We start from the raw sequence: 144,179 nt of genomic DNA, 5'->3' as shown, positions 1-144,179 counted from the left end.
TGCGATATAGAACAACTCGTCATGTTCAGATAAGTCAGATGTTTCAGATTTCTAAAGTAATCGGAACTTATGTTTCCAATATTACATGTACCTATCCACCCAGACAACGTTAAATTTCTAAGCTTCCTGAGAGATTGAAACTCCTCACCAAATACACCTGAAGGTATACCATCAATAAACAATTCTTCAAGGGCAGATAACTCTGCTAGTACATCTCCTGGATATTCCATATCTGAGAAGTGATCCTCATCATTGATGTTGTTGTTTATCTTCAAGGACTGAAGGTTATGAAGACCCTGAAACGTGGCATTAGGATATGCCGAACTGTTAAGAGGGAGGTGATTGCCTTCCAAGTTCAGAGTTTCAAGGCTCGTAAGATGACTGAATGTTCTTGGTTGCAAACCACGCAGTTGATTGAAGGACAAATCAAGATGGTAGAGATGAGAGAATCGAGACAAGCCAGAAGACAAGTGTTTTATGTTGATGGTGTTGTTTCTGAGAAGTAAGGTGTTGATGTTCACTGGAAGGCCATGGGGTATGTCGGAGAGGTTCCTGTTACGGCAGTCAGCGATGTATTCCAGTGAATCCACGGTACACGGACGAGCCAATGCAAGCTGGTCGGTTTGCACAAAGGACAATGTTGCTATCGTGTATATCAAACCCAGATGACAGGCGTCGATGGAACCCATACTGTAAAGAAAATAGATGAGAGAGTACATCCATAATAATTCAACCAATCAATCTTCGTTCAAACACTTCACGTCCACAATAGTACATATAGAACGGGGGTGGTACCGACATTGTAAACGCTACATACAAATTTGTTTCAAAACAACGGTGCGTGGTTGATATATATAGGACAGTTTTGTATAACAACTTAATTTTACTGTTTAACATATACTGAAATATCATGATCTTTGGGTCATTTGGATTTGGATGTAAAGCATATTTTTTTCTGATAGCGGAATATAGTGCACATACAAGGAGAAAGTAGTATAAGTCTTCGATAGTTTGCATATTACAAATCTTACACGGAAACGAGATTGAATTGTTGTAATGGTTTTTAGTCAGGAACTAAGTTGAATGTTGAAGCTTGATATTGCACATTGTTGTCGATTATTTCCAACAGCTCTAAAATATGCCATCTGAGTAAATTTGATGTTTTAACAATCTGTTGTGTCATTTGAAGTTACATAAATGACAACCATAAGCTTAGCTTTCCTGCAAGTTAGGAAAAGAAGAGACGGATGTAACAACCACGCGGTTGCAATGGATACTTCACAGTCCCTGTTCTGTTTTATTTTCCCTTCCGCCAAGCAGTTTCTGTATTAGAAAAGCACTGAATGATGCAAGTCTCGATTTTACCCAGGCTCCCTTCACGTCATACATCCAAACTAGATTCAAGTCATACATACACACAAGATTCATGTCATACATGCACACTAGATTAATCTCATACATGCACACTAGATTCGTGTCTTACATGCAAACCAGATCCATGTCATACATGCACACTAGATTCACGTCATACATACACACTAGATTCATGTCATACATACACACAAGATTCACGTCATCCATGCAAACTAGATTCATGTCATACATACACACTAGATTCATGTCATACATACACACTAGATTCAGGTCATACATACACACTAGATTCATGTCATACATGCACACTAGATTCATGTCATACATGCAAACTAGATTCATGTCATACATACACACTAGTTTCAGGTCATACATACACACTAGATTCATGTCATACATACACACTAGATTCAAGTCATTCATGCACACTAGATTCAAGTCATACATACATTCTAGATTCATGTCATACATGCACACTAGATTAATGTCATACATGCACACTTTATTCATGTCATACATGCATACTAGATTCATGTCATACATGTACACTAGATTCACGTGATACATGCACACTAGATTCATGTCATACATGCACACTAGATTGATGTCATCCATGCAAACCAGATCCATGTCATACATGCACACTAGATTCATGTCATACATGCATATTAGATTCATGTCATACATGCATACTAGATTCAGGTCATACATGCACACTAGATTCATGTCATACATGCATACTAGATTCATGTCATACATGCACACTAAATTCATGTCATACATGTACACTAGATTCATGTCATACATGCACACTAGATTCATGTCATACATGCATACTAGATTCATGTCATACATGCACACTAGATTCATGTCATAAATGCACACTAGATTCATGTCATACATGCACACTAGATTCATGCCATACATGTACACTTGATTCATGTCATACATGCAAACTAGATTCTTGCCATACATGCATACTAGATTCATGTCATACATGCATACTAGATTCATGTCATACATGCACACTAGATTCATGTCTTACATGCACACTAGATTCGAATCATACATGCATACTAGATTCATGTCATACATGCATACTAGATTCATGTCATACATGCACACTAGATTCATGTCTTACATGCACACTAGATTCGAATCATACATGCATACTAGATCTATGTCATACATGCATACTAGATTCACGTCATACATACACACTAGATTCATGTCATACATGTACACTAGATTCATGTCATACATGCATACTAGATTCATGTCTAACATGCAAATCAGATCAATGTCTTACATGCAAACTAGATTCATGTCATACAAACATGCTAGATTCATGTCATACATGCATACTAGATTCATGTCATACATGCATACTAGATTCATGTCATACATACATGCTAGATTCATGTCATACATGCATACTAGATTCATGTCATACATGTACACTTGATTCATGTCATACATGCAAACTAGATTCATGCCATACATGCATACTAGATTCATGTCATACATGCATACTAGATTCATGTCATACATGCATACTAGATTCATGTAATACATGTACACTAGATTCATATCATACAGGGAAACTGTATTTATGTCTGACATGCATACAATATTCATGTGTCCCGTGAAGATCCGGGGTAGAATTGGTCTTCAGCAAACCATGCTTGCAGTAAAAGGCTTGTGTCCCGTGAAGATCCGGGGTAGAATTGGTCTTCAGCAAACCATGCTTGCAGTAAAAGGCTTGTGTCCCGTGAAGATCCGGGGTAGAATTGGTCTTCAGCAAACCATGCTTGCAGTAAAAGGCTTGTGTCCCGTGAAGATCCGGGGTAGAATTGGTCTTCAGCAAACCATGCTTGCAGTAAAAGGCTTGTGTCCCGTGAAGATCCGGGGTAGAATTGGTCTTCAGCAAACCATGCTTGCAGTAAAAGGCTTGTGTCCCGTGAAGATCCGGGGTAGAATTGGTCTTCAGCAAACCATGCTTGCCGTAAAAGGCTTGTCGTCAGAAGGGACTAACGGGATCGGGGGATCAGGCTCGCTGACTTGATTGATACATGTCATCATATCCCAATTGCGTGGATCGATGCTCATGATGTCAATCACTGGATTCCCAGACCGTCGTTATATAGCTGGGATATTGCTGAGTGCGGCGTTAAACAACAAACAAACAAACTAGATTCATGTAATACATGCATACTAGATTCACGTCATACATAGAAACTGTATTCATGTCTGACACGCATACTAGATTCTTCCCAGTTTTTCATAGCTCGTGGGTACAATAAATATACTCTGGCTTACTGACATAAAGTGTACATTTGGCAAATGAATGTCTAATCGAGTTTTGATGTTCTAATTAGATCACAGGAACAGATTAATCATTAGTGAAGATCGAGTATCATACAAGGCAATGAAATCCTGAAAACACAACAGAGAACGGTAACGTAAGAGACTGACCTTGACACTCTGCGTGGAACTTTCGGGTAGCCTCTTGCAATTGTTTAGAATGTCCGAAACCGCCTTGTGTGATTCCCCACATATGTACAATGAAGCCTGTTTTGTTCCCGCCGTGGTGCTTCTTGAATAATGCTGAAACAAACTCGTAGAGTACTAGGCTCAGCCGGAGAAAGTTACACCATGGTGCGCAGAAGACGTATAGATATCTGTGGGGAAGAAATAGAAACGAGGCTTTGAACACTAGATATGACATGGTTAGTCACGAACTCTAACTTCCTTGATCGTGGCTGGGGGTCAGATACAAATTACATATATTCACTATTGACACAAATTTCATAGGTACACTTTTGCCACAAATTTACATAGTTATATAAACTATTAACACAAATTACATATGTACACAACTGGCACAAGATCGCAATTTATATTGTTTAATTTTTCGTTTGGGTCGCCCTTTGAGGAGCAAATTTACAAGTGTTCTGATAAAGAAGGTATCAAGTTCCTTGACAATGTTTGCTTCGGGACTGGAATCAATAATTCATTTGATAGGAGCTTTTGTTAAAGTTGTCTAGTCTAATAAAAAAAAAAGGAACAATAATGTATATATTTATAAGGCGTCAAATCAACACCCTGAAGCATGCTAAAAGAATCATTGTGCACTCGAATTTCGTTCTCAGCTCCCCAGGTAGTATACAACCCACGCTGCCTTAAACCTGGAAGGTTAATAGTCACATTACCATCTCACCTACCTGGTACCCATTCACTGCTGGTTGAACAGAGTCATATTTGTAACAAAGTTTCGTGCCTAAGGAGACACAACATGTAACACGTGTTTTAGTGTGAGGTATGACATTCATGAGTCAAGCCTGTCAAATACCGTCACCCATCCAACTACGTACTCTCTGTGACCAACTTGTCTTAACTTCGCGAGAGTTCTGTCATGTGCTCTGTTCTCAAGACCACGTCTAGTTATATGCTGGTTAAACCCCACCTCTCATATGTTTTAAAATGTGAGTATGTGAGTGAGTATGGTTTTTTCGCCGCCTTTAGCAATATTACAGCAATATCACGACGGGGGACACCAGAAATGTACCCATGTCACAAGATGGAACACTTCTGCATTCAGGTGATGTTCAACACTTATCCTGGTTGGAGTTATTTCTTTTAAACAGCTACGAATGCCCACATGGTATTCCAGAACAGATCACCAGCACACAATGTTTGAAGTAATGCTCGAGTTTACATGAGGATCGGTTGGTCTCAATGGTTCCCTGGCTGATTGTTTGGCATCGTTGTTCGATGGCGTTGTTCGTTGTCTATGTTATTATACAATGACTGGGCCTAGACAGGCGTATTTAAGGCAGTTGTAATATTCTTGCTGAATGTGGCAAAAAACAACATGCATACATTCATTCAAACAGGTGCCTTTAAACACAGTTCATGCCTAAAACAACTGTGACCAACCTGTGACTCATCCTCTGTGATGAGGAAGCGGTAACAACGTGTGAGACATCGTAACAGGATGTGGAGAGTGAAGGATGTTCTCAAGAACTTGTAACAAAAGAGGTTTTAAAGAATTGGTTCCTTTATTAACCAGCAAGATTATAGATATTTCAGTTAAGTTGTTTATCCAAGTTGAAGTCTTTTAAAGTTAAAGGCTGATAATTTATCGGAGGCTTCATCTTCGTGGGTGTATCTGTTGCAGTCTGATTGACAGATTAACTTTGTCATAGGGGATTTGATCCCGGAAATCTTTCGGACTTAAGACTGTATGTGAATATTTCTTTTAAAAAGTATCCCTTTTCAAACCAAAATTAAAAAACACCACACTCGTCATGGAGAGTGATACGGACAAGAGTCTTCTGTATTTTACACTGTGACTCCACACCTAATCTTTACATGCTGAATAAAACGCCAACAGGTCACGAGGTGCTATAATTATCAGTGATCTCTTTTTCCTCAGAGTCGTAATTCACATGTAAAGCGAAAATTTTGTGACTGTACATGGTGGTCGTTTGTTCATTATTGTATTTCTTCTAAATTTCAACAGTTTCAGGAAAAGATGTAAATGACGTATATTTTCGAGCATGTCGATCTGAACGACAATCTTGAAAGTTTAGTCATAGTAAGTTATATATTAGTTCAGCCATATAGCGACAAGTTTAGTCACATGATTACAACGAAATAGGTTGAACTTCGAACAGTGTTCCAGTTATATCACGGCGTGTCAGCTTTATGTGGGAGGGAAGCCCGAAGTGATGCAGATGTTTACCAAAAGTCACAAGCACGGGTATGGTGCTATCCACTAGACCACTGAGTACAAGCATGGTATGTTTTCAGACAGACATGATTATTTACAGAATCACGATTACATAGTTTGGTTTCAGATAATCGGAGCAAACCGAATTTCAACTCCGAGGGCTACCTGTAAATCGGGTTACAACAAGTACCATCTTTCAACGTCTTTTGGTATGACGAGGCCGGGGATCGAACCCCGGACCTTCCGCTCTCCGGGCGGACGCTCGACCACTAGACCACGGAGGTGGTTTAACATGAATACCCCACTCAGACACAATATACTGAATCCGAGCCGATCAGTCCTTGTTTTAGCCCCTTAATGCTAAACGCCTGACAAGATAACAACTTACATCTTTGAACGTCTTTCGGTGTGACATGGCCACGCTATCCACTTGACCATTGAGTACAAGCATAGCATATTTTCAGACAGACATGTTTATTTACAGAATCACAATTACATACTTTTGTTATATTTCAGATATAATTACGATTGTGCTGTAGCATAAAATGATTATTCAAAAAACTTATTTTTTTCAAAAACACAACCCGGTCATTTGGAAAAGTGGCGCTAGTAGACACTCTTAATTAAACAGAGGCAGGTTTTATACAATGGGAAAGGAATTGAAGCAGAAAATCAATTGAGACGTAGATATTAAACTTAAGCATTTGAATAGTTTGCATCCTATGTACAATATGTGATTAGGCACGGAAAATAACGAATTATTGTCCTCCACAAGGCGAAATTCAAAGTTCAAATTCAAAATTTAAATGTTGTATTTTTGTGTTCAAGTCCATCTCGAAACACATCGAATGAAATTCGAATCCAAACGAAGACATTGTTGTGTTTGATTATCTCATGCCTAAATACCCAGAACAACGTAATTTGATTTTTGTGGCAATATTGCCAAACGTTAAAAAACATTATATAATATAGGACGATTGTGGCGCGTACTCCTGGCGATACTCCCAGAGAAGAAGCAGAGAATATTTCAATGCCATGAGAGCTTCTGATAGCATATCCAAATGTTTCTCAGGATGTTACAAGGGCATCTTTCAGAGCAATCCAGAACGTGTCCTGGTCTTCTACGGTCTGTGGGTATTCCAGGAAGGTCTGTGTGTGCATCATATACAACAAGTCCCTAGGCACAAGGTTGGGCAGGACCTCCTGGTACTTCACCAGGACAACTTTGTTCCTCTCAGTGTACAGACCCTCCATCCGGGCCATCTCAAACTCGTATCTGCACCAGTAACTGTCCAGGAAGTTAGGGGAAAGCACGATGACAACAAATTTACTTTTTTGAATGGCTGACAGGATGTTGGCAGCTATTGGCTCGCCTGGAATGAAATCACGATGATGAAGACACAGTTGAAGATTGCCTTCTCTTTCAAGCTTCTCGATGAACATGTGTAGAGCAAAGTCACGGTCCTCGTTAGCGTAGGAGATAAAGGCATTGAATTCATATTCCTTGTCATTCCCCTGTTGAATCAGGTCAACATTTCGGTAACGTCCCCGCGCTATGTAATATAGGTATCTCAACTTCCATCGATATCTGTAGAGGATAGAAGCACACAAGATGCAGAGGAAACTTGTTACAGAAACAAACAGTCCCATCGCTAGGCCAAAATGTGAGGTGCAATTTTGTTGAAGTTGTGAAAGAATCTCAAACACATTTTCGTTGTATAACCATCCAGATTGTGAGGAACATTGGTACAGTTGTTGGCTTGTAAACATGTCCTTTCTCTGTGTCATCCATTTTACAAAAGGTAATGTCTCACAGGAACAGATAAGTGGGTTGTCTGAAAGATCAACTTTTAAAACAGAGCTTTTGATTATGTCCAGTTGAGACATAAACATGTGATCAAGGGATGGAATTTGATTTAAACTTAAATTCAGAGATGTCAAATTTGTCATATGACTAACCTTCACCTTCAGGTTAGTGATACTGTTCTCACTTAGGTTCAAGGTTTTCAGACTGACAAGGTTTCGAAACACATTCACTGGTAAAAACTGGATTCTGTTCAAAGATAGATCTAAAAATTCGAGAGTTGGTGAATAAGCAAACGCTTGCCCTTTTTGATCGTTTTCTAAAAAGTCCCCGAGGTAATTACTATTAGCTCTCAATATCTTTAGACTAGTAAAGCCTTTCAGACAACCATCATCAATACGATCGCAGAAGTTTTCTGATAGGTCTAGTTCAGTTAAATGGTTGAAGCCATACATTGGACCAGCCCAGTAGGTTATGACGTTTTTTCTGTAACTTATTTTCTTTAGATTGTTGGAGGTGAAGTTAACATTGACAAAACATACCCTAAATGTGCTGTCGTCACAGAAGAAAGTCTCCAGTTTAGGAGGAAGACTAAACGATAATCCATGAATGACGGGAACAGAACTGCCAATACTTTCGCTTAGGTCAATCATCCGCACGTTTTCCAATTGGTTCAAATATTCAAAGAAAGTGCCATACACAAGTCTACTTTTCCTAATGGAAAGTACCTCTAGACTTTTGGGAAGAAGGGATAATACTTCTTCTTCAGCAGTAACAATATAATTATCATTAAAATATAGTTCCCTTAAATTGGTGCTGTTAAGATATTCCGCCATTAAGGTAGTGAAAACGATACATGTTGCATATTCACTCACCATGGCATTTAGTTTCAAAATTTCAACCGAGGAATTTTGGAGACCACACAAAATATTTTCAACATGCCTCGTATCCGATCGTGTATTGCCGGACATGTCAAGAATGGTGATGTTATCTAAATAAGCTAAAGCCTGTCTTCCAATGTGCGATATAGAACAATTCGTCATGTTCAGATAAGTCAGATGTTTCAAATTTCTAAAGTAATCGGAACTTATGTTTCCAATATTACATGTACCTATCCTCCCAGATAATGTTAAATTTCTAAGCTTCCTGAGAGATTGAAACTCCTCATCAAATACACCTGAAGGTATACCATCAATAAACAATTCTTCAAGGGCAGATAACTCTGCTAGTACATGTCCTGGATATTCCATATCTGAGAAGTGATCCTCATCATTGATGTTGTTGTTTATCTTCAAGGACTGAAGGTTATGAAGACCCTGAAACGTGGCATTTGGATATGTCGAACTGTTAAGAGGGAGGTGATTGCCTTCTAAGTTTAGAGTTTCAAGGCGTGTAAGATGACTGAATGTTCTTGGTTGCAAACCACGCAGTTGATTGAAGGACAAATCAAGATGGTAAAGATGAGAGAATCGAGACAAGCCAGAAGACAAGTATTTTATGTTGATGGTGTTGTTCCTGAGAAGTAAGGTGTTGATGTTCAATGGAAGGCCATGGGGTATGTCGGAGAGGTACCTGTTACGGCAGTCAGCGATATATTCTTGTGAATCCTTCCGTAAGGTACACGGACGAGCCAAAGCAAGCTGGTCGGTTTGCACAAAGGACAATGTTGCTATCGTGTATATCAAACCCAGATGACAGGCGTCGATGGAACCCATACTGTAAAGAAAATAGATGAGAGAGTACATCAATAATAATTCAACCAATCAATCTTCGTTCAAACACTTCACGTCCACAAGCCTTTAGTACATATAGAACGGAGGTGATACAGACATTGAAAACTCTACATACAAATTTGTGTCTATACAACGGTGCGTGGTTAATATATATAGGACAGTTTTGCATTACAACTTAATTTTACTGTTTAACATATACTAAAATATCATAATCTTTGGGTCATTTGGATTTGGATGTAAAGCATATTTCTTTCTAATAGCGGAATATAGTGCACATACAAGAAGAAAGTCTTCGATAGTTTGCATATTACAAGACTTACACATTGTTGTAATGGTTTTTAGTCAGGAACTAAGTTGAATGTTGAAGCTTGATATTGCACATTTTTTTGTCGATTATTTCCAACAGCTCTAAAATATGCCATCTGAGTAAATTTGATGTTTTAACAATCTATTGTGTCATTTGAAGTAACATAAATGACAACCCTAAGCTTTAGCTTTCCTGCAAGTTAGGAAAAGAAGAGACGGATGTAACAACCACGCGGTTACAATGGATACTTCACAGTCCATGTTCTGTTTTATTTTCCCTTCCGCCAAGCACTTTCTGTATTGGAAAAGCACTGAATGATGCAAGTATCGATTTTCCTCAGGTTCTGAATCTCCCTTCTCACTGGGTCTCATACTTTGTCTCACAGTCCCTGTTCTGTTTTATTTTCCCTTCCGCCAAGCACTTTCTGTATTGGAAAAACACTGAATGATGCAAGTCACGATTATACTCAGGCTCCCTTCACGTCATACATCCAAACTAGATTCAAGTCATACATACACACAAGATTCATGTCACATATTCACACTAGGTTCACGTCATACATGCACACTAGATTCATGTCATACATGTACACTAGATTCATATCATGCATGCACACTAGTTTCATGTCTTACATGCATACTAGATTCATGTCATACATGTATATTAGATTCATGTCATACATGCACATTAGATTCATGCCATACATGCATACTAGAATTATGTCTTACATTCACACTAGATTCATGTCATACATGCACACTAGATTCATGTCATACATGCACATTAGATTCATGTCATACATGGACACTAGGTTTATGTCAAACATTCAAACTAGATTCATGTCATACATGCACACTAAATTCATGTCATACATGCACACTAGATACATGTCATACATGGACACTAGGTTTATGTCATACATTCACACTAGATTCATGTCATACATGCAAACTAGATTCATGTCATACATGCACACTAGATTCATGTCATACATGCACACTAGATTCATGTAATATATGCACACTAGATTCATGTCATACATGCACACTAGGTTAATGTCATACATGCATGCTAGATTCATGTCATATTTGCACACTAGATTCACGTTATACATGCACACTAGATTAATGTCATACATGCATACTGGATTCATGTCATACATGCACACTAGATTCATATCATGCATGCACACTAGTTTCATGTCTTACATGCCGCCGTCATATAGCTGGAATATTGCTGACTGCGGCGTTAAACAACAAACAAACAAACTAGATTCATGTAATACATGCATACTAGATTCACGTCATACATGGAAACTGTATTCATGTCTGACACACATACTAGATTCTTCTCAGTTTTCTATAGCTCGTGGGTTCAATAAATATACTCTGGCTTACTGACATGAAGTGTACATTTCGCAAATGAATGTCTAATCAAGTTTTGATGTTCTAATTAGATCACAGCAACAGATTAATCATTAGTGAAGATCGAGTATCATACAAGGCAATGAAATCCTGAAAACACAACAGAGAACGGTAACGTAAGAGACTGACCTTGACACTCTGCGTGGAACTTTCGGGTAGCCTCTTGTTTAGAACGTCCGAAACCGCCTTGTGTGATTCCCCACATATGTACAATGAAGCCTGTTTTGTTCCCGCCGTGGTGTTTCTTGAATAATGCTGAAACTCGTAGAGTACTAGGCTCAGCCGGAGAAAGTTACACCATGTGCGCGGAAGACGTATAGATATCTGTGGGGAAGAAATAGAAACGAGGCTGTGAACACTAGATATGACAAGGCTTATGTGTGTCACGTACTCTCACTTCCTTGATCTTGACTGGGTGTCAGGCAAATGTGGTATGTATCGAATAACGGGTGTCAACATTGGTGATAACATGCGTTCCAGTTGTTTCAGAAACGAAACATGTTATACATGCACACTTAATTCATGTAATTCATGCATACTAGATTCATGTTATACATGCACACTAAATTCATGTAATTCATGCATACTAGATTCATGTAATTCATGCAAGATTCATGTTATACGTGTAGATATCTGTGGGTAAGAAATAGAAACGAGGCTATCAACACTAGATATGACATGGTTACTTACTCACTCTAACTTCCTTGATCGTTGCTGGGGGTCAGCCCGATGTAGTCACATTTAGACCACACCTTATTGCCCATGTTTGGTCAAAGTCAAATGCCACTGCTCCGATTGTTTTAGAAAAGAAAATATTTAGAGACGACGACTGATGTCGAACAAACACAACATGACTTGAGCATTTAGCCAGATGAGCATGTCATGTAACCAAAACTATCTATATACACTATTGACACAAATTACACACATTCACTATTGACACAAATTCCATATGTACACTATTGACACAAATTACATGTTTACACACTATTGCATAAATTCCATATGTACACTATTGACACAAATTACATTTACACTATATATATATATAAATATCTGTGTATATATATATATATATATTATTGACACAAATTACTTATATTCACTATTGACACAAATTACATATGTACACTATTGACACAAATTACACATAAACACTATTGACACAAATTACACATAAACACTATTGACACAGATTACATATATACATTGTTGCCACCAATTTACATAGTAATATAAACTATTAACACAAATTACATATGTACACAACTGACACAAATTACATACATACACTGTTGACTCAAGATCGCAATTTATATTGTTTACTTTTTTGTTTGGATTGCCCTTTGAGGGGAAAATTTACAAGTGTTCTGATAAAGAAGGTTTCCAGTTCCTTTTACTTCGGGACTGGAATCAATAATTCATTTGATAGAAGCTTTTGTTAAAGTTGTCTAGGGGCTGTCGGGTAGCCTAGTGGTTAAAGCGTTCACTCATCACGCCGAAGACCCGCGTTCGATTCCCGACATGGGTACAATGTGTGAAGCCCATTTCTGGTGTCCCCCGCCGTGATATTGCTGGAATATTGCTAAAAGCGGCGTAAAACCAAACTCACTCACTCACTAAAGTTGTCTAGTCTAATAAAAAAAGGAACAATAAGGTGTATATTTATAAGGCGTCAATTCAACACCCTGAAGCATGCTAAAAGAATCATTGTGCACTCGAATTTCATTCTCAGCTCCCCAGGGAATATACCACCCCCGCTGCCCTACACCTGGTAGGTTAACAGTCACATTACCATCTCACTTACCTGGTACCCATTCACTGCTGGTTGAACAGAGTCATATTTCTAATAAAGTTTCGTACCACATGTAACACGTGTTCCAGTAGAGGTATGACACTCATGAGTCAAGCTTGTCAAATACCGTCACCCATCCAACTTATCTCCGTGACCAACTTGTCTTAACTTCGCAAGAGTTCTGGCATGTGCTCTGTACTCAAGACCACGTCTAGTTATATGCTGGTTAAACCCCACCTCTCATATGTTTTAAAATTTGAGTAAGTGAGTGGGTATGGTTTTACGCTGCCTTAAGCAATATTACAGCAACATCACGACGGGGGACCAGAAATGTACCCATGCCACAAAATGCAACACTTCTGCATTCGGGTTAGTGTGAGTTATTTCTTTTAAACAAATACCAATGCCCACATAATATTCCAGAACAGATCACCAGCACACAATGCTCGAAGTAATGCTCGAGTTTACATGAGGTTCGGTTGGTCACAATGGTTCCCTGGCTGATTGTTTGGCATCGTTGTTCGATGGCGTTGTTCGTTGTCTATGTTATTATACAATGACTGAGCCTAGACAGGCGTAAAGTTAAAGGCTGATAAATTTATCGGAGGCTACATCTTCGTGGGTGTATCTGTTCAGAGAATATACAATTTGTCATCAATAGATTTGACATCGTTATGAGCAGAAAGCATGATTGTGTTCAGTATGTTCTAGAATATGTTGGAATTAGAACGTTTGCTGCAGTCTGATTGACTGATAAACTTTGTCATAGGGGATTTGATCCCGGAAATCTTTCGGACTTAAGACTGTATGTGAATATTTCTTTTAAAAAGTATCCCTTTTCAAACCAAATTTCAAAACACCACACTCGTCATGGAGAGTGATACGGACAAGAGACTTCTGTATTTTACACTGTTACTCCACACCTAATCTTTATATGCTAAATAAAACGCCAACAGGTCATGAAGTGCTATAATTATCAGTGATCTCTTTTTCCCCAGAGTCGTAATTCACATGTAAAGCGAAAATTTTGTGACTATACATGGAGGTCGTTTGTTCACTAAGCGCATGGTTCTGATAAACAAGGAATGATTATGTTACATTAGTAAGTATTGTATTTCTTCTAAATTTCAACAGTTTCAGGAAAAGATATAAATTACGTTTATTTTCCTTGAGAGCATGTCGATCTGAATGGCAATCTTGAAAATTTAGTCATAGTAAGTTATATTTTACGTTGCATTGACATTAGTTCAGCCATATAGCGACAAGTTGAGTCACAAGATTACAACGTAATGGGTTGAAATTCGAACAGTGTTCCAGTTATATCACGGCGTGTCAGCTTTATGTGGAAGGGAAGCCCGAAGTGATGCAGATGTTTACCAAAAGTCACGAGCACGGGTATGGTGCTGGCAAACCTCGACAGATAATCGGAGGAAACCGTGATTCGAATTCCAACTCCGGAGTGCCGAGGACTACCTGTAGAGCGGGAGATGCTTACCCCTTCTATTCATATAATTTTCATAAGTATTTTGCGCCCTGTGATTATTTGATAAATCTCTGCCTTTGAAAGTGTTTGTGTGGCTGCTTGTACTAGTCCGGATTGATGCCGATTTATAGTGCTAGATCATTGAGATACCATGCCGCAGTTTAACATGAATACCCCACTTGTTTTAGCCCCTTAATGCTGATCGCCTGACAAGATAACAACTTACATCTTTGAACGTCTTTCGGTGTGACATGGCCGCGCTATCCACTTGACCACTGAGTACAAGCATAGCATATTTTCATGTTTATTTACAGAATCACAATTACATACTTTTGTTTCATTTCAGATATAATTACCATTATGCTGTAGCATAAAATGATTATTCAAAAAACTTATTTTTTTCAAAAACACAACCCGGTCATATGGAAGAGTGGTGCTAGTAGACACTCTTTATAAAACAGAGGCATGGTTTTATACAATGGGAAAGGAATTGAAGCAGAAAATGAATTGAGACGTAGATATTAAACTTAAGCATTTGAATAGTTTGCATCCTATGTACAATATGTGATTAGGCACGGAAAATAACGAATTATTGTCCTCCACAAGGCGAAATTCAAAGTTCAAATTCAAAATTTAAATGTTGTATTTTTGTGTTCAAGTCCATCTCGAAACACATCGAATGAAATTCGAATCCAAACGACGACATTGTTGTGTTTGATTATCTCATGCCTAAATACCCAGAACAACGTAATTTGATTTTTGTGGCAATATTGCCGAACGTTAAAAAACATTATATAATATAGGACGATTGTATGGCGTACTCCTGGCGATACTACCAGAGAAGAAGCAGAGAATATTGCATTGCTATGAGAGCTTCTGATAGCATATCCAACTGATTCTCAAGGTGTTACAAGGGCATCTTTCAGAGAAATCAAGAACGTGTCCTGGTCTTCTATGGTCTGTGGGTATTCCAGGAAGGTCTGTGTAACACAAGTCCCTAGGCACAAGGTTGGGCAGGACCTCCTGGTACTTCACCAGGACAACTTTGTTCCTCTCAGTGTACAGACCCTCCATCCGGGCCATCTCAAACTCGTATCTGCACCAGTAACTGTCCATGAAGTTAGGGGAGAGCACTATGACAACAAATTTACTGTTTCGAATGGCTGACAGGATGTTGGCAGCTATTGGCTCGCCTGGAATGAAATCACGATGATGAAGACACAGTTGAAGATTGCCTTCTCTTTCAAGCTTCTCGATGAACATGTGCAGAGCAAAGTCACGGTCCTCGTTAGCGTAGGCGATAAAAGGCATTATATTCATATTCCCTGTCATTCCCGTGTTGGATCAGGTCAACATTTCGGTAACGTCCCCGCGCTATGTAATATAGGTATCTCAACTTCCATCGATACCTGTAGAGGATAGAAGCACACAAGATGCAGAGGAAACTTGTTACAGAAACAAACAGTCCCATCGCTAGGCCAAAATGAGAGGTGCAATTTTGTTGAAGTTGTGAAAGAATCTCAAACACATTTTTGTTGTATAACCATCCAGATTGTGAGGAACATTTGTACAGTTGTTGACTTGCAAATATGTCCTTTCTCTGTGTCATCCATATTACAAAAGGTAATGTCTCACAGGAACAGATAAGTGGGTTGTCTGAAAGATCAACTTTTAAAGCAGAGCTTTTGATTATGTCCAGTTGAGACATAAACATGTGATCAAGGGATGGAATTTGATTTAAACTTAAATTCAGAGATGTCAAATTTGTCATATGACTAACCTTCACCTTCAGGTTAGTGAGACTGTTTTCACTTAGGTTCAAGGTTTTCAGACTGACAAGGTTTCGAAACACATTCACTGGTAAAAACTGGATTCTGTTCAAAGATAGATCTAAAAATTCGAGAGTTGTTGAATAAGCAAACGTCTGTCCCTTTTTTTCCTTTCCTAAGAAAGTCCCAAGGTAGTTACTATTAGCTCTTAATATCTTAAGACTAGGAAAACCTTTCAGACAACCATCATCAATACGATCGCAGAAGTTTTCTGATACGTCTATTTCAGTTAAATGGTTGAAGCCATACATTGGACCAGCCCAGTAGGTAATGACGTTTTTCCTGTAACTAATTTTCTTTAGATTGTTTGAGGTGAAGTTGACATTGACAAAACATACCCTAAATGTGCTGTCGTCACAGAAGAAAGTCTCCAGTTTAGGAGGAAGACTAAATGATAATCCATGAATGACGGGAACAGAACTGCCAATACTTTCGCTTAGGTCAATCATCCGCACGTTTTCCAGTTGGTTCAAATATTCAAAGAAAGTGCCATACACAAGTCTACTTTTCCTAATGGAAAGTACCTCTAGACTTTTGGGACGAAGGGACAATAATTCTTTTTCAGCGGTAACAATAATTATCATTAAAATACAGTTCCCTTAAATTGGTGCGGTGAAGATGCTGCGCCATTAAGTTGGTGAAAACAATACATGTTGCATATTCACTGACCATGGCATTCAGTTTCAAAATTTCAACCGAGGAATTTTGGAGACCACACAAAATATTTTCAACATGCCTCGTATCCGATCGTGTATTGCCGGATATGTCAAGAATTGTGATGTTATCTAAATTAGCTAAAGCCTGTCTTTCAATGTGTGATATAGAACAACCCGTCATGTTCAGATAAGTCAGATGTTTCAGATTTCTAAAGTAGTCGGAACTTATGTTTCCAATATTACATGTACCTATCCACCCAGACAACGTTAAATTTCTAAGCTTCCTGAGAGATTGAAACTCCTCACCAAATACACCTGAAGGTATACCATCAATAAACAATTCTTCAAGGGCAGATAACTCTGCTAATACATGTCCTGGATATTCCATATCTGAGAATTGATCCTCATCATTGATGTTGTTGTTTATCTTCAAGGACTGAAGGTTATGAAGACCCTGAAACGTGGCATTAGGATATGCCGAACTGTTAAGAGGGAGGTGATTGCCTTCTAAGTTCAGAGTTTCAAGGCGTGTAAGATGAATGAATGTTCTTGGTTGCAAACCACGCAGTTGATTGAAGGACAAATCAAGATGGTAAAGATGAGAGAATCGAGACAAGCCAGAAGACAAGTGTTTTATGTTGATGGTGTTGTTCCTGAGAAGTAAGGTGTTGATGTTCACTGGAAGGCCATGGGGTATGTCGGAGAGGTTCCGGTTACGGCAGTCAGCGATGTATTCCAGTGAATCCACGGTACACGGACGCGTCAATGCAAGCTGGTCGGTTTCCACAAAGGACAATGTTGCTATCGTGTATATCAAACCCAGATGACAGGCGTCGATGGAACCCATACTGTAAAGAAAATAGATGAGAGAGTACATCAATAATAATTCAACCAATCAATCTTCGTTCAAACACTTCACGTCCACAAGCCTTTAGTACATATAGAACAGAGGTGATACCGACATTGTCAACGCTACATACACATTTTTGTCTATACAACGGTGCGTGGTTAATATATATAGGACAGTTTTGTATAACAACTTAATTTTACTGTTTAACATATACTGAAATATCATAATCTTTGGGTCATTTGGATTTGGATGTAAAGCATATTTCTTTCTGATAGCGGAATATAGTGCACATACAAGAGGAAAGTAGTATAAGTCTTCAATAGTTTGCATATTACAAGACTTACACCGAAACGAGATTGAATTGTTGTAATGGTTTTTAGTCAGGAACTAAGATGAATGTTGAAGCTTGATATTGCACATTTTTGTCAATTATTTCCAACAGCTCTAAAATATGCCATCTGAGTAAATTTGATGTTTTAACAATCTATTGTGTCATTTGAAGTAACATAAATGACAACCCTAAGCTTTAGCTTTCCTGCAAGTTAGGAAAAGAAGAGACGGATGTAACAACCACGCGGTTGCAATGGATACTTCACAGTCCCTGTTCTGTTTTATTTTCCCTTCCGCCAAGCACTTTCTGTATTGAAAAACACTGATTGATGCAAGTCTCGATTTTACCCAGGCTCCCTTCACGTCATACATGCACACTAGATTCAAGTCATACATACACACAAGATTCATGTCATACATGCACACTAGATTAATCTCATACATGCATACTAGATCCATGTCTTACATGCAAACCAGATCCATGTCATACATGCACACTAGATTCATGTCATACATACACACTAGATTCACGTCATACATACACACTAGAATCAAGTCATACATGCATACTAGATCCATGTCATACATCCACACTAGATTCATGTCATACATGCAAACTAGATTCATGTCATACATGCATACTAGATTCAAGTCATACACACACAGTAGATTCACATCATACATACTAACTAGATTCAAGTCATACATGCACACTAGATTCATGTCATACATGCACACTAGATTCAAGTCATACATGCATACTAGATTCAAGTCATACATGCATACTAGATTCATGTCATACATGCATACTAGATTCATGTCATACATGCATACTAGATTGAAGTCATACATGCATACTAGATTCATGTCTTACATGCAAACCAGATCCATGTCATACATGCACACTAGATTCACGTCATACATACACACTAGATTCACGTCATACATGCACACTAGATTCAAGTCATACATGCATACTAGATCCATGTCATACATCCACACTAGATTCATGACATACATGCAAACTAGATTCATGTCATACATGCATACTAGATTCACGTCATACACACACAGTAGATTCACATCATACATACTAACTAGATTCAAGTCATACATGCACACTAGATTCATGTCATACATGCACACTAGATTCAAGTCATACATGCATACTAGATTCAAGTCATACATGCATACTAGATTCTTGTCATACATGCATACTAGATTCATGTCATACATGCATACTAGATTGAAGTCATACATGCATACTAGATTCATGTCTTACATGCAAACCAGATCCATGTCATACATGCACACTAGATTCACGTCATACATACACACTAGATTCACGTCATACATACACACTAGATTCAAGTCATACATGCACACTAGATTCACGTCATACACACACACTAGATTCACATCATACATACTAACTAGATTCAAGTCATACATGCACACTAGATTAAAGTCATACATGCACACTAGATTCAAGTCATTCATGCATACTAGATTCAAGTCATACATGCATACTAGATTCATGTCATACATGCATACTAGATTCATGTCATACATGCAAACCAGATCCATGTCATACATGCATACTAGATTGAAGTCATACATGCATACTAGATTCAGTTCATACATGCATACTAGATCCATGTCATACATGCATACTAGATTGAAGTCATACATGCATATTAGATTCATGTCTTACACGCGCACTAGATTCATGTCATACATGCAAACCAGATCCATGTCATACATGCATACTAGATTCAAGTCATACATGCATACTAGATTCATGTCATACATGCATACTAGATTCATGTCATACATGCATACTAGATTGAAGTCATACATGCATACTAGATTCATGTCTTACATGCAAACCAGATTCATGTCATACATGCATACTATATTCATGTCATACATGCATACTAGATTCATGTCTTACATGCAAACCAGATTCATGTCTTACATGCAAACCAGATCCATGTCATACATGCATACTAGATTCATGTCATACATGCATACTAGTTTTAAGTCATACATGCATACTAGATCCATGTCATACATGCATACTAGATTCATGTCATAATGCATGCTAGATTCAGGCCATACATGCATACTAGATTCATGTCATACATGCATACTAGATCTATGTCATACATGCATACTAGATTCATGTCATAATGCATACTAGATTCATGTCATACATGCACACTAGATTCATGTCATACATGCATACTAGATTCATGTCATATATGCATACTAGATTCATGTCATACATGTGCACTAGATTCATGTCATTCATGCATACTAGATTCATGTCATAATGCATACTAGATTCATGTCATACAGGCATACTAGATTCATGTCATACATGCATACTAGATTAATGTCATTCATGCATATTAGACTCATGTCATACATGCACACTAGATTCACGTCATACATACACACTAGATTCATGTCATTTATGCATACTAGATTCATGTCATTTATGCATACTAGATTCATGTCATACATGCACACACACTAGATTCATGTCATTCATGCATACTAGATTGATGTCATTCATGCATACTAGATTCATGTCATACATGTACACTAGATTCATGTAATACATGTACACTAGATTCATATCATACAGGGAAACTGTATTTATGTCTGACATGCAGACAATATTCGTGTGTCCCATGAAGATCCGGGGTAGAATTGGTCTTCAGCAAACCATGCTTGCAGTAAAAGGCTTGTCGTCAGAGTGGACAAACGGGATCGGGGGATCAGGCTCGCTGACTAGGTTGATACATGTCATCATATCCCAATTGCGTGGATCGATGCTCATGATGTCAATCACTGGATTCCCAGACCGTCGTCATATAGTTGGAATATTGCTGAGTGCGGCGTTAAACAACAAACAAACAAACTAGATTCATGTAATACATGCATACTAGATTCACGTCATACATAGAAACTGTATTCATGTCTGACACGCATACTAGATTCTTCCCAGTTTTTCATAGCTCGTGGGTACAATAAATATACTCTGGCTTACTGACATAAAGTGTACATTTCGCAAATGAATGTCTAATCGAGTTTTGATGTTCTAATTAGATCACAGGAACAGATTAATCATTAGTAAAGATCAAGTATCATACAAGGCAATGAAATCCTGAAAACACAACAGAGAACGGTAACGTAAGAGACTAACCTTGACACTCTGCGTGGAACTTTCGGGTAGCCTCTTGTTTAGAAGAAACCGGCTCGTGTGATTCCCCACATATGTACAATGAAGCCCGTTTTGTTCCCGCCGTGGTGTTTCTTGAATAATGCTGAAACAAACTCGTAGAGTACTAGGCTCAGCCGGAGAAAGTTACACCATCGTGCGCAGAAGACGTATAGATATCTGTGGGGAAGAAATAGAAACGAGGCTGTGAACACTAGATATGACATGGTTAGTCACGCACTCTAACTTCCTTGATCGTGGCTGGGGATCAGATACAAATTACATATATTCACTATTTCACACAAATTACATAGGTACACTATTGACACAAATTATATATATATATATATATTTTTGCCACAAATTTACATAGTTATATAAACTATTAACACAAATTACATAATTACATATGTACACAACTAACACAAGATCGCAATTTATATTGTTTAATTTTTCGTTTGGGTCGCCCTTTAAGGAGCAAATTTACAAGTGTTCTGATAAAGAAGGTATCAAGTGCAACACGTGTTTTAGTGTGAGGTATGACGCTCATGAGTCAAGCCTGTCAAATACCGTCACCCATCCAACTACTCTCTGTGACCAACTTGTCTTAACTTCGCAAGAGTTCTGGCATGTGCTCTGTTCTCAAGACCACGTCTAGTTATATGCTGGTTAAACCCCACCTCTCATATGTTTTAAAATGTGAGTATGTGAGTGAGTATGGTTTTACGCCGCCTTTAGCAATATTACAGCAATATCACGACGGGGGACACCAGAAATGTACCCATGTCACAAGATGAACACTTCTGCATTCAGGTGATGTTCAACACTTATCCTGGTTGGAGTGTAAGTGTGAGTTATTTCTTTTAAACAGCTACGAATGCCCACATGGGTATTCCAGAACAGATCACCAGCACACAATGCTTAAAGTAATGATCGAGTTTACATGAGGATCGGTTGGTCACAATGGTTCCCTGGCTGATTGTTTGGCATCGTTGTTCGATGGCGTTGTTCGTTGTCTATGTTATTATACAATGACTGGGCCTAGACAGGCGTATTGAAGGCAGTTGTAATATTCTTGCTGAATGTGGCAAAAACAACATCCATACATTCATTCAAACAAGTGCCTTTAAACATAGTTCATGCCTAAAACAACTGTGACCAACCTGTGACTCATCCTCTGTGATGAGGAAGCGGTAACAACGTGTGAGACATCGTAACAGGATGTGGAGAGTCAAGGATAATAAAACGCCAACAGGTCATGAAGTGCTATAATTATCAGTGATCACTTTTTCCTCAGAGTCGTAATTCACAAGCGAAAATTTTGTGACTGTACATGGTGGTCGTTTGTTTATTAAGCGCATGGTTCTGATAAACAAGGAATGATTATGTTACAGAAGTAAATATTGTATTTCTTCTAAATTTCAACAGTTTCAGGAAAAGATGTAAATTACATATATTTTCCTTGAGAGCATGTCGATCTGAACGGCAATCTTGAAAGTTTAGTCATAGTAAGTTATATATTGGTTCAGCCATATAGCGACAAGTTTAGTCACATGATTACAACGAAATGGGTTGAACTCCGAACATTGTTCCAGTTATATCACGGTGTGTCAGCTTTATGTGGGAGGGAAGCCCGAAGTGATGCAGATGTTTACCAAAAGTCACGAGCACGGGTATGGTGCTATCCACTAGACCACTGAGTACAAGCATGGTATGTTTTCAGACAGACATGTTTATTTACAGAATCACGATTACATAGTTTTGTTTCAGATAATCGGAGCAAACCGAATTCCAACTCCGAGGGCTACCTGTAAATCGGGTTGCAACAAGTACCATCTTTCAACGTCTTTTGGTATGACGCGGCCGGGGATCGAACCCCGGACCTTCCGCTCTCCGGGCGGACGCTCTACCACTAGACCACGGAGGCGGTTTAACAAGAATACCCCACTCAGACACAATATACTGACTCCGAGCCGATCAGTCCGGATCCTTGTTTTATCCCCTTAAAGCTGATCGCATGACAAGATAACAACTTACATCTTTGAACGTCTTTCGGTGTGACATGGCCACGCTATCCACTTGACCATTGAGTACAAGCATAGCATATTTTCAGACAGACATGTTTATTTACAGAATCACAATTACATAGTTTCGTTTCATTTCACATATAATTAGTATTATGCTGTAGCATAAAATGATCATTCAAAATACTTATTTTCTCAAAAACACAACCCGGTCATATGGAAAAGTGGTGCTGATAGGCACTCTTTATTAAACAGAGGCAGGTTTTATACAATGGAAAAGGAATTGCAGCAGAAAATGAATTGAGACGTGGATATAAAACTTAATTATTAGAATAGTTTGCATCCTATGTACAATATGTGATTAGGCACGGCAAACTCCATATAATAACGAATTATTGTCCTCGAAACACATCGAATGAAATTCGAATCCAAACGACGACATTGTTGTGTTTGATTATCTCATGCCTGAAAAAAAACAGAACAACGTGATTTGATTTTTGTGGCAATTTTGCCAAACGTTAAAAAACATTACATAATATAGGACGATTGTATCGCGCCTGGCGATACTCCCAGAGAAGAAGCAGAGGATATTGCAATGCTATGAGAGCTTCTGATAGCATATCCAAATGTTTCTCAAGGTGTTACAAGGGCATCTTTGAGAGCAATCCAGAACGTGTCCTGGTCAGCTATGGTCTGTGGGTATTCCAGAAAGGTCTGTGTGTGCATCATATACAACAAGTCCCTGGGCACAAGGTTGGGCAGGACCTCCTGGTACTTCACCAGGACAACCATGTTCCTCTCAGTGTACAGACCCTCCATCCGGGCCATCTCAAACTCGTATCTGCACCAGTAACTGTCCAGGAAGGTAGGGGAAAGCACGATGACAACAAATTTACTTTTTTGAATGGCTGACAGGATGTTGGCAGCTATTGGCTCGCCTGGAATGAAATCACGATGATGAAGACACAGTTGAAGATTGCCTTCTCTTTCAAGCTTCTCGATGAACATGTGTAGAGCAAAGTCACGGTCCTCGTCAGCATAGGAGATAAAAGCATTATATTCATATTCCTTGTCATTCCCTTGTTGAATCAGGTCAACATTTCGGTAGCGTCCCCGCGCTATGTAATATAGGTATCTCAACTTCCATCGATATCTGTAGAGGATAGAAGCACACAAGATGCAGAGGAAACTTGTTACAGAAACAAACAGTCCCATCGCTAGGCCAAAATGTGAGGTGCAATTTTGTTGAAGTTGTGAAAGAATCACAAACACATTTTCGTTGTATAACCATCCAGATTGTGAGGAACATTTGTACAGTTGTTGACTTGCAAATATGTCCTTTCTCTGTGTCATCCATTTTACAAAAGATAATGTCTCACAGGAACAGATAAGTGGGTTGTCTGAAAGATCAACTTTTAAAACAGAGCTTTTGATTATGTCCAGTTGAGACATAAACATGTGATCAAGGGATGGAATTTGATTTAAACTTAAATTCAAAAATGTCAAATTGGTCATATGACTAACCTTCACCTTCAGGTAAGTGAGACGGTTTTCACTTAGGTTCAAGGTTTTCAGACTGACAAGGTTTCGAAACACATTAACTGGTAAAAACTGGATTCTGTTCAAAGATAGATCTAAAAATTCTAGACTTGCTGAATAAGCAAACGCCTGCCCTTTTTGATCGTTTTCTAAAAAGTCCCCAAGGTAGTTACTATTAGCTCTCAATATCTTTAGACTAGTAAAGCCTTTCAGACAACCCTCATCAATACGATTGCAGAAGTTTTCTGATAGGTCTATATCAGTTACATGGTTCAAGCCATACATTGGACCAGCCCAGTAGGTTATGACGTTTTTCCTGTAACTTATTTTCATTAGATTGTTGGAGGTGAAGTTAACATTGACAAACGCAACCCTAAATGAGCTGTCGTCACAGTAGAAAGTCTCCAGTTTAGGAGGAAGACTAAATGATAATCCTGGAATGATGGGAACAGCGCTGCCAATACTTTCACTTAGGTCAATCATCCGCACGTTTTCCAGTTGGTTCAAATTTGCAAAGAAAGTGCCATACACAAGTCTACTTTTCCTGATAGAAAGTCCCTCCAAACTTTTGGGAAGAAGTGACAATACTTCTTTTTCAGCAGTAACAATATAATTATCATTAAAATACAGTTCCCTTAAATTGGTGCTGTGAAGATATTCCGCCATTAAGTTAGTGAAGACAGTACATGTTGCATATTCACTCACCATGGCATTCAGTTTCAAAATTTCAACCGAAGAATTTTGGAGACCACAAATAATATTTTCAACATGCGCCGTATCCTGTCGTGTATTGCTGGACATGTCAAGAATGGTGATGTTATCTAAATTAGTTAAAGCCCGTCTCCCAATGTGTGATATAGAACAACTCGTCATGTTCAGATAAGTCAGATGCTTCAGATTTCTAAAGGAATCGTCCTTGATGTTAGGAATATTACATGTACCTATCCACCCAGACAACGTTAAATTTCTAAGCTTCCTGAGAGATTGAAACTCCTCACCAAATACACCTGAAGGTATGCCATCAATAAACAATTCTTCAAGGGCAGATAACTCTCCTAGAACATGTCCTGGATATTCCATATCTGAGAATTGATCTTCATCATTGATGTTGTTGTTTATCTTCAAGGACTGAAGGTAACGAAGACCCTGAAACGTGGCATTAGGATATGCCGAACTGTTAAGAGGAAGGTGATTGCCTTCTAAGTTTAAAGTTTCAAGGCTCGTAAGATGAATGAATGTTCTTGGTTGCAAACCACGCAGTTGATTGAAGGACAAATCAAGATGGTAAAGATGAGAGAATTGAGACAAGCCAGAAGACAAGTGTTTTATGTTGATGGTGTTGTTCCTGAGAAGTAAGGTGTTGATGTTCGCTGGAAGGCCATGGGGTATGTCGGAGAGGTTCCTGTTACGGCAGTCAGCGATGTATTCCAGTGAATCCTTCCGTAATGTACACGGACGAGCCAAAATAAACTGGCCGGTTTGCACAAAGGACAATGTTGATATCGTATATATCAAACCTAGAGGACAGGCGTCGATGGAACCCATTCTGTGAAGAGAATAGATAAGAGGGTTATACGTCAATAGCATTGCGGGCAATTTAATCAGTCCGTCTTCCTTCAAACACTATTGTAGCCACAAGTCTAGCATAGTACATATAGAACAGGGGTGGTACCTACATGGGAAAGTATCTTTACTGTTTAACATATACAAATGTACTGGAATATCATAATATTTGGATGTAATACATATTTTTCTGATGGCAGAATACAGTGTACATACATGGAGAAAAAGGTTTGTATATAACAAAAGACACAAATCTTTCTGACCTGAATCTTAGTATTCGCCCACCCTCGATGAATAGACCATGAAGGGAACATATAATCTCCCCTATCTATGATATGTCAATCAGATACTGCTTAGAATATATATGAAATTTCAACATTCCAGGAAATTTTGGTAAAGTCAACGAAAAACGTTTGTATAGAACATATTTGTGTACAAAAGAATTCACAGTTACTTTTTTTCAGCAGTTACCCAATCATCTCTTCCATTCCTGTAACATAACAACATAATATTTCCTCAGGTATCTGAATAAAGTCATTTTAAGGATTTCTCCAGTACTTAACTGACTTTAGGTGTAAATATATCAATAAAGGAAATCTACCACATTTCCCATAAACCGTTGAACTGGATGTGCTAATTTTTACATCAAGAAATTGTTCTACAATGTCAAAATGTTTCAACCTCCATATACCATACAGTAAAATTGGATTAGTTTTCATCTCAAATGTCGTACAAATTTGTATCACCAGGAATCTGTATACTAGTTTTCTTTATTATGTTTGCATATTTTCTTGAATTTTAACTGAAGCTTGCATCGCTGAGCTGATTTGACCTGATTATTGAAATGAACACCCAACCCACGTGAATTAAAACGTGCAATACATTCACGATTATTCATACAGACAATATAAAATACTTTATAGAACGGAAACAGGTAACGTTACCATGGCTTAGTGTGAGGTGCAAAAGACAAGGTAAACAAAGTGCAGTGGTACTGTAGCTCACTTATATGAAGTCAGGAGCTTGAAATGGCAACAACCACAGACAAACTTAAGATATGCCAGCAAGACTGAATTGCACAAATGTTTCTAGGACAGCAACTACGATGAATTTTGAAGCTTGACATTGCACAACATTGTTATCGTTTATTTCTGACGGGTCTAAAACATGCCCTCTGAGAAAATTTGAGTTAGATCAGTTTTAACTAACTATTGTGTCATTTTAAGGTATGTCAAAATCGTGAGCTTCGGCTTTCCTGCAAGTTCGGAAAACAAGAGACGGTCACGCGGTTACTCTCAGTACGTGACATATTTGCACACTGATCACGTTGCTATTTATCTGTTGTTAGTACACGTGGTCTTCACTGAGAACCTACACATTTTACATTCGTATTTTAAATCTCTGTACCGTGCACTTTTACTTGAAAGCTCAAGTTGACTGAAACGTGAAATCAAATACATTACCAACAGATAGTCACACGTTGCAGAGAACATACTTACTGGACGCATACCATATATGCGTACTAGACTACGTAATGTATGCCAACCGTACATGCATACTAGATTCACGTAATTCATGCGTACGAGATACTTCTAATGCTCTTTTCCTGGACTTTTCCTGGCATTGTTCATTCATGATCACCAAGGGTTTTTGTAATCAATGTTCATTATTCTATTTACTGTAGCTGGCTTATCCGATGTTTTCATTGTTTCAAAAAAACACTAGAACCGCATGGTCTTAAGACCTTGACTCTTCAAAAAATGAAACGCATAGGAGATAATGAGAAAGTTGACTTTGTTTATTCATGAAACATTCAACACAAATGCAATATTTTTTATTGAACTATGTTAGTAACGTGTTCGTTAAGTGGTGTAGAGCACATATACACTTTAAACTTTTATTGCTTTATACAGTTACTTTTAAAGAGAGATGCATGAAAATGTCATTGAAAGGAAATAAAAGCAAAATGCACGTGCAAGTTGTGACAACCATGTCTAGTGACCATGACTATAAGAGGTCAGTCGTCAGTCAATATATTGTGATATGTATGGAAGTGGGAAAATGCCGAGGTTGAATGCTGCCAATGAACGCCAAAGGACGTCTTGAAGCTGGAGTGAGTGAGTGTTGGCTTTACGCCTCTTTTAGAAACATTCCAGCAATATCACGGCGGGGGACACCAGAAATGGGCTTCACACATTGTACCCATGTCGGGAATCGAACCCGGGTCTTCGGCGTGACGAGCGAACGCTTTAACGACTTGGCTACCCGACCGCTCCCTGAAGCTGGAGAGTCCCAGTCTGCAGTTGCAGGTCACTTGAACGTACACCAGAGACCCATATCTCTTTCATGGGGTCGGTATACCCGACTCGATTCAACCCAAGATCGTCCGAGAAGTGGCAGACCAAGAGTCACCACCCCTGCACAAGATCACTACATCCGGGTCTTTCACCTACGTCATCGACATGAAATTGCCAACCTAGACTTTATGTCCCTGGTTTGAGGAGGGTTTCGGACCAAACAATCAGGAATCGTCTGCGAGAGTAGGGAATTAGACCCAGAAGACGGGTATTTGTCCCTGTATTGAGACGTTTGCATCGACGACAACGTATGCGATGGAGCAACACTGTACAGGCTTGGACTCTGAGAAACTGGCGGCGAGTCAGGTTCAGTAATGAATCACGATTTTTCTCCAACGCCGACATGGAAGGAAGCGTGTCTACCGACGTTGAAATGAACGCTTTGCACTGAACTGCGTTCGTCAGGTCGACAGATTCGTTGGCGGAAGTGTGATGCTGTGGGGAGCTATATCCTACACACAGGGATCTGGCTTGGCGACGGTTCAGGGGAATCTGACAGCAAATTGGTACATCTACCAAATTCATCAAGAGGCGTGTACATCAACGTCAACAAACGCCAACGCGTTGTAGGAAGAATGGAGGAGAATTCCACAGACTGTAGACTTATTCCGTCTGTGCCAAGGAAATGAAGAACAGTGATAACAGTACACGGTTGTCACACCAAGTACTGATCGGAACGTCCTTTCGTGGACGTATGTGTCAGGTGACAGGACAGTCAGTATTGCAATTATGTCTACATAACATGCGACATGCGACTAAATGAAATATGCAATTTTAATTGAACATAGTAAATCGTTTTGAAATTAGCCTAAGGTTTCTTTTGTTGAAGGGTGTACTTCAACCTAGATGGTTAAAGAACTACTATGCGACCCTAGTTTTCCAAAGGTCGTGGTACAATAAATATACTCTACCTAACTGACTTAAAGTACGGGCGTACACAGTTCACAAAGAATAGAATGTTTAATCCAGTTTTCATGTTCTGATTTGACAGGAACAAATCAATCAATAGTGAAGATCGAGTATCATACAGAAGCATTTGATGTCCAGGAAACACAACAGAGAACGGTAATATAACAAACTGACCTTGATACTCTGCGTGGAACTTTCGGTTAGCCTTTGAACTTTGGAACCCGGGTTTGATTCCGACATATGTGTATACAATGAATGGAAGACCTTTTCAGTTCCCGCCGTGGTGTTTCTTGAATAATGCTGAAGTTAGTGTATAAGTCTTCTCATGCTCAGCCAGGGAACGCTCCAAAATGGTGCCCAGAGTACGTGTATATAGCTGTTAAGGAGGACGTAGAAACGAAACTGATAGGGCACTAGATACGACCTGACTCATGATAGTCACTTCCCTGATTTTGGATGGGTGTCAGCCACATTGTAGTCTTATTAAGACCATGTATGGTCAAAGGCAAATGTGATGCACAGTAAACTACGTTTAAAACGAACACGCTTATAACGGACTGACGGGTATAACGAACTTATTTTTGGGTCCCGGCTATTTGCTGTATATATGCTGTTATATATGCTTATAACGAACTACGGGGCGGTCGGGTAGCCTAGTGGTTAAAGCGTTCGCTCGTCACGCCGAAGATCCAGGTTCGGTTCGGTTCGGTTCGGTATTTTACCAGTTTTAACAGACTACCAGACTGATGTGGGGGGAAAGCTCGATGTGATGCCGGACTTAGGCGTTTAGCACTTTGTTGAAACCCAAGAGCACGGACATGTAACTGACAAGCCTAAAACATTGTCCACGCGAACGGGGATTCGACCCTACGATCATAGGTTCCTGACACATCTAAGTGACATAACTCTTCACTGCGAATTGCAGCGTCTTAGGCGACTGGGTCTTTGAGCAGTTGGTCATGCTCATGCTCATCTCATGCACATCCATAGATGATTCTTGTTGCAGTCTAGTAAGCACGTGTTTCACGCTTACATATATGCCCGCCCTGTCGTCATATTTAAACAAACGAACGATATTTAATAAGCTACCTGTATATAATGTACCAGTTACTGAGTTTGATAAAAACAGCATGCAATTAATACTTGTTCTGTATCGAAAGTCCATATGTCCTTAGGTCTCTGGACTCCTGACCCATTGTCAGGTTTCCGGTCGTTCTAAGAGTGAGTGAGTGAGTGAGTGAGTGAGTGAGTGAGTGAGTTGGGTTCAACGCCGCTTTTAACAGTATTCCAGTCATATCGCGGCGTATAAGCTTAATGTGGGAGGAAAGCCCGAAGTGATGCAGCCCTCAGATCGTTCTAAGAGGTACTTGTCACAGTGTTGAGAGAAGTCCTCGGACAGAAGACGACCGCCTCTGTACCCGTCTATCTTAGTTTCAACCAATATTAATACAGGATGGTGGAATATATCACATGATCACGTCTCTTTCATCAATGCCAAGAGTTCTTGATAATATAATAACATGCTTAAATTTGATTTAACATGATTGGTATCAATAGGCATGCTCGTGAATGTGAATTGGATGTATCTAAACTGAAATTAACTACTTACTTTTAACTTACCTTTGATAATAGCATGGACACTTTATACGATATTTAAGGTCCATGATAATAGCAAGAACATAGTGAGAGGTCATTAAGTACACCCCGATTATCAGTACTCTCAATTTCCTGTACATTCAAGGGAAAGGTCATAAATTCGGTGTCCAGATCACGAGGTTGTTTGATTAAGGACTCTCTAAATACGGAAATGTGTTCACTTGCGTAGGAGGCGTTGTATTTGTTTTGCTTTTCAAATGAGATTTGATAAATGTAGATAAAAATAGAAATTATACACATGGATAAGAAGTCCTTTTGAGTTGCACTTTGTAAAACGTTCAACAGAGAAATAAACTTCGAATGATTACAACAAATTGATGTAACCAATAGAATGGAAGTTTGTTTGTTTGTTTGTTTGTTTGCTTGTTTGTTGTTTAACGCCGCACTCAGCAATATTCAAGCTATATGACGGCGGTCTGTAAATAATCGAGTGTACAAAATATTTTACATTATGTGTCAAAACGTTTTTGGGCTACAAGTTAAAACCAGATGTATATCTTTCCCCAGGAACCTATGTGACGTGATAGATCAGGCGGTCAATCTCCGTGGCTCAGTTGATCGAGTGTCATCTTAACCCCAAGGCGTGGATCGCTGCTAATGATGATGGCTAATGATGACTAATAAGTTTTGTTTGTTTGTTTGTTGTTTAACCCCGCACTCAGTGATATTCCAGCTATATGACGGCGGTCTGTAAATAATCGAGTCTGGACCAGACAATCCAGTGACTGACAACATGAGCATCGATCCAGGCAATTGGGATACGATGACATGCATCAACCAAGTCAGCGAGTCTGACCACCCGATCCCGTTAGTCGCCTCTTACGACAAGCATAGTCGCCTTTTACGGCAAGCATGGGTTGCTGAAGACCTAATCTACCCCGCATTGGTATTGGCATTGGTATTGATATTGGTATGTCAGATCGAGGCACATAATGATAATCCTCCATGTAACATCTGTTATCGCGATGATGTAGAAATGCAATGAAGCTCGTAAATCCGGCTATTTTCCCTGCCAATTGGTGGGGTTGCCCATAGCTGAGGGTGAAGTGGTTTAACATCCGGTTCAACGTTATTGCACTTATATAGCGTCAGACTTATGCCGGTCTGATACAGAGGTACTGTCATAGCGACTGATTTATGACTATCATTGTCTGCAGTACATTTGACTCCATAGGCAAATTACCCTGTAGCCATGTCTCCATAACTTAATTGTCATTACGTTTTAGGCGCTAATCCCCGTTGTTAATCCTCACCAACATTTCATTGTATATTGACTGACAGCCATTGTATTTCCATTGTTCAGTACTATATATGTGCTACCATTACATAGTTACTACGGTGTTAGTCAGGCTTGGTATTCCGAGTGTTGGCATAAGGACGACCTCGAGCGGGATGTGCCGCTCGTAGGAAACGCCCTGAGGTGAGCTGGAGCTCCGCTCACCTCTTGTACGCCTGAGCCGGAAGGTCCACTCATCGCTGTGTTTGTGTTGTCAGAGCAGGTATTCCGCTCATTGTGCAATTGTTGTTTATTTTTTACATGTTGTGCATAAAGCGTTCCGGGACAGTGATGTCGATTTTGTCCTTTATTCTCCCAAGAGCTAGTTCCCCGTCAACACATGCGCGTTGACAATACTATGTGACAGTTTAAAATGAACACCCCACTCAGACACAGTAAGCTGACTTCGAGTCGACCAGTCCTTGCTTTAGCCCCTACTATGCCGAGTTCCGTCTTCTAAAGCCTTTTGGTATGACCCGTACGTGGATCGAACCACCAACCTCCTGCTTTCCGAGCAGACGCTCTGACACTACATGAAGGAGGTCGTGGGTCGTCTAAAAGATTCAAAATGTGGAACGTTGTAAATCCGAAAAATTAAACTCGGATTAATGAGGTTTCACATTAACTGGTTTATACATTTCGCAGATTTCATAGTGTAGTTTATCATCCATCCCTGTATATAACGCGAGTTACATAGACTCAAATGTAATGGGTGAAGCGTATTACATATGTTTCAGTTGAGTGCCGTACGAGCACCTACAGAGAAAGGATGGGTCGCGTTTTATGTGGCAGCTGTGAGCACATTTACATTAAGTGACTGCTGATACAGTTAGTTGGTTGGTTGGTTTGTTGGTTTGCCGCACTCAGCAATATTCCAGCTATATGACGGCGGTCTGTAAATAATCGAGTCTGGACCAGACAAGCCGGTGATTGACATCATGAACATCGATCCACGCAATTGGGATCGATGACATGCATCAACCAAGCCAGCGAGCCTGACCACCCGGTCCCGTTAGGCACCTCTTACGACTAGCATAGTCACCTTTTACGGCAAGCATGGGTTGCTGAAGACTTATTCTACCCCGGATCTGTACATAATTGTAAAATTCGACGAAATACATACGTTCAGAGTTCAACACTTCAGCAGCCAGATGATAGTAAACACATATGCTGGGGTAAACCTTGTACTATTGGATTATACTTTCTCTCAAAGAAATGCCAGTGCCCACACGAGTATTCCAGAACAGATGCCTAGCATCCATTGCTTGAAGTAAAAGTTTGCATGACGATCGCTAGGTCACAGTGGTGCCCTGGTTGATTCTTTGGCATCGTACCCGATGGCGTTGCTCGTTGTCTATGTTATTTAAGGATTGGCTGTGTAGTTCTTTCGGTTCATGGCGTATGAATCGAAAAACCGATGTGCAAACTGTATGAATCCGCGTAGCAAGCCTGCACTTTTGCTGTTTCATTCCTTCTACGACTTCGCTCTCAAAGGGCTATATGGACAATGAATATGCATGAATTTTGCTAAATGCCCTGTGCATTACTGTTTTGTAAATATATTGGTCATCAAGAGATTTGACATGATGTTGAGTTTCCATGTTCGTGTTTGTGTATTGCGTGGGATTGTGAGAGTTTGCTGCAGTCCAAATGACTGAACAACTTTATCAAATAGGATTAGATCCCTGACATTACCGGGCATAAGATTGTATGTGAATACTTTTCGAAATAAAGTATCCTTTTCTCAATCGCAAATTAAAAAAACAACACCTCATTTAGTTCGACACGGAAAAGTACTAAGACATCTGTATCTTACAACACTTTATGTTTATATCCTAAATTAACGCCAACATGTCATGAGGTACGATTATCAGTGATCTCCTTCACATGTAAAAACAAAGTGACTATGCATTGAGGTTGTTTGTTTATTGAGCGCAAGGTTCTGGTAAACAAGGAATGATTATGCAGTAAGCGTCGTAGTTGTTCTACATTTTAACAGTTTCAGGAAAAGATATAAAATATGTATAATTGGAGAGAGAGCATGTCCATGTGCTACTACTTACAAGAAACAAACTCGCAAAAGGAAAGCCCGAAGTAATGCAGGTCTCAGACGTTTACCGTTTTTGTGGAACCCAGGAGGATGAGTATGGTTCTGACAAACCTAGAAACAAAATCGGGACGAACGGGGATTCGAACTTCTGAGGCCTACCTGTAAAGCAGGGCATGCTTATCCTTATCAATTCATATAGTTCCAACGTTAATATAGAAACGTCGCTTAAAACCTTTTGCCTCGCCGTTTGAAACTCGTTTGACGAGACACAGGACAGAAGGAATTATTGTTGTTTTTTGCCGAGATTGGTAATATTTTCAGCTTCAGCATTGCGACCTGCAAAATAATTGGACAGGCAAACAATCACCCAGGTCTCCCGGATGTCCCAAAAGCGGTCTATTGGATAGAGCATGTCTCCGGACCCGTGGCGATCTGGGGTAGAATAGGTCTTCAACAACCCATGCTTGCCGTACAAGTATACTATGCTTGTCGTAAGAGGCGACTAACGGAATCGGGTGATCAGGCTCGCTGACTTGGTTGATGCATGTCATCGATTCCAACTGCGTGGATCGATGCTCCTGATGTCAATCACTGGATTGTCTGGTCAAGACTCGATTATTTACAGACCGCCGTCATATAGCTGGAGTAGTGCTGAGTGCGGCGTTAAACAATAAACAAACAATGCAGCTGTCCAAAGGTCGACCGCGTCATACCAAAAGACATTAACCGATGGTACTTTTTGCAACCCTGCCTCCTGCTCGACATTAAAGGGCTAAAACAAATGCCGGTCGGCCCGGAGTCACTATAATGTCTCCATTTCACCTCAATTCACCCAATAGAGGTAGTGGTGGCCTCTGTGTGTATGTGTGTGTGTGTGTGTGTGTGTGCGTGCGTGCGCGTTTGTGTGTGTGTGTGTGTGTGTGTGTGTGTCTGTGTGAGTGAGTGAGTGTGTCTGTGTGAGTGCAGACATAGCATGTTTTAAATCCATATTAAACAGAGACACGTTTTACACAATGGAAATGGGTTTGAACTAGAAAAAGAAAAGAATTGAGACATTAAAAATAATCATTTGAATTTTTACATCCTATGTACCATATGGGATAAGGCACAACAAAATCCACTATCATAACGAATTTTCTTCTCAACAAGGCGCCGTTTATGCTGACACACAATGAAAATAATGTGTGTTTGTGCTCAAGTCCATCTCGAAACAAATGGAATGAGATTCGAACCTAAACGACGACGTTGTTGTGTGAATACCTCGTGCCTAAAAACCCAGAACAATGTAATTTGATTTTTGCGGTTATTTTGCGAAATGTTACAAGAATTATATAACATTGGAGATTGTATCGTCTACTCTGGCGAAACCCTCAGAGAAGAAGCAGTGGATATGCCTTTATTAAAATGTTATGAGAGCTTCTTAGAGAACAGTCATGATGATTTTTGCATATGGATCTGGCTGATAGCAAGTCTAAATGATTTTCTCAGGGTGCTACAAGGGTATCTTTGAGAGCACTCCAGAACGCGTCCTGGTCATCTACGGTCTGTGGGTATTCCAGAAAGGTCTGTGTGTGCATCATATACAACAAGTCCCTGGGCGCAAGGTTGGGCAGGACCTCCTGGTACTTCACCAGGACAACCATGTTCCTCTCAGTGTACAGACCCTCCATCCGGGCCATCTCAAACTCGTATCTGCACCAGTAACTGTCCAGGAAGTTAGGGGAAAGCACGATGACAACAAATTTACTTTTTTGAATGGCTGACAGGATGTTGGCAGCTATTGGCTCGCCTGGAATGAAATCACGATGATGAAAACACAGTTGAAGATTGCCTTCTCTTTCAAGCTTCTCGATGAACATGTGTAGAGCAAAGTCACGGTCCTCGTCAGCGTAGGAGATAAAGGCATTATATTCATATTCCTTGTCATTTCCCTGTTGAGTCAGGTCAATATTTCGGTAGCGTCCCCGCCCTATGTAATATAGGTATCTCAACTTCCATCGATACCTGTAGAGGATAGAAGCACACAAGATGCAGAGGAAACTTGATACGGAACCCAACAGTCCCATCGCAAGGCCAAGATGAGAGGTGCACTTTTGTTGAAGTTGTGAAAGAATCTCAAACACATTTTCGTTGTATAACCATCCAGATTGTGAGGAACATTTGTACCGTTGTTGACTTGCAAACATGTCCTTTCTCTGTGTCATCCATTTTACAAAAGATAATGTCTCACAGGAACAGATGAGTGGGTTGTCTGAAAGATCAACCTTTAAATCAGAGCTTTTGCTGATTATGTCCAGTTGAGACATAAACATGTGATCTAGGGATGGAATTTGATTTGAACTTAAATTCAAAGATGTCAAATTGGTCATATGACTAACCTTCACCTTCAGGTAAGTGAGACTGTTTTCACTTAGGTTCAAGGTTTTCAGACTGACAAGGTTTCGAAACATATTAACTGATAAAAACTGGATTCTGTTCAAAGATAGATCTAAAAATTCGAGAGTTGGTGAATAAGCAAACACCTGCCCTTTTTTATCGTTACCTAAGAAGTCCCCAAGGTAGTTACTATTAGCTCTTAATATCTTAAGACTAGGAAAACCTTTCAGACAACCATCATCAATACGATCGCAGAAGTTTTCTGATACGTCTATTTCAGTTAAATGGTTTAAACCATACATTGGACCAGCCCAGAAGGTAATGACGTTTTTCCTGTAACTAATTTTCTTTAGATTGTTTGAGGTGAAGTTGACATTGACAAAACAAACCCTAAATGTGCTGTCGTCACAGAAGAAAGTCTCCAGTTTAGGAGGAAGACTAAATGATAATCCATGAATGACGGGAACAGAGCTGCCAATACTTTCGCTTAGGTCAATCATCCGCACGTTTTCCAGTTGGTTCAAATATTCAAAGAAAGTGCCATACACTAGTCTACTTTTCCTTATGGAAAGTACCTCTAGACTTTTGGGAAGAAGTGACAATACTTCTTTTTCAGCAGTAACAATATAATCATCATTAAAATACAGTTCCCTTAAATTGGTGCTGTGAAGATATTCCGCCATTAAGTTAGTGAAAACAATACATGTTGCATATTCACTCACCATGGCATTCAGTTTCAAAATTTCAACCGAGGAATTTTGTAGACCACACAAAATATTTTCAAAATGCGCCGTATCCTGTCGTGTATTGCTGGACATGTCAAGAATGGTGATGTTATCTAAATTAGTTAAAGCCCGTCTTCCAGTGTGTGATATAGAACAACTCGTCATGTTCAGATAAGTCAGATGCTTCAGATTTCTAAAGGAATCGTCCGTGATGTTTGGAATATTACATGTACCTATCCACCCAGACAACGTTAAATTTCTAAGCTTCCTGAGAGATTGAAACTGCTGACCAAATACACCTGAAGGTATACCATCAATAAACAATTCTTCAAGGGCAGATAACTCTGCTAGAACATGTCCTGGATATTCCATATCTGAGAAGTGATCCTCATCATTGATGTTGTTGTTTATCTTCAAGGACTGAAGGTAACGAAGACCCTGAAACGTGGCATTAGGATATGCCGAACTGTTAAGAGGGAGGTGATTGCCTTCTAAGTTTAAAGTTTCAAGGCGTGTAAGGTGAATGAATGTTCTTGGTTGCAAACCACGCAGTTGATTGAATGACAAATCAAGATGATAAAGATGAGAGAATCGAGACAAGCCAGAAGACAAGTGTTTTATGTTGATGGTGTTGTTCCTGAGAAGTAAGGTGTTGATGTTCACTGGAAGGCCATGGGGTATGTCGGAGAGGTTCCTGTTACGGCAGTCAGCGATATATTCTAGTGATTCCTTCCGTAAGGTACACGGACGAGCCAAAGCAAGCTGGCTTCCGCGAAGGACAATGTTGATATCGTGTATATCAAACCCAGATGACAGGCGTTGATGGAACCCATTCTGTGAAGAGAACGTATGAGGGAGTACATCAATAACAAATTCAACCATTCAATCTTCATTCAATCACTTTTAAGCCCACAAGCCTATAGTACAGATAGAACAGAGGTGACTCCGACATTGTAAACTCTATATACGAATGTGTGTCTGTTCAAGGGTGTGTGGTAAATATACGTGGGAATGTTTTGCATAAATAATTTATCTTTACTGGTTCACATGTACAGGAATACATCTTTGGATCATTTGGATTTGGATGTAATACATCTTTTTCTTATAGCAGAGTATAGTGTACATACAAGTAGAAAGTAGTATAAGTCCTCGATAGTTTTCTTAATACACGACTTACATGGAAACGAGATTGAATTGCAGTATTTTAGTCACCAACTACGATGAATTTTGAAGCTTGATATTGCACATTTTTGTCGATTATTTCCAACAGCTCTAAAGTATGCCCTCTGAGTAAAATTGATTTTTAACAAACTCTTGTGTCATTTGAAGCTACACAAATGACAAACATAAGCTTTAGCTTTCCTGCAAGTTAGGAAAAGAAGAGACGGATGTAACAACCACGCGGTTGCAATGGGTACTTGTCATATTTGCATAGTGCTTTAACCATATTATATTCCCTTCCGCCGGGCCCTTTCTGTATTGCAAAGGTAACGGAATGATGCAAGTCTCGATTTCCACAAGTTCTGAATCTCCCTTCTCACAGGGGCTCCTTTTCATTTAATAGTTATTATAATTACATATTTTCAGAAACAAAGTGTTAATCTACCACAGTACATGTAAAACGGATGCATACCGTAACCACAATCTGTATTCATATTGTACAAGCATACTGGATGCATACCATAAACCAAACTACTGGATGCATACCATATATGTAAACAGGATTCACGTCAAACATGGAACATATATGTATACCATGTATACGTGCTAGATTCATGCAATATATGCATAGGGGGCACGGGTGGCCCAGTCGTCTAAGGCGCCGCGATTCGCTGTGCAGAGTTGCGTCCCCTGGACGCGCCAGAAACCTATGATTGTGGGTTCGAATCCCGGTTCACCCCGATTATGTTTCTAGGTTTGTCAGCACCATTCCCGTGCTCGTGGGTTTCACCGAAGTGGTAAACGTCTAAGACCTGCATCACTTCGGGCTTTCCTCCCACATTAAGCTGACACGCCGTGATGTAACTGGAATACTGTTAAAAGCGGCGTTAAACCCAACTTACTCACTCACTCACTCACTTATATATGCAACAAATATTAATGTTAAACATGGAAACGGGGCAGTGATTAAAACGTTCGCTCGTCACGCCGAAGGTCCGGGTTCGGTTACCGACAAGGATACAAAGTGCGAAGCCCATTTCTGGTGTCCGTGTTATTGTTGGAATATCACTAAACATGGAAACTGTATTCGTGTCATAACATCTTCCCGAGGCAAGTGAGTTAACTGACTTTAAAAGTCCAGTTTCCGCCCTTGCCGAACTAGGCTGGAATTATGGAGTTATATTTTGGCTGGAGTAAAGAATCTTTCCATAGTCCAATCAAAATCGTGTAACGAAATCGAAATCCGGTTCGTAAACTGTTGTGCAGATTTCGGGCGATTGCAGGATTTGCAAAGCATGTGCACCGCCAACACGGGATCAACAGTAATTTTCCAAATCTGTTCATGTTTTTAATCAAGGTCCTCACGTTATTTGGTGTACTTTGCGATGTGAAACCCGTTTTATCACAATATAGATCTCGATTATTAATCGGATCGTCTTCACAGGGCGCCGCCATTTTGTTTGAAGCAAGTGTAAGTGATACAAGAGGCGGAATCTGATTGGGCAATAGGAGAGGCATAGAAGGGACACATCACGTAATGGTGGCGCTACGATCGAGCCCAGAAATTGCAGCCTAGTTCGGCAAGGGTGGAAACTGGACTTTTATGGTCAATTAACTCCCTTGCCTCGGGAAGATGATGTCATGCATGCATGCTCGATTCATATCTGACAAAGATTCATATATAAGAGATGCAAACTACATTCACGTTATACATGGAAACAGTATTCATGTCTGACATGCATACTAAATTCATTTGATACATGCATAGGGGGCACGGGTGCCCCAGTCGTCTAAGGCGCCGCGATTTGCTGTGCAGAGTTGCGTCCCTTGGGCACGCCAGAAACCTTTGATTGTGGGTTCGAATCCCGGTTCGCACCGATTATGTTTCTAGGTTTGTCAGCACCATACCCGTGCTCGTGGGTTTCACCGAAGTGGTAAACGTCTGAGACCTGCATCACCTCGGGATTTCCTCCCACATTAAGCTGACACGCTGTGATATAATTGGAATACTATTATAAGCTGCGTTAAACCCAACTCACTCACTCACTCAGTCATACATGCATACTAGATTTACGTTATACATGCATATTAGACTCACATCATACATGCATGCTAGATTCATGTAATTCATGCATAACAGATTCACGTCACACATGCATACTAGATTCATGTAATTCACACAGTTCCCAAATGAATGTCTAATCGAGTTTTGATGTTCTAATTAGGTCACAGAACCAGATTAATCGTTAAGGAAGATCGAGTATCATATAAAAAAGCATTGACATCCTTGAAACACAACAGAGAACGGCAACGTCACTCTGCGTGGAACTTTCGGTGAGCCTCTTGGTTGAAACCCGGATTGGTTACCCCACATATGTACAGGAGTAGCCCGTTTTTGTTCCCGCCGTGTTTTTTCTTGAATAATGCAGAAACTCGTATAGTACTAGGCTCAGTCGGAGAAAGTTAAACCATGGTGCGTAGAAGACTATAGATATCTGTGGGGAAGAAATAGAAACGAGGCTGTGAACATTAGATATGACAAGGTTTATGTGAGTCACGTACTCTCACTTCCTTGATCTTGACTGGGTGTTAAAGTACTCACGGAAATGAAAAAAAACCCTGTTTTTTTTACGATCTCAGATTTTAAATCAATGCAGTTAATATACAAAATATATAAATATTCAAACAACTCAATTAGTACTAATTAGGCCTTGGCACAAATACAGCTTATCAAAGGTTTTTATGTCTTTTTACTCGTAAAAGTGTGTATAAATGTGAACAAAACAGACTATTGTGAAACTGAGCATAACCAAGTGTTAGTAGATCAAGGTGAATGTCCATGACCTATGACACGTTAACGACAGGTGAAAACAGGTGCTTGAAACCCACGTGCATGTGATTTGCATAATGCCTATAGCCTGTATCTGCCATGTCAATTTGGACTTATTTTTATTTTTGATTGTTGAAAGTGCCTACAAATTACCTCCTGCAAAGTACGTTTTGTAATGAGCACTGAGATAAAACTAGCAAATCCATACTAGTACTTTTACAGTTGTTTTGTTATTTCGTATTTACATATACGTAATGCTCTGTGTCGATTATTAAATCCAGCAAAACAGGGTTTTTTTCATTTCCATGAGTACTTTAAAAAAATGTTTAAGGCAAATGTGGTATATATTGAATAACGGGTGTCAACATTAGTGATAACATGCGTTCCAGTTGTTTCAGAAACAAAACATGTTATACATGCATACTAAATTCATGTAATTCATGCATACTAGATTCATGTTATACATGCATACGAAATTCATGTATTTCATGCATACTAGTTGTTTCAGAAACGAAACTACGTGGAGACGAGGGCAACATGACTTGGGCAAATTTACAAGTGTAAGTGATAAAGAAGGTATCCATTTCCATGTCGATGTCTACTTTCGGGACTGGAATCAATAATTCATTTCATAGAAGCTTTTGTGGAAGTAGCCTAATACTAATAATAACTTTAATGTGTTTATTAATAAGGCGTCAAGTGTCCTTGAACGTGTATTGCATGGGAATGGGTGAACATTGACTGATAGACTGATAGATGACTTCCCTGATCTTGGCTAGGTGTCAGCCACATTGTAGTCTTATTTAGACCATGTATGGTCAAAGGCAAATGTGATGTACAGTAAACTACGTTTAAAACGAACTCGGTTATAACGAACTGATGGATATAACGAACATATTTTTGGTTCCGGCCATTTGCTGTATATATGCTTATAACGAACTACGGTTATATCGAACTAAAATCAGTGGTTCCTTTGAGTTCGTTATAACCGTAGTTTACTGTAGATTGAATATCAGGTGTCATCATTGGTGATAACATGCACACCAAGCAGTTGTCGCTGCTCCGATTGTTTAAGAAAAGAAAATATCTAGAGACGGCTACAGGGGACGTGTGGTAGAATTTCGTTGATGTATCCTTGAGCCTTAATTTTGGATATGGACCAAAATCTGTCCTGCCATTCTGAGAGATATAGCCGCCCACACTTGGCAACACTTGGCAACACTATAAATGTACTTGCATGTAGAGCAGAGCGCGTTTTCTGAGTTTGTTCTTTTTGTATGGTGGAGTATCATCATTATTTTATTATGGTTGTTGCGAGGAAGTCAACACTTAATCGACTTAATTGTTTGTGCATGACAAAATAGCAAGTGAATATATTGCAAGAAGGGTGAAATTCTGTATGCATAATTTATGACTGCTCCAACTGTGAGTGGATAGGACACTATTTCGACGGGGAAAAAACACTAATAATTTCAAGCATTGAATTTTCAGTATCCTTCGAACAATATGTCGTCTTCGAAACCGCAAGAATCTGAAAAGGCAAAAACAAGGAATACTTATATGCAGATAGCCACAGGCTATGACCGTCACAATCTTTACTTTTCCAAAAAAAACAATTCTGAAGAAAAAACCAATGACTTCAAAAAAGTGTATATGAATGGTATATTTGCACATTCATAAAAATGGCCATTACAATAACATATATATTCCTTTACAAGGACTAGCTATTATTTTTTATACACACATATATATTGTTGCCCTGTATGTACCACGGAATATGAAATGTGCCACGAGGTCGATGCGGTCGCTTTATCAGTTTTGCCTTTTTCATATCGTTTTTACATCTTACTTTGTTTTATTTCGTTTGTCGTAATCTAATCTTATTACGTAGTTCAACGACATTCGATAAACATAATGTTTAACCTTTTGCTGAAATCACTAATTAGTTTACACGTCAAAATACATTATCCAATCGAACACACACAGAAATTCGCGGGATGTGGTGATTTTAAAGTTGGTCTTTCCGTCTGAACACCGGTCGTATTTATTCGGCATTAATCAAATATCATGTTTTCTAAATTAACTGACAAGGACACAACATCTTATATCAAAGAATGTGGTGTCGTTTACATAACACAAACATTCAGTGATTAGTTAAATTATTTGTGTGTGCTAATTTCGAATCTTTCTCCGACGCACATTTCAGTATCAACCCATTCCTGAAAGGCGGGGTAATCAAAATGGCTACCGTGCTTCAGCTTCTGCTGAATAAACAGGTGTCTGCCGAAGCACTCGTTACTTGGTTGGGGAACAAATCGGACAATGTAAGAACTGGACTGATACATTACTCAAAGAATACGTAAAGTTGATCCTTTTCTTTAGCTTGCCGTTTTATGTGGCAAAGTTTATTTTGAGATGTATTTTTTGCCGACAAATGTGACAGTCAAGAGTTTCGATATGCCATATTGTGATCATTTGTAAAGCAGTTGTAATATGCTTTTGAGAAAATTCACTTGAATGTGCTAAAATAGTTTAAATCTTTTAAATGATAGTTTATGTGAGGTCTTGAATTTGCCGAGCCAGTGACATTGAGTTGAAAAAAGGATTTGTGGCCATGCATGTTATCGGGAGATACAAGCAATGCATTTAGTTTTTCACTATACAGCTGCTTTAATTTAACAGGAATGGACTTTTTCACAAGTCTTTGTTGTTTTATATTTGTTTCCAAATAAAACTTCTATATGCTTAAATAATTACTTTGCAGAATGAACTTCCTGGAGGAATTGAAAGCACAGACAATCTTCGAACTGAATTCATTGCATTTTTCTTAAACTTTCTGCGGGACCAAACTTTGCATCTATTACAGAATGCGAAATCAAGTAATACATCCCCAGTTAAAACTCCAAGCACACAGAAAGTGGAGACACCTGTTCAAAAACGAGCAAGTTCAAGTACAAAAAGAGTTCAGTTATTTTCAGACAGTCCTGCTGATTGTTTCCGACCGGACATTGATAATGTTAGTCCCCTCTTCTCCCCCAATTCTTCTGTCGATTCTGCCCATATCCATCATCGTTTTGGTGGCAGTGATAGAATGTCTCATAATGACTATCACAGAAAAAGATGGGATGGCGACACGCCAAATAGACGTAGATCCTCATTGTCTCAAACACCAGAAGCTCAACGTACAAAACAGAAACTTTGTCTGGGTGAGTTTCTCCTGACACCTGAATCTGGAAACTCAAGAAGACGACGATCTCCCTATTCATCCCGAGAAGCATCCCCATCTCCAACTGCCCAACCCCCCAATCGTAGAGCTCCAGGGAGGAAGAAAGGGGGATCACCCCTCATCAGAAGTAATGAGGATGCAAGGGAAAGAAGCTCTCCTGTTTTCAGCCTCATCAGCATGAATGATTTTCCTCCAGTGGGAGTAGCTGATGAAAAACGAGAAAAAAGGTTCGATAATAGTTTCTATGAGAAATTAGTTAATGTCAGGCCTCAAACTTTAAATTTTTACCATGGCTGAAAGTATTTTTTTCCAGGTAGCTAGTGGTAAAATCAAGAAGTCAAGCCAATATTGTAGGTAGGCCAATGCGTTTGAAATTATCTTATATGAAATAACTATTATAACATGTACAAGTCATAGCACTAGTCTTGGAATCCTTGCTTATCCAATGAGCAATGCCAACTAAAATAAAATACTAATTAAATTAATATTTAAATGTATTTCCGTTCATTGTTGACTCTATGCGGAATTATTTGCTAGTACAATTATTAGCAGATGTTTTTCAAGATCAACTGTTATTTATTTTTGTCTACATATGTGTAGCAATAAGATTTAGTCGCTGCAAGATATTTTTCATGGTAGTCATTTGGCTACCTCTGAATTTTAGACAGTGGACAAATTGAAAGTTAGGTTGCATTGGCGACTGTCTTAGGTCTGAATCTCAGTCATTAATGTATATACTGTTGTACTTTCACGTATGAAATTTGAACACCTTTACATGCATGTTGCAAGTCATATGATCCCCCTTCAAACACAACACTAATCATCAGTAATTGAAATACTTCATCATTCACAATTATGTATATGATGGCGCCTGGCTGTGTGGATCTAATCTGTACAATTTATGGCTTTTAGCTATAGCTTATCATGCTTACGTTTAGCTTATTTCTTTGACTTGTTGTGTGCTTACTGCTTCATGTATTTTGATAGCTCTATTATTTGATGTTATGAACTTGTTTGCATTACAAGCTTTTGAGAATTTTGCTCAAATTGTTTTACTGTTATGTTTCAGTGATACCAAAAGTGTCCCAAATAAATCTCCAGAAGCATCCAAACCACGTAGAATAACTCTAACCCCTGTGACTAAGTGTCCCCAAGAGCCAGGGTTATCTCCCTTTGCCCAAGCTATCGCTGCAGCTGAAGACGTTGATGCAGTTGGAGGAGGTGGTGACTATTCAGGACCAAAATATCAACAGCCTAAGAAGATAGAGGAAAAAGCATCTATCAGGTATCATGTTACTGTAATCATGTAGTTAAGTCTTTGTGTCATGTTTAAGATTGGTTGGTTGGTTTGTTGTTTAACGCCGCACTTAGCAGTATTCCAGCTATATGACGGCGGTCTGTAAATAATCGAGTCTGGACCAGACAATCCAGTGATTAATATCATGAGCATCGATCCATGCAATTGGGATTGATGACATGCATCAACCAAGTCAGCGAGCCTGACCACCTGATCCCGCTAGTCGCCTTTTACGACACGCATAGTCACCTTTTATGGCAAGCATGGGTTGCTGAAGACCTACAGTTTACCCTACCCCCATGTATAGTGTTGTTTTGTCCCGAGCTATAATCATGATATTAGTTACACCGTGAGGACACACATTCGCAGGTTTTGGCTGAAGTTTTATCTCATGTCTTCTTGAATCTTTATTCATGCATATATTTCAACATAAGGACCCTTTCATGTTCATTGGCCCGTGAAGATCCGAGGAGAATAGGTCTTCAGCAAACAATTGTTGACGTAAAAGGCGATTATGTTTTTCGTAAGAGGCAACTAACGTGATCCGGTGGTCAGGCTCACTGACTTGGTTGATGCATGTCATCGTATCCAAAGTGCGTTGATCGATGCTCTTGATGTCAATCACTGGATTGTTTGGTCCAGATTCGATTGACTACAGACTGCCATCAAATAACTGGAATATTGCTGAGTGCAGCGTTAAATCATAAAGAAACAAACAACTTCATGCTCATGATGTTGATCATGTTGATTTTGAATTGTTTTGACATGCTCAAACATGTATGTGAAATTGTAATTACAAACAAGTTTCATGTTTTGTCTTATGCTTCTCAAATAATCGGTTGGGATGATCCTATCATCAACATGATTTTGCAAAACTTCCCCAAACTAGTGATGATTACAAGCTCTTTCACAACTATCCTCTTTTTCATGTGTAACCATTCGCCTGTTCCAGATCGTCTGAAAAACGGAAACCCCGGCGAATTAATCCGACTCCAGTGACAAAGTCAACCAATCAGGGATCATCTCCCTTCTCTGCGGCTCTGATGGAAGTGTCACCCCCAGTGAGAGGTTCGGGGGATGCGTGGGGTGGCAAAACTACCCAGCATACACTCATGGAAGAGAGGGAGCTACTCCGGTAAAAACAGCAAATACATTTGATCATTGTGATCATTTACCACATCATTGTGATCATATGTATTACACATCATGGTCACATGACTCTTTCATTCGAAAACTTCCTTTTTAGAAATAATGGTAAATTACAGGGGTTACTTTACTAGAACTGCCGAGAGGCTGATACTTGACCCCAAATCTGCAGGGATTGATGGGAAAACACATGTGCAGAGCAAAGGTCACAAAACAGGTGCCTGATCGTACAAGTTTCATCCAATCCATGATGTTACGATTCAGATTGTTTTTGTTTAAAATTAATTACATTGAAATTTGCTAATTTTTAGAAACCAAGGAACTTGAGTGTTTTCCTTTCGTCAGCAAACAAAAAATTGTGATCGAATATGAAAAATGATAAAATAATAAAGAAAATATCGGACTGCATGCCGCTCAATGTCACGTGCCAAAAGTCAACAATGGCCGTTTCTGGTAGTTGTGTGCCGATAAATTGCTTTCCTACTCGCGATGTTTTCTTTTAGAGGTAAATAAACAACTAAAAGTTTTGATATTTTGCAAGCTGAGCAGTTACGCATAACATACGTAACTTTAAATATACGCAAAGCCTACTCGTTAAACTGTTATAGCGAGTTTCATTTGGGGGTGTCCTTCAACTATGAGCCTGTCAACAGTAGCATTTAGAGCATTAAGCAACGTCGATTTCGTAGAGTCCTTGGACGGGTGACTGCGTTTTGGCAGCTTGGCGTCTGAGAGTTTCAAGGTCTTTGGTCCTGCCCCACACAGAAGCACATGTTACACATGTGGTGTCTCCTTGGGCAAGTGACTTTGTTAGAAATGTGCCTCTGTTCACCCAGCAGTGAATGGATACCCGGTAGGATGAGATGGCAATGTGGTTGTTAACCTTCTCGCACCTAACAGGCAGCTTGGGTTGTATACTCCTCAGGGAGCTGAGAATGATTGTTGAGTGCAAACTGATTCAGTTACCAGGGTAATAAAAGCGCATTCCCCTGTGTGGTGTGGAAATATGCACACTATAAATGGTCTACTACTACATTGGAATCAATAATTTCCCAATCCTGTTAAAAGTGAGTGAGTTGGGTTTAACGCCACTTTTAGCATTATTACAGTTATATCGTGGTGTGTCAGCTGAATGTGGGAGGAAAGCCCGAAGTGATGCAGGTCTCAGACGTACCGGGATTCGAACCCACAATCATAGGTTTCTGGCGTTCCCAAGGGACACAACTCTGCGCAGTGAATCACGTGTTATGGCTTTTGAGAAATGACTTGTATATCACTGTTACAAGACCAATACAAATGGAGGGGTTTCTAATGCTTGGTTTTAACTGCAGTGAATCCAATGTTAAGATAATTTTAATTTACAAAAATAAAAACTTACCAGTTTAGATAATTAAATAGATAAGAAGTTGATTATCCATTCTATCATAAGTTTTCTTTGTAGTAGCAATGAAGATATGTGTAAGAGGCGACTAACGGGATCGAGTGGTCAGGCTCGCTGACATGGTTGATGCATGTCATCGTATCCCAGTTGTGTCGATCGATGCTCATGATGTCAATCACTGGATTGTCTGGTCCAGACATGATTATTTACAGACCGCTGTCATATAGCTGGAATATTGCTAAGTGCGGCATTAAACAACAAACAAACAAACAGCAATGAAGAACTGCTCTTCTCCATGACCTTCAGGGCAATTTGCCCACCATTGGCACTTAGTTTAGAATTCTAGATAAACACCTGAATTATGACCTAAAATGTTTAACTGCAGGCAAGAAAAACTCCGTCGACAGAAACTGATAGAGAATGATCCATGCGCTTCCCCAAAGTCTGCCAAGTCTGACCTCGATTCTGTGCCATGTGTCACTCCGACCAAGACAGTCCTGGAGAGAAAAGCTAGTCACATAGAGTACGTCCATGCTGATCCGAGTCAGGTGACCCACCAACATACTCTTGATGTCATGGCAGACCTATATTCCAGGGCACTGACAGGTAGGAAGTTTTTGTGGTGTAAGAATTTTGTACCGGTCATGTTAAGGGTCAGTTTGTTATTCAGTATCCTAAGTTCAACACATTGTTTTTAATTTCACCTCAGTCTTTTGATTGAGACAGATTGCAAAATGTTCATGATTTTATCAACTTTTCATATTGTTTTCCTTGTTGTAACACCTCACTCAACAAGGGGTAGAATAGGTCTTCAACAACCCATGCTTGCCATAAAAGGTGACTATGCTTGTCGTAAAAGGCGACTAACAGGGTTGGGTGGTCAGACTCGCTGACTTGGTTGATGCATGTCATCGATCCCAATTGTGTGGATCGATGCTCATGATATCATTTACTGGACTGTCTGGTCCAGACTCGATTATTTACAGACCGCCGTCATATAGCTGGAATATTGCTGAGTGAGGCGTTAAAAAACAAACCAAACCAAACACTCAGCAATATTCCAGTTATATGATGTCCAAAAATCTGGACAGCTAATCTAGTGATGGATATTATGAACAACAGCCCAAGCCGTTGTGGTACAATGACCCACTATCAACAAAGATTTATCTGGGCCTGCTTAGAGATTGATATTCTGCCCAGGTGTGAAGCACAAACATCAGTAAATATTTTCAAAATGGAACTACAAATTTCCCAATACATGTTTCATTATAATAACTAATATTATGGCTTTGTACCGGTGACTTATTATTCACTGGCCAATGAGAGCATAATAACCCTTTTTATCTTCAAATTTGCCTGCCAAGGGCACTTAGTTTGGAATCCTGGATAGTGAGTGAGTGAGTTTAATGCCACTTTTAACAGTATTACAGTTATATCGTGGCGTGTCAGCTTAATGTGGGAGGAAAGCCCGAAGTGATGCAGGTCTCCGACGTTTACCACTTCGGTGAAACCCACGAGCACGGGAATGGTGCTGACAAACCTAGAAACATAATCGGGGCGAACCGGGATTCGAACCCACAATCATAGGTTTCTGGTGTGCCCAAGGGACGCAACTCTGCACAGTTAATCGCTGCGTCTTAGACGACTGGGCCACTCGTGCCCCCGAATCCTGGATAAGTCCTGATCAACCTGGTCTGGTATAGGTTGCTTTGGACTCATCTTCCCGAGGCAAGAGAGTTAACTGACTTTAAAAGTCCAGTTTCCACCCTTGCGGAACTAGGCTGGAATTACTCGACTCGATAATTGTGTTTGTGAATCGCAGCATAAATTAATGAATGTACACATGGCAATGATTCAACCTCTAGAACTACACTAGGAATTTGGCACTAAGTATCATGAATATTACGTTGGTCCTGCTTTTCAAACGGAAGTGATTATTTGTGACGATCGCTATTTGCTATGATTATTGGGTGATAGAGACAAGGCACACCTAAACTGAAACTGGCACACCTAAACTGAAACTGGCACACTGAAACTGGCACACCTGAACTGAAACTGGCACACCTAAACTGAAACTGGCACACCTGAACTGAAACTGGCACACCTGAACTGAAACTGGCACACCTGAACTGAAACTGGCACACCTGAACTGAAACTGGCACACCTGAACTGAAACTGGCACACCTGAACTGAAACTGGCACAACTGAAAAACAGGACCAGTGCCCCTTGGGCACACCTGATTTTTTTTCTAATTTCGAGCCCTGAAGTTTATTGCCTAACGCACCTTGAAACCATACTAATTTACCCCTAATATGATGATATCTTCAGCAACCCATGCATTCTGTTAAAGGCAACTTTCCTTGTCGTAAGAGATGACTAACTGGATCGGGTGGTCAGGCTCGCTGACTTGGTTGATGCATATCAATGTATCCCAATTGTGTGGATCGATGCTCATGATGTCAATCACTAGATCGTCTGGTCCAGACTCGATTATTTAAGACTGCCCTCATATGGCTGGAATATTGCTAGTGGGGCGTTAAACAACAAACAAACAAATATTAATGTGATGAGCCTCATTTTATTGGAGTTGTCTCCCCCTCCACAGATTATCTCTTCCCCAACCTGACGGTGGAGCTGTATTTCCTCACCCAGCTTCTCACCTCCGTGGGTGAGGAGGTCCAGGAAGACAAAGATGTCAGTCAGGGTGAGTCTGGCCACACACAATAGTCCTTGATACCAGGTAATAAATACACTCAAGGATCACACATGCATAACCTTGCAACTTACTGATCCTCATTTTAGTTCCTTCTGACGGCAAGCTTTATGTACCATGTGCAGGGTTTTATGACACTCAGAATTGTGCGTTCGGTATGCTCAAATGTAGATACTGGACACAGAAAAAGAATACACTGCGTCCCAAGGAACGCACAGTGATATTCATTTTACCTTCACCTCACCTCATGGGTGTCGGTCAATTCATCCATCAATCATGACTACTGTCAACATGATCATTGATTCATTCCAGGCTCTAAAGTAATTATCAAAATGTACAGTACACTAAACCATGATAATACTTTACCATGTTCAGAGGACCCTCATATTGTCTACAAGGATTCTTAAAATTAATTATTTGGAGTCCCCTGGGCCCACATGCACAAAGCGATCTTAGTGCTAAGATTATCGTAACTCCCATACATTAACATAGGCTTACGATAGTCTTGGCGCTAAGATCAGTTTGTGCAAGGGGACCCTGGACTCACACTTTTGTAAGTCACGGTAAAACACCACAGGCATACATCAGAGCTCCAGATTAGCATTTGGTGTTGTGGGTATTTTATCCATGCATTTTAAAAACTTTGGGTATCAGTAATTCTATCTGGGTGTTCAAATTTCTGTTACCCACTAGTTTTTACACATGTGGGTATTTAAGTTAAATATTTAAAAACACTATTCATCTAGTCCCTGCAAACTGGTGTCGTGTGGGTTCGAGAGCTTTATAGGACTCAAAGTACTACGATACTTCCACAAGAAAGTGTGATGGCAAATGATCATGATGTAACGGTCATGGTGGAGTTTGGCAAGGTTGACGGAATGCCCGTTTATAATTTCAAAATAAGTTCCTGATTTGCTAATCAAATACGCAGGGTTACTTCACAATATTTTGATGATAAGCACAAGTTTTAGTTTTGTAGCGAATCTGTAATGTTCGTTGCCTATTTGATACGCTTGGATTTTATTTTACTGCGTATTTCTGCATTTCTGATGCATATTTCACGCAGATATGCAGCTTATCTGGAGCTCTGCATACATGGAACTTATACCATTAGATTCCCAGTTTGTGAGTTATTACACTTGTTAGCAGTCTCATTATGATCAGATCTCTTACTCTAATGGGACCTTTTTATAGAGGTGTCCTCAGATCTTGATTTAGACATGTTAGAGAGCCGTCAAAGGAGTGTTAGAAATTGGCACTAGTCCTGTAGTCCTTGCCAAACTGCCCAATGGTAAAGGTATCATAAGGACTAGTAGAAATTTGCCCTTTTTAAGAGTTTTGCTATATGTTATCATCATAAGGACTGATGGACGAAAACTGTTAGTTTCTAACGCTGCAAAGATTTGATTTTTCAGAGATTGACTTGTTATTGTTGTCATGTTGCAGAGTCAGATGAAGTGAAGTACTTCTCCTCTGTACATAATGCGGTGTACTTTGCTGTCACCATCATGGAGAAGCAGGTCAGGTATGCGGGTTACCATGGTTACTGGATGTGTTGCTGAAACATCTCGTGCATCTGTTGTATTTGACTGGTGTCAGCACATAATTGTGCAGAGGTTTTTACGTTTTGGATTATCAGATCGTTGTACTTTGAAGTTGGATAGGCAAATTGCAACTAATAACACTGTTGTTACTTGCTCACAAAGTGTATCACTTGCTTGATAACTGCACCTACACCAAAACATCACTGCAGTTGTATTTAAGAAGCTGATCATCCATACTTTCATTGGTAGTTATTTGTGAAAAACTTCACTTTACACCAACTCTTGACCCTTGAAGATTCGGGTTAGAATAGTTCTTCAGCAACCCACGCTTGCCGTAAAAGGCGACTATGCTTGTCGTAAGAGGCGACTAACAGGATCGGGTGGTCATGGTGGATATGGTTGAAGCATGTCATCGATCCCAATTGGGTGGATCGATGCTCATGATATCAATCACTGGATTGTCTGGTCCAGACTCGATTATTTACAGACCGCCATCATATAGATGGAATATTGCGCAGTGTGGCGTTAAACAACAAACAAACCAACCAAACCAACTCTTGACCTTCCTGGCACTGAGTAGTAATTTTGGTAAAAACTATATACAGACAATAAACAGTTATGGACATTTATATATTTTTTGAAACCTTAAATCAATGTTGATGAAACATTCTTCTGTATTACTACCAGATTTGTTACAATAATAATTTGGATGACAGTCAGGCAATGTATAGAAATGAACTGATCTGATTTATGTGCATTAGATGCATTATTTTCTAGTTAAAAGATGCAAATGTTTCTACTGTCCAGAATCCTGAGTCAGCTGGACAAGAGTACTCTCCGGTTCCTCACAGACAACACCAGGATCACTGAGTTCTCCCCTCATCTGCAGCAGCAGCTGCGAGAGGCCTACGACAAGGCCAACACTGCTAGGGTAGGTACAGCACAAGAGAGGTCTACAAGGCCAACACTGCTAGGTACATCACAAGAGAGGCTTACGACAAGGCCAACACTGCTAGGGTAGGGTCAGCACAAGAGAGGCTTACGACAAGGCCAACACTGCTAGGTACATCACAAGAGAGGCCTACGACAAGGCCAACACTGCTAGGGTAGGTACATCACAAGAGAGGCCTACGACAAGGCCAACACTGCTAGGTACATCACAAGAGAGGCCTACAAGGCCAACACTGCTAGGGTAGGTACAGCACAAGAGAGGCCTACAAGGCCAACACTGCTAGGGTAGGTACAGCACTAGAGAGGCCTACGACAAGGCCAACACTGCTAGGTACATCAGAAGAGAGGCCTACGACAAGGCCAACACTGCTAGGGTAGGTACAGTATCAGAGAGGCCTACTACAAGGCCCACACTGCTAGGTACATCACAAGAGAGGCCTACAAGGCCAACGCTGCTAGGGTAGGTACAGCACAAGAGAGGCCTACGACAAGGCCAACACTGCTAGGTACATCACAAGAGAGGCCTACGACAAGGCCAACACTGCTAGGGTGGGTACATCACAAGAGAGGCGTACGACAAGGCCAACACTGCTAGGGTAGATACAGCACAAGAGAGGCCTATGGCAAGGCCAACACTGCTAGGTACATCACAAGAGAGGCCTACAAGGCCAACACTGCTAGGGTGGGTACATCACAAGAGAGGCCTACGACAAGGCCAACACTGCTAGGGTAGGTACATCACAAGAGAGGCCTACGACAAGGCCAACACTGCTAGGGTAGGTACATCACAAGAGAGGCCTACGACAAGGCCAACACTGCGAGGGTAGGTACAGCACAAGAGAAGCCTATGACAAGGCCAACACTGCTAACTAACAAACAAACAAACAAAGGTACATCAGAAGAGAGGTCTGCAAGGCCAACACTGCTAACAAACAAACAAACAAAGGTACATCAGAAGAGAGGTCTACAAGGCCAACACTGCTAACAAACAAACAAAGAAAGGTACATCAGAAGAGAGGTCTACAAGGCCAACACTGCTAACAAACAAACAAACAAAGGTACATCAGAAGAGAGGTCTACAAGGCCAACACTGCTAACAAACAAACAAACAAAGGTACATCAGAAGAGAGGTCTACAAGGCCAACACTGCCAACAAACAAACAAACAAAGGTACATCAGAAGAGAGGTCTACAAGGCCAACACTGCTAACAAACAAACAAACAAAAGTACATCAGAAGAGAGGTCTACAAGGCCAACACTGCTAACAAACAAACAAACAAAGGTACATCAGAAGAGAGGTCTACAAGGCCAACACTGCTAACAAACAAACAAAGAAAGGTACATCAGAAGAGAGGTCTACAAGGCCAACACTGCTAACAAACAAACAAACAAAAGTACATCAGAAGAGAGGTCTACAAGGCCAACACTGCTAACAAACAAACAAACAAAAGTACATCAGAAGAGAGGTCTACAAGGCCAACACTGCTAACAAACAAACAAAGGTACATCAGAAGAGAGGTCTACAAGGCCAACACTGCTAGGGTAGGTACAATATAAGAGAGGCCAACCCTGCTCACAAACAAACAAACAAAGGTACATCAGAAGAGAGGTCTACAAGGCCAACACTGCTAGGGTAGGTACAATATAAGAGAGGCCAACACTGCTAACTAACAAACAAACAAAGGTACATCAGAAGAGAGGTCTACAAGGCCAACACTGCTAGGGTAGGTACAATATAAGAGAGGCCAACACTGCTAACTAACAAACAAACAAACAAACAAAGGTACATCAGAAGAGAGGTCTACAAGGCCAACACTGCTAACAAACAAACAAACAAAGGTACATCAGAAGAGAGGTCTACAAGGCCAACACTGCCATGTACAGCACAAGAAAGGGCTACAAGGACAACACTGCTAGGAACAGCACACGAGAGGTCAACATGAAGGGGTCCACTAATGCTGAGGTCCAGTAATTGTGAATGAGGCAAATTGTTGTTGAAAATTGTTTGTCATGAAATAACAACTGTATGAGCATGATGAGTGTTGAGATATATTTCACATAACACCACTGTCAACATAAGTCCTTATTGCTGGTGTGCAAATTAGCTAGATAATATGGTGTCAAACTTTGGCCATGCTCACATATTCATTGGGAGCCAGCAAGTTTGTCATAACATTGTTTGTAAGTCTGTTTATATGGATGCTTTTGAGTATTGAAAGGCAGTCTTAAACTTCATTGGAAGACGTTGATCATTACAGTCAAAATAGGGTGTGGACTGTATAAATATTTTGCAAATTGACTTGGTATGCAAGAAAGCAGATTTGTATTTTCAGAGTATCCTGTCATTCCCAAGGTCACCAATAGGTGGCGTGTCATTTCAGGCCGACACAGACAACAGGAAGAGCTTTCCCAATGATAAATGCTTCCATCAGTTCAAAAAACAAAGGTGAGACAAATGCTTCATTTCAAGGGATTAGTACCCAGGGGGATTGTGTGTTAGGACAGGTCCCCAGAAACCCATACTGGTTGCATGAGGCGACCAACAGGATCGGTTGATCAGGCTCTCTGACTGATGGTGTGTCAACATACCGCAACAGTATTGTTTGTTGTTTACAATATCAATCACTGGATAGTCTGGTCAAGAGATGATTATTTACAGGCTACCGTCATAGCTGGAGTATTGGAATACATTTTAGGTTATGCTTGTCGAAAGAGGTGACAAACTAATTGGAAACATGACAGTTCTACATTTGTTGTCCATCATTTATCTTAAAGTCACAGCGGCGGTCGGGTAGCCTAGTGGTTAAAGCATTCGCTTGTCACGCCGAAGACCCGGGTTCGATTCCCGACATGGGTACAATGTGTGAAGCCCATTTCTGGTGTCTCCCGCCATGATATTGCTGGAATATTGCTAAAAGCGGCTTAAAACCATACTCTCTCACTCTCTCTCTCTTAAAGTCAGAAATGGTACTTGTTGTTACCCTGTCGGGCGCTCAGCATTAAGGGGCTAAAACAAGGACTGGTTGGCTCGGAGTCAGTATACTGTGTCTGAGTGGGGTATTCATGTTAAAATGCGGCATGGTATCTCAGTGAGCTAGCACTATAAATCGGCATCAGTCCAGACTAGTACAAGCAGCCACACAAACACACACACGTACATGCACATCGCTATATAAGTGCAATAATCTTGGACGCGACGTTAAACCCCATTTCACCTCACCTCTTAAAGTCACCTTGTGGCTACTTCATAAGAGACCCGTGTAAATACAGGGTAGAATAGGTCTTCAGCAACCCATGCTTGCCGTAAAAGGCGACTATGCTTGTTGTAAGAGGCGACTAACGAGATCGGGTGGTCAGGCTCGCTGACTTGGTTGATGCATGTCATCATATCCCAATTGCATGGAACGATGCTCATGATATCAATCACTGGATTGTGTGGTCAAGACTTATTATTTTCAGACCGCCATAATATAGCTGGAACATTGCTACGTGTGGTGTTACACAACAAAACAAACAAACCAACTTCATATGAAAAGCATGTGACGGCTGAAATTTTAAAATAGCTCAAACACCCGAATGTAAATGCTTGAGGATTTTGAACTTCAAAACTTGGCATATGCTCCATTTAATAACAGAGTGTGAGTGGCTATGGTTTTGTGCTGCCTTAACAATATTCCAGCAATATCATGGCAGTAGACACAGGAAATGGACTTAACACATTGTACCCATGTGGGAAACAACCCAGGCCTTCGTTGTGACGAGCGAATGCTTTAACCACTAGGCTACCCCACCGCCCCTATTAAATAACAGGCTAGACATGCTGAATAAACATGGATCTGAACCCTGAATAAATTTATAATTTGGCTCCTTGTGAACAAGTGACCAGTGGTCTCAGACTGCAGGTCTAATTACACTTAAGTGAGTTTTACTCTACTTTAAGAAATATTGCTGCCATATGTAGTCGAGGGAGACATGAAAATTACACTTTTAACCCAACAAAGCGATGTATGACTACAGCTAGATCGGTACACATGCATTATACACGACACCTATCCGCCATGTTTGTTTGATGCTGCAAATAAAGCAGCATCAATATTGGAAATGTTGGGCAATAAGGCAAGAAATAAGCAGAAAAATCAACCCTGCTTGCATTTATATGGTTTAATATGATCAAACCTTGAAAGTTAGTATCAAAGTGATCCATAAACGTCAAAAATTGGACATCAACATTGAAAAAGTACTTGAAAATAGAAGTTCCATCATGGCATATGCCAACCTCATCAGTGACTTTCATCAGATCCACATTTCAGCATATGTATTTTGTATCTAATTTGGTAATTATACATTTCATTTGATTACGAAAAACATTTAATTCAAGTCATGTGTGGATGTGTGTGTGGGGGGGCAAGCATGTGCCTTACCAAAATGGCAGAAGGTGTCAGGTATACTGCATTCTTGCTGCTAGTATTCTTGTCAACTTCCTCTGTTAGTTGTTTCAACTGAAGCATCTTCAACATTTTCAGTACCGTATTCGACGTAATAAGCGCCCCGCTCTAATAAGCGCCCACAGCGAAATTTGCTAATATATTGGCTCGTGAACAATCCCAATTAGCATGATTAGCGCCCTTTCCTATTGATTAATGTACACAATACTTATTTATTCGCGTATAATATGCACTCGTGTGTTATATGCACCCTTATTTATGGGCAATTAAATTCTGGAAAAATATATCTCTCGTATATAAACATTTGAGGCTGTCAGCATAAACAACGGAATTTATCTTTCAACTCTTTTTTTAGACAAAATAATATTCTAATAAGAGCCCCCTATTTCTAATTTTGAGAGCCCCCTGGGCGCTTATTACGTCGAATACAGTATCCATGGATCAATTCAACAAAATGACCCGAGGCTAGTACCCTCATATACTTAGTTATGTTCTGCTTACCATGATCATAAGGGTAAAAGTATCTCACAGAATGGGAACATGGTATTCCTTTTACCAAAGACATTATGTTTCTGACACAGAGTGACTTCATTTTTCCCTAGGGACGTATTCTACGAACTGATACGAGACTGGGAAGACAAGCGCCAGAATACTGGTTGGTCACTGGTGGATGTTCACGGGGAGCGGATCCGCTGGTTGGTTACTTTCCGCACAGACCTGACCAATCATCTTCATTTTGCCCGCCTCTTCCTGTCACAGCTTATTGTGGTGAGTATGTCATGGGACGGATCCATGCCTCCTGCACTAGAATTAGGGGTGAACAGATGGGTCTGCCTAAAGTTTCTCGACAGTGATGGATCTGAAACTTTGTGTTTTAGCTAGCGTCATACACACACACACACATGCATGAATGCGTGAAGTAAAGTTTCATGTGCAGTGTCAGTGCCTTGGCTTCACGGTTCACAGATCACAGCAACCTATGCTGGTCGTTAGAGGTGACCGACCCGTGAAGATTCGGGGTAGAATAGGTCTTCACCAACCCATTCTTGCTGTAAAAGGCAACGATGCTTGTTGTAAGAGGATCGGTTGGTCTAACTTGGTTGATGCATGTTATCGTATTCTAATTACGTGGATCGATTTTCATGATGTCAATCACTGCATTGTCTGGTCCAGACTTGATTATTTACAGAAAGCCGTCATATAGCTGGAATATTGCTGAGTGCCGTGTTAAACAACAAACAAACAAACAAACAAACAAACAAACAAACATCAGAGGTGTCCAAATGGATTGGTTGGTCAGGCTCGGTGACTTGGTTGATTCTGTGTTAACCAAATATCGATCACTGGGTGAAACTACCAAGGTTCATTTTGATTGTTAACTCTTGCTTATAAAAGTTATGATTTTTCTTTGAAAGGATTCAGAATTTCATAACAATTATCATACAGACTTGACACATAGTAAAGCCTTTGGCCACAGAGCTACAAAACAAACGGAATCAAATTGGAAAGGTCGATGTTCATTCTATGAAGAAGACGAACAATTTTGTCAATAAAGATTGACTTTAGACTTGATCTGACATATATTGGCATGATTTTGATAAATCTTTAATTATTTAGGAACTTAGGCTGACTGGGTGTCTTATGAAGCTAAACTGATATTGCCTAGTTTCTCCCCCTACCCAGATGTGCAAAGGTGACAAGTCAGTGAAGTGTGACGGAGAGGATGAAACGGTCACACTGCTCACGCAACTCAAGAAGACAAACCCAGAAAAGTTTAAAAAGTAAGTTTCTGTTTCTTCATTAGAACTATTAGTGCCTAGCATTTATCCTTTCAACAATGATGGTGACCATGGTAAACTCTTTAACATTTAGCATTGAAGAATGGTACTTTGACACAACTTTTAAGAGGGTTAATTATTATTTATTTTGAATAAGAGGTGAATATTATATTAACTGGTGTTTTGGGTATTGTGAACCTATACAATTGTTTTTCGCAATCGGATTGGTTGACATATATTAGTAAACAAGGTAAAATGAGAAATTGCAAAACGTCAACAAAGCGACCTGGAATGAACGATCAGCTAATCCCACTGCCTCATTTCGATCGTCTCTCAAGTGGTTTACTATTACAATATAAGCAGTCATCATCCCAGCTGTGTCATTGAATCACAGAACATATATTTCAGGACATAACAATATATTGATCATATATATTGCAGGACATGACAATATATAGATAATTGTTTAGGCAAAAAGATATACTGTCCATACACCAGTGTGAATGTTTCAATAGAGGTGGAGCCTAAGGATGAACCGTCCAGGTCAGCGCATCTAGCGGGTTAGTGAAGGGAAGATAAACTGAAAAAGATCGCCTATAGCCTTCCTCAAATGTATCAGTGACTTTCTATTAACCAGGCAGTTCTTTTATTGGTGACTTCCTCCTTGTCCAGCAGCTGGCCAAGGGGTAATCCCCATCGTGTTTATTTAAGATGGGGGTTCCTCTCGATTCTCAAAAACTGTAGAGGATCTGTGGATGCTTGTATAACGATTCACGACTTAAAAATAAACACGGGACTTGTCTTTCCTTCACGTCTCAAATTTAGATGTGAAACAGCATTTTGATAACTGTTTACTTGTTTCTGGTTGTCATGAATTTGTCAACACTCCGGTATATTATAAAACATTACGCTGGAAAAGGTATTATTCTTATGATTGATTTGATAGACGAAAGTGGAAATTTTTAAACCTTAAACATATATATGACTGTAAAACATATCTTCTGGAATATTCTAGTGTTATCCAAGCATTAAAACAATATCTCAAGTGTAAGAATATATCCCTAACATCTGAGTTACATCTGCCCTTATATCATATTTCCTTGAAAACTTGGTGTAGAGGAGGGGATGTAGAATATTTTATGATATATTATATAAGGTATCCAACAATCTTGATATCCCAAAAATACATTCAAAGATGGGAACTAGATCTTGGCCTTAACATGATGGAAATTGTCTCTTCTCCCACTCAAGGCCATGGTCTAGGTTTCTGTACTTATTTGTCTAGCGTCAAACTACCTGATCGAAAATAGGTGACCATAATGAAGTGAATAATTGTTTTAATAATGACATTGCTGTATTCCAAAATGACACCATTTTTGTCTTTTGGTTCCATTTGTGGAGATCATACTACCAGTACAAAGATCACCTATAACTGCGATAGTGGGTACGACCGTACGGTAGGCCCAGTTGTCTAAGGTGCCACTGTGCAGAGTTGTGTCCCTTGGTCATGCCAGAAACCTATGATTGTGGGTGCGAATCCAGGTTTGCCCCGATTATGTTTCTAGGTTTGTCAGCATCATACTCGTGCTCGTGGGTTTCACCGAAGTGGTAAAAGTCTGAGACCTGCATCACTTCGGGCTTTCCTCGCACATTAAGCTGACACGCCGTGATATAACTGGAATAATAACTGGAATGACGTAAAACCCAAGTCACTCACTATAACCGTGATGACTTTGTATCCTTGTTGCCATCGGTAAAAGTGTCAATAAAAATTATGTTTTCTTCATCAGATTTGCAGATAGTGTGTTTATTTTACTCCAGTTAATAACATCTGGTATCATAGGAAGTAGGGATGTCTTGTTTTGAAAATGTTTAACTGGTTACTCGTCTTTCTAATACCCTCTGACATGTTTTATCCTACACATAACATCAGTCATAATTATGTTAACATGAATTGGGAAATTTTTAATTCCAATTTGGGAAGTTTCACTGACATTTGCTTCAGACTTGGGGCCGAATATTGGCTTTTGAGCAGGTCGAGATGAATGTGTTGACAGAGTATTGCAGACTGTGGGCCGAATATCGGCCTTTGAGCAGGACGTGATAACTCTCTGATGACTGTATTTCAGAGTGTGGGTTTAGTGTATTTTACAGTGAATACATCAGATTACAACAAAATTAATACTGATACTTACATAACAACAAATGGTTATAAATAATAAGGGTAAGAAATACCATTTTTCACATTCATCATTGGCCTAGTAGCAAAGATTGTGATGGGTTATTTTTTGTTTAGGTGACAGTTTATGTTTGATTAGCCTGTGAGTGAATAATTTGAGATTATAGAGCAACTTCATTCAGTTTAAGATCTAATTTATCTCCCTTGAAATGTTGCTATATTTAGAATTTCTTTGTCTGACCCATCAATGAATCTAAGTAGAATATGTCTGAGTGTGTACTTTCTAACAACTTTTTTTTAATATAATTTCATATTTTATTTCTACAGTAAACATAATAAAACATTCAAATATCATAAAATACATCTTAAATTTTTTATACCAAGTTTAAACATAAATGTTCTGATTATTTGAAGGAAATATATTTGTTCAAACTATGTCACAAACATGCAAGCAAGTTTCTGTTTGTAATAACTATAGAAGTTCCACCATGTTTTTTTCCTTTCTATACTCTGGTTCAGTTGGTATCAGAAGCAAGAGAGCTGTTATAATTTGTTGAGCGTGGTTGAGGCTAAAGTAGGTCATGAGCTATTTATAACACAACCACTGCCTCCACTGTACGTTCAAGCGTGTTAGCAACAGCCCGATATCAGTCATAGATTCACACATTTCTTTTATTATAGCTCTCTATGTGAAATAATTAAAAAAATAAATTTAATCATAATTTAGATTTAATTTCTGCCAATATAGTGTATACATATTGATAAGTTTATCCTACTTTCCCAAAATTTAAATTTGGAAAAGAAAACTGGAGTATACCCAAACTCAGAAAATATGACCGCAGGTATAATTGTCAAATGCACCATATCCCGGTATCGCTTCTCGGCCTTTTGGCTAAGATCAAAGTGTAGTATCTGTTCTTATCAGCTTAATATCTGATACGTCCCCCATTGGGGGACATCGATATTAAACTGATTTTTGGTACTCGGCGAAGAGTCAGGGGCTTGCTCCGCCTTTGCCACGGGTTGACCTGGTATTGCAGTACCTCCAGGACCGGCCCACTCCCCCTGGGGAGAAATAAATAAATAAAAGATAGAATTCCCCCTTCAGCAAGGAGATTGACACTCCTTTTAAATGGTCCTCAGAGTAAAACAAAGTTTGATAATAAACTTTTAAGAGGGGCTGATATTTCAAAAAGCTACATTACGAATGTTCACAGACTGTTCAGAAACAATGTCTAACATTTCAGTTGATATATGTAAGACAATATTGTATGTTGACATGGTGTAAGATTGTGACAAGAAATTCCATGTCAGCCTAATCCTCTGCTTTCAGTGAGTGTCAGTCACTTAAATAAAGATGATTCCCCCGTAGTCATTCCAGGTAAGACTAGATTCCCAGCAACCTATGCTGGTTGTAAGAGGCGACCAAAAGGATGAGGTGGTCAGGTTTGGGTGACGTAGTTGTCAGCGTGTTATTGTACTCCCTAAGACGTGGATCATTGTTCACAATATCAATCACTGGATTGGCTGGTCCAGACTTGATTATTTACGGGTCATCATATAGGTGGAATACATCTGAGTGTGGCGATAGCAACATCTAACAAATGAAAATACAGGAATCCACTAAAGCAATAATTAATCCTATTTCTAAATTGATGTATTTACAAAACAGGAACCAGATTCTCTGCTCAAACAATTGTATCAACCATTTTGACGTATGGAAAGAAAATTAGACATAATCTATGAAAAGGATGTGTAACTTTTAAGATATATTTTTATATTGTGGCAGGAACATATCAGACCATTCATATGAAGTCAGAATACAGTATAATGCTAAAACTATCTGTGCACTGCTTTAGACTGGTCCTGATATAAATGGATTTCTTTGGTTGGTTGTATGGCTGTGTTCTTAAACTACACCCCACCCCCGAAAAGTCATTATTTAATGTCCAGTTTCATATGGATGTAAAGCTGTTTCCCCAACCGACCACTTACAAGATGATATACAGGGTATTGAATGTATTGAATAACAAACAACCCAGATTTGAGGGGGATAATCTGAGTGATGTGATCCAAAACCTGAAACTAGATGATTCTGTACCGTGTATACTGTAATTGTAGTATTAAACAGCCCCAGGGCTTTACCTAGAAACAATGTCACACCTGAAGCATTCCCTGTATCCTATTAATAGACGGTGTTATTGATGTTCCCACTACGTAATGAACGTTGCCTGTATGCACAGGTTGAGGGAAACGTAGGGTGAACATTTCACAGGTTTAATAGCTGAACTTTCACTGACATTGTTTTCCTGTTGGTTTGGTTAGTTTGTTGAGTTTGACTTGACATCTTCTGGATGTAATTAAATCACATTCAACTGGGACCAGTTGCCAAGGTAACTGGACAGGTTTATGTCCCTCATCATGGAATAAACATTTATATATCTCAGCCCAACTCTACTAGTACACTCCAAGTGAGGTTGATAGTCATTGACAATATGAATGTCCACTTTCTGGAGTCGGTATCGCTTTGCGGCTGAAATGGCCAAGATCAAGGTGTAGTATCTGTTCTTATCAGCTTAATATCTGATACGTCCTTCATTTGGACATCGATATTAAACTGATTTTTGGTTGTGGGCAAAGTGAGAGCTTGCGTCTCCTTGCCACGGGTTGACCTGGTATTGCAGTACTTCCAGGACTGGCCCACTCCCCCTGGGGAGAAAAAATGAAATAAAAGATAGAATTTTCCCAAGTGTCTACCCTTTGCCTTTCTAACTCCACATGAATATATACAAGTAATGGGGAACATAACATGATTCTCTTGTAATAACATCACGTGGAACTGTAGTCCTTGCCACTTGAAATGGAATTACGAAATATCGCATTGATTAAATAACGAAGATAGCTACATGTGTGGTAATACTTATAAAGTGAAAACAAGCCATTCCGAAGATAAGGAATAGTACTTCAGTAATGCCAAAAATTGCAACATACCCTTTTCTTAGCTATAAACATGATCATTGAGTTTTAATCGCGTGGTTACAATCCGGATAAGAATTGACAGTCAGGTGACTGCGAGCTGTTATATTTAGCAGTAACCTTGGTCAACAGCGCTTTAAATACTACATCTGCACATACCTTTCTCTCAGTAATGCGCGTACGTTGCACACTTTGCCAAAATTATAGTCGCTCGCAGTCAACTGATCAATGATGACCAACACATGTAACTGCCACAGGTACATTAACAACTTCGGAAATCTCTCCCATCACGTTTATCGTGTCGTCCATTTTGACGTCTTGTACTTGATGTAAATGTATTATGACGCACTGTCATTGTGAATGACTTAGTGAGGTAGTTCTTAACACACCTTTCTCTCCCAATGATGATATTATTTTAAAAAAATGGGATATAAACAAACTACAACAGATGTTCCAGTAGAGCAAGTTGAGCATACATACTCTCACGCCATCTCTCTTTAATTATTTTATTCCGCGATACAGCTGGTTGTTGTATGGCTGTCAAAGTAAACATGAAATCACACTGGATACTAAATGAAATTGTGTATAGATCTACACCTACATCCTTCGAGGTGAAAAATAGTGATATAAAAAATTATAAGAGTTGACTTTCACTTTGTGTGAGTTTATTGGGGTATGAACCTTCATAGTGAGGGCCAAACTGTACGAGTGTTTATATGAAGCGTTCATTTACCATGAACCCAGATCAGTTTATTACCTCCACAACAATACATTACCCTCGTAACATACATGGATATTTCAGGACTTGATTTGGCTATGTAAAACATGCACAAGTGCAGCCAATTATTGCAAAATGCCACCTTATCTTTATGTCAGCATGAACCGACACTGGTAGCAGACCTGTCTATGTTTGACAAATTTATAGGTACAGGGTGGGTTTGTTTGGTGCAAGTTTGATCAAGTTCCTTATTCGAGCCCTGAATTTATCCTAAACAAACTGCATGACACACTTTGTCATATCATACAATATCAAATCCTCAGACCAAGTTTAGTCTATACATTTATGGGGTAGAATAGGTCTTCAGCAACCCATGCTTGTTGTTAAAGCTGACTATGCTTGTCGTAAAAGGCGACTAATGGGATTGGGTGGTCAGGCTCGCTGACTTGTTGATGCATGTCATCAAATCCCAATTACATGGATCGATGTTCATGATTTCAATCACTGGATTGTCTGTTCCAGACTCGATTATTTACAGACTGCTGACACATAGGTGGAATATTGCTGAGTGCGGTGTTAAACAACAAACAAACAAACAAATCTATATGTTTGTTCTAAATTCTATTTACTGCGGTTAAATCTACAAATAATCTAGCTTTATCTCCTTATCAAAATAAACAGTTTATTAGGTGAAGATTGCAAGATTTATAGTATGACTATGTTGTCCTGTGTATATTTTCCAGACTACAGGAGCGCTTCATCAAGCCCTTCAGCCTGGGCGGGCCGTGTCCGACACCCAGTTTTACTGGCTACCAGGAGTTTTTCCGGGATTTCATCACAGCTGCTGGCAATGCTATCTTCAACCAGCATCTGACTAATACCCTGGTTGCCAAGGTTACTGAGGTATTATTATTTGGTGACCAATTTTTTCCAATCACAGGTATTTATATAGGATTTCAAACTAAGTGTGCTTGGCATGCAAACTGGGAAAATTATTCAAAATTGATACTTTCTTAAATTGGTATTCACTGGTGAGTTCACTGTAATGGTGGAAAGTAGAGCACTGAAGCCTTTTTTTTGTCTTTTTTTCTTATCCTAGTATCCGTGAAATGCAAGTGACCTTTACAAAGCCATTACACTGGTTATCATTGGTTATAACTACTAGTTATGTCCCTGCACTTTAATAGTCAGTTAACTCCCTTGCCTCGGGAAGATGGTATGCACTCTGTATCATACATTTCGTAAGAGCTGACAAAGATAGGTGTTACAATGTGTGACTGCCTGTATCATCCTCATACCATGGTGCTCTCCTGAGCCCAGACTTGAGTCTTCATAAACTGCAGTGATATTGCGAATCACCCACTGATATGCATCGTTTGTTGTGTACAGTTGAACAACACGGAGTTTGGGACGTCTAGCGGTGATCGCACCATCTCGACCAGCTCGGAGACTGAGGAGGAGGAGGTGAGGAATTTCACAAGAATTTCTTGTTTTTCATGTACAAAATTCAGGAGTCATATAGTTGTTTAATAAATATTTCCTCTGCGAATATCAAAAGAGGTGGTGAACTTTCACAAGAGAAATTCAAATAATGAACTTTTCAGTGAAGTGTTAGTTCTATCTCAGACAAAGTAAAAAAGATCAGAAAACAAGATATTTATCAGAACCCCCTCCAACATGTTGATCATGTTACATATTAACACTCCACTGAATCAACCCTGTTATCATTTGGTTAAGTTTTGTTGTCATTTTCAGAGAGTTATCAGAGATGTTTTTTCCTTACCTGATGCAACACAGTGCTTTAAGCTTTCCCACCTTATACAAACAGACAGTATTGCAGCAGAGAGACAGTTGAAACACATGAGCACATTTTCGTGCCATAGTCGCCATCTTGCTTTAATCATGTTGTGTGTCGATGCATCTCTCCCAGGATGGGCACCCACCTTCTTCAGGGATAACTCGTGGGTATCGGGGCACGGGCTATAGTCTGTTTCAACTGTCTCTCTGTTCCAGTAACCGCCTCCGTGGTAGAGCATCCGCCCTGAGAGCAGATGGTCCGGGGTTCGATCCCCGGCTGCGTCACACCAAAAGACGTTAAAAGATGGTACTTGTTGTTACTCTGTCGGGCGCTCGTCATTTTGGGGTTAAAACAAGGACTGGTCGGCTTGGAGTCAGTATACTGTGTCTGAGTGGGGTATTCATGTTAAACTGCGGCATGGTATCTCAGTGTGCTAGCACTATAAATCAGCGTCAGTCCGGACTAGTACAAGCAGCCACACAAACACACACACGTACATGCACGTCGCAATATAAGTGCAATAATCTTGGACGCGACGTTAAACCCAATTTCACCTCACCTCACCTCTGTTCCAGTACTGTCTGTTTGTAGAAAGTAGAGAACCTGAAGCTGTGTAGCATCAGGTAAGTATAAAAACATTGCATTTATCCTGAAATGCTCATTTTCATCTTTATTAGGATCAGCACGAGTTGTTTGCTTCCTGTTTGATGACGCTGCGGCTTCTGGGGAAATTCCTGGGTTTTGTGACATTCCTGCCATACCAGACCACAGAACCGCTGCCAGACTCCATGCGGGCCAGCTATACTGCTCACAGGAACACAGTATGTTTGGAGCATGCTTAGATAGCTTCACAAACTAATTTTGAGTATTAGAAATTACTTAATCTGTCAATGTAATGCCCAAGGCTCCAGATATTTTCTGAGCCAATTATGATTCCAGGACTCGATTTAGCTATATGAAACATGCACCAGTGCAACCTATTGTTGAGAAATGCATATTAATAGTTATGTCTACATGCATGCACCAAGTGCATGTAAAACAATTCAAATTTGTGTCTTACTAACCCTTACTTGTCCACACAACAACGATCTTTGAACCCACTCAATTCCTCCAAGTTGTTTTTACCATATAGGACATAACTAATTAATGTATTATGTGTAATTCATAATTACACAGTCATCAGGGTTCTGAGATTTAACTTATGTAGACTCATTTAATGCATCTATATTTTAACTTCGATGATTTTTTTGGACCAGGGTGCAACCTGGTTTTGTCTAGTGCAACTAGCTTTTCATGGCAACTTTCACCTGGTTCAAATTAAGCCAAGTTCTTATATTGAGCCTTGTGATTCAGATGTTATTATAATACACATAACTTCGTTTTACGTTTTGTAAGTGAGTGAGCTAAAATTTAACGTCGCATCAGCATTATTTCAGCCATATAGCAATGTATTTGTAAGTAAGCAACTCAAAATTAATTGGGTAATTCTAATATTTTACACAGCTTATCTTATACTCAGAATAAAATGACATGAAGTTGTGAAAGGGATAATGGAATATGGCTGGTCTCTCATGCAGCTGGACAGTTCAATTCACAGAAAACTGTTTTTTATGTTATGGCTGACGAGACGTTTTGTGCTGACTGGAACCAACGAATTGTTTCCCCAGATTCCGTCTCCCCTTGACTTTGTGGCCACGGTACACGGCGCCATCTCCTCCCAGAGACTTGTCCTCACCATACCCTGGCTGGTGGAGTTCGCCTCCCAGATGGACTCAGTGGCCCCAACGGTGCAGGTGTACCAGCGCTTCCTGTCCGGCCTCCGACATGTCCTCAGGTAGGGGAGACAACTCATGACTCCCAATACTACTTGTTATTTTGCAGACAAATTTTTATATTGAAAAATCATATTGTTTGGTTAAAGACAGTTTGGGAACCATCTACAAGAAATGATAAAAGCAAATTGTTTTCCGTAGTCCATTTAATAATGTTTGTTGGAAAATTTAACAACATTTTGTAATTTCTGCTTGAAGCATTGACTGGGGCATTGAACAGTATTCACTCATTTACTCACATCTGATGGCATTTTGAAGGGTGATACTTTTTTTGTTGATTAGTTTGAGTGAAAATAGTTTTGAATTGTATCTTCCTCGAAACAGACTGGGTATTGTTTTGCAGAATGTCATGGGAGAGGGCGTCCACAAACCAGTGTTTCTATGGCAACCTGATGGTGGTCGTGTTGATAAGCTGGCTGTTTGATGTAAGTTGACCTCTAACCCTCTAAGAAGGGGATATTCTTGTCATTTTGTGCTCTCTCTCTCTCTCTCTCTCTCTCTCTCACTCACTCACTCACATCAAGCTGGAAAGCTCACTCACTCACTCACTCACTCACTCACTCACTCACTCACTCACTCACTCACACACATCAAGCTGGAAAGCCGATGTAGGAATCTACATTAATAATCCAGAGGTTGTTATCCATAAAGTTGTACATTTTCTTACTTACCAACTTCAAGAATGATATTTATGATGATGTCAATCACTGGATTGTCTGGTCCAGACACCATTATACAGTTAAGTCTCGTTAATCCGACATCGTTGGTTGCACATGATTGTGTTGGATTAACGAGTATGTCGGATTAACGAAATTAATTGATTTGTGATCGAAAATCGGACGTCTTCACGATAGATAATAACCATGTGTACCTTGTAATAAAATCATTAAAAACGAAAATTAATATTGTTATGTTGTTGGATGGGGCGTTGTCCAACAGCAATACCACGTGGCATTGCTCCAATCGCATTTGCCAATCCAAGATCAGTAGCCAGGCTTTAAATATTAATGAAGTCATCCATGCTTTCTTGTTTACATACCAGTCGACCATGGTGAGTCGACCATGCTTTATATACCTGTTCGTATTTTAAACTGGTTTCATGCACATTAATCTGGCTTCAATTTGTAAACTACATTTGTATAGCTTTGTACATACAGGTTTGAATAGCTTTTCCTGTGAATTGTTAAGTTAATCTGTGCAGCCAGTGCGTGTCAAAACACGGGGTTGTGAACTTGTGGGCAGATGACCACAGAGTACGCTGACTACTGTGTCAGATTAACGAGACTGATTAATGAGTGATTTCGGTAATTCGTTGCCAACTAGGTGTGTCGGAGTCGGAGTGCGAGAATGTCGGATTAACGGGTCTAAATAGCACTGAATCAGTCGGTTCCCATCATTTGTGTCGGATAAAGCCGAGTGTCGGATTAACAAGACTAGACTGTATACAGACTGGCGTGAGTGCAGCAGTAAACAACACACACACATGTTCACTAACTTGCTACCTCTTCCAGACCCCGATGATGCCTGACGGTCTGTTCTTTAAGGAAGTAAGTGAGGAGGAGAACGGAGGTGACAGGGGCGACACCACACAGCTTCTACCTCTGGTGAGTTGCAGCACCTGTCAGGGGGGACCAGTCATTCAATTAAGGGAGGAGCAAGGGGGTGGGGACTTCAGGTAGAAAGAAAATGCAAACCTAGTTGTTTAAATGATAAAACACAATAAATTTTTCAAATTGGATGGATTATGAAATAACATTGATAATTTAAATTCATGCAAATGAATTCTTTAAGAATACATGGTAAAATCTGCATTGATTATTTTCTGTGCCAGTTGAAGGAACAGGTTGTATACATATCATTGTACTGACAGGATTGAACTTTTGTTTTCAGGATGACCTTGACCTTGTGTCTCAGGATCTTCTGTACACATGCTGTCCTTATGTGGGTGAGTAATGACGGTACAGTTATCTGAAACCATTGGTTTGGTGTTGATCAGTATCATTCTCACTATCCTATGTACATACAGGCATTCTAAACATTCCAAACGAAACAACAAATTCAGAATGAAACAGTTTTCAATGATAAACTTCTGTGCAATAACCAGAATCCTGAATCTGTCTTATCTGCCTTGATGTGGAGATGAAACCAAAGCCCAGGACTTTCAGTTAGTGAACATTCTCCTCCCACTCGTGGACCTGTCCCTTGAGTGGATACCAGGGCAGAATAAGTCCCCAGCATCCATTGTTAGCACCATGTTTGTTCAGTGTCAAGAACTGCCTGCCCGCCTGCCCGTTGCTGGTAACATTTCTGCTGGTCTGCATGAAATTTTCCTCGACCTGCCCGACTGTCTGGCACATTCAGTTTTATTTTAACTCCTTGTAGTTTCTCAAGTAACTAATTGCATTATTTCCCAATTTGGAATTAAATATGTGCCAAGTCGTGTTAATGTTTGGCAGAGGTGACTTGCATTCCTCCAATAACAGGACCAAAAACACGAAGAGTCTTTAAGTTTTATGTCCCAATTTCGAACAAAATCATGTTGTTGTTTTCCAATTTGTCCAACAAAGGCACTTTGTTTGACTTCCCGAGATAAGTTCCTGACTGTTCACTATCTCGGGGACCGGTCTCCATCTTCCCAAGGCAAAGGAAATAACTGACTTTGTACATCCAGTTCCCACTCTTGCCGAACTAGGCTGGAATTATGGAGTTATATTTTGGCTAGACCAACGAGTCTATGTATAGTCCAAGTGTAGATTTCTTTTGACTGCAAGATTTGTAAAGCATGTGTACCGCCAACTCAACATCAACATATATTTTCCAAATATTTGCATCTCACATGATTTGATGCACTTCACGAAGTAAGACTTGTGTTTTCATAGTATAGATTTTCTTGACTGGGCGCCGCAATTTTGTTTGAAGCAAATGCAAGTGATGTGAGATTGGTCAATAGGAGGGACATAGAAGGGACAAAACTCGTAAGATCCACTGGTGGCGCTATAATCGAAATTCCAGAAATTCCAGTCTTGTTCAGCAAGGGAGGAAACTGGACGTATATAGTCAGTTAACTTCCTTGCCTGGGAAGATGCTGGTCTGTTGATGGTACGTCCTGTGATCCAGTAGATCAGAGTAAGATTGGGAATGTTTCTCCAAAGTGTCATGGTTTGTTCTGCAGCCGAGATGCGCAACTTGATGATGGAGTTTGCTGTGGGGACCAACACTCGAGGCACCATCAGGAAGATCACCCCTACCGCAGCCAACACTGGGCACTCGGCGACCTTCACCCAGAAACAGCTGCAGGTGAGACTACAGCTGAAGGTTCTTCATAAAGGAACTTAATGTAGATGGATTCAAAAGCTGGTTCGCCCCGATTATGTTACTAGGTTTGTCGTTGGTTTCATCGAAGTAGTAAACGCTAAGACCTGCATCACTTAGGGCTTTCCTCACACATCAAGCTGACACGCTGTGATATAACTGGAATATGTTCAAAGCAGTGTAAAATCCAACTGGATCCACTGGTGGCGCTATAACTCACTCACTCACTCACTCACTCACTCACTCACTCACTCACTCACTCACTCACTCACTCACTCACTCACTCACATAGATGGATGAAACATAGATAGTCAATGAGAGATGACAAGCCATGTAATATTGGTCATTTGATTATACAGAAAACATAGTGAAACCTGGTTTCCAGAGATGCTTACCAATGATGAGTTAATCAGAAAAAGTGTTGGATGAAGAGGGTTTTACTGTACCAATGGCCTGATCAGTTGATATCTCAGGTTTTGCTTGTTTACATACATTTTAGTCTGTTTCCTGCCAATAATTTCTTACTTTGCAGAGTTGCATCCCGTAGTTGCACCAGGATATGCTGGTTTTGCCACAATTATGATCCTGGTTCTGTCAGCTTTTTGGGGGGTAGGGGGAATAAAAGCCAACTCAAACCTCCTGACAATAGATTCTTAATTACAGACTCAGCTGGAAGAGAATTTCTTTCACAACCATCCGTCGTCTCTCAAACGTACTGTGGAGTTTGTAGGGGAGAGAACTGCGTCCAACTTCATCAAGCAGTTTCGAAGCTCCATCCTCCCAAAGCAGTTGACAGCAGCTAAACTAAGGGTCAAGGATCTGAAGGAAAGGTTAAAACTGCTGGACAAAGACAAGAGAAAAATGGTAACGTGTTCTATGAGCTTGACAATCTTAGACCTGCATCACTTCAGACTTTCCTCCAACATTAAGCTGACATGCCTTGAATACCGTTCAAAGTGGTGTTAAATCGAACTCACTCGTGGTCAAGAGTGGTCAGTGAAACATGTTTCAAAATGAAGCCAGGTTTTGACCATTATGGAATTCTTGATCAGGAGAGGTCCCCAGTCTCAGTGAATCAGATGAGTACTGTTGTGAATCAGATGAGTACTGTTGTGAATCAGATGAGTACTGGCGTGAATCAGATGAGTACTGGTGTGAATCAGATGAGTACTGGTGTGAATCAGATGAGTACTGGTGTGAATCAGATGAGTACTGGTGTGAATCAAATGAGTACTGGTGTGAATCAGATGAGTACTGTTTTGTATCAGATGAGTACTGGTGTGAATCAGATGAGTACTGTTGTGAATCAGATGAGTACTGTTGTGAATCAGATGAGTACTGGCGTGAATCAGATGAGTACTGTTGTGAATCAGATGAGTACTGGCGTGAATCAGATGAGTACTGGGGTGAATCAGATGAGTACTGGCGTGAATCAGATGAGTACTGGCGTGAATCAGATGAGTACTGGTGTGACAACAGGAAGTTTTGATTACGATAATGAAATTGTATGCTCTTTATTCTATCAAACACCTCTCTATCTGTATAAATACTCAAGGAGTGAAATGGCATCTCTCAAAATTTCACACATCCCTGACACAAGTGTCATAGTTCAATGGAATTGTTAATGCAATAGGCAATTATGCAGTCATACAGTCTACCACTACCTGTACTTTTGCCTGTCTTTATTGCAAGTTTTGAGCCAAGAAGCCATGATGTGATGACATGACAGTGTTGGAAATTATTGTAAGACCCAACAAGACGGTCAGGCAGGTTACCCCTAAGTCTTTAAAGTGATCTGCCTGCTTTCAGACATAAATATTGAAAAATTGCAAAACAAAAAGATGAAAAATAAGAGACAAATCATGTCTTGATTCAGTTGAAATTATGCAAACAGTTACTTAAGAATCTACAAGGAGTTATTATTAAGCTTAAGAGTTCGAATCCCGGTTCGCCCCGACTATGTTTCTAGGTTTGTCAGCACCATACCCATGCTCGTGGGTTTCAGCGAAGTGGTAAATGTCTGAGACCTGCATCACTTTGGGCTTTCCTCCCACATTAAGCTGACACACTGCGATATAACTGGAATACTGTTAAAAGCGGCTTTAAACTCAACTCACTCACTCACTCACTCATAACGGATTGGGTGGTCAGACTCTGAAATCAGACGGTGAAATCTGAAAGTCTGAAATAAACTAAACTAGTTTACATTTACATGACAAATTTTGTAGATAAAATTCAGTGTCAGTATTTTCTTTAGTTGTCTTGTTGAATCTGATTTTACTTGATGTTTCTCGGTCAAACAAACAATCACATCCTCATTGCTTCACTTTAAATAAACATGCCTCACTAGAAAACCACATATCAGCCTCATGTGTTTACAAGTGATGTAGTAGACCTGTGAAGATCCGGGGTAGAATAGGTCTTCAGCAACCCATGCGGCGACTCTGCTTGTCGTAAGAGGTGACTAACAGGATTTGGTGGTCAGGCTTGCTGACTTGGTTGATGCATGTCATCGTATCCCAATTGCGTGGATCAATGCTCATGATGTCAATCACTGGATTGCCTGGTCCAGATTCAATTATTTACAGACCGCCGTAATACAGCTAAAACAACAAACAAAAACAAAATAAGACAAGTGATGTAGGGCGTTTGGGTATACAACCACGTGTGTGTTGTAATGATGATGTTGCTGATGTTGCTGATGTTGCTGATGTGCTTCTGTCTGTCCAGGGTCTGCAGTCTGAGGAGGTGAACAGACTGGTGCCGCTGGTCTACGCTGACCTCAAGACACTGGTCAACAGAGAACAGAGAGAGTTAGTATATGGGCATTGTGTCCTGTTTGACGTTGTACAAAACAACCGTAGCGCTATGACTGTTGTAAGTCTGTGAGTTAAAATGACCTTAGCGCTAAGATCACTTTGTACAATGGCCCCAAGATCTACACAAACAAATACAGGTGTTATGTTGGTTGTGAGGTGGCACAGCAGTTGAAGTGGATGACTAGGTTAGATTCCAAGCAGTGATAATGTTTAATGTATCGATTGTATTGACTGCTAAACACTGACAAATACATCATTTCAGTAAGTGGTTTGAGTCTATCCCAACAGTGACTCTGGTTGGAAGAGGTCCCCAGCGCTATTGCTTGTCATCAGAGGGAAACATGTACTATACAATATGATCTAAACATCCAACCTCATAGGTTTTACTTATACACAAGATGGGATCTTTAAAGAGAAAGGTTTGCATTAGTTGAAACGTTTCTTCAGATTTTGCCAGAAGAAAACACTGGCTGCACTCAAGCTGCTTTTGCCGGAGGAACAGTCAACTTCAGTTGTTGCCATGGCAGCAGATATCTCAAGTCATCTGGCAGAAAGTCGGATCACACATTGGATCAGCACTAATATCACACAAGGTGGGTGTCAGTGGATGTATTCAGTGAGTCGTATCACATGTTGCATCAGCACTAATATCACACTAGGTGGGTGTCAGTGAAAGTATTCAGTGAGTCGTATCACACATTGGATCAGCACTAATATCACACTAGACTGGTGTCAGTGAAAGTATTCAGTGAGTCGTATCACACATTGGATCAGCACTAATATCACACTAGACTGGTGTCAGTGAAAGTATTCAGTGAGTCCTATCACACATTGGATCATCACTAATATCACACTAGATGGGTGTCAGTGAAAGTATTCAGTGAGTCGTATCAGACATTGGATCAGCACCAATATCACATAAGATGGGTGTCAGTGAAAGTATTCAGTTATTCCTATCACACATTGGATCAGCACTAATATCACATAAGATGGGTGTCAGTGAAAGTATTCAGTTATTCCTATCACAGCATTGGATCAGCACTAATATCACACTAGGTGGGTGTCAGTGAAAGTATTCAGTGAGTCGTATCACACATTGGATCATCACTAATATCACACTAGACTGGTGTCAGTGAAAGTATTTAGTGAGTCGTATCACAGCATTGGATCAGAACTAATATCACACTAGATGGGTATCAGTGAAAGCATTCAGTTATTCCTATCACACATTGGATCATCACTAATATCACACTAGGTGGGTGTCAGTGAAAGTATTCAGTTATTCCTATCACACATTGGATCAGCACTAATATCATACTAGATGGGTGTCAGTGAAAGTATTCAGTTAGTCGTATCACAGCATTGGATCAGCACTAATATCACACTATATGGGTGTCAGTGAATGTATTCAGTGAGTCGTATCACACATTGGATCAGCACTAATATCACACTAGGTGGGTTTCAGTGAAAGTTTTCGGTTAATCGTATCACACATTGGATCATCACTAATATCACACTAGATGGGTGTCAGTGAAAGTATTCAGTGAGTCGTATGACACATTGCATCAGCACTAATATCACACTAGGTGAGTGTCAGCGAAAGTAGTCTGTGAGTCATATCACATTGCATCAGCAGAAATATTTTAAAAATATTTTGGTACAGTTTGTAAATTTTGGCAATTCCAGGTGTGATCCAAACTGAACTTACAGGATCCAGCAGTCGTATCCTCTGTACCCATCTGTTGCTAGGCAACCAAAATTCCCAGACTGCCCCAGCCACAGAGAAGCCGGACGTTAGCAGACGCAAAGAGAATGCTCGTGGTCTATCTGACATCATCTGTGACATCAAGGTAAAGGACGCTTTTCTGTCAGTTAAACACAGGACATCAAAAAAGTTCTTTGTATAGCAGTACTTTACTCTGAAACTGCATGTCACAACAATAGTTTTTCGCAGGCCTTCAGAATACGGCAGTGTATGTGTTACAACAACTGTCACTCCGATAGAGGTCATAGTTCAAATATGGATGCTCGCTTCATAAATCCATGATTTAACTCATTGGTGATTTTGAGCAAGCTTCATTATACAATCAATACTTGCAGTACTACAGTAAAAAGTTTATGACACAGTAGTAACAGTTTAAAATGATTCTGTCACCATACACTTCTGATAAATTTTGAGGTGGTTCATCATTGATTAAACACTGCTAAATTTCATTTAAAACCAAATGCATTACACTAAAGAAAAAAATAGTCTTGGTTCTCAGGCACCGGCAGCATCATCATAAAGTTCGCTGCACGTTTCATTTTTATTTCTATTTTTAAATATATTTTTTAAAAATACTTAAATATTCCAAGTCAAGTGGTAGTCAAATACTGTATTCCAGTATTTTACTCATCAAGGACAACATTTATGTAGGGAGGTCCTTTCCCATAACTGTTTATTTGCTTACATACTAGTTTGAACAAAAAAACAAAAAAACACCGCCCACTCTATATTTTCAAAAGCCGTTGCCTGAGAACCAATTATTTTATTTTTTTTAGTCTTAGGTACCACATGTTTGTCTGGAAATGCAACTTAACTTTTGATTATCAACAGGCGGCGGCGTAGTAGTTGTAATACATGAACTCCAATATACTCCCTGAGGCTCACTGATGTACACCATCATTCACTGACTCGTTCACTGTTCCAGGACGTGATAAGATGTCTACTGCTGTACCCGAGCTCCCAGTTGGACCTAGCCGGGTGTCTGGACCTGCTATCTGAGGCCAACACAGCTCTGGTGGAGAGACTGGTAGGACTCACTGAGGCAATATAGGATGTTGTTGGAATGAAGATGGAGCGAGCATGAATGAGAGAAAGACCTTCAAATACACTTGTTAAAGCAGTCTTTGTAAGGAGTTAAGAAGTTGGGAGAACATAAATACATGCACTTTTTTATGGATAGCAACTTCTATTGTTCTTTGTACGACGTTTCAGAGCTACTTCTTGCTCCTTCGTCAGGTGAATGGTTCGTAAGTGCATAGTTATTATGTTCTATCTTTGTACATTAATCCTATGTCATTGGCTTTGTCATAATGTTGTTGTCTTTGTATATTCATCCCACCTTGTGTTGTGTGAACATCATGATAGTATACACACAAGTGCAAATTTATATTGATGTAAAGATGCCTCCGTGGTCTAGCGGTAGAGCGTCCGCCCGGAGAGCGGAAGGTCCGGGGTTCGATCCCTGGCTGCGTCATACCAAAAGACGTTAAAAGATGGTACTTGTTGTTACCCTGTCTGGCGCTCGGCATTAAGGGGCTAAAACAAGGACTGGTCGGCTCGGAGTCAGTATACTGTGTCAGAGTGGGGTATTCATGTTAAACTGCGGCATGGTATCTCAGTGAGCTATCACTATAAATCGGCATCAGTCCGGACTAGTACAAGCAGCCACACACACACACACACACTCGTGCATGCATATCGCTATATAAGTGCAATAATCTTGGACGCGAGGTTAAACCCCATTTCACTTCACCTCACCTGTTGATGTAAACGTCTTTGATGCAGAGAGCCATGGCATACATAGAGAATACTACACTCATTCTCGTTAGATACCATTTTTACGAAACGAGTGGACTTTCTATGGTATCTGACCGAGCGAAAGCGAGGTCAGATACCATAGAAAGTTTACGAGTTTCGTAAAAATTGTATCTAACGAGAATGAGTGTGGTATTTTATTTATTACCCACGTTAAATATATATTTAAGTGTAAATACACAACAACTTTCGTTCGTTGACAGACCAAACTGAAACCGGTTGCAAAATCTGGTTGCGCATGAATATTGATATATGACCAAATATGGGCATTGTTGACATGTTTATGCATACGCATTAACAACATGCGCCTGCTGTTCTGTTTGCAAACAAACCAGCACCGACGCTCAAGATCCTTTTGGAAGAAAGTCTTCAACTTATGGCAATTCAAGCGCCATGTTGTTAGTACGCAGGACACCGATAAGAAAATTTGAAATGTCACATTAGCGCCGCGCTTTGAATATCGGACCAACAGTCGGTCACACTGCCGGGGTCCTGTCTGTGCAATCAAAATGGTTCGGTTTCCTTGATCTATCAGCTGAATTTATATCATGTCCGTACCATTTTGGAAGAGGGAAATCAGACTGTTCGCCAAAGACATTCATGTTAACTGTACCACCCTTCACTGAAGACGTGAAAATCAACAAACTCAAGTCTGCTTGCATGTCAGTGACAGCTTCGAACGATCGAAGGGCAAGGTCGCCACCGTAATAAGAAAAGACAACCGCGATCCACTCACAGCATTTTACGCTAGAGATAGGGAATGTTACTGTTCACATTTGGGATGTTTGGGGCCACAAAATCAGAAGTCAGGCACACTTCCACGGAGTTTTCGAATGATTTTTATCGGAACTGTGAACTTTAAGTGATCTGGTCGTGCTGTCGTGTTCGTTCATTCTTGAACAACACCTACCGAAACAGCGCCACAAAATACGCTTCAAAGGGGACACCGATGGCACAACCGGATCATCGCAAGTAAGTCTAGATATCTGTCCAGATAGTTTAAACAGACTTCATTTCACCACGCTTATCCTTTTACGTTAAATCAAATTGAAAGTTGCGAAAATGGTCGGGTGCGTCACTCTCAAGGGACGCGCTCGATCGGCAGTCGTACATTGTAAATCGATTTATAGATCTAGCTCGATTATACGTCTGTAGGAGCTCTATGCATAACTTATATTGAATGCAAACCGAATTTGATGCGTGTGACTATCTTGTTTGGTTTAATAAAGTGTTTGTAAATATCTCTCGTTCTCATGAATTTCTTCAGTTCTGCCTTGTAATCGCAAAATGAATGACGTCTCGCGATTTTTTATGAATGAAAAAAGTAGTCCCGGTGTGACAGAGGTCACGGTTATCCAATCAAAACGAATAAAACAAGGTCAACCTTGTACGACACACGTGTGACGTACGGATTTAGTATCTTACCACCTGTATCTTCACCACGTGGGTAATAAATGAAGTTCTGCTCCGGTTCTTCAACTTGTTCTATATTTGTTGCAGGATCTTGTGCCACTTGTAGTCAAATCTTTGGCTCAGCTGATATTCAACCTAGCTATCACAGCTGGTAAGTCGGGATATGAATGTGTAAACCAGTGCTCATAACTTTGGTATCAGATACACTTCAATGAAATTGTTGATATTAGATATTAATTATGCAATGTTTTCTTGAATCTTCCTGCACATGTAAAGAGTATCAGCAATTACACTGATAGAAACTAACATTTTTGTCTACCAGTTCTTATAATGATAACAGACCACCTCCAAGGTCTAGTGGTAGAGCGTCCGCTGGGAGAGCGGAAGGCCCAGGGTTCTATCCCCGGCCGCGTAATAGCAAAATACGTTAAAAAATTGTATCTCAGTGAGCTAGCACTTAAAATCGGCATCAGTCCGGACTAGTACAATCAGCCCCACACACACCCGTCGCTATATAAGTGCAATAATCGTGGATGTGATGTTAAACCCCATTTCACCTCACCTATAATGATTACATGTAGCAAAACCCATCAAAATGGCAAATTTCTACTCGTCCTTATGGTACGGTAACTATTAGGCAATTTGGCAAGGGCTATACAGGGTTCATTTATGCTTGAAAAGGCCTTGAATCTTAAGGTCCCCCTTGAAAAGTCGTGATTGTTAGTGTTGACCTTGAAAATCTTTGAAAATGACAAAAATAGCTTATGGAAGTATGCTAAACTAAAAACCGGACAATCCTGTCCTAGGGGAGGTAACTCCCACCGTTTAAATTTCTTTCACTCTGGAAAAACACTTGATTTGTACAAAATGATATATACATGTACTTGTTTATAAAACTATTAAAATACATAATAGACACAGTTAGATCTTCACTGGCCCATCAGTTCTTCCACCAAGTACCTGAACTGACTTGTAACTTATGCAGTCTTTGACTGCCTCCATGGTCTAGTGGTAGAGCATCAGCTCTTCGAACACAAGGTCCGGGGTTCGATCACCAGCCGCGTCATACCAAAAGACGTTAAAAGATTGTACTTGTTGTTACCCAGTCTGGCGCTCGGCATTAAGGGGCTAAAACAAGGATTGGTCGGCTCGGAGTCAGTATACTGTCTGATAGGCGTATTCATGTTAAACTGCGGCATGGTATCTCAGTGGGCTAGCACTATAAATCGGCCTCTGTCCAGACTAGTACAAGCAGCCAAACACACACATGCATGCATGTCGCTATATAAGTGCAATAATCTTGGACGCAACGTTAAATCCCATTTCACCTCACCTTATGCAGTCATCATCACTGAATAGCCGCAAGAGCCCGTGAAGATTTGGAGTAGAATATATGTCTTCAACAACCAATGCTTTTCATAAGAGCCAACTATGCTTGTCGTAAGAGGCGACTAACGGGATTGGGTGAGTCAGGCTCACTGACTTGGTTGATGCATGTCAACGTATCTCAATTGTGAAGGTCGATGCTTATGATGTCAATCCGGTGACCACTGTCATATGGTGGGAATATTTCTGAGTGCGACGTTAAACAATAAACAAACAAACAAACAAACAAACAAATAGCAGTAATCAATCAGTCACAACAGGTCAGAGTGTCTGTGGTTGGTTGGTTGGTTTGTTGTTTAACGCCGCACTCAGCAATATTCCAGCTCTATGACGGCGGTCTGTAAATAATCGAGTCTGGACCAGACAATCCAGTGATTAATATCACTTGCATCAACCCACGCAATTGGGATTGATGACCGTGCATCAACCAAGTCAGCGAGTCTGACCACCTGATCCCGTAAGTCGCCTTTTACGACAAGCATAGTCGCCTTTTATGGCAAGCGTAGTCGCCTTGTACGGCAAGCATGGGTTGCTGAAGACCTATTCTACCCTGCAATCTTCACAGGTCGAGAGTGTCTGTGACCTATATAATGTGTTTTGAGAGTTATTCCCCCTTCTTCAGTGCTGGAGCGGCCTGGTACTGTGTCTGCAGAGATCTGTACACGGTGCATCAGTGTGTGGAAGCAGCAGCTGGGCAAGGAGACAGAGTTTGATGGTTTGTGTTGTGCCAGAGTCATCCATGGCTTGTCCAAGAGTCACAAGTCACAGGTACATACATGTAGTTCTCAAATGGCAATTTCAAATCTTCATTTTGAAAACTTGATGTTGGCACATATTATGTAAGGTCACATATCTATGTTCTTTATTTTCATAACTTGATAATTGAAGAATGCAGAATGAATGTTAAGTTTCAATTCTGACAGAAATAGCAGCCTGTCTGCTTTCGCCTGGCTGGTAACATTTCTGAAGGGATATGTGCAGTGTATTCCTATAATTTTTTAATATGAAGTTTATATGATATGCAGTGTTTCCATCGGACGAGAGGTCAGTCACATGAGTGTATGAACGTGACAATTTGGCAGTCATATGTTTTTACGAGGATCAATGCTCATGATATTAATAACTGGATTTTCTGGTCCAGACTCAATTATTTACAGACTCTATAGACTCATATAGCTGGAATATTGCTGAGTGCGGCATTCAACAACAACAAACCAACCAACCAATCCTATGAAAGGCCTTGTTTGATGATATGGTCAAGAAAAGGCCTTGTTTGACAATCTGGTCTAGAAAAGACCTATTACTTGGCAATCTTTGCCTTGTTTTACAATATGGCCTAGAAAAGGCCTCACTCTTGTCAATCTGGTCTGATAAAGGCCTAACATTTGACTCTGACTTGACAAGGCCATAACATGAGATAAAAGGTCTTGAACTTGCAGCCACAATTTAATAACTCTGCTATCAGATAATGTACAGTTGGAGCCATTCTGAAGTGTCAATGTCCTAGTAGATCTATTTAAAGGCACACTATGGCCTTAAAAAGTGTGGTCATTGCCTTCAACGTGTAGAAAGCCTCAACCTTTAAATTTTGTGTGAAACATAACATTTTGTGTTTTAATTGACTTCAGCAGGCCAGGTCCAGCTACACGCAGTTCCTCATTAGTCTGCTGGAGGAGAAGATCATCGAGCCCTCGACGTTCAGGGATGCCTGTCATAGAGTTATCAAGATCTCACAGGTGCTCAATGTTTATACATATAGGGGAGGGGGTGAGGGGCCAAAGACGTCTGGCCACAATTTGCTGTGAAGAGTTGTATCCCTTAGGCAGACAAGGAACCTATGATCGTGGGGCAAATCACAGTACGCTCTGATTGTGTTGGTTGTCACCATCATACAGGTGTGCCTGGCCTAGACTGTAACTTTGATAGTTGCTGACTCTGGCATTATTCAACAAATACTAAAAGACTAAATTAATGTTTTGTATTCATGGACATGTTTCAAGTTTTATGGTGTACAGTTTTAAAAGGACCAGGGCAAAAATATGTCATTGTGAAAATATAAACTGGGAGGTAACCCCCTGTGCTGCTCACTGTAAACGATTTTGATATTGACTTGTCACTGTGCAGAGCTATGGTTTGTTCTGTATTTCCTAATAGTTCCCCGATCCAAATTTGCATTGACTTTATATGCTTTAACATCATGCATGTGTCGACAAATTTAAATACCTGAATTTTGAAACATAAGAAGAAAAAGAAAATCCCAATTTTGAATAAATATGCATGCCAGTGAGTGAGTGAGTTGGGTTTAACACCGCTTTTAACAGTATTCCAGTTATATTGCGGCGTGGCAGCTTAGTGTGGGAGGAAAGCCCGAAGTGAAGCAGGTGTAAGATGTTTACCACTTCGGTGAAACCCACGAGCACGAGTATGGTGCTGACAAACCTAGAAACATAATCGGGGTGAACAGGGATTCGAACCCACAATCCTAGGTTTCTAGCGTACCCAAGGGACGCAACTCTGCACAGCGAATCGCGGCGCCTTAGACACCTGGGCCACCTTGGCCCCCAACGTGCATGCCAAGGACACATAGTTAGGGAACCTAGATTAATATCACTACTGTTCAAAGTGGGTTTCCTCTGTGGTAGAGCGTCTGCCCAGAGAGTGGAAGGTCCGGGTTCGATCCCCGGCCACATCCTGGCAAAAGATGTTAAAAAGATGGTACTTGTTGTTCCCCTGCCTGGTGCTCGGCATTTGTGGGCTAAAACAAGGACTGGTTGGCTCAGAGTCAGTATACTGTGTCTGAGTGGGGTATCCATGTTAACTGCGGCATGGTATCTCAGTGGGCTAGCACTATAAAATTGGCATTTGTGTGCATGCACGTCGCGATATATGTGCAATAATCTTGGACGCTGCGTTAAACCCCATTTCACCTCATCTCAAAGTAGCTTTAAGCCTAATTATTTTAGTTAATTTGTTTAGTTAACATGTTAAAGTTAGAAGTTAGAAGACTTTGTTTAAGACCATTCATGTTCTGTTTCAGTCAGCCAATCTGGACTTAGTGCCACTTGGTCAGGTCGTGGGAGACCTTTTACGGCATTTCCACAAAACAGAAGCTGTGACGTCCTGCTTCTGTAAAACTCTGGAACGGCTGTTTCACATCTCAGCCGAGGGTTCCCAGCTTGCACGGACAGTTCTCCCCCTGCTGGACAAGTATGTCCCATTGGAAGGGGAGGAGGACAAGGAGCATCCCGAAAAAGAACCTCAAAAGATTGAGCAAGGTGAAAATGAGGAGAACAAGCATGATGGTGTACCTGATGATGGTGTTCCTGATCAGGATCTGCCAGCCCAAAGAAAGGACACAGAAGCTGATTGTGTCAACGATGTAGACAGTGTGACAGATGCGGTACAGATGTTGGAGATTGATGCACAAAGTGACAGTGTGGAGGAAAGTGGTTCCAACTCTGGACATAAGCTCTTACCTTCGTCTCCAGGGAGAAATCATGATGAATGTGTTAAAATTGTAAAACGTGTATCGTTGTCGGGGATCGTGGAATCCCAAGATGAAAATGGAAATAGAAATAAGGCTATAGAGGAACCAAATCTAATACTTAGTTCACCTGGCCACTGTCTGGAAACATCTTAACCCCATGTTGATTGTAGAATATGACATGTTGTTTTAAAGAAATTACACTGAAAGCTCAAATTGACAGTGACTAATTGCCATGTAGGGAACAGACTAATCTATATACAGACACCAGTTTTCTCATGTAATTTCTTGTCATTATAACCTCTAAGTATCAACACTGGTTATTCACAGTTCTTGGATATATTCCAGCTTTATTCACATGGTGTGTTATGTAAATATGTAAATTGCTCCCATAATCAAACCCTCACCATCACTAATAATAAAATGACATTGTGCAAAAAAATAGGAATGTTGTATGGGGATTCTGGATGAGGTCAGGTCCTTTTGCTGATCCGGGGAGACTAGGTCTTCAGCATTCTTGTTGTGAAAGGCAACTAACGGGATCAGGTGGTCAGGATCGCTGACTTGGTTGATGCATGTCATCGTATCCCAATTGTGTAGATCGATGCTCATAATACAAATCAATGGATTATCTGGTCCAGACATGATTATTTACAGACCACTGTCATAGAGCTGGAATAATGCTGAGTGAAACATGGACAACAAACAACAACCACAGGCCACCGGGATAAAGTTTGGAGATTTCCGACAGCTGGCTTAAACAGCATTCACATCTTTATCACGATGACATTGTTAATTGGATTTCTCAGCCATTTGTGGAAGGAAGCTCTGTGAATGGAGTGACTGACAAAACCTAACCCATTGACAATACAAGTTAAACTGACCTGTATTACTATCAACTGTGATAGGGATATGTCTGTACCGGGTATATCCATGATACACCAAACCTATTGCTTGATATATATATATATATATATATATATATATATATTAGGGCTGCAACGAATACACTATATGAGGCGAATACGATTCATATCATGAATATAGGGTAACAAATGCCAATATTTATTCACGAATACAATAACAAGTCAGCAGTTGATCTTTAATTTATTACATTCAGTGAAAAATAACATAAATTATTTGACATGGTTGGATAATTATTAATAAATTATACATTTATATACTTCATTTATCCAGGTACTAGTATCTGCCAAAATACGACAATGACCGGTGACCACAATACTGTCAAATTATATATATGAGTGTTGTCTTTAAAGAAATCTCTGCATATAATATGTTCTTATGGATATTGGGTATGTAGATGCACATGACTGCATATTCGTAAATATTTGTTTTAGTGACCACGAATAACGAATTCAATTCATGAATGGATATGGTTCGATTCACTGAATACACGAGTGAATCGTAACAGCCCTAATATATATACTACTCAACATCTGCTGAGGACCACACCTTTAACTGGTGTGAAATATTTAGAAAATAACCAATGAGCTATTAGGGATTGTCTTTTCCGGTGTGGTGTTAATCTCAAGCCTTTGACAAGTCACCTCTAGGATTCATTCACAAAGGACAGATAATCTGTAATTCTAAATTTCGAGTAGGTTATTCTATATATTACTCATTGATATTATAAGAGAGAGAAAACGTAGGAAATGGCAACCCTACAAAGGAACTTCGCTGAAGGCAGATTATTGTTCAGATGACGTAATGTACTAAATTTGTGACATCATAAACAATGGATGACATCACATCATTTTTTGCTCAACAAAATTTAATTCAATTGAGATGAGGTGAGGTGAAATGGGGTTTAACGTCCCGAGGGGTTTTACTGCATGTATTTAGCCACACGAGTGTGTGTGTGGCTGCTTGTACTAGTATGGACTAGTGCTGTTTCATAGTGCTCGTCCACTGAGATACCATGCCACAGTTTAACATGAAGACCCTTCTCTGACTCAATCTACGAACTCTGAGCCGACCAGTCCTTGATTTAGCCCCTAAATGCCGAGTGCCAGGCAGGGTTACAAGAAGTAACATCTTTGAACTTTTTGGGGTATATGATGAGGACGGGGATAAAAACCCAGAACCCTACTACTCCGCGCGGACTCTCTGCCAGTAGGCCACGGTTGGCTTCAATTGACTGATAAGCATTAAGAATCGAAACTTACGAGGCACCATCATTCTACCCTTATGGGTAATATGTCGGTATCATTATCAAAATTGAGTATTATGTAAGCTCTGAGATGAGTTTTGACTTCATAGGGGAAACATTATAAAAATAGATTTTGTCCTCATAGCGTTCAATGGGTAAGCTTTCGGGGTTAGAATTGGTCTTCAGCAATGCATGCTTGTAAGAGGCACTAACGGGATCAGGCTGTCAGGCTCGCTGACTGGGTTGATGGATGTCATCGTATCCCAATTGGCATGCCATGTCAATTGCTGGATTGTCTGGTCCAGACTCGATTGTTGCCAGGCCGCCGCCATTTAGCTGTAGTATTGCTGAGTGTGGCCTTAAACAACAAACAAACATCAATGGGTAAGCTCACCATGGATGTATAGTTGTATGCCAGTGCCATTGTACCGCAGATCTTTCATAATATAATAGCAACACAATAAACAAGGATCCATTTAATTCTGTGTTTGCTGTATTATTTGTTATGTCATTGTCTTTCCTTCTGTGCAGGGAGGTAGCACAGTGGTTACAGCGTTCTCTTGCTAGGCCTGGTACCACCGGGACTTCCTGGATTTAAGCCCTCCAGCCTAATTACGGAAAATAGCACTTTCTCCTTTAAGATATGTTATCCGAAATTAAGCCCATGGCTCAATTTCGGAAGTGCTAACGCTTTCTTACCTAAATAGGGAACGCCCTTTGCTGAAAAAATCAGAAACTGTTACGTTGTTTTAACTGAGAAAATATAAAACATGATTTTTAACTTTGAACCGGAAATAGTTTGATAGAATGCAAACCTTGAGCTTTAACTTACAGTCGAATGCACGTTAAGATTTTCCTCGTGTAGTGCATCGCCACATATTAACTTTAGTAATTTCAGAAAGATACTTCCAAATAAATACCCGAATTTAAGTACGTGGGCCTGTTAAAATACGGAATTAATTCTCTTTCAGACCCTTGAGCATACGGTTGCTCTTTGGTTTCACCAGTATAAATCTAAAACTGAAATAGGGGCCTGAAATAGTGCTTCAAGGGTCATACAACCCAACTCACTCACACATAGAAGAACCTGTCGAGCCAACCCAATTTGAACCAGGAAGTTTCATTGTGTGGCCTGGCTGATCCAGTCATCCAACCACCATATACTCATCACCATTAGACTCGTGAAGATCCGGGCTAGAATAGGTCTTCAGCAACCCATGCTTGCCGTAAAGGCGTCCATGCTTGGTGGTCAGGCTTGCATGTCATCTTATCCCAATTGCGTGGGTCGATGCTCATGGTGTCAATCACTGGTTTGTCTGGTCCAGATTCGATTATTTACAGACCGCCGTCATATAGCTGGAATATTGCCGAGTGCGGCGTTAAACAACAAACAAACAAAGATCATCACCATTAGTTATGTACAGGCTGCTGTGATGTAGTTGTTTTCGAGCCGACTGAAGCTAAAACAATATTCTATCACCCAGACCAGGAACATGACCACTGGGCTGGATTTCACTCACCCACTCTACGCACTCCGTGGACCTCCTGACAAATTCCCCTGCTGTTAGACATTTCGTCATGTGATTTACATATTTGTGTGGAGATATAGGGCGGCTAGCACAGAACATTGTGCATTCCGTTGGTACGTCCTGTTTACATAATGAGAGAAGAGTTGGGACTGTTCCATATCGTTCAGGCAGACCAAGTGCCTTTTGGAATTGATATTGAGCAAGTGTGCTTATAGTAAGAGGCCAGAGATCAAGTTGGTGTTTCCGATGTCACTTTATTTACGTTGTTGATTTGAAAGGATGTAAGTAATCTGTAAAGGAACTACTCACATGAGGAGTGTACACCTCCGTGCATGGTTTTTCTGCCAGTATAAGATAGCTACGCAATAAACCCAAGCGTGTCCTGATGAAACGAAGCGTGTTTTATTTGAGAAAAAAAGGAGTGGCAGTTGTTTATCGTACAATAAAACACTGCCGGGAGAATAAACCACGAGGAGCGCAGCCACATTGTGTTTAAAGGCTGTTGTCAGTGATTCCGTAATTCACATCGATAAACCTTCTCAAAACACTGGACTCAACCAATGCCGCTTCACTCCATATATTTGCTGACACCAAGAGTTCGCGTTTTATTAATGTCCCCTTCACATACACGGATTTTTCTTACGAGTTCTTACGGATCGCCAACTCGTAGTCAATCGCAAGCATCCATAAAGAAACTCGTCACAACTCGCAACAACTCGCAGACACTCTGAAGAGAGAGGCTCATTTTTTGACATGTCAAAAATCATCTTAAAATTGTCCATGGGTTGATTTTTTCGTAAATAACTCGTAACAATCCGTAAGAATCGTAAACCGCTCGCAACAACACGTAACCATCCGTAAACTGCTCGCAAGAATCCGTAAATGACGCGTAACATTTTTTTAAAGAATTGTTTACGGATTATTACAAATGCTTACGTGTTGTTTACGATTTGGGGAAAGGTATAAAAGCTGCAAAATCGAACACTTCATTTTCAGTTGATATTAAGAAGTCATAGAAGTCCCATCTCTGCATATCTGCTCTACAATATCTACAAGCATGGCTCCAAAGAAGAAGACAGTCAACAAGAAGTCTCCTGCTCTTCAAAAAGGACTCGCAAATACTCTTAACTAACTCGTAACAAGACGTAAACAGGTCGTAACTAACACGTAAAAGTTTCGATGAATAGGAACCTTCCGTAATACTCTTAACAATCCGTAAAAAGCTCGTAAAATGCCCGTAAGTTGCTCGTAGTTTTCCGTAACAAATCGTGTAATTTTGCCGTAAATACATCGTAATAACTCCCAATAATCCGTAATAAACCGTAAATAGCTCGTAATAACTCGTAACAACTCTTAAATCGGTCGTAAATGTGACCAAATCGTAAGGATCCGTGAATTTGTGCGATCCGTAAGGACTCGTAAGAAAAATTCGTGCATGTGAAGGGGGCATTCGTCAGGGTAGAATGGAGATAAACATACTGTGTTTTTAATGTAAACCTAGCTTACCTGTAGATTTAACCGCGCTAAAATTTAACGTTTTACCTCAGCTGACAGGGCTATCGATGTAGCGTCAGGTAAGTATAAAAACATTTCATTTAATCAGAAATGCTCATATTCGAAACCTCAAGCTCCACGTTCGGTTACAAATTCAATTAAGCGCGGTTAAATTTACAGGTAACCTAGCTCTACACTGAAAACACAGTATGTGTATCTCCTAATTAACTCGGTTATTTCTAACGGTGAAAATACCTATTTTTATTTGGTGGAATTTAACAGTACGGCTACTTCGATTGTTTAATATCTTCCGAGTTACGAAGACAGACACTAATATATAAAACAGTAAAACAAATTTGATCTGCTGGACACAAAAGGAGATAATTGCTTCCAATTTCATTTCAAATCGTGTTTCATGAGGATTCTTCAGTTTTTGCTAACAGAGGGGACATTTAATTCTCAAGTGGTCCTATCACACTGGGTAGCCTAGTGGTTAAAGTGTTCGTTCAATTCACCGAAGACCCGTGTTCGAGTCCTCCTATTGGTACAATGTGTGAAGTAACGTTTCTGTCCCCCGTGGTGATAATGCTGGAATATTGCTTAAAGCGGCGTAAAACCGTACTCACTCACTCAATCAATCAATCACTGACAGCGTGGCGTCAGTTCGTCTCATTGCTTGGCCAATTCGCTGCTCACTGTTCAAAACACAAGTTAGGGGATTCCCGTTGAGCCTCCCGTGAACTATACCCACGCAGGAAACATTGCGCAGTTGCGACAGTCTGTAATATTTTGTCGGTAGCACACGAGAATAAATTTAGCTTGTATCCACACAAAAGAATTGACTGAATGGCAATAGTAGGTAGCATGTGAGCAAGCCCGTTGTTCGGCATGTGTTTATCCGGATTCAAAATAATTCCGTTTTGAGTAAACTCTTTGAGATCTATGCCAGTGGCGTGTTATTTAAATTGGTGTCTGTCACGTCAGGGGCTGGTCATGTATTATAGGGGTGAGTTAAGCGGTGAGATTGGTCTTTGGACTGTATAATATTTTGCTGAACCTCCATTTTATGAACACCCCTGCCCCCGCTAATTTCATTGTCCCCCTCCCTAAAATATATTACCAGTCCCTAAGTTCTAACTGCGAACTGTTCGACACCGGTGTAAGCCAGTTCTAGAAACTCTGGATGACGAACAATCTACGGCAGCTGGCAATGTCACCCATCACCCTGTACAAACATACCCGCCGCCGTTACCCCCATACAGTATTCCCAACCCTTAAAATCTAGTGTAGCCCCGACCCCAATCTCAGTAAAATCAGATCTTAGTTCTCGTCACCGTTAAACAAAGCGATAACTCAGATCTGATTTGAATGAGATTGGTAGTTGGTTTGCAGAGGAGGATAAGATGGGTAGTTGGTGCAGGAGGCTAAGATGGGTAGTTGGTGGAGGAGGCTAAGATGGGTAGTTGGTGGGGGAGGCTAAGATTGGTAGTTGGTTTGCAAAGGAGGATAAGATGGGTAGTTGGTGCAGGAGGCTAAGATGGGTAGTTGGTGGAGGAGGCTAAGATGGGTAGTTGGTGGAGGAGGCAAAGATGGGTAGTTGGTGGGGGAGGCTAAGATGGGTAGTTGGTGGGGAGGCTAAGATGGATAGTTGGTGGGGGAGTCTAAGATTGGTAGTAGGTGGAGGAGGCTAAGATGGTAGTTGGTGGGGAGGCTAAGATGGGTAGTTGGTACAGGAGGCTAAGATGGGTAGTACGTGGAGGAGGCTAAGATGGGTAGTTGGTGGGGAGGCTAAGATGGGTAGTTGGTGGAGGAGACTAAGATGGTAGTTGGTGGGGAGGCTCAGATGGGTAGTTGGTACAGGAGGCTAAGATGGGTAGTTGGTGGAGGAGGCTAAGATGGGTAGTTGGTGGGGAGGCTAAGATGGGTAGTTGGTGGAGGAGGCTAAGATGGTAGTTGGTGGGGAGGCTAAGATGGGTAGTTGGTACAGGAGGCTAAGATGGGTAGTTGGTACAGGAGGCTAAGATGGGTAGTTGGTACAGGAGGCTAAGATGGGTAGTTGGTGGAGGAGGCAAAGATGGAAAGTTGGTGGAGGAGTCAAATATGGGTATTTGGTGCAGGAGGCTAAGATGGGAAGTTTGTAGGGGAAGCTTAGATGGGTAGTTGGTGGAGGAGGCTAAGATGGGTAGTTGGTTTGCAGAGGAGGATAAGATGGGTAGTTGGTGGAGGAGGCTAAGATGGGTAGTTGGTGGAGGAGGCTAAGATGGGTAGTTGGTGGGGGAGGCTAAGATTGGTAGTTGGTTTGCAGATTAGGATAAGATGGGTAGTTGGTGCAGGAGGCTAAGATGGGTAGTTGGTGGAGGAGGCTAAGATGGGTAGTTGGTGGAGGAGGCAAAGATGGGTAGTTGGTGGGGGAGGCTAAGATGGGTAGTTGGTGGGGAGGCTAAGATGGATAGTTGGTGGGGGAGTCTAAGATTGGTAGTAGGTGGAGGAGGCTAAGATGGTAGTTGGTGGGGAGGCTAAGATGGGTAGTTTCTGTCCCCCGTGGTGATAATGCTGGAATATTGCTTAAAGCGGCGTAAAACCGTACTCACTCACTCAATCAATCAATCACTGACAGCGTGGCGTCAGTTCGTCTCATTGCTTGGCCAATTCGCTGCTCACTGTTCAAAACACAAGTTAGGGGATTCCCGTTGAGCCTCCCGTGAACTATACCCACGCAGGAAACATTGCGCAGTTGCGACAGTCTGTAATATTTTGTCGGTAGCACACGAGAATAAATTTAGCTTGTATCCACACAAAAGAATTGACTGAATGGCAATAGTAGGTAGCATGTGAGCAAGCCCGTTGTTCGGCATGTGTTTATCCGGATTCAAAATAATTCCGTTTTGAGTAAACTCTTTGAGATCTATGCCAGTGGCGTGTTATTTAAATTGGTGTCTGTCACGTCAGGGGCTGGTCATGTATTATAGGGGTGAGTTAAGCGGTGAGATTGGTCTTTGGACTGTATAATATTTTGCTGAACCTCCATTTTATGAACACCCCTGCCCCCGCTAATTTCATTGTCCCCCTCCCTAAAATATATTACCAGTCCCTAAGTTCTAACTGCGAACTGTTCGACACCGGTGTAAGCCAGTTCTAGAAACTCTGGATGACGAACAATCTACGGCAGCTGGCAATGTCACCCATCACCCTGTACAAACATACCCGCCGCCGTTACCCCCATACAGTATTCCCAACCCTTAAAATCTAGTGTAGCCCCGACCCCAATCTCAGTAAAATCAGATCTTAGTTCTCGTCACCGTTAAACAAAGCGATAACTCAGATCTGATTTGAATGAGATTGCCCCGACCCTCACACGAATCCCACTTTCAGTTGTCCCCGACCCCGCCATATTTGCAACCCGCTGAAAATCTGTAAAATGCACCGTTGTATCAGAATGATTTTGAGAATACGGACTATTCACATACATGATACATTTCAATGGCTTAATATTGTTGTACAATAATTAATTCTTTGTACGGTTTCAAAATGTGTACTACATCTGTTTCAGGATACCTGCTTTCGGTTCGTAGTAGTTCTACTACACACGCTTGCACAATTTCAACCGGATTCGAGTAAGCTGACCACGTGGAAGTGTTATTGAATCTATTTATAGCAACTGATTCAGCCTAGCCAATCAAATTGCTAGGCTAAATATAACAGATGACGTTCAATATATAAATGCGACGAAGAACTCGACAGAAAGAGGATTTTGCCGATCTGTCAAACGAGAAATACACCTGAGTTGGAAGGAAGACATTCACAGAAACAAGGTATGTTGGCTCTGCAAGTGTGCATCGTTCAAATAATCACCTGTCATCGCTTCAAAGTGACTGTCACACAATATTATGGACATGTGTGAGGCCGAACTTCGGCCTCGTCTGCGAGTTTGTTTGTTACCATTAGTTACACTTGTTTAGATCGCTAAGTATGACATGAACTGGGGCAATGCGAATTTATGCTTAAGTCAGTAACATATACTGTTGGAAGACAACCGCATGTCTTGAGACTCAAGTGCGCGTTCCTTTTACGAACGTAAGTTGGAGCATCGATCGGGCCTGTGTTGAACCACGGACCTATATATACTAGTAAGCCCGTGGTTGAACTCAGAACACGCGAAACACTTCCGGGTTGTTGTGAAATCAGTGATTCTCTGTTAACGGTAGATAGTACTGGATACTATTGATAACTCATCGCACTATACATTACGTATTCATGAATTTATTATCAGGAATAAGCAAGGTTCTATTGTTGATTTGCCCTGTTATGGGAGTATTGACGAACCCACTATATTATGTCGTACTGCCCTAGGCCTACCGCATGCCATAACTAATGCTATAACTACTGTACGCATGGATGGACAGACATTCCCGACATGGGCGTTGTCCATACTTATGTACAGATTTGTAAAGTGAAATCTTTATGCTTACTGGTCACCCTGGTAAAAGATGACAGGATGTGAGAATAGATTGGGGTGTATATGGGTAGGGTGAGGTAGGGTGTAGGCCAAAATGGGTAGTTGGTGGAGGAGGCAAAGATGGGTAGTTGGTGGAGGAGGCAAAGATGGGTAGTTGGTGGAGGAGGCAAAGATGGGTAGTTGGTGGAGGAGGCTAAGATGGGTAGTTGGTGGAGGAGAGAACGATGGGTAGTTGGTGGAGGAGAGAACGATGGGTGGTTGGGGGAGGAGGCAAAGATGGGTAGTTGGTGGAGGAGGCTAAGATGGGTAGTTGGTAGATGAGGCTAAGATGGGTAGTTGGTGGAGGAGGCTAAGATGGGTGGTTGGTGGAGGAGGCTAAGATGGGTAGTTGGTGGAGGAGGCTAAGATGGGAAGTTGGTAGATGAGGCTAAGATCGGAAGTTTGTGCAGGAGGCTAAGATGGGTAGTTGGTGCAGGAGGCTAAGATGGGTAGTTGGTGCAGGAGGCTAAGATGGGTAGTTGGTAGAGGAGGCAAAGATGGATAATTGGTAGATGAGGCTAAGATCGGAAGTTTGTGCAGGAGGCTAAGATGGGTAGTTGGTGGAGGAGGCTAAGGTGGGAAGTTTGTGGAGGAAGCTAAGATGGATAGTTGGTGGGGAGGCTAAGATGGGTAGTTGGTAGAGGAGGCAAAGATGGATAATTGGTAGATGAGGCTAAGATCGGAAGTTGGTACAGGAGGCTAAGATGGGTAGTTGGTGGAGGAGGCTAAGATGGGTAGTTCGTTTGGAAAGCTAAGATGCATAATTGGTGGAGGAGGCTAAGATGGATAGTTGGTGGAGGAAGCTAAGATGGATAGTTGGTGGAGGAAGCTAAGATGGGTAGTTGGTGGAGGAGGCAAAGATGGGTAGTTGGTGGAGGAGGCTAAGATGGGTAGTTGGTGGAGGAGGCAAAGATGGGTAGTTGGTGGGGAATGCTAAAATGGATAGTTGGTGGAGGAGGCTAAGATGGGTAGTTGGTGCAGGAGGCTTAGATGGGTAGTTGGTGGGGGGGGGGGCTAAGATTGGTAGTTGGTTTGCAGAGGAGGATAAGATGGGTAGTTGGTGCAGGAGGCTAAGATGGGTAGTTGGTGGAGGAGGCTAAGATGGGTAGTTGGTGGAGGAGGCTAAGATTGGTAGTTGGTTTGCAAAGGAGGATAAGATGGGTAGTTGGTGCAGGAGGCTAAGATGGGTAGTTGGTGGAGGAGGCTAAGATGGGTAGTTGGTGGAGGAGGCAAAGATGGGTAGTTGGTGGGGGAGGCTAAGATGGGTAGTTGGTGGGGAGGCTAAGATGGATAGTTGGTGGGGGAGTCTAAGATTGGTAGTAGGTGGAGGAGGCTAAGATGGTAGTTGGTGGGGAGGCTAAGATGGGTAGTTGGTACAGGAGGCTAAGATGGGTAGTACGTGGAGGAGGCTAAGATGGGTAGTTGGTGGGGAGGCTAAGATGGGTAGTTGGTGGAGGAGACTAAGATGGTAGTTGGTGGGGAGGCTCAGATGGGTAGTTGGTACAGGAGGCTAAGATGGGTAGTTGGTGGAGGAGGCTAAGATGGGTAGTTGGTGGGGAGGCTAAGATGGGTAGTTGGTGGAGGAGGCTAAGATGGTAGTTGGTGGGGAGGCTAAGATGGGTAGTTGGTACAGGAGGCTAAGATGGGTAGTTGGTACAGGAGGCTAAGATGGGTAGTTGGTACAGGAGGCTAAGATGGGTAGTTGGTGGAGGAGGCAAAGATGGAAAGTTGGTGGAGGAGTCAAATATGGGTATTTGGTGCAGGAGGCTAAGATGGGAAGTTTGTAGGGGAAGCTTAGATGGGTAGTTGGTGGAGGAGGCTAAGATGGGTAGTTGGTTTGCAGAGGAGGATAAGATGGGTAGTTGGTGGAGGAGGCTAAGATGGGTAGTTGGTGGAGGAGGCTAAGATGGGTAGTTGGTGGGGGAGGCTAAGATTGGTAGTTGGTGGAGGAGGCTAAGATGGTAGTTGGTGGGGAGGCTAAGATGGGTAGTTGGTACAGGAGGCTAAGATGGGTAGTTGGTGGAGGAGGCAAAGATGGAAAGTTGGTGGAGGAGTCAAATATGGGTATTTGGTGCAGGAGGCTAAGATGGGAAGTTTGTAGGGGAAGCTTAGATGGGTAGTTGGTGGAGGAGGCTAAGATGGGTAGTTGGTTTGCAGAGGAGGATAAGATGGGTAGTTGGTACAGGAGGGAGAAATGGGTAGTTGGTGGGGAGGCAAAGATGGGAAGTTTGTAGGGGAAGCTAAGATGGGTAGTTGGTGGATGAGGCTTAGATGGGTAGTTGGTGGATGAGGCTAAGATGGGTAGTTGGTGGGGGAGGCTAAGATGGGTAGTTGGTGGAGGAGGCTAAGATGGGTAGTTGGTTGAGGAAGCTAAGATGGGAAGTTGGTGGGTGAGGCAAATATGGGTAGTTGGTGCAGGAAGCTAAGATGGGTAGTTGGTGGAGGAGACTAAGATGGGTATTAGGTGGGGAGGCTAAGATGGGTAGTTGGTGGAGGAGGCTAAGATGGGTAGTTGGTTGAGGAAGCTAAGATGGGAAGTTGGTGGGTGAGGCAAATATGGGTAGTTGGTGCAGGAAGCTAAGATGGGTAGTTGGTGGAGGAGACTAAGATGGGTATTAGGTGGGGAGGCTAGGATGGGTAGTTGGTGGGGAGGCTAAGATGGGTAGTTGGTGGGGGAAGCTAAGATTGGTAGTTGGTGGATGAGGCTAAGATGGGTAGTTGGTGGATGAGGCTAAGATGGGTAGTTGGTGGGGGAGGCTAAGATGGGTAGTTGGTTTGCAGAGGAGGCTAAGATGGGTAGTTGTTGGAGGAGGCTAAGATGGGTAGTTGGTGGATGAGGCTACGATGGATAGTTGGTGGGGGAGGTTAAGGTGGGAAGTTTGTAGAGGAGGTTAAGATGGGTAGTTTGTTTGCAGATTAGGATAAGATGGGTTGTTGGTTTACAGAGGAGGCTTAGATGGGTAGTTGGTGGAGGAGGCTTAGGCGGGTAGATGGTTTGCAGAGGAGGCTAAGATGGGTAGTTGGTTTGCAGAGGAGGCTAAGATGGGTAGTTGGTGGATGAGGCTAAGGTGGGTAGTTGGTGGATGAGGCTAAGATGGGTAGTTGGTGGAGGAGGCTTAGGCGGGTAGATGGTTTGCAGAGGAGGCTAAGATGGGAAGTTGGTTTGCAGAGGAGGCTTAGGTGGGTAGTTGTTTTGCAAACCCGGGTACTTTTACCGCTAGGCTATCCCACCACCCCTTAACACTTTTAATCTCTTATATTGTTTGTTACCTAACAGGCATGACATTTCTTGGAATATCAATGATACAATTTATTTGTTTGTAAAATCTTTGTTTTGCCAGCCATTTGAGGCACAATCTCATTAAAATCAAATATAAGTTCTCTCTATCGCTAAAGCGAGAACTTAGATTCTGATTTTAATGAGATTGTTTGAGGCAAGGATGGCGATTCAGTGGCCGTAAGAGGATTAGACAAGTCAAGCCCTTGAAACAATATACTTGTGTGTAATTAGTATTTGGCAATAGCAATATTAAAATGTTTTCATTGATTACAGATGGATTTTGGTAGCAGTTTTGTATATGTTGGAGATGACGAGGAAGAAGTCGTCTACTCTGACCAATCATCAGATGAGGAGACCGATAAGGATAAGATGGTGAGACAGCCATGACAGATGACAGATAAATACACAGAATTAATAACAAAATTTGTATCAGTTAACATGTCCCTGAATTAAAAATCCAAATGAAATTATATTAATAAATTTGCTTTAATAATACTATGACTGGTATACTAATGACTTTGGTTGATTGTTTCAAGAAGAAACATCCAAATTTCAAACTTTTCTTTTCTCAAAATGTTATGTACTGGTAGGCATAAAAATGAAATATAAAAAAGAAAAATGTGGGTGAGAGTTTTTACGATAAATTTTAACAAGTTTAGATATGATAAATGATATGTTTGATTTTTTTATTTTTGTTTTTTTTAACATTTGACTTCATTCTGGTCGGTGGAATATAAACCCAACTGCTTTTTTTCACATTTCATTTTTTTGGAGCCAATGGATTTGTAAACCAAGTTCAAAGATAAGTGTGGCCTAACAGTGATAAGGCATTCATGGGACATTTTGGGTATCATGGCAACTGCTACCTTGGCCCTGGAAAATTGATGGGGTGTTGGAGGAGATACCCTAGAATCTCTTTTTGGACATTTTTTGAAAACTGTTTTGTTTATGAAGTCTGAATTTAAGCTGTTTGATTTTTCCTTGACGACTCTGGAATTATACCTGATATACTTGTGAAAACAGTATTGATGTCAGCATGTTTGTTTTTTATTTGTTTGCATTTATTCAGAATTGGATCTTTTTAATTGCAGTGGTCAAATACATCACTGTAGAATCATTGCCTGAAACTTGTGTTGCTGATGAGATCTTTAAGTGATTTAACAAATCTGATTTTCAATATGGCTGCCACAAAAAATAAATCAATTCTGATTGCTTCTGGAATGTATGCTAGACATCCTAGACATTGCAAGAAAGAAAATACAATACAAGATAAGAAATACAATAAAAGAAAAGAAATACAATACAAGATAGGAATACAGTACAAGATATTAAATACAATACAAGAATGGAATACAATACAAGATAGGAAATACACTACAAGATAGGAAATACAATACAAGATAGGAAATACAATACAAGATAGGAATACAGTACAAGATAGGAAATACAATACAAGATAGGAATACAGTACAAGATAGGAAATAAAATACAAGATAGGAAATACAATACAAGATAGGAATACAGTAGAAGAGAGGAAATACAATACAAGATAGGAAATACAATACAAGATAGGAAATACAATACAAGATAGGAAATACAATATAAGATAGGAAATACAATACAAGATAGGAATACAGTACAAGATAGGAAATACAATACAAGATAGGAAATACAATACAAGATAGGAAATACAATACAAGATAGGAAATACAATGCAAGAAAAGAAATACAATACAAGATAGGAATACAGTAGAAGATATTAAATACAATACAAGATAGGAAATACAATACAAGGTAGGAAATACAATACAAGATAGGAAATACAATATAAGATAGGAAATACAATACAAGATAGGAAATACAATATAAGATAGGAAATACAATACAAGATAGGAATACAGTACAAGATAGGAAATACAATACAAGATAGGAAATACAATATAAGATAGGAAATACAATACAAGATAGGAATACAGTACAAGATAGGAAATACAATACAAGATAGGAAATACAATACAAGATAGGAAATACAATGCAAGAAAAGAAATACAATACAAGATAGGAATACAGTAGAAGATATTAAATACAATACAAGATAGGAAATACAATACAAGATAGGAAATACAATACAAGATAGGAAATACAATATAAGATAGGAAATACAATACAAGATAGGAATACAGTACAAGATAGGAAATAGAATACAAGATAGGAAATAGAATACAAGATAGGAAATACAATACAAGATAGGAAATACAATGCAAGAAAAGAAATACAATACAAGATAGGAAATACAATACAAGATAGGAAGTACAATGCAAGAAAGAAAACACAATACAAGATAGGAAATACAATATAAGATAGGAAATGCAATACAAGATAGGAAAAAAAAGAAGATAGGAAATACAATACAAGATAGGAAATACAATACAAGATAGGAAACACAATACAAGATAGGAAATACAATACAAGATAGGAAATACAATACAAGAAAAGAAATATTTTACACGGGACAATCGGGTATACATCAAAAACAAACTTTTGGCCATTATCGTTACATAATCTTAACTAAAAGGAACCTGCAGAGACTGCCAATGTTGTGCTCAACATGGCGGACACAAATCCTGTAACTACAGTTAGTATCTTTGCTTCAGGAATGTATGCTGGACATCCTCGACACGGCCGGGCAGGAAGAGTACTCCGCAATGCGAGATCTGTACACTCGGTCAGCTCAAGGCTTCATCATCGTGTACGACATCACGAACAGGGAGTCGTTCGAGGAAGCAACGGCCATGTTTACTTTCCTGGAAACAAGTAAACAGGGGGAAAAAATATATGCTGTGGGTATAATATTTTATTTTCGAGTAAATGAGTAAATGCGTTTCACTGGGAACAATATTACTGTTATATCATAACAGTAAATAATCCCACCTGAACCAGACAAAAGACGGTGTTTCATGGCACCAGCAGTTATCATATTTGCAATGGTCAGTACCATGACACAGTCATCAAAGAAAGACATTTGTGTCAATTACTATGGTTCATTTCACTTTGAAGGGCGGTGGCTTAAGCTTGTGGTATAAGTGTTCACTTGGCACTCCAAAGACTGACAGGGTTCAATTCCCCACATGGTTATAATGAGTGAAGCCAGATTCTAATGTCTCCCATTGTGATATTGCTGGAGGAGTGGTAAAAGTGGCATAAAAATCAACACTCTCACCTAGGAACCGGTCATTTAGTACAGGGAGTCAGATCAATGTACTGAAAATAATTACCCTTCCCAAATGCTTGTCATATTTTTGGATGACCCTCCCCATGTCCTTGTACATTTTTTTGATGACCCTCTCCAAAAAGACAAACACAAAAGCACTCAATATTTTATAATAAAATGTCCATTTTCATTATTTTTTATGACCCTCCTCTGGAGACTATCAAATGTTTTGGTGGCCCTCCCTGACTCCCTGGCCCACCACCCCCCACAATAGATGACCAGTCCTACCAGACTGCTATCATGTAAGAAGCGTATGTATGTTTTCTATTTATTTCATATATTATACAGGTTCTTTGCGGGAACAAGTCTGATCTGGATGTCCAGCGAGTTGTTTCCACAGCGGAGGGTAACGATCTGGCCATCAAGAAGAACGTGCCCTTCAAGGAGACATCGGCCAAAACAGGGGAAAACGTCACTGAAGCCATTGAAGCGTTGCTCAGGACAATCCCACGTCAAGGCATTGAATACAAGGTACAGAGTGGCTATTCATGCACAGAAGAGAAATGAAATCATATTCAGTGAAACCTGAACAGGTTCAGGATTTAGTCAGGACTTACAAAAGATTGGTTAATCAAGGAATTGTTTTTGGTGTTTTGGTGTCAGGTGTCAAAGACCATATATTGGTTTATGGTCTCTGTTGGTATACCGGTATATGTTTTCAAATTTAGGCCACACCCGATAACAGAATAAATGTCCTGATTGGCTGATAAAAGTATGAGTGGGGCTTCTTGTGATGTGTTCTTCCGCTAAGTGATGGCACAGATTTCATACTGTTGTCTAAATTATTTTGTGTGTTCCTGATTCAAAAAGTGAAGTGAAGTTAACATTTTAATTTCCATTAGTTACGCCCCTGTTTAATGTCATTCCACTTTAACATTGCAGCTAGCTACCCTAGGAACAGGTGGGGTGGGCAAGTCGTCTGTCACCTTGCGTCTAGTGCAAGACACGTTTGTAGAAAACTATGACCCCACCATAGAAGACTCCTACAGGAAGATGATCAACGTCCAAGGTCTTCCCAAGATGGAGGCAAAAAGAAGGAAAAAGAAGTCGGCAGCATCAGTACCAGCACAGGCATCTGGTGGACTACAACAAAACGGTAAAAAGGATCGCCGTTATTTCACTGAAGATATGATCCCAGTGAAAGTGAGAAGAAAGCTTTCAACATTGGGTCTAATTTTTAGGACTGGCATGGCAAAAGAGAAAGGAAAATTAGTGTTATATGACTGATGAATAAGTTTTAAGGGACTGGTCATTTATTATAGTGGGGGAGAAGGTGGGATTGGTCTTTGGACTATATCATACTTTGCCAATGGCCTCCATTTTATGTAACATTTTATCAGTTTTGAGAAATTTGATTGCCGATTCTAAGGTATACCGAACAAAACATGTTAGCATCCTGAATACTTTGGGGGATATTTTTATTAAATGTGGTTGCTCAGTCTTCACTACAAAAAATTCACCAGAAATATTCATTATCCCTAAGTTTGTTTGTTCAGTAGTTTCAGGAGCTATCAGTTTAATCTTCCAAATAGCTGTAAATAATAACTCTTGAAGACACAGCAGGGATTTATCTAGAATTGCTTCCAGGCCCATATCAGCCCCAAGTCTACCGTAAATGTCGGACAAAATCCCAAATATGAATTAAGCATTTCCCATTTTGTTATGTGCTTTGTAAGGAGACTTTCACTGATAACAGGACCAACATAGAGGAATAGGCATTGATGCCTGGTTTAGCATCATTCAATATCATGCAATGTTAAAATTTACTGTTACAATGCCTCAGAGTTTAGGAAAATATAAGAACTTAAAATAATCCCATTTAGAAAAAAATAACACTTTTTCCAAATTCGCCTGGCAAGGGCACACTCCTCCCATGAAACAAAAATATTGTCAAAATATATTTTTCTCGATTGTGTCCCACCAGGAGAAAATATACCTTATGGGTGCTAAGATACAATTGGGCTGTGACGTCATAAAGACAGTTTGATGGGAACTTACTTCAGTGAAGATCGCCATAACTTCTTATTTTTCTCTTGTTAGTTTGTAATGTTATAAAAACATTATTACAAAACCTTTCAGCAACCATAAGTTGGCAATTGAGTGTTACTGTCATGTGTCTCTGTAATACATAATGAATTGAAGCTTGTGAATTGTATTTTTGTCTTCAAAGATGCTGTAGTTTTAAGATAAATGAAAAGTGAAAATGTGATATTTCACCCATAAAGTCCCCTCCTGGCGGGCACATTTGTTGTTTAATGTCAGTCAGTACATCAAGGTTTCTTATGAAGTTATTTCCTCTCAGTCAAGAAGAAGGGTGGCGTCATGTCCAGCCTGAAGAGAGTATTTAGTGGAAGAAGACAAGAGAAATGCGGCCCTCCAAGTTCGTCTCCCCTTCCACCTCCCCCTCCCCCTGGACCTAGGACCCCTGTCAAGACAAAGAAGATAGATGGCAATGTGGTGCACATCCCCCTGGGTACACTGGCCGATGATCCACAACTTGTGACCGGGGATCCAGTTCGGTGCAGGAAGTGTGATGCCGTTCTGTGCCAGACATCAAGCCTCATAGACAATGGAGCTACAAGACAGTGGACCTGGTTAGTGCCAAACCACTTTTTAATTGGCTGGTTTTTCACCAATCATAAAATATATTATGAAAGCAACAAGTGACACCACTATAAGTGACATCACTTACACTATAGTTTATAAGGCACTGAGAAATGTATGATGTATTGGTGGAGAATTGATAAATTATTCTCAATAAGATCATTTCTCAGCTATGTGGTCAGTGCCAATGTTTTAATTGACATATTTACATCAAATATTTTTTTTCGGATGGAAAAGTAAGCCTCACTGCTACAGCGTTGATATTTGTTTGTTGTTTGACACCACACTCAGCAATATTCCAGCTATATGACGGCAGTCTGTAAATAATTGAGTCTGGACCAGACAATCCAGTGATTGACACCATAAGCATCGATCCACGCATTTGGGATACGATGACATGCATCAACCAAGTCAGCGAGTCTGACCACCTGATCCCATTAGTCACCTCTTTCGACAAGCATAGTTGCCTCTCACGACAAGCATAGGTTGCTGAAGACTTATTCTACCCCGGATCTTCACGGTGCACAGCATTGTAATATGCATTGAGTGACATGAGGTGTGACATTGAATTGTGTTCTGCCTTTCAGTGAGTATTGCGGGAAAGAGAACAAAGAACTAGACGTGACCTCGGAGGAGATACCCAGAGAGTTGATGTTTGACTACATGTTGAGTCCAGCAACAGAGAAAGAGGAGGAGGCGCCTGAGGTTGTCCAGAAGGTCACGCCAGGAATAATTGTCTACTGCATGGACATCAGCGGCTCAATGGATGCAAAGGCAGATGTCCCAGAACTACAAGGTTAGACACTCAGAACTTCCAGATGCAGTGTGGGACATTAGGCTAAGTGTGACAGAACTCCCAGATGCAGTGTGTGGCATTAGGCTAAGTGTGGGAACTTACAGATGCAGTATGTGACGTTAGGCTTAATGTGACAGAACTTCCAAATGCAGTGTGTGATATTAGGCGTAATGTGACAGAACTTACAGATGCAGTGTGTTACATTAGGCTTAGTGTGGGAACTTCCAGATGCAGTGTATAACATTAGGCTAAGTGTGGGAACTTACAGATGCAGTGTATGACATTAGGCTAAGTGTGGGAACTTACAGATGCAGTGTGTGACATTAGGCTTAGTGTGACAGAACTTCCAGATGCAGTGTGTGACATTAAGCTAAGTGTGACAGAACTCCCAGATGCAGTGTATGACATTAGGCTAAGTGTGGGAACTTACAGATGCAGTGTATGACATTAGGCTTAGTGAGACAGAACTTCCAGATGCAGTGTGTGACATTAGGCTTAGTGAGACAGAACTTCCAGATGCAGTGTGTGACATAAGGCTTAGTGTGACAGAACTCCCAGATGCAGTGTGTGACATAAGGCTTAGTGAGACAGAACTTCCAGATGCAGTGTGTAACATTAGGCTTAGTGTGACAGAACTCCCAGATGCAGTGTATGACATTAGGCTTAGTGTGACAGAACTCCCAGATGCAGTGTATGACATTAGGCTTACTGTGACAGAACTTCCAAATGCAGTGTATGACATTAGGCGTAGTGTGACAGAACTTCCAGATGCAGTGTGTTACATTAGGCTTAGTGTGGGAACTTCCAGATGCAGTGTATGACATTAGGCTAAGTGTGGGAACTTCCAGATGCAGTGTATGACATAAGGCTTAGTGTAACAGAACTTCCAGATGCAGTGTGTGACATTAGGCTAAGTGTTACAGAACTTCCAGATGCAGTGTATGACATTAGGCTTAGTGTAACAGAACTTCCAGATGCAGTGTATGACATTAGGCTAAGTGTGACAGAACTTCCAGATGCAGTGTGTGACATTAGGCTTAGTGTAACAGAACTTCCAGATGCAGTGTATGACATTAGGCTTAGTGTGGGAACTTACAGATGCAGTGTATGACATTAGGCTAAGTGTGGGAACTTACAGATGCAGTGTGTGACATTAGGCTTAGTGTGACAGAACTTCCAGATGCAGTGTGTGACATTAGGCTAAGTGTGACAGAACTCCCAGATGCAGTGTATGACATTAGGCTTAGTGTGGGAACTTACAGATGCAGTGTATGACATTAGGCTTAGTGAGACAGAACTTCCAGATGCAGTGTGTGACATTAGGCTTAGTGAGACAGAACTTCCAGATGCAGTGTGTGACATAAGGCTTAGTGTGACAGAACTCCCAGATGCAGTGTGTGACATAAGGCTTAGTGAGACAGAACTTACAGATGCAGTGTGTAACATTAGGCTAAGTGTGACAGAACTCCCAGATGCAGTGTATGACATTAGGCTTAGTGTGACAGAACTCCCAGATGCAGTGTATGACATTAGGCTTACTGTGACAGAACTTCCAAATGCAGTGTATGACATTAGGCGTAGTGTGACAGAACTTCCAGATGCAGTGTGTTACATTAGGCTTAGTGTGGGAACTTCCAGATGCAGTGTATGACATTAGGCTAAGTGTGGGAACTTCCAGATGCAGTGTATGACATAAGGCTTAGTGTAACAGAACTTCCAGATGCAGTGTGTGACATTAGGCTAAGTGTTACAGAACTTCCAGATGCAGTGTATGACATTAGGCTTAGTGTAACAGAACTTCCAGATGCAGTGTATGACATTAGGCTAAGTGTGACAGAACTTCCAGATGCAGTGTGTGACATTAGGCTTAGTGTAACAGAACTTCCAGATGCAGTGTATGACATTAGGCTTAGTGTGGGAACTTACAGATGCAGTGTATGACATTAGGCTAAGTGTGGGAACTTACAGATGCAGTGTGTGACATTAGGCTTAGTGTGACAGAACTTCCAGATGCAGTGTGTGACATTAGGCTAAGTGTGACAGAACTCCCAGATGCAGTGTATGACATTAGGCTTAGTGTGGGAACTTACAGATGCAGTGTATGACATTAGGCTTAGTGAGACAGAACTTCCAGATGCAGTGTGTGACATTAGGCTTAGTGAGACAGAACTTCCAGATGCAGTGTGTGACATAAGGCTTAGTGTGACAGAACTCCCAGATGCAGTGTGTGACATAAGGCTTAGTGAGACAGAACTTACAGATGCAGTGTGTAACATTAGGCTAAGTGTGACAGAACTCCCAGATGCAGTGTGTGACATTAGGCTTAGTGTGACAGAACTCCCAGATGCAGTGTATGACATTAGGCTTACTGTGACAGAACTTCCAAATGCAGTGTATGACATTAGGCGTAGTGTGACAGAACTTCCAGATGCAGTGTGTTACATTAGGCTTAGTGTGGGAACTTCCAGATGCAGTGTATGACATTAGGCTAAGTGTGGGAACTTCCAGATGCAGTGTATGACATAAGGCTTAGTGTAACAGAACTTCCAGATGCAGTGTGTGACATTAGGCTAAGTGTTACAGAACTTCCAGATGCAGTGTATGACATTAGGCTTAGTGTAACAGAACTTCCAGATGCAGTGTATGACATTAGGCTAAGTGTTACAGAACTTCCAGATGCAGTGTGTGACATTAGGCTTAGTGTAACAGAACTTTCAGATGCAGTGTATGACATTAGGCTTAGTGTAACAGAACTTCCAGATGCAGTGTATGACATAAGGCTTAGTGTAACAGAACTTCCAGATGCAGTGTCTGACATTAGGCTAAGTGTGACAGAACTTCCAGATGCAGTGTGTGACATTAGGCTTAGTGTAACAGAACTTCCAAATGCAGTATGTTACATAAGGCTTAGTGTGACAGAACTTTCAGATGCAGTATGTAACATTAGGCTTAGTTTGACAGAACTTCCAGATGCAGTGTATGACATTAGGCTTAGTGTAACAGAACTTCCAAATGCAGTATGTTACATAAGGCTTAGTGTGACAGAACTTCCAGGTGCAGTGTGTGACATTAGGCTTAGTGTAACAGAACTTCCAAATGCAGTATCTTACATAAGGCTTAGTGTGACAGAACTTTCAGATGCAGTATGTAACATTAGGCTTAGTTTGACAGAACTTCCAGATGCTGTGTATGACATTAGGCTTAGTGTGGGAACTTACAGATGCAGTGTGTGACATAAGGCTTAGTGTGACAGAACTCCCAGATGCAGTGTGTGACATAAGGCTTAGTGTGGGAACTTACAGATGCAGTGTGTGACATTAGGCTTACTGTGACAGAACTTCCAAATGCAGTGTGTGATATTAGGCGTAGTGTGACAGAACTTACAGATGCAGTTTGTGACATTAGGCTTAGTGTGACAGAACTGCCAGATGCAGTTTGTGACATTAGGCTTAGTGTGACAGAACTTCCAGATGCAGTTTGTGACATTAGGCTTAGTGTGACGGAACTGCCAGATGCAGTGTGTGACATCAGGCTTAGTGTAACAGAACTTTCAGATGCAGTGTGTGACATTAGGCTTACTGTAACAGAACTTTCAGATGCAGTGTGTGACATCAGGCTTAGTGTAACAGAACTTTCAGATGCAGTGTATGACATCAGGCTTAGTGTGACAGAACTTATAGATGCATTGCATTACAAAAGGCTTAGTGTAACAGAACTTCCAGATGCAGTGTGTGACATTAGGCTTAGTGTGATAAAACTTCCAGATGCATTGCATTACAAAAGGCTTAGTGTGACAGAACTTCCAGATGCAGTGTGTGACATTAGGCTAAGTGTGGGAACTTACAGATGCAGTATGTGACATTAGGCTTAGTGTGACAGAACTTCCAGATGCAGTGTATGATATTAGGCTTAGTGTGGGAACTTACAGATGCAGTGTGTGACATTAGGCTTAGTGTGATAAAACTTCCAGATGCATTGCATTACAAAAGGCTTAGTGTGACAGAACTTCCAGATGCAGTGTGTGACATTAGGCTTAGTGTGGGAACTTACAGATGCAGTATGTGACATTAGGCTTACTGTGACAGAACTTCCAGATGCAGTGTGTGGCATCAGGTTTTTGTATGGAAACTAACAGATGCAGTGTGTGAAATTAGGCTTAGTGTGACAGAACTTATAGATGCAGTGTGTGACATCAGGCTTAGTGTGACAGAACTTCCAGATGTTGGTGTGAAATTAGGCTTAGTGTAACAGAACATATAGATGCAGTGAATGACATTAGGCTTCATGTGACAGAACTTTCAGATGCAGTTTGTGACATTAGGCTTAGTGTGACAGAACTTATTGATGCAGTGTGTGACATCAGGCTTAGTGTAACAGAACTTCCAGATGCAGTGTGTGACATTAGGCTTAGTGTGACAAAACTTCCAGATGCATTGCATTACAAAAGGCTTAGTGCGACAGAGATTCCAGATGCAGTGTGTGACATTAGGCTTAGTGTGACAGAACTTTCAGATGCAGTGTGTGACATCAGACTTAGAGTGACAGAACTTCCAGATGCAGTGTGTGACATTAGCAGAAGATGCAAAATGAATGTAGCTCTTGGATTTGAGAACTGAACAGTTGTAAAGGAAGATTTTCAATTGTCCATGATATTTTGTGTCTGTTATAGCGGCATGGAAGCAGGCTCGGAGTGGAGAGACGTTGGAGGCTAAGTCGAGGCTGGAGTGTATCAAGGAGGCTGTGATGAGGTACACAGTAGATTTCACTGGAATGAAATAGCAATTTTGTGTTTCAAATAAATATGGTATTTATCACAGAATAAATAATAAATACAGGATCTTTGCATTTTGTCAGATTACTTCTTAGTGATTGATATTTAAAAGTTGATATCTTCATAAATGGCACAGCCACAAGTTAAATGTAAACTTTACCAGGTCTCATAAGGTTATTTACTTCAGGTTAGGTATTTATCTCAGATAAATACAGTTTTTCATCACTAAATACATGTACCATGAATGTGGTAATTACTTGATTCTGATTGGTTAGTCACGGGTATCAAATCACAACATCTCCTAAATGAACTGTATTAATATGATTATACAGGTTTAAGGTCATGTGAATATTAGTTATCTTTACCAGCACGCATGGTTGTATGATGGCAATCTCTTGTCGTGTTACAGACAGGTGGAGCTGCTGAAACTGGAACAGCCAGAAAAACAAGTGATGCTGGTCCTCTTTGACTCAGAAGTCGAGATCGTAGGTGATGGGACGGGACAACCTAAAACAGTTACTGGAGTTAACATGAAGGACTTTGATGCACTCATCAAGAACGGGAAAAAACTAGCAGATAAAAATGAGATTAAACCTCTGCGACTTTCTCATGAGTAAGTTAAGGACTTGGGAACAGTTCCAGAGCGTGTTATATATTAATTAAAGCTATTAATTTTAATTTATTAATTGGAACTGTTAAAATGTTTAATTTTTTCAATGTATGAAAACAATTTATGTCATATATTTTCTGTAATAATTCAAAATGAATAGTCAAGATTTCTTAAAATTGTCTGTGATATGAAATAGTATTGCTTGTATAATACAAAACTGAAACAATTTTCCAGTGGTTTGATGGAGAAGGTGGCAGACTTGCACACGCGAGGCTGTACAGCACTTGGCCCTGCACTGGCAATATGTGCTGGATTTGTGAGTGAAGTGCCTTCATCAGAGATTGTGCTGTGTACTGATGGGGCTCCAAACTCCGGCATTGGCTCCATGACTGGCGGTGCCCATGACTCTGAATTCTACACAAAGGTAAGCTGTGATTCTGCTGCAATAAATACTGTAAATCTGGAAATGATGCGTCTCCAAATTAACATGACTGCTGACCCCTACCAAAAATGCGGCTCAATACCAATGCGACTCCCCCCACCCCATCCCCAATGGAATGATACTGATCCTTACCTTATCAAATCAAAAAGCAAATAGCATCGCTTATTAACACTGAGTAGATCACTTCCGTAAAAACAATAAACAGTGTTTTCCTTAAAACAACACACAGTTTATATGTTTACTCGGTTGACTGGCATTAAGGAGTGAGTTAGTGAGTGAGTTTGGTTTTACGCTACTTTTAGCAATATTCCAGCAATATCACGGCTTCGGGTCTTTCGAAGTGACGAGCCAACGCTTTAACCACTAGGCTACCCGACCGCCCATGGCATTAAGGACGTTCAAAGGCAATAAAATAATTGAACCAACAACAGTTCACCATTTGGTATGCGGAATTGTCAACAAGCTTGACACGAGTGGATGGGACTCTTGACCCCAGCAGTGATGACTGGATGCCCTTTGTGTAATACCTATTCTTTGAAAGACATTGTTATGTACTTGTTACAACTGCTGCTCAATCAACCATGTTTGTGTATATATTCATGTTGGTATTTCCGCTATCCAAAGTGTGCAGTGAGGCCGTCTTATTGTTGATGGTCATTTCGAGACATAAATGCGAAGTTTCATTAATGCGAGCAAAGACCACTTGCATTTTTCGCATTTAATTCATGCTCGCGTTAATTTCAAGATTTACAGTAATAAGGTCAGATTTTCAATCTTTTTCAGACCTGTTACTCCATTATTATACCTTCTACATGAAGATCTGATGAACTTTCTAATCAGTTAATCAGTGTTCTCGGTATGCAAATCAGATTACAGACAATCATATCCGATTTCTGTATCTTCAATATGAATATAATCGGGGAAATACAAATTTGAAAATGTGCTTCTATGCTATTACATTGTCGTGGATATTCTGCACCCCCTGTCGTTTCCTGTCGCATCTATACCTAAGGGGCGAAGGGGTAGCCTAGTGGGTAAAGTGTTCGCTCGTCATCCTGAAGACCCGGGTTCGAATCCCCACGAGGGTACAATTTGTAAAGCCCATTTCTGGGGTCCCCCACCGTGATATTGCTGGAATATTGCTAAAAGTGGCATAAAACCATACTCACTCACTCGCTCATCCTGTTTCAAGCAGGTGTATCATATTTACCCCAATAAGTGCAGTTGAGGTGTAATTCTTTATTTATCTTTTTATCATCCATTGAGTATTCTTCATGATTAATTAAACCCTTTCAGTTTTTGATGCACATTCAGTTTAAAGAATATTTATGTTTAACAATGCAGACTAAATGTGTCATGTTCGAAGGATTTGGCGTGAGCATGATAAGGAAATCTAATTACCTGTTATTGTTTCAAAAATATACATTTTCTATGTAATTCCAGATCGGCAACTATGCTCGTTCGAAGAACATCGTCATCAACATCATGGCAGTGGAGGGAGAGCCTGTCGGGATGCAGCACGTCAGTGCATGTGCACTGGCTTCAGGCGGCACCGTCAACGTCCTCAACCCCATGGAGATTGTTCGGGAGCTTCGTCTCATCTGGCAGAACAAGATCGTGGCTTCATCAGTTCATGTTACCTTCCTGCTGCATCCATCCCTTGTGTTTGTTGAAGAAGGTTATCCAAAGGTAATCATACTTTGAGTCTTTTATGTTTTGGAGAGTGTTTAATTGTCTCAGCACATTCTTGTTCTTATGTATGTATGTATGTTCCTCTGCTTGAAATCATCTGCCTGAATTTAAATAGAAACTTAATTGACATTTTTACACAAATTCATGTTACACCTTTCTGTGTTTCATTACTGTATGGTCTTCCTCAACCCATGCTTGCCGTAAGAGGCGAATATGCTTGCCGTAAGAGGCGACTAACAGGATCGGATTGTCAGGCTCGCTGACATGGTTGATGCATGTCATCGTATCCCAATTGCGTGGATCGATGCTCATGATGTAAATCACTAGATTGTCTGGTCCAGATTCCATTATTTACAGACCGCCAACATATAGCTGGCATATTGCTGAGTGTGGCGTTAAACAACAAACAAACAAACAAAAACTTTGTGGCACAGTAAGTCTTATCTTTTCCAGGACTGCAGCAGGTTGGTGAAGGAGGTGGGCAACGCCCTGAAGGACACGGACCTCACATTTAACTTCAAACTCAAAGATCCGGACACCATCCCAGAAATTGATGAAATCCCTTTCCAGGTACTGTCCTTGATTCATGCATCCCAAATCTTTCAGAGGGTGATGCCAGAGCTGAAAACCCCATCGTCCCGAGGGAAGGGAGATAACTGACTGTAAAAGTCCAGTTTCCACCCTTACCAAACTTTTCAGGGCTCGATCAGAGCGCCACCAGTGGCTATTAATGTAATGTCCCTTCTATGTCCCTCCTGTTGACCACTAAGACTCATCCTCTCATATCACTTGCATTCACTTTGAACAAAATGGCGGCGACCAGCTAAGACTATCTGATCGATAATCCAAGTCTATATCCTGTGATAAAACAGGTCTTACTTCGGGTGCATCAAATCACTTGAGCATCGTGATTAAAAACATGAAAAGATTTGGAAACTATCTGTTGACACCAAATTGATGCTACACACGCTTTGCAAATCCTGCAGTCGACCAAAATCTGCATGGCATTTTACGAACCTGATGTTGATTCGTTAGTTCAGCCAAACGATAACTCCATAATTCCAGGCTAGTTCGGCAAGAGTGGAAACTGGAATTTAATGGTCAGTTAACTCTCTTGCCTCAGAAAGAAAAGTGAAAACCAAAGTTTCCCATGCTTTTTGGACAAAAAATGTGATGTGTGCATGTTTGTATATACTTTGGACAACTCTCAGTTTGTCATATAAGCCGGTTCATATTTGCTCATGATATCCACCACTGCTTTGTCAGGACCAGGATTGATCACTATGAAGGTTGCCATGGTGATTGTGGGAGATGATTAACCAAAGCCCAAATACTCAAATAGCATATTGTTATGGTCGTCGGGACTCCAGTCTGGATCAGAACTGGGATAAGAGATAGTCCATGTAGTGTGACGATGATGAGGAAGATATATCATTCTCATATTAAGAAAAGAATTGAAGTTCTAGAATGTCTCATTAACCATATTGAACTTGACTACAATAATATTTGTTTGTTTGTTTTGTGTGTTTGTTGTTTAATGCTGCACTCAGCAATATTCCAGCTATATGATGGCGGTCTTTAAATAATAGAGTCTGGACCAGACAATCCAATGATTGATATCATGAGCATCGATCCAGGCAATTGGGATCGATGACATGCATGAACCAAGTCAGCGAGCCTGACCATCCGATCCCGTTTGTCGCCTCTTACGACAAGCATAGTCGTCTTTTACGGCAAGGATTACAATAATAAAAAGTAGAAAGAATCACTAAATTCAAGCATTTTATTCTCAATGTCCCTTTCAAAATGCTATTGCGGTACTGAGGTTTTTTAGATACTGGCATCCTGGGGTTATCTGCCTAGACAAGGACCTCTTGACTTTCATTCTCAAAGTAATGCACTGCTATTGATGAAGACAGTCAAAAACTATATATTTCTTTCTGTGAAGGGGGCGGTCGGGTAGCCTAGTAGGTAAAGTGTTCACTCGTCACGCAGAAGACCCGTGTTCGATTCCCGATATGGATACAATGTGTGAAGCCCATTTCTGGTGTCCCCCGCCGTGATATTGCTGGATTATTGCTAAAAGCGGCGTAAAACCATACTCACTCGCTCGCCTTTCTGTGAAGATGTATCCAGATTTGATGAATGACACATTTCTCTGTTCTAGGTTCAGATCACCTACACCCGCAAGAACGGCATGAAGTGTCTCCGTGTCATGTGCAAGAGTCACAAGTTCACCAAGGACAGGAAGGTCATGGAGGAGGTAACACAATGACATCTGCTTGAAGAACTTCTGCAATTTATTAACAAACAGTGTGCAATGACATATACTGCTCCCATTGAGCAAGAGGGCGTCTGGTAGCTAAGTGTTTGAAGGTTCCAGTCATGCATGTTACCATATTCTTGGAATAAGGCTTAATAAAATAAAAGAATTGGTGCTCAGGCAATGACTATTGAAATTATAGTGTGGGTGGGAAGTGTTTTTTTTTGCTTGTTCAAACTAGTATATGACCAAATGTACAGTGTACCATCAACCTGGGAAAGGGCCTCCCTACATAAACAAGCATACAAACTCCTATTGCCGCCATTACCATAACACAAGATGCTCAGTAAACCAGTGTGCATGTCAAGGGAAGTAACTGCGCGCTATTTTGGATCGCATTGTTTTCAAATATAAGGGTTTAAAAAAAAAATGTGGAAATAAAAACGAAACATGCCGCAGACTTAATGAGGATGTATGCATGCCTGAGAACCAAGACTATTTTATTTTAGCCTAATATGTGGCATAAAACAATACTCGCTCACTCATCCATCTGGGGAGGTCGGGTAGCCTAGTGGTTTAAGCGTTCGCTTGTCACGCCGAAGACCCGGGTTCGATTCCCGACATGGGTACAATGTGAAAAGCACATTTCTGGTTTCCCCCACCGAGATATTGCTGGAATATTGCTAAAAGCGGCATAAACCCATACTCACTCACTCACTCATCCATTAAAGTTAATAGTGAAAATTTATGAACTAAATTATTATAACTAGAAATGGTCATTGTAATCTTCAGATAATTATTTAATTAATACAAGAAATTTTTTGAACTTTCAATTGAAAAATTAAATGAACTTTTTATCAGATTTGGAAAACATTTAAAAAAACCTTATCTGTGCCTGATGTTAACATGGCTAAAGGAGATCAGCTTGAGAATAATAAATCTAGTGCTAGGCTTCCAATGGGAGGCTTGTTCAGAAAATCAAGGATAGATATTCTGGAAATGGTAGATGTAGTTAGGAGAGATTGTGAGATTTGTTACTTGCATGACAAGTTATCACCCATGTAAGTAACATATGTTCTTTCTACAGTTAACGTTTATAACGAACATGCTTATAACGAACTAACAGATATAACAAACTTATGTTATTGTCATTTTCTGTAAATATGCAGTACATATGCTTATAACGACCTAAGGTTATAACGAACTAATGTTAGTGGTCCCTTTGAGTTCGTCATAGCTGTAGTTTACTGTAATTCTAAAGATGGTCACATCCTTTATCTTTGTTATCAGAACATCAATGTGGCAGTCGTGGGATTGGCCACGATGCAGAAGACGGCTGAGATGGCAAAGAACAAAGCCCCTCGTCAGGCTAGGGCACAACTGTAAGTAGCTTCAAAATAGAAAACTATTTACTTAACTATCGTGTGGTAGTTAGGCATTGTGTTCCAATGGGTTCCAACCAAACATGTTTTGTTTTTGGGGTGTGTGTGTGTGTGTGTGTGGAGGGGGGGGGGGAAGTATTGTCTAACGCTGGACTCAGAAGTTTTCCAGCTATATGATGGTGGTCTGTAAATAATTGAATCCGGAGCAGACTATCCAGTGATTGATATCATGAGCATCAATCCACGCAAGTGGGATATGATGACATGCATCAACCAAGTCAGCGAGCCTGACGACCCAATCCAGTCAGTTGCCTCTTGCAACAAGCATGGGTTGCTGAAGACCAATTCTAACCCGGATCATCAAGGGTCCCGAACATGGTGTTGGACTGTGTGATCTAATATATTGCAGAAAAAGAATTTGTTCCATCATTGTAAATCTCAGTATTCTGTGAGCCAAATGATTTAAAATGGTAAATTCAAATTCATTTACCTAACCTAATCACCTGGATATCTTTGCAAATACAGTGGTAGAAAGTAAAGAGGGTTCAGGGCCCTTGATATTGGCTACTGAAGTACTTGACTCTAAGAATCATCTAAGACTGGGGTAATGACAAAATCACAACAGACCTACAAGATTTTTATGCTGCTTTAAATTTACCATCAGTATACATTATTCATCCTTACTGCAATCTAGTCGTAGAGCATCTGCCTGGAGAGCGGAAGGTATTGGGTTTGCTCTGCAGCCAAAGCACCCCAAAAGACGCTAAAAGATGGTACTTGTTGTTACCCTGTCTGGCACTCGACATAAAGGGGCTAAAACAAGGACTGGCTCAGAGTCAGTATACTGTGTCTGAGTGGGGTATTCAAGTTAAACTGTGGCATGGTATCTCAGCGGACTAGCAGTTTAAAATCGGCATTAATCCAGACGAGTACAAGCAGCCACACACACGTAGATGCATGTTGCAATATAAGTGCAATAATCACGAACGCGATGTTAAACTCCATCACCTTACCTCAATGTAATATCAGTGTAGTTTGATGGGTGACCCAGTTATCCAAGGTACCGGAATTGTCTGTGCAGGGCTGCATCCCTTAGGCGTGCTATAAACCTGTGTTGAAGGGTTCCAATCGGTTCACCCCAATTATGATTCTTGGTTTGTTTGTTTGTTGTTTAACGCTGCACACCTCAATATTCCAGCCATATGACGGTGGTCTGTAAGTAATCGAGTCTGGAACAGACAATCCAGTGATTGACATCATGAACATCGATCCACGCAATTTGGATCAATGACATGTATCAACCAAGTCAGCGAGTCTGACCACCCGATAGTCGTCTCTTATGACAAGCATAGTCGCCTTTTACAGCAAGCATGGGTTGCTGAAGACCTATTCTACCCCGGATCTTCACGGGTCCTTGGTTTGTCAGCTTCATACTTGTATATGTGGGTGTCACCATAGACCTGCATCACTTCGGATAGTCCTCCAACATCAAGCTGTCATGCTGTGATATTACTGAAATAGTCTTCAAAGTAGCGGTAAATCCAACTCACTATTTAATTGTAGTTTTACTTTTATTCAGATTGGCAACCAAGAATATGATGAAGAGAGGTGCAAAGACAGTGGAACAACGTGAAGAACAATTTGCATTTTTTAATGAATGCGAAGAACTTGAATCAGACATTTCCTACAACGTGACTCACTGGGTAAGTAATAAAGAATAATGAATAACTTATTAGGGGGACAGCATTTCATTGAAACATTTTCATCACTCTTGGCACATGTGGCCTCTCGAGCTTAGAGTTGTAAAGGTCAAGGTCAACTTGTAAAGGTCAAGGTCACAAGAATGCAAATGGACTATTATTGAAGATTAAGTTGACAAAATTCTTCATTTAAAATATATTACATCATATGTTGGTCTTTCCTCATTTGTGAAAGCGTCATTACATAGAAACTCAAAAAAAAATTTTCATTGATTTGAGGCTGCTATTAATCCAAACATTACTGCTTTGTAGTTTTTATATGCCATATACAAAAAGGCTGGAATCACATTTGCTCTGTTTGGAGATAACATTTCTTAAGTGCAGTCAATTTATTCTAATGCTATTGTTTGCATATATTTAACAGATACTAATTATTTAAATTATGAATATAAATTGTAACAAAGCAAAGAAAAACAGATCGTACCTTGAGTGAAAAGAACATCAACTTCACATGATAATATTTCAGATCTTTGATATTCAAAAATCTCAATTAAAATATATCATTATAAATGTGTTATCTTATCGGAGTGTAGTATGGTTTGGGCTGGTTTAGCAGTCATGTTTGTATCACTGAATGATGGTGAACTTCTGTCCCACTGGTATTCTGTTGCCATAGAAACAATTTAAGACCATATGCTTCCGAATACAGTTTTGGGTTTTTACAAGATCTAATTAGAAATCACGAAAACTTTATGAAAAGCACAAACATTGACCATTTCTGCCTTTTGCCAATTAGAATTTTCAAATTTCATCTTTTGTCCAAAATTATCTTATCTATATTGTCAAGATATATCTTATATCTTTTATATTGTATATTAATATTGTATATATTGAAGGATGTCTCCGAATGCCTTTCCAAACTTCACTTTTGACCATTTTAGACAAAACGCAGTGCAACCGTTCATTTTCTCACCACCATAGTTTTTGTAATATTTCCCTAGTAGTTTGTTTCAGGTCAAGTCTGAACTGTTTCATTTACTCTTCATCCCAAATAAACACCTCATACTTGACCATGTGTTCACTAATGTTGTAGTCATGATATACTGCTCCAGACAAATGTGGACCAGTGGTTAAAGCAATCGCTCAGCTTGTCGAGAGCCTGAGTTCGATTCCCCTCAATGAGTGAGGCCCATTTCTGATGTCCCTCACCATAATCTTGCTGGAATATTGCCAAAAGGGGCGTAAATAACTCACTCACTCCAGTCGCATGTAAGGAAGTCCTCCTATTCTTTCAGGAACAAGGTACAGCAAGTGATTCATCCCACAGAATTGCTCACAGGTCACACCAGGCCAATATGGAACGGTTCCACGGAGCCAAGAAGAAAGCTGCTGTAGTCCAGCAGCGACAAGTCAGTGACAAAAATAATTATGACGCGTATTTGAATTACAAATGTTAAACTTCATCATGGTCAGCCTGCATGCCTGCATATTGAGACCAGGTGTGGCCCTGGAGGAAACCGACGCTATGGAATCTTTCGTTCTGTTGAACACTCGAGCTATATCTCTGCCGTGTTGCCAGAATATGATTCTAGACCTATTCCGATGTTGTTATGTGATGCTATGTATGTGTTATAGATGCATCTGTCCATGCTGATTCGACAATATTTACACATTGTAAGCAACACGACATGCCATGTAATATGTGTATCACAAATATAAACAGCTATGTACGTCTTCATGTCTTTACCAGGTATGTTTACTTATAGTTGATGGCCCTATTAGGCAATATGTTGTTATACAAGTTGCTAACGTTGATGGGGAGGTGGGGTAGACTAGTTGTTGAAGCGTTCACTCGTCAGGCCTAAGGCCCGGGTTCAATTCCACCATGGGTACCGTGTGTAATTCCATTTCTGGTGTTCCCCGCTCTCATATTGCTGGAATATTGGTTAAAGCAACGTAAAAGCCATACTCACCCACTTCCTGCTACTGTTGATGGAATTAGTGAGACTATGTCCAATGATATGATATTGTTTTTGTAAGATGTGTATTTTACAGACTATTCCCAGTTTACTTGTGACCCGTGAAGATCCGGGGTAGATAGGTCTTCAGCAACCCTTGCTTGCTGTGGTGACAATGCTTGCCAGCGACTAACACGATCGGGTGGTCAGGCTCGCTGACTTGGTTGATACATGTAGCCCAATTTCATGGATTGATGCTCATGATATCAATCACTGGATTGGCTTGTCCAAACTCGATTATTTACAGACCGCTGTCATATAGCTGGAATATTGCTGGAATATTGCTGAGTGTGGCGTTAAACAACAAATAAATAGAAATATAAAAAATAGGTTACTTGTTCCCTTTATATTTATTCTGTTTTATATGTATTTAAGGAATAATGTTTTTATGCCCTATGCTCACCTTTGCATGAACACCTGTATCATCACTATTTGATGGTGATTCTTGAAGTATGATGGAAATGTTTTTTGTTGCTTTTTATTCATTGAAATCAGTTGACTCATGTTTATATCACAGTATCTTGTACACATGTGCCATGTGCTATGTTTGCATTATTTGTAAGGTTTTCTTTTGATACATTTTATTGACCTAATGTTTTGGTCATTGGTAAACCCCCTTTCCTGTTTTATATGTAACATAGGAAAATGAAACACAAATAAAATTGTTTTTGTTGAGACTTGTGTCATCATTTCTCATACGACTCGTATCTTTGTTCTCGAAGAATGTTATTGAGGCTGAAGGGGTCGTTGTCGGCACAGGCACTACAGAAATGTATCCCAGGTACGTTTCTGTATATAGGAATTTTCCCTAGCCAAAATCAAATACAGAAACGTACTCCAAGATGGGTCCATTCCGATGCAGGGCCACAGGGCGCAATGCGCGTTACTGGTTCTTCAGGTAGCCTAGCTATTCGTCCCTTCCTATATGCCAAACCGCGGTTAAATTCAACATGGCAGTACGCGGTCATCAGGAGAAGCTTTTGTATTATCTTCTTAACCTGCATATCAGCGTATCATATGGAAAACGATCCTACACAGTGACGTACGGACATTAATCCAATATTCCGGTAATATTCCGCAATCCACGCACGTATTCGTAATCAGGCAAACCGGAACTAAACTTGAGCCGGTTTCGGGTTGGGAAATATGGACTTATCCGACGTTTTTTGTACCAGATACGTTTCTGTATTTGTATTTTGGCAAGGGTATATTTACAGAAACGTACCTGGGGTACATTTCTGTAGTACCTGTGCTGACAACGACCCCTACAGGCAGTTAACTCCCTTGCCTCGGGGAGATGTCACTCGTTTTGAGTTGCCCATTGTAATTCCAGCCCAAAACAATTCCGCTGTCAGCACCTAGTTCAAAAATTGAGAAGGTGCTAACAGGTCCTAATGGCTGTCAAAACTGAATATTATAAATATTATTTAGATTGGAGTGTTAGCGGGGTAACAGCTTTTGTACTGTATGAAGTTGTTTGACCCCATAAGTGTCAACCCAGATATTTGTGCAAAACCAAGCCCAAGTATGTCATGCTTGCAACAAGAAACTGTGGAAAGAGTGAGATTGGCTTTATGGCGCTTTTATTTGTTTGTTTGTTGTTTAACGCCGCAATCAGCAATATTCCAGCTATATGACGGCGGTCTGTAAATAATGGAGTCTGGACCAGACAATCCAGTGATTGACATCATGAGCATCGATCCACGCAATTGGGATCGATGACGTGCATCAACCAAGTCAGCGAGGCTGACCACCCGATCCCGTTAGTCGCCTCTGACGGCAAGCATGGGTTATTGAAGATCTATTCTACCCCGGATCTTCACGGGTCGTATGGCGCTGTGAACAGTATTTCAGTTATATCACCTTATTGTGTGTCTTTTAGCACTTTGGTGAGCCCAAAATATACATGAAAGTTGAGGTGAGGTGAAATAGGATTTAAGGTCGCGTCCAAGATTATTGCACTTATATATCATGTGTTTGTGTGGCTGCTTGTACTAGTCCGGACTGATGCCGATTTTACAGTGCTAACCCATTGAGATACCTTGCCGCGGCTTAACAAGAATACCCCACTCAGACACAGTGTTATGACACCGTGCCGACCAGTCCTTGTTTTATCCGCTTAATGCCGAGAGCCAGACAGGGTAACAACAAGTACCATCTTTTAACGTATTTTGGTATGACGCGGCCGGGCATCTCCGGGCTGACGCTCTGCCATTATACCACGGAGGCGGTCATACATAAAAAATCAGGATGATTATGGACAGGGTTCAACCTGACAACAGGACCACCTTTGTTCCCAAGCTGATTTTGTGATTACATTGTGTGAGTTTAATGCCGCTGTGAACAGTATTCCAATTATCACAACGTGTCAACTTAAGTGTGGGAGGTAAGCCCGAAGTAATGCAGGTCTCAGATGTTTACCACTTCGGTGAAACCCACGAGCACGGGTATGGTGCTGACAAACCTAGACCTGGTGTGGCAAACAGAGAGCTGATATTGAACGAGGAAAGGAGTCGGTAGGTAACCGCAGCCAACGAGTCTTGGTGTATTCATGTTTCCCTCTGTTGTGAAATATCTTTATCGATCGTTGCACGGCGCACGCACATGTCTTGTGTTAAGAAGGGTTGTAGATCCACCACGAGAACGCTTTAACTGTCCTCTTTGTCAACCATGTTTGTATTTATGATTGATCAAACCTAATGATTTAACCACTTTCATTCTGAATTGTAGTATTTATTTGATTGTGAACTGGTGTAACGACTCGTTGGTTTGTTGGTTTGGTTGGTTTGGTGTTTAACGCCGCACTCAGCAATATTGCAGCTATATGACGGCGGTCTGTAAATAATGGAGTCTGGACCAGACAATCCAGTGATTGACATCATGAGCATCGATCCACGCAACCGGGATCGATGACATGTATCAACCAAGTCAGCGAGCCTGACCACCCGATCCCGTTAGTCGCCTTTTACGGCAAGAATGGGTTGCTGATGACCTATTCTGTCCCGGAATCTTCACGGAGAGTAACGACTCGTGAAGAGCCGGGTTAACAATTTAAGGGTTAGTGAACCGCCCCTTTGTGTTAGGTAGGGAGAATTTACGTTTCACGGCTTTACATTTGTAATGAAATAATCAAATTTCCGGTTGACAACTACACAAAAAGTATATAATAAATAGGATGTTCCATGTTTCTCGCATTTTCTCGTGACGGGTGAAAAGGAGATATTTATTTTCTCCTTCACTTGATGAAAGAAACAAGATAGTTCACTCGACACTCTATATATTTTCTCTTTACATATGGCAGATCAGTTGAGATGGATTTCGGGAGCGAATTTGTGTATGTTGGGGAAGACGAAGATGAAATCCTCAATTCCGAGATGAGAGAGATGAGAGAGATGAGATGGTGAGACAAACCAGATGTTAACTTGCAACAGAACGATAAAATAAGATCTGTAGGTCACAGATTACATAATAACACACATCATTATCACATGATAGATTTAGTATTCATTTGCTTGTTGTTTAACGCCACACTCAGCCAAATTATAGTGAATGAGTGAGTATGGTTTTACGCCGCTTTTAGCAATATACCAGCAATATCACGGCGGGGGACACCAGAAATGGGCTTCACACATTGTACCCATGTCGGGAATCGAACCCGGGTCTTCGGCATGACGAGCCAACGCTTTAACCACTAGGCTACCCGACCGCCCCGCCAAATTATAGCCCGTAAATAGTCTGGACCACACGATCCAGTGATCGAAATTGGAAGCAACGACCCACGCCGTCACGATACGATGACACGGAATCAACTAAGCCACGGGGTCTGACCATCTGATACACTTAGTCTGATCTTACGACCAACATAGGTTGCTTGGGATCAATTCTAACCCAAAATTTAAAAAAAAAAAATTCTAACCCGAAATCCCAAACATTTAATTTGAAACATATGAATAAATATATTCAAACAGTCGAATAAACACATCCTCGATTATTCAGTGTTTTGCATCTCCATTCTGTTATCATTCATACCCATTTGACCACACTGTTTCGTTTTTAACCCGATTCGAATAACACAACGCCAAAAATAGACGTCCAATCAAAAGAGCGAAAGGAATTCTATGATAAGTGAGGAATAAGAGTGATGACGAAAAGAAATTATGGCAGCGAACGAGTCCAGGGTATTTATCGTAATAGAAAGGAAACATAATAAAAGAAAGGAAATACAATACAAGAAAGGAAATTCAATACAAGAAACAAATATAATGGAAAAAAAGAAATACAATACAAGAAAGGAAATACAATACAAGAAAGGAAATATAATACAAGAAGTAAATATAATACTAGAAAGGAAATACAATACAAGAAAAGAAATACAATACAAGAAGCAAATATAATACAAGAAAGGAAATACAATACAAGAAAGGAAATACAATAGAAAAAGCAAATAAAATACAAAAAAGAAAATACGATACAAGAAAGCAAATACAATACAAGAAAGAAAATATAATGCAAGAAAGGAAATACAATACAAGAAAGGAAATATAATACAAGAAAGGATAAAATATAGGAAAGGAAATACAATACAAGAAAGGAAATACAATACAAGAAGAGAATTACAATACAAGAAAGGAAATATAATGCTAGAAAGGAAATACAATACAAGAAGCAAATACAATCCAAGAAAGGAAATACAATACAAGAAATGAAAAACATATACAAGAAAGGAAATATGATACAAAAAATGAAAAACATATACAAGAAAGGAAATACATTCAAGAAGCAAATATCGTACAAGAAAGGAAATAAAATTCAAGAAAAAAAATACAATACAACAAAGAAAATATAATGCAAGAAAGGACATATAATACAAGAAATGAAAAACATATACAAGAAAGGAAATATAATACAAGAAGCAAATATAATACAAGAAAAAAATAAAATACAAGAAAGGAAATACAATACAAGGAAGAAAATATAATTCATGAAAGGAAATATAATACAAGAAAGGAAAAACATATACAAGAAAGGAAATACAATACAAGAAAGGAAATAAGATACAAGAAAAGAAACTACCTACAAGAAAAGAAATACAATACAAGAAAAGAAATACAATACAAGAAAGGATACAGTACAAGAAAGGAAATACAATACAAGAAAGGAAATGCAATACAAGAAAAGAATTACAATACAAGAAAGCAAATATAATACTAGAAAGGAAATACAATACAAGAAGCAAATACAATCCAAGAAAGGAAATACAATAAAAGAAATGAAAAACATATACAAGAAAGGAAATATAATACAAAAAATGAAAAACATATACAAGAAAGGAAATACATTCAAGAAGCAAATATAATATAAAAAAGGAAATACAATTCAAGAAAAGAAATACAATACAAGAAAGAGAATATAATGCAAGAAAGGACATATAATACAAGAAATGCAAAACATATGCAAGAAAGGAAATATAATACAAGAAGCAAACATAATGCAAGGAAGGAAATATAATACAAGAAAGGAAATACAATACAAGGAAGAAAATATAATGCATGAAAGGAAATATAATACAAGAAAGGAAATACAATACAAGATAGGAAATACAATACAAGGAAGAAAATATAATGCATGAAAGGAAACATAATACAAGAAAGGAAATACAATACAAGATAGGAAATACAATACAAGGAAGAAATACAATGCATGAAAGGAAATATAATACAAGAAAGGAAAAACATATACAAGAAAGGAAATACAATACAAGAAAGGAAATACAATGCAAGAAAGGAAATAAGATACAAGAAAAGAAATACAATACAAGAAAGAAAGTATAATACAAGAAAGGAAATACAGTGCAAAAAAGGAAATATAATACAAGAAAATAAATACAATACAAGAAAATATTTTACACGGGACAATCGGGTATCAAAAACGAAATTATGGCCATTATCTTTACATAATCTTAACTCAAAGGAACCTGTGGAGACTGCCAATGTTGTGTTAAACATGGCGGACACAAATCCTGTAACTACAGTTAGTATCTTTGCTTCAGGAATGTATGCTGGACATCCTCGACACGGCCGGGCAGAAAGAGTACTCCGCATTGCGAGATCAGTACACTCGGTCAGCTCAAGGCTTTATCATCGTGTACGACATCACGAACAGGGAGTCGTTCGAGGAAGCAACGGCCATGTTTACTTTCCTGGAAACAAGTTAACATGGAGAAAAAATACATGCTGTTAGTACTTAAATTCTCGCTTATTTAAATAAATCACCCCAGAAACCAAACACTCCAAACCAGAGACCATGTAGGAACTTGTTTTCTCGTGAAGATGAACATCTCCAGATCTTGGATGTACAATGTTAGAATAGTGGTGAGATTGTGAAGAATTAAAAAGTATAATTTATTACCAGTTTTCCATTTTAATACAGAATGACTATTTGCTTAATGTCTCTTACCTCATATGTGCAAATGCATTAAACACATTCATGCTATTAATTCAACATCAAACAGGTTCTGTGCGGCAACAAATCTGATCTAGAGAACCAACGTGTTGTCTCCAAGGCAGAAGGCAAAGGTCTGGCCAGAGTCAGGGACGTGCCCTTCAGGGAGACATCGGCCAAAACAGGGGACAATGTTAGGGACGCTATAGAGGCCTTACTCAGGACCATTCCTCGTCAAGGGATTGAATATAAGGTACAGAATTGGTCTTTGATTTCTTCTATGTTCCTGTGAGTTCATCTGCTGTAAACCAAAATCACATAGAGTGTTTTGTTATAGGTAACTGCGTATTCTTTGTTCATATTCACACATCCAGTGAAATATGTATCTGTATGATGCAAATTTAAGTATCAGAGGATCTAGAAAAACATCCAGTTCTATACTGCTTTACACTGTCACTCCCTCCTCCCCTACTCTGCCTAATAAGTGTCGACAATGCAATTTTCTATTCCTCCTACGTTAAGCCTAAGTTATCAGGAAACCCAATCTTCATGATTTACAGCTTGTTACAATGGGAACAGGTGGTGTGGGCAAGTCGTCTGTCACCTTGCGTCTGGTGCACGAGTCGTTTGTAGAAAACTTTGATCCGACCTTTGAAGATTCCTACAAGAAGATGATCAACGTCATAGGTCTTCCGAAGATGGAGGCAAAAGAAACGAAGAAGAAATCTGAAGCATCAGCAACCGAATCTGCACCAGTACAAGCCCAGGCAACTGGTAGACTACCAGGGGAAGGTTGGTCAAATGTTCATTGCTGTTTGGGTATCTGGTAACATGGTTAAGTGTTGGTAGGCTCTACCATTATAAGAGACGGAAAGCCCAGTTGAATGAAACGAAAACACATACATGTATGTACCCTTGTTAGTGATAACAATTAAATTGTGTTGATGGAGAAAAAGAGAATTTGTGAGTTTACAAATGTATTAATTGCGTTGTAAACGTCTCATGAAAGAAAAACCCGATGAATACATTCACTCATCGTTCTAATTAATTTAAATACTAAGGTTAATAGAACTGACAACAAATATTATATATACTGAACAGCAAAAGAAACGCATGCATAACTTATTCCAAGTTTGGATGAAAAGACAAACGCCATGGTGTCAAATTAGAGAACTGTCAGTTTACGAGCTAAAGGTGTTGGCAATACAAACGTTTACAAAAGAGCACGGAAAACATCCCACCCCATCCACTGCCACTTCGCCTCACAACTGCACCTATATCACACAATAGATAAAGGTTACACATCTTTAAACCAAAGGCTTATTGAAGGCTACAAAATCATATCCCTCCAGCTGCCGGTAGGACCCCCATCAAGACAAAGAAGATAGATGGCAATGTGGTGCACATCCCCCTGGGTACACTGGCCGATGATCCACAACTTGTGACCGGGGATCCAGTTCGGTGTAGGAAGTGTGATGCCGTTCTGTGCCAGACATCAAGCCTCATAGACAATGGGGATGCAAGGCAGTGGACGTGGTTAGTGTCAATTCGCAGGGTTTTCACCAATCATCAAAATTGCTAAGTAAGCAATAGGTAACAACACTATACTTGTAGTTTATAAGGCAATGAGAATGGAATTAATATAATATTCTCAATACGATAATTCACAATGAACTGAATCTTGTATGAGCTTTAATGAAGAGAATGGTTTTCCTTTTACTCTCTGTACAGTTTAGTTTCATAAATGTATTTTTGTCTCAGGTTAACTGAGGAAGACCGGTTAATAATAAACTAATGAGTATGTGTCGTTAATATGTAACTTATGCAGTGAGTATTGCGGGAAAGAGAACAAAGAACTAGACGTGACCTCGGAGGAAATACCCAGAGAGTTGATGTTTGACTACATGTTGAGTCCAGCAACAGAGAAAGAGGAGGCGGCTGAGGTTGTCCAGAAGGTCACGCCGGGAATAATTGTCTACTGCATTGACGTCAGCGGCTCAATGGATTCCAAGGTAGATGTCCCAGAACTACAAGGTTAGACACTCAGAACACCCAGATGCAGTGTGTGACATAAGGTTTAGTGTGGGAACTTACAGATGCAGTGTGTGACACTAGGCTTGGTGTGACAGAACTTCCAGATGCAGTGTGTGACATTAGGCTTAGTATGGGAACTTCCAGATGCAGTGTGTGACATTAGGCTTAGTGTGACAGAACTTCCAAATGCAGTGTGTGACTTAAGGCTTAGTGTGGGAACTTCCAATTGCAGTGTGTGACTTAAGGCTTAGTGTGGGAACTTACAGATGCAGTGTGTGACATTAGGCTAAGTGTGACACAACTTCCAAATGCAGTGTGTTACATCAGTATTATTGTATGAGAACTTCCAGATGCAGTGTGTGACATTAGGTTTATTGTATGAGAACTAACAGATTCATTGTGTGACATAAGTCTTAGAGTGGCAGAACTTTAAGATGCAACGTGTGACATTAGGCTTAGTGTGACAGAACTTCCAGATGCAATGTGTGAAAAACTGTCAACATTGTAATACTGAGACCAAGCTTGAATATTTACATGTAAAACCATATTTGTCAAAATATCAGTTCCACCTCTGAAGCTATTACGACTATCATATATTTATAAACTAATAAAGTGTTTAAGCAAAGGGGTGTAATCCCAAACTCATTGAAAGATTTTTTGTAATTTAAAAGTTCTACATATATATCCAGAATACATACCTGTCCTCTGTCTCCGTTTGTTATAGCGGCATGGAAGCAGACTCGTAGTGGGGAGATGCTGGAGGCTAAGTCGAGGCTGGAGTGTATCAAGGAGGCTGTGATGAGGTACACAGTGTCATGTCATGGGGCTCAGTAAATAAAGCCACGTGTTAAATATATTATCAACAATATTATTTATGTAGGATTCAATCTTTCAATTCTTAAAAAATGCTATCATAAACAATGTGATTTGCGAATAAACCAACAAGCTTGAGTACATTAATTTTGCTATTCCTTGTCTGTAACAGACAGGTGGAGCTGCTGAAACTGGAACAGCCGGAAAAACAAGTGATGCTGGTTCTCTTTGCCACAAAAATCCAGATCGTAGGTGATGGGACAGGACCATCTATAAAGAGCACCGGTGTTAACAATGATGTCTTTGATGCTCTCATCAATAAGGGGAAAGATCTAGCAGAAAGAAATGAGATCAAACCTCTACGACTTTCTCATGAGTAAGTATTGGGCTTGAGAACCATTCTAGTACATGTCTAATAAGGAAACAATGTTTTTCAAGTCGTACAGTTATTTGTTTTGTTGATTAAGTGACTTTTTTCCATTTGAAATGAATAGTGGAGACTTTTATTAATGACGGTATTGTCTGTGAAAGGAAATAATATTGCTTATATAATATCAAATCGAAATAATCTTCCAGTGGTTTGATAGAGAAGGTGGCAGACTTGCACACGCGAGGTTCTACAGCACTTAGCCCTGCACTGGCAGTATGTGCTGGATTTGTGAGTGAAATGCCTTCATCAGAGATTGTGCTGTGTACTGATGGGGCTCCAAACTCTGGCATTGGCTCCTTGAGTCATGGCGTCTCTGACTCTGACTTCTATACGACGGTAATCATCGAACTTTGAACAACGATATTGAACTGTACTAGCTTTAGATTTCATGTAAATACGTTTTTACGTTTTGCTCGATTTGGAATATGGATCGAATAACAATTATAGTTAGAAATAAAACAAAATTCACAAATTCAATTGTGATTCCTTTAAAGCTTTGGAACTATTAACTGGAAAAAGAACGCCTCGTGTGGACCATTTTATCTTTTGATTACATTCAAACATTACTCCATACACCTTTCTGGTCAAAGATAAAACCGATAAAATGTATTAAGAGATGAAAGTTATGATGTGTAGACAGTGATATAAAGTCAGAACAGATATGCTTCAAGAAGATGTTTAAATGTTTGTAGTGAAGACACAGACTTGAGATAAACTGGATAGGTATTCTTGGCATCAGCTGGTACATGGGAAGATGACTTACATCCACAAGACTTCATGTTTGTTTCAATTTAGCTTCTCAGCATTCCTGACAATATTTGTGAAAGATGGCAAGAGGGAACACATCAGACGCATATCTAGATTATTTCTCTGCTGAATATTCCAGATCGGCAACTATGCTCGTTCGAAGAACATCGTCATTAACATCATGGCAGTGAAGGGAAAGCCTGTCAAGATGCAGCAAGTCAGTGCGTGTGCACTGGCTTCAGGCGGCACCGTCAACGTCCTCAACCCCATGGAGATTGTCCGGGAGCTGCGCCTCATCTGGCAGAACAAGATCGTGGCTTCATCAGTTCATGTTACCTTCCTGCTGCATCCATCCCTTGTGTTTGCTGAAGAAGGTTATCCAAAGGTTATCATACTTTGAGTCTTTCATGTTTTGGAGAGTGTTTAATTGTCTAAGCACTCTGTTGTTCCTCTGCTTGAATTCAAATAGAAACTCGGCATTGTTACAAAATATATGTTTTCCCTTTCTGTACAGTGTTTCATTACGGTTGAGTATGGTTTCTCTGTTCCAGGACTGCAGCAGGTTGGTGAGGGAGGTGGGCAATGCCCTGAAGGACAAGGACCTCACATTCAACTTCAAACTCAAAGATCCGGACACCATCCCAGAAATTGATGAAATCCCATTCCAGGTACTAGTCAAGAAACTCGACGGACACATATTTATGAGCTTATGAGTGTGCAAGAAAATTATATCATCTGTTTTCATCATCATCTGTCAAATTAAATACCAGTTAAACAGAACATCCTTTTCCGTATGGCATCATTCCTTGGGTGCACGGATGGACATGTCGTATAAGGCTTCGCAATTAACTGTGCAGTTGCATCGCAGTTTAGAATCCAGTAACCGTGCTTGTATTTTCACCGAATTTGTTGCATCATTCAGGCTTTAAACCAAACTCACCCATTCACTCACTCGCTCCCCATTTTAGGTTCAGATCGCCTACACCCGCAAGAACGGCATGAAGTGTCTCCGTGTCATGTGCAAGAGTCACAAGTTCACCAAGGACAGGAAGGTCATGGAGGAGGTAACACAATGACATATTCATAATGCAATGCAGTCCTACAGCATGTGTGACATGTCTACTGATAAGAAATGACAAATACTGCATGTATCTGACGGACTGATCAGCCACTCAAGTGGTTCAATCCTTGTACAATCTTGCATCTTTGTTATCAGAACATCAATGTGGCAGTCGTGGGATTGGCCACCGTGCAGAAGACGGCTGAGATGGTGAAGCAGGGAGCCCCCAAACAAGCCAAGGGACATATGTAAGTATTCCATCCATATTTTTGAGGTTTGTCATTGTGCTAATCTCCAATATGTAAATCATAACATTGCAGAATCATGATTTCAAAGAAATATATTCTGTTGGATTGTTGCTGAGATATTGCTGACATCGATTCCTGGTATTTTGGACAACACGTTTCATAATGTTTTTATCTGTTTCCGCTTGTAATAAAAAATACATATCCTACAATGATCATATCAAAAACAGACTGTCAGTTAATCATCGTAGCTATTACTATATGCTATACTCTTTGTTTACCATGTATAGGAGGATACAAGTAGACACATACACTTTCAGCTGAAATACCGTGAAAACCTGTTCATGTTTCTCCTGGAGAACGGATAACTCCATCGTCTAATGCGGCGCAATTTGCTATGCAGAGTGCCAGAAACCTGTGATCGTCGGTTCGAATTCTAGATTTGCACTGACTGTGTTTCAAAGATTGGCAGCACCAAATCCTTGTTTGTGGTTGGTAAACGTCCACGACTTGAACTGCTTTTCGCCTTTTTCCAACCAAGCTGACACATGATATAACTGAAATATTGTTCAACGCGTCATTCAATCAAACTCACACACTCAATATTATTCCTCATTTACAAATATTCAGACGGGCAGCCAAACATGTGATGAAGAGAGATGCGAAGACTGTGGAACAACGCGAGGAGCGATATGCATTTCATACAGCATGCTCGGAACTGGAAACAGACCTGGATAGGAACATGACAAATTGGGTAAATAATCATAATGATGAATAATCCTCATTGTTTTCGGTGCCTTAGGTTTGGTACCTCTCAATCTGTCCCAATCTACGAGGAATACAGCCCTTGTAACAATCTTGCTAATGTAGAAGGCTGCAGTGTTGGGGAGTCTTCACATTCTGCGAAAAGTTCTTGGTGGATTCGACTAGGCAGCGCTTCCTGGAAGAAGTCCTATTCGCTGTCTGGGCTGCATGTTGAGGGGGCAAGAGCCCTGAGCTGATGATGAGCCTCACCAACCTAAATGTGCCAGGGTCACCCAAACCCTGGTTGCTGCATTTTCAAAATTAAATAATCAAGATAAGGTATTCGATTTCTTTAAAACTTGGCACACATCATTGTCATTGACCAAGGTTCCATATGCCACACATTGAACAGCAGATTTTCAAGATGAAGGTCATCTGTTCTCAATAAATGGCCACCAAAACTGACTGGCATCGTCGTCCCATCAAATCAGATCCCGAATTGGTCCTGGGGAATGTTCACCCACTCTGCTGGCAATGCTCGCTTTCGTTGATCCATTGCATCTATTAATGTTCGAGTTTGTTTAAATCTGGAGATCTGGGGACCCATGGGAGGAGCTGGGTGTTGTGATTCCAGGACATGGCTGTTGTCTTGCTGTGTGAGGTCGGGCGTTTTGTTGTTGTTGGAAAATGACATTTGCTTGATGAAAAATGGAAAGGTCACACTACCACCAACACAATTATCTTTCCACTTCCTGTATACATACATACATATATATATATGGATTCATTTGAACAGAATCTGTAGATATACACACATACATACACATACATAAATACATACATACATACATATAGAACAGAATCTGTCCCAAATGGCTCGAAACTATTGGTGTGCAATGAGTTCAAATGTACGGCTTGACATATGTCGCGTTCAAGAATTAGAGTGATTATGCTTGGAATCATTATGCTTACATTTATTATGTAGATCTTTTGTGGATAGATTGACACGTCAACTGGTTGTTTGATATTTCTCATAACCCCAAGCTGTCATTATTTTCAGGAACGGGGCAGAGCAAGCGACTTTCCCCACAAAATCGTGAGCCACGCGCAGAAAGTTCCAGCGTCCCATTTCCATGGCTCACGAAAAAGGGTGGTGAAAACCAAATCTCGCCAACTCAGCAGTACAGCTGCAGATAACTATTACGAGTATCAGCATTACAAGTGTTAGGGACCTCGATTGTGTGGCATAGTAATCGATGGCACCACTTGCGTTTGCATCATCACCGTGCCATTCATCTGCAGAATTCAAACAGAGCAATGTTTGAATGGTTGTTCCAAAAGACGAAGAGTTTTCAGAATTGTTAAAATGTCAGCCTCGTCAAACTCAACGAAAATGTCGAAGTAAAAATGTGACTAATATATTTCGTGAATTTTGTGGTACAGACGATTGCAGTTTAAATGAAACCAAAAACTTGAACAAACATTTCTACAAACCTAAACTAATGTTGATATTACTGTATACAATGGTTTTGTATTCTTAATGTCAGTACATGGCTGTCATGCTACATTTGTCTTTTGCTAATCACCTGTAACGGCCAATTATCTGTTGCCGTCTCTTGTTAAGTTTCTACATTTGTTATCTTTTTACTTTTGTTGTTCTAACTGGTACATATATTTTATATATATTTTATATATATTTTATTATATTTTCATATCATTTATTCACCTGAGTATATTATCATTACTATCATGATGTAACATTTATACTCAGTTTTCATATAATAATTAGACCCACAGGAAGTGCGTTAAGCATTGTTGGTGTAACATTTATACAAAATTTCAAATGATTACAGAACAGGAAGTAATACATATTAGAATCCAGGATAAATGCACATACAAAAAATTAGAAGTTTCAGTCATGTCTACATAGTTTAATAAATTTAAATCTTTTTAGAAAATACAAGCCTAAGGTAACAAGATCACATCCCCCAGTCATACTATTCAATAAGACAAGAGATAAATAATGTCTACATAGTCTTATAGATTGCCTTGAGCTATTTTATTTAAGTAAATCTGTCATCACTAATATTAGAATAACATTCAACAAATACTCAAATTTAGACTCATTAAGGATTAGCCCCATACAAGCTCGTCTATAGTGATACCATAATCTCTTTCCAAGCACCCATTAAATATGTTAAAAAGATCAGTGCCAGTCCAACAGGATTAAGTATTCCCCTCTATCTAGCCATTCATTAACCGTAGGGCAGACCATTGTGTATCAACCAATCATAATCTTTTTTATTGCTCTAAATTAAAGTTAAATAGATTGAGAAGCAGGATGTTAGGCAGAAGGGGTTTGACGCTCAAACCAAGCAGACCTGTCACCCACGGCCCAGGGGATTGTACCGACTCTCTGTGGCACCCTCAGCTATATTTAAGATATTGTCCATTGTTCAATGTTCTTGTAAATAAAATTGTAATTAGTCTGCTGTGACTTCGGCTTTTTGCTGACTTATTTCCGAAAGAAAACCAGCACGCCATTTGGAAGGTTTTGTATATCAGAACAGATCCAAAATAATATACTCTGAAACGTTGTGTTCCCCACAGTACTATATAGAATACTGTATAGAAGTAGACATCCATAGATTCTCGGCATAAAACGTCGATCTATATAAGAAAATACCATACCGGGACTGCACGTTTCTAAGTCTTGGTCTTAATTACGGATTTTGCCTATTCAAATACGAAACAGTTTATTTTAAAAATTTGCAGTCCAGGTAATGGAGAACACAGTCTGTGATGTAAGTGCTCATCAATTCGTTAAACGTTTGCGTGTTCTGTCCCACTTATGTGTGGCTGAGACACAAATGTTATGGTATATATAAGTCCTTGGTTGAGTGCATAAACAGGTGAGACCAGTTCATTGCTACACTGACCCGTGAAGATCCGGGGTAGAATAGTTCTTCAGCAACCCATGCTTGCAGTAAAAGGCAACTATGCTTGTCGTAAGAGGCGACTTACAGGATCGAGTGGTCAGGCTCGCTGACTTGGTTGATGCATGTCATCGTGTCCCAATTGCGTGGATCGATGCTCATGATGTCAAACACTGGATTGTTTGGTCCAGACTCGATTATTTACAGACTGCTGTCATATAGGTGGAATATTGCTGAGTGCGGCGTTAAAACAACAAACAAGTCAAGTTTATGATGCCTAGATGATGATACAAGATCACGAACACCTTCCACTTGGTGTGAACTTTAGGGAATGATGCTCCTTATTTTGCCACTGTTAAGAGGTGGGCAGCGGGGTTGAAGAGGGGTAGAGAGAGCCTAGATGATGATACAAGATCACGAACACCTTCCATTGACACGACTTAAACATGATGATACAATACATGATATGAATATGGATGGTGAACGACTCAGCACACATCAAATAGCCAATACAGTTGGCATGTCCCGTGAGAGAGTTGAGAACATTCCGAGGAATGAACTGGGCTTGACAAAGGTTTCAGCACGCTTGGTTCAAATGGTTCTGACTCCTGACGAGTAACTAGGTTCATCATCTCAGCCGCCCGTCAATATCCGGGGTGGAATAGTTCTTCAGCAACCCATGCTTGCAGTAAAAGGCGACTATGTTTGTCGTAAGAGGCGACTTACGGGATCGGGTGGTCAGGCTCGCTGACTTGGTTGATGCATGTCATCGATCCCAATTGCATGGACAGATGCTCATGATGTCAATCAACGGATTGTTTGGTCCAGACTCGATTCTTTACAGACCGCCGTCAAATAGCTTGAATATTGCTGAGAGCGGCGTAAAACAACAAACCAACCAAACCAATCATCATCTCTCATGAAAATTTACCTGTTATTAAGCCGACCCAGGTGCTTGTGTTGAGCGATTTGTAGCCGTGAATGAATCTTGGGCTCAAAGCAGTCGAAACATCTAACGTCTCCTCCTCCTTCTCCTTCTCCCCCTCCTCCTCCTCCTCCGACGAACTGTCTGGCGAGCAAATTGCAAACGGCCATGATATCATTTCTGCAATAGAGGAAGCCTTTTACACCAGTGAGATTCAGGCACCCCAGCATCGTAGGCAGACGTGTTCGGACCTCGGAGGTAGAGGGGATTAGTTATTATTACGTAATTATCAACCATTTCACCCCTTGTTTATCGACCAGTACTCATAATCCTACAGGCAAAAGCGGTATTGGTCAATAGTCACTGAGGAAAGTCAAAGAATATTTATCTTTCCTTCCTGTTTACGTGTTATTACCGCTGAAGACGTAACTGACACAGACATAAAATATCTAAACATTCCTCTAAACATGAACAGCTTCAAGTGGGCCAAACTTTCAACCTGGCAGGGAATAAAAAAACAGTTGGTAATGTTTGTTTGTTGTTTGACGCCGAACTCGCAAATATTCCATCTATATGACGGCGGTCTGTAAGTAATCGAGTCTGGATCAGACAATCAAACAAACAAACAAATGTTATTTAATATACCTGTTATCAATGGAAATTAGATCATGTGTGTTTGTTTGTTGTTTAACCCCGCCCCCACAGTAATGTTCCAGCTGTATGACGGCGGTCTGTAAAGAATCGAGCATGAACAAGACAATCCAGTGATTGACATCATGAGCATCGACCCACGCAATTGGAATACGATGACATGAATCAACCAAGTCAGCGTACCTGACCACCCGATCCCCTTAGTCGCCTCTTACGACAAGCATAGTCGCCTTTTACGGCAAGGATGGGTTGCTGAAGACCTATTCTACCCCGGATCTTCACGGGTCTGGCTCACGTAATCCCACTTTTCCACAAATTTGATCCAACACTATCCTTTGATAATAGAGAGGTATCTTTGTTTCGCTGTACTGGGAAAGTCTTCCAACGAGTTGTGCTATAATTATTTTCATGCGCATTCGTTATTGTACAAATACCAGTTAGTTGATTTATATAATCATGTGTGCAAGACAGTCAATAACCAAGAGTTTTTTGTATGTTGTCCTGTGATATTTCAAAAGCGTTTGACTCTCGACTACAGTCGACTCTGCTTTCATCAGGGATTACTATACAATTTTCGCTTTTATTTGGTTGAGCTTGGCATATTGACATTTATGTAAATTGAAATGTTATGGTATAAACAATGAGTTGGCTGATGAGTGGCTGATTAGGTAACAGCTCGCAAAGAACATGTCATTTTAAATGTCACACTGTCTGGCACGCATAGGTCAGACCTCCGTGTTTAATCGTTGAAATGCTGAGTAAAACCCCGAGCCGCATAACGAGTGGCCATTCGTCACCACTCGCATATTTCCGTCATCTACAACATGGCTCGTACTCCTCTCGAAGGCCACCATGCCACCATGCGTCGACGGTTGAATTTGGTCAGGTCATTCATATTTTTCATTGCATTCATCGACCATGTCAAAGGTATGTAACCGAGGTTTATTTAACGTCCAGGTTGGAAGAAAGACGAATACTTGTAGGGGGTTCATGGGATTTATTCAGTCTGTAGTTCCATCTGGGATATGAAGATCCTCAGGGAAGAGATATGGAGAAATGACGATTTACCCTAAAACATAACATATACTGAACCGCAAAAGAAACGTCACCCCAAGTAACATTGCATGAAAAGTTGTCATTTAAATATCTGGGTAATTTTTGTCAAAGTTTCTAAAATGTAAGTTTACCTTGTCCGGAAAAATGATATTTGATGATAAAAAACAAAGCAGATGACAATAAAACCGATTGCCCAAACGAATCACTGCATCGGCCATCGGAAATGCACATGCGTTCCCCCATTTCTTGACGTATAAAAATCCACCCAGATCGGATAACATTCGTTCGTTATTGAATTGCTACTACATGCCAAGATTGACAAGAAATCAGCGACACCAAGCCCTTGGACGATTGCAATCTGAAAAAAAACGCCCGGCAAGTAGCCAATGCATTTCTAGTACACGTAAGGACCATATACAGGCTCCAGCAACGGTACCAGACCACCAACACTACAGATGACCGACCAAGGGTCACCTGCCGACGTTAGGATCGTCAGATTGTGCGACAACCTCTTCAAGATCGCTTTGTAACTGCTGCAGAAACTGCTCGGCAGACCATGGGACACACCAGCGACACATTAGTGCGGACACCGAGGACCCATTCTGACACAACGTCAGCGCCGAGAGATAGAGAGAGAGAGATAGAGAGAGAGAGAGAGAGAGAGTGAGAGAGAGAGAGAGAGAGAGAGAGAGAGAGAGAGAGAGAGAGAGAGAGAGAGAGTCTGACGACGACGTGGGGAACGTTATTCGGATGCTTGTGTTATTGAGAGAGACTCGTAGGGTGGTCCGAGCATCATGATGTGGGGTGGAATTGGTCTTCCACAGAGGGTCAGCCCTGTGGGCTTCCAGAACATCGGTCCAGGGAGAGGCAATGGTGTCACAGCAGCTCGGTACATTGATCAAGTCTTGAGACCACACGCTATACCTCATTTGGCACGTCGCCGCAACCTCGAATTTCAGCATGATAACGCCCGTGCCCATACTGCGAGAGCAACAAGAGACTTCCTCCAGCAGAATGACATCAGAACCATGCAGTGGCCTACCCTCAGTACCGATTTAAATCCCATTGAGAACATGTGGGACGAGATTCAAAGACGGCCGACAACTGCAGCTGAACTGCGTCAGGCGTTCCTCAGAGTGTGGGCTCAAGTGCCTATGGCCTTCATCAACCGCCTCATCCATTCCATGTATCGACGTTGCACGGCAGTCATCAATGCACATGGTGGACACACGAGATACTGAATTGTGATGCCATTTTCTCAGAGACTAGTGTTGTGTTTGACTTTAAGAACATTTGACACTTTAATTTCAACCTTGATGATCAGTTTTGCCAAGTTTCATCTTTTTATTATGTCTCAAAGTATGTTTACAGTGTTCGGACAAATAAAGTTTCTCATATATCTATGCATGGTGACGTTTCTTTTGGGGTATAGTAAGGTTAAAGTACTGGATCCGGTTGTATCAAGCTTTAATGATACCATTAGCTAATGATGCATTTATTCAATGAAAGGAAGCTATAAAAAAATCAGAAATTGTTAATGAAAAGTTAATGTAATAAGTTTTAAATTAGCCTAATGAGTTACATACATTCTGGTTTATGTATATGGTTTATGATACTCCCACGCAATTCAATAAGTTAAATACTAACTATACCAAAGCCATTATGTTATATCCAGCACGTATACAGAACTCAGGTACACGTTTTTACATTGGTTGATACTATTGTAAATCATTCTTTTTTCTGAAAGCCTCAAACTTGAATAAGCTCTGAATATTGAAGCTTGTTTGTTGTTTAACATCGCACCAAGCAATAGTCCACCTACATGACGGCTGCTCGTACAATGTATAATCTAGACTTCACCAGGCAAACCACTAATTGGTATTGTAAGCAACGATCCACACGGTCGAGGTACGATGGTACGCAATCATCAACCCAATTACCGAGTCTTGCCTCTTACGACAAGCATAGGCTACATGGGAATCCGGTTTGAATATTGACATGGTCTCACTGTGTTGTTGTTATATGTTTAGAAATACTTGTATATATCTCTAGATACAGTGGATACGATGTTCTTTCATAATGTCATTGTAATTAATTAATATATGTTATTTGTACTATTTGGTAAGGCGTTAAGCTGCAGAAACCATAACAAAATTTTGAAATATACATTGTATCTGTTGACGTCGAGTTGGCGGTACACATGCTTTACAAATCCTGCAAACGACCGAAATGTGCATGGCAGTTTACCAACCGGATGTCGATGTCGTTACGCGATTTTGATTTGACTATGTAGTCCAGCCAAAGTATAACTCCATAATTCCAGCGTAGTTCGGCAGGATTGGGAACTGGACTTTTATAGTCAGTTAACTCCCTTGCCTTGAGCAGATGTAAACATGGTAAGAAAACAGATAATTTTCCAAAAGTATAATTATTGATGAAATAGAAATCCATAGAAATGTAATAATTTCCTCGCAGCATGTTGCGTATTTACACTGCATGGACTCAACTGGCTGCCCTGCCTGAAATGTCCCAATGACAAGGCCTCAAATAACATTACTCCCCATAAAACCATCTGACAAGAGGGATCACTTCAACTTTCCATTTTCCCTGTATGTAGCTCCAGTCATTCGTGTCTACATTTCACAAGTTTTCAGGTACAATCTTTCTACGAAGATTTCAAAGATCGTAAGTCAGCTCAATATTCAAGGCCTCAGTAAACCTTTCATGAAGTTGTTATGGTTGACATCAGGAGGGCAGATCGACATCTGCGCGTCAGTGACAAATATGATTGTCGTATTTTGACTTGTACCATGTGTTTCAGTATTTATTCAGGTGAACAACTGACTTGCCTTTGCGTGTGTTTGTGACGGGTGCCGTTTCGTGAACGCCTGATATCATTACTATTTGATTTTATTTGATTCATAAACACATGTTCATGATATAGTCAGAATCGTACACACAACTCAGAGATTTCTTGTGGCTATGGTAAGGGTTTTGTTGCTTTTATTTATTTGAAATCTCCGTGACACGCCATTTCTTGGAAATCACCAATTGATGCATTTCTTGGAAATCAGCATGACATTTCCCATTGTAGAAATAGTGTAAAACATTTGCTGAATTAAGGATTTGAGTTATTTTGAAGTTGTGCAGTTGGTTTGAAACATTTCCGCAACAGTAATACATATTATCAATGACTTTCTCTCCACCCCGAATTTCGACCAGGCAGAACTTGTCGCTTTGATGTCCATGGTTGCCAAAATAGTTGTTCATGGTGACAGTGCTATTTCAAAAATATATACATCCAGAGGTCACTCCCGATATGTAGTTATGTTCAACATACACCTGATGATGTACGGGATGAAATAAGGCTACTAGTACAACCATTGCGAACGGAACTACCCTGAAGTATGGTTGAATACCGCCGTTTTCAGCTGTAGATCACGAGAGCGACAACTAATTTTTGTGACCGATGAAAATGTGCTGTCGCTATCGTAGCTGTCAATAGATTGATGTTTCAATACGCACTGTTTGTTTAAGTGTAAAAAAAGTATCAATAGGGAAAAGGATATTCTTCAATGTCATGGTAGAATCAGAGATTTAACCTTCAGCTGATCCTGGCATGGATCCTTAAGTTTGTTTGCTTAACGCCGCACTCAGCCATATTCCAGCTATATGACGGTGGTCTGGAAATAATCGAGTCTTGACCAGACAATCCAGTGTTTGACATCATGAGCATCGATCCACGCAATTTGGATCGATAAAATGCATCAACCAATTTAGCGAGCCTGGTCACCCGATCCCGTTAGTAGCCTCTTATGAAAAGCATTGTTGCCTTTTACGACAAACATGGGTTGCTGAAGACCTATTCTAGCCGGATCTTCACGGGACTGGGTCCTTAAGATAAGGGATGCTTCACTCTACAATACATCCTGACATGACTCCTTTAGTCCTACAGTCACATCTGTGTAAAACGGACTTTTGCTTGACCAAATACATGTCGTTTTGGAGAGAGGTGAGTGAGTGAGTTATTATTTAACGTCACATGGGCAATATTTCAGCCATATCGTGACGAGAAGTTACATTTATGATACATTTATGATACATTTATGATACATTTATGATACATATATGTCAACTGAATAAAAAGCTGTCAACGAAGGACAGTAGAATAACTAGAATATCACAGACTTGATTTAAAACTAGTTGAGAATATTAAAAGGCAGTAAGCATTAATGAACACCACAATATAAAAATGGGCTAGAAATCGTCAGCAACTGAAGGGAGATCACCATACTGGGGACCATGGGGACTTACAGTACTTTTGCTTCCTGCATGGACCCCAGCAGGATTTATATCATCCCTTCAGTCACTGGCGACAGTGTACCAGTTAAGCCTTAGATTAATAGAACGAAGATACTACGTTTAAAAGCCTAGTGTGCAGAAAAATACTTCGAATGATATGGGACTTACATACCCTCTTAGGGGGACAATAATTTTACGCTACTTCAACCCCCCTCAAGGGTACAGCCACTAACAATCTAAGTTATGAATTTCGCACTGCCAATTTTTAAAACAATACATTGAACACATCAAAATTTATGAACAAGTTCTATTTCCTTTAAAAAACATAATATTAAACGAGAATTAACATCATTAAAAAGGTCCTTAATTGTTTTAACATCGAAATATTTATCCCTTGTGATGGAATAATCAACACAGTCAAGCAGGACATGCTTGACTGTGATTCTCTCATCACAAGGGATACAAAACGGAGGATCTTCACCTTTTAGTAAATATTCATGAGTATATCTGCTGTGGCCAATACGACATCGTCGCATAATGACCTCTTCAAATCTGGACTGACAGCCCAAGAAGGTATAACCGATATTTGGTTTAATTTCATGTAATTTATTGATACCTACTTGGGCGTCCCACTTCTGTTGCATAAGATCTCGGATGTAAGAACGAATCATGGGTTTAAAATCAGTGTATGGGATCAGAAGTGGTGTCACAGATTTGTTGAGCGCTGCTTTAGCAGCAGCATCGGCCATTGTGTTACCTTTGATACCAACATGGCTTGGTAACCAACAAAAGACGATGTCATATTGGCCAGTAGCAAGATCATTAAATAATTCGAGAATTTCGATTAAAAGTGGATGTTTAGGTGACATATTTTTAATCGCCGGAAGGCATGAAAGAGAATCCGAAAACAGTATGAATTGTTTATGTTTAGCTTGATTACTGATATATTTAAGTGCTGTAAAAATGGCGTTTGCTTCTGCAGTGAATATGGAACTGTTATCAGGTAAACGTGAAGATATTGTTCTGGATCCAATGACGGTGGCACTAGCAACAGCGCCACCATCCTTGGATCCATCTGTAAAGATAGATTCATAAGTGTCATAATTGTTTCTTAATTGACTGTATTTTTGTTGGTAAATTAATTCGTTAGTGTCTGATTTCTTTAGTTTTGTTAATGTAAGGTCTACCTCTGGCCGTACCATTTGCCAAGGAGGTGTTGAAAACAGTTGAGTGGGAGCTATATCTTGCAGTTTAATATTGGAAGCAAACATGGCAGACTGGAGA

At 40.2% G+C, this 144,179-nt stretch overlaps 5 protein-coding genes, 2 non-coding genes and 3 pseudogenes across 7 annotated transcripts in view; 5 read left to right on the top strand and 5 right to left on the bottom strand.

The window, feature by feature from the left end:
* The window catches only part of LOC139443435 (toll-like receptor 4), a 2,445-nt gene extending 1,756 nt beyond the window's left edge, over positions 1–689 (bottom strand). Inside the window, exon 1 of the mRNA XM_071224425.1 lies at positions 1–689. This exon is cut by the window's left edge and continues 1,756 nt beyond it. Coding sequence (XP_071080526.1) covers positions 1–689 — 689 coding nt within the window.
* Positions 690–7,177: 6,488 nt separating this feature from the next.
* On the bottom strand, positions 7,178–9,628 carry LOC139443798 (toll-like receptor 4). The gene has a single exon (XM_071224713.1). It carries the CDS (start codon positions 9,626–9,628, stop codon positions 7,178–7,180), a length of 2,451 nt encoding a protein of 816 aa, XP_071080814.1.
* A 5,926-nt stretch (positions 9,629–15,554) lies between these two features.
* LOC139441997 (toll-like receptor 4) lies at positions 15,555–17,987 on the bottom strand (annotated as a pseudogene).
* Positions 17,988–24,206: 6,219 nt separating this feature from the next.
* LOC139444225 (toll-like receptor 4) lies at positions 24,207–26,657 on the bottom strand. Its single transcript, XM_071225147.1, has one exon. It carries the CDS (start codon positions 26,655–26,657, stop codon positions 24,207–24,209), a length of 2,451 nt encoding a protein of 816 aa, XP_071081248.1.
* Positions 26,658–36,407: 9,750 nt separating this feature from the next.
* Positions 36,408–38,857, bottom strand: LOC139444383 (toll-like receptor 4; annotated as a pseudogene).
* Positions 38,858–44,254: 5,397 nt separating this feature from the next.
* Positions 44,255–87,456, top strand: LOC139442818 (codanin-1-like). Its single transcript, XM_071223715.1, has 28 exons — positions 44,255–44,339; positions 44,780–45,468; positions 46,311–46,526; positions 47,491–47,673; positions 49,451–49,671; positions 51,672–51,770; positions 53,226–53,304; positions 54,131–54,254; positions 56,608–56,720; positions 59,322–59,487; positions 60,403–60,500; positions 67,114–67,273; positions 67,760–67,834; positions 68,846–68,989; positions 69,836–70,002; positions 70,344–70,425; positions 71,512–71,604; positions 71,891–71,945; positions 73,173–73,297; positions 73,976–74,176; positions 76,043–76,125; positions 76,579–76,724; positions 77,818–77,981; positions 78,822–78,923; positions 81,212–81,275; positions 83,133–83,278; positions 84,142–84,246; positions 85,548–87,456. The coding sequence occupies exons 1-28, from the start codon at positions 44,256–44,258 to the stop codon at positions 86,148–86,150; spliced, it is 4,587 nt and encodes a 1,528-aa protein (XP_071079816.1). The 5' UTR covers position 44,255; the 3' UTR covers positions 86,151–87,456.
* Positions 63,549–63,741, top strand: LOC139444427 (U2 spliceosomal RNA). The gene has a single exon (XR_011651755.1). It is a non-coding gene; the product is annotated as a U2 spliceosomal RNA (small nuclear RNA).
* Positions 65,198–65,385, top strand: LOC139444436 (U2 spliceosomal RNA). The gene has a single exon (XR_011651763.1). It is a non-coding gene; the product is annotated as a U2 spliceosomal RNA (small nuclear RNA).
* Positions 87,457–94,890: 7,434 nt separating the features above from the next.
* LOC139444296 (circularly permutated Ras protein 1-like) lies at positions 94,891–121,186 on the top strand. The gene is made up of 16 exons (XM_071225230.1): positions 94,891–94,999; positions 99,236–99,334; positions 101,617–101,802; positions 102,522–102,704; positions 103,116–103,329; positions 104,536–104,827; positions 105,425–105,633; positions 110,303–110,381; positions 110,814–111,017; positions 111,249–111,438; positions 112,900–113,145; positions 113,602–113,718; positions 115,316–115,411; positions 116,702–116,793; positions 118,373–118,496; positions 119,789–121,186. The coding sequence occupies exons 2-16, from the start codon at positions 99,236–99,238 to the stop codon at positions 119,948–119,950; spliced, it is 2,493 nt and encodes an 830-aa protein (XP_071081331.1). The 5' UTR covers positions 94,891–94,999; the 3' UTR covers positions 119,951–121,186.
* A 2,636-nt stretch (positions 121,187–123,822) lies between these two features.
* LOC139444297 (circularly permutated Ras protein 1-like) lies at positions 123,823–134,253 on the top strand (annotated as a pseudogene).
* The last annotated feature ends 9,926 nt before the right edge of the window (positions 134,254–144,179 follow it).

Source organism: Haliotis cracherodii, unplaced genomic scaffold, assembly GCF_022045235.1.
Source record: "Haliotis cracherodii isolate W230 unplaced genomic scaffold, xgHalCrac1.p SCAF_5, whole genome shotgun sequence".
In the NCBI taxonomy this organism is placed as follows: Eukaryota; Metazoa; Mollusca; class Gastropoda; order Lepetellida; family Haliotidae; genus Haliotis; species Haliotis cracherodii.
This window is presented reverse-complemented; position numbering and strand designations above follow the sequence as displayed.

What these genes read in the sequence shown, in the direction of transcription:
- LOC139443798 (XM_071224713.1), bottom strand. Translation starts at nt 9,628, where the DNA reads ATGGGTTCCATCGACGCCTGTCATCTGGGTTTGATATACACGATAGCA.
- LOC139444225 (XM_071225147.1), bottom strand. Translation starts at nt 26,657, where the DNA reads ATGGGTTCCATCGACGCCTGTCCTCTAGGTTTGATATATACGATATCA.
- LOC139442818 (XM_071223715.1), top strand. Translation starts at nt 44,256, where the DNA reads ATGGCTACCGTGCTTCAGCTTCTGCTGAATAAACAGGTGTCTGCCGAA. An exon ending in ATCATGGAGAAGCAGGTCAG is followed by an intron (nt 53,305 to 54,130) that starts GTATGCGGGTTA and finishes TCTACTGTCCAG; the next exon opens with AATCCTGAGTCAGCTGGACA. An exon ending in ATACTGCTCACAGGAACACA is followed by an intron (nt 68,990 to 69,835) that starts GTATGTTTGGAG and finishes TTGTTTCCCCAG; the next exon opens with ATTCCGTCTCCCCTTGACTT.
- LOC139444296 (XM_071225230.1), top strand. Translation starts at nt 99,236, where the DNA reads ATGGATTTTGGTAGCAGTTTTGTATATGTTGGAGATGACGAGGAAGAA. An exon ending in TTGATGAAATCCCTTTCCAG is followed by an intron (nt 113,719 to 115,315) that starts GTACTGTCCTTG and finishes TCTCTGTTCTAG; the next exon opens with GTTCAGATCACCTACACCCG. An exon ending in ACAGGAAGGTCATGGAGGAG is followed by an intron (nt 115,412 to 116,701) that starts GTAACACAATGA and finishes CTTTGTTATCAG; the next exon opens with AACATCAATGTGGCAGTCGT.